Below are 144179 nucleotides of genomic sequence, written 5' to 3'. Positions count from 1 at the left end.
AAAACGACAAACAAAGTAAATTAGAGAGAAGTAAAAGGCAGTGACTTATCTGCTTGCGAGCCGCTTTTAAAAGAGGCAGACTGTTTCCTGGTTGCATCCTTTATCCTGTGTTATGTAAACTCTAGAACTTTATCCTTTGTGATGTAGTGTGGCTGCTTGTGAGTTGCATTAAAGGATAATGCCTAATGTAGCCTCCGGTCTTGTAATGAAATTGGGCTATTGGTTGAGGGGGTGTGGAAGCCTCACTTAAGTAGTAACCATGAATCTTGGTCACTGTGAACCACAAAAGTCACTAAATGAACTTGTGCTTAACCCTCTGGTAGTTTGGCACAAAAGAAGTGATGCTTAACTTAGAGGCAAAGTGTAAAGTATTTATGCAGCACGCAAACAGTAACAACGTGAAAAGATATCACAAAATGAATCCCAAACCAATTTAGAAAAATAGAGTAAATTTTAATAAATACAATTATATCATAATGACAAAAAATCCAATCAGTAGAAAAGGAGATATACAATGTAATTTTTTTATGTAGATATAGCACTTAAAAGCACAAAGCTTGTGTGTCCCTGTAGCTCAGCCAACTGATCCTTGAAGTCACACAGGTTCTTGAAGAGCGGGGCAGGCCTCACGTAGGTGCATAATACAGAGTGACTGCGGATAAAACAGTAAACCTTAATGACCTTAACTATTAGTGCCCACTAATAGTATAATGGCTATCCCAGGTCAACATCTAACCTTGCAGAGTCCTCTCTGCATCAGGCTACCTGTGAGCAGTTACCAGACTGCTCACAAACGTAGTCATACATACACAGGGCGCAAAGGTGTGCACACATGTTCACATTTAGCCCACCATTTTAAAGGGCAGACACTGGAGGTAAACGTGCATTCCATTTACCATGTGACTACCACAGGTGAGACAAAAGTAGTGAGACTCACCCACAGTAGAAAGCCAAAAAACAGGTAATCAAAAGCCAAACATATGGGCATACTAAATAGCAGGAATCCAGTTATGACACTGAGAGCACACAGTTCGCCTGGGGCATTGTGCCAAATGCAGTGCATGATAACACTCAATTTAGTTGAAAGACTTTAGTATTCATTGTTGACACACCCAGCGCGTTGTATCTCTAGGCATGTGTTTTTGGATGTTTGTCCTTCACTGAAGAGTACCAATCCTAATATGGGGGTGCTGGCAATGACACTCACAGTCTTCTCAGACTGCTGAACCACTCCCAAAGGGCAGGTTCATTCCAATTAGCTTGTCCACCCAATAACTCAAAAATGTAAGGAGGGCGCATACTGCCAGGAATAGCAGTACACAATTGACCCAGATCATTGAAGTAAATGAAGTGCATGAGAACACACACTTAAGTTGAAAGTCTTTCATATTCGCCAATATTGGTGGTCATTGCTGTGTATCTCTTGGCATATTTTTCAGGAAGTTTGCCATTTTTTCAGAAGAGAGTGAACACTTTAAAATTGGAGGTGCTGGCAATGCTGCTCCCAGACTTCTAAGGTTTTTGCACTCAAACAAATTAGTGGCCAAAATATGATTGTAGCAAGGTAATAAAGGCATGAATAAAAAATACTATGGTAAACAATTCATCAGAAATTATATATATACAACGAGTTGTTTCAATCTAGTGTCATCTATCATACTGCTTTGTACCAAGTGGTGCAGAAGCCACCACGCTTATGTCACTGGGGTTGGATGATGCATCATCACTTTGGACCATCATGTGCTTAAATAGTGAATTGGGACTTTTCTGAATATATTGGCCTATTGGGACTATTTTGCTGTAACTGCCTACTGTTGCCGCGTTTACACTGCTTACCACAGATGTAGATAAAAAAAATTTCCTCGTTGGGGGTCTTAATTATGTGTTGGGTCTATTCTACTACTACGTCTACTGGTGTTTATTTGCAAGTAATGGGCTTACTACTATGTTTTGAGAATTTCTTTTTGATATTTTTGATAAAAGGAATGTGCCCAGGTAGTTTCTTCTTGCAGATTCCAAGGAAGGAGCTCTGTTCAACTGTATTTTCTCTGTGGGAACTCTCTAGTCAACCAATAGACATTTTTGTCCATAGAGTAGGGATCCCTATTAACAGATAGAAGCGCGCTGGGAGGAAATCAACCTCTTGATTTTAAACATGTGTATTCTGTGTTTTTGTGGCGGACTAGAGGAAATCGCGATGACACTATAGGGAGTTAAACCAGGTTTTATTGGTTTTAACAGTTGTTTTCTGTGTGTAGTAAGTCTATAGTACGGTAGTGGTGCTTCAGACTCCTTCTCCGGGGATACTCGCCCTTTCGAAAAGCCTTTTCCTCGCTTTATCCACTCCAGGGTGATAGGGAGGTCGCTCGCCGGTCCGGAGTATGTGGGAGTAAAGGAAAACAAAGACTGGTTTCAGTCGTGTGCCCAATATTTACACAGTGTTCAGGGAAGGGAAGTGAGGAGTCACTCTGTGCACAAAATAAAGCATGACAACTGGCACGAGGTGTCGGCGGTGCTCAGGAAGGGGAGTGACAGGGTTTCTCCGAATCGTAGGTTATGTTGGTTTAAAACCCTTCCGTCCCGCCCAACCCGAGATACGCGAACGTACCTGTGTGAGCCACGCTTCCCCCGAAGCGTAGCTGGGCGATACGCCGTGTCATTGGCCTCCTGGCTCCGGTAGACGTCGGGATGGCTCCTCTCCTGCTGCTTCATCCGTTCCTCTCCTCTCGTCAATCACTGTAGACTCACCGCACTCGCTTCCTCCTCCTCTGGGTGTAGAACACGCCATCCTATCTTCCCTTCCTGGTTTTACCTGCTCGGAGTCCTCAGCGTCATCCAAGGGGGCGGGGCTTGCTGTGAATTCGGCCCTGTTAAAGAAACAGGGAGTGCTTTCTTCTTCGGGTAGAAAGAGTGGGGGCTTGGCCCTGTTCCAGTTTTCTGCCTGCTATGGGAAGAGATGTGAGAGAGGCCTCTTAATATTCTTCGGTGTCAGACTTTTGCACATCTCGGTTCCAGACTGGCTCCCCTCGTCACAGTTTTATAAGGCAACTCATTTTAAAACATTGCATGTACTGTATCTGATCGTATCTGCACACTGCACTTTAGGTTTGGAAACTCTGCTAATCCCTGGTCCACCTCGGCTTTTGCGTGCAGCTTGTGTGGAGCAACGCAGCTCCTCCCCCTGCCCTCGATACTTCCGGATAGGGCCACAGTATTTAAATCACATGACTGCCCGGAAGCTGTGAGACTCTTTAAATCAAAAAATTCAAGACATTTACGCCTCATTTACTGAAACAGATACCCCTAACACACCTTCCTACCCCCCACACACACCTGGTCGGAATTCAGCCCTTTTAACCCCGATTCCTCTCTCAGGCAGTTTTTAACATTTAGCATGCCCCCCCTAGCCCCACTTGTAGAGCAACATGGCGTAAGTGTCATCTCATACACTGATGACACCCAGCTGGTGTTCTCCTTCAAAGATCATTCAGAGGCTGTATTCACAAACTTTAAGCAGTGTCTGATAGATATATCAGCCTGGATGACTAAGAGCTGTCTACAGCTGAACGCCGATAAAACAGAGGTACTGTTTTTTAAAAGCCTTCCTCTCCCATTCTGATCTGTGGAGGCCTTTACAGCTCAATCCTCCTCCACTTCCTGTGTCCTCCGCCAGTATTCTGGATTTCAAATTTGACAACACCCTCTCATGCAGAACCCACATAGGACATGTGTCCTCGTCCTGCTTCTGGAAAATGAAGGCATTGCAAAGATTTCCCCACCTCCTACCAATGAACTGTAGGAAAACAATTGTTCATGCACTTATTACATCACAAATAGACAACGCTAATAGTCTATATCTGGGCTTACCAGCCTATTTGTTCAGGAAACTGCAGACAATACAGAATGCAGCCACGAGGCGTATCAGAAATGTCCTGCTAAGGCATCACAAAACTCCTCATCTGCGTAGTCTACATTGGCTGCCCGTAAAAACACAAACAGAATTTAAAGCGCTCACTCTTGCTTACAGGGCAATAGATGGTGTTGGCCCCATTATCTATGAAAAAGAATCCATAAATCCCATAAAACAAGAAACCTAAGATCGAATCATCTTAAACTCCTCGGTACCCCTCGCTTTGCCAAAGCAAGAATAGGTGGAAGACCAGAACCACAACTCTGTGGAATTCCTTACCCGAACAAATCAGGCCAACTCGGAGTCTAGCTTCTGGAAATCCTTGAAGATGTGGCTCTTTAGTCTTCCCTAACACCTTGCGGAATCCACATACTCACCCCACCTCGTTATATCTGCTGCCAGCACCGGGACACTCCCTTTGGGAGTAGATGCGCGCTCTATAAGCTACATAATAAATAATAATAATAATTAACTGAATACACCTGCAATCCTATGTTCATTCACCAGCTCCTAATAATCAACAACAATTTACATACGTTTACAACAAATCATAAAAATATATACATACAATGAAAATGAGTTCATATAAAACCTTCTGAGACCTAAACTACTTTGAGAACAGCTACAACCCCATCAGAATCTTAATTTCAATCACATTTTCTATATCAAATAATGTAATCTAATGGGGGGGGGAACGCTAGAGAGCCGGCTGCAAGATGGCCATCACGTAGTGACGCTCCACAGGCTAGACAGACAATCCACCAGTAATCCTGCAGCTGGGACGCCCATTGCAGCCTGAAACTGAGTGAGAATATACCTGGAGGGCTGCTCCTGCTGCCTGAGGGCTGCAGCAAGTGGTGTGATCCAGCCCAGTGGTGTGATGTGGCCTTGTTGTCGCGCGACAGTGACCAAGGCAATTGGAGCCGCAGAGGAAGTAATTGGAACTCGGCGCACTCAGCCTGGGCTGGACTGGCTGCGGAAGGATCCTCGCTCCATGCCCTGGAGACATGCGCTGAGGGACTCGTGGCAGAGTCTAGATCTGCAGGAGGTGAGCTGAGCTCATGTAGGGAGCCGTCGGCTGGGGGTTGCCCTGCAGGGTGCTGTGGTGGCTACCAGGTGACATCCTGCGGGGTACCGCTCACATGTAGGACTGCAGTTTAAAGTTGGTGATTAGCCCCCCGGGTGGACCATACTGGGCCAGAACTACTTCCTCTGGCCTGGCCGCAGAGAAGCAGAACCCTGGAGAAGTGCTGCGGTTATGCGGTCAGAGAGCGGCCGAGAATTTAAAATCGTCCCCCAGCCCCAGGCACAAATTATAGGGACATCACAGGCAGGGATGGACGAAACTGTGTGGTGCGGGCCCCTTGGGCTGCTCTCTACTAATCGTTGGTGCCGCGAAGCAGATCTGAGGCCCAGTGAGATGCATCCACACCAGAAAGAGGCTGCAGGTACCAGAGGGTGGAAAATACGGTTTTCTTAGGGGCCCAGCTGGACGGCAGTAAGCGTACAGCAGGTGCTAAATTTCAAGCAGCTGCAGAACCTTGACTGCGGCGAACAAGGGGCCACCCAGTGTTCTATATTGCGGATCCTCGTGACGGCCTAAGAGGTGCACTGGCACAGCGAGGCAGGGCCCCTGCGGCCTAGTGAGACGGCCCTGCAGTGAGGATGTGCAGACCTTCCGGGACTGTTCCCTAGTGGGTCATGCTACCTGGAGTGAGAACATAGATCTCTGGTTTAGCCCAGCTTGCTGGAACTCTAAGACAGGGCAGCCCCTGCCATTTGGACTGGAGAAAATACCACTTGTGGTGCCTGTGGACCAGGGGTGCAGCCCTTCGGTCAGGCCCTATCTTGCCCGGAGGGGAAGAGAGACTGTGGTCCCATAGACGCACGTTGGATTGACACTGAAGAACAGGGGCACTCATAGGAGGACTACATTTGACTGCAGCAGAGCGTGTGACCACACTTGTTAGATTTGAAATTCCCCTCTCCCATAATGCATTTGTTATGTCATATTAACTTAGCATTGTGTGGCTAAAATATATGCATTTGTATTGCGCTATGTAACCAACTGAGTTATGCCTGCAGCATGTAGGCCTTTGATTAGCCAGTGTGACTCCATTTTGTGTTTTGTAATCCTTATTACACTGCTTGGGCTGTACTCGTATTAGGCCCATGTATTTAGAGTTGCTTGCCTCAGCAGAACACTGTACTTCATTATTATTCTCTTTCATTCTTTCAAAGCGCTGCGAGGCCTCCGGGTGGTTATGCGCTATATAAGTGGAATTTTTCATTTCATTTCATGTTCAAGGCTGCAACTCAACTCACTAACAGACAATTATTCTTCTTCTGCATTCCATTGTATACATGTAGCTCTGCTCCCACGATAGGTGACGCTGAGGCTCGGCAAAGTAGCCTTGAGATACTGATAGTGCACCCCTCTAGCAGGTGCTTGCTCATCTCTGTGTACCTCCTTTGTCCATGCACGGCTCAAGCCAGTAGTTTTCCACGAGAAGCATGGCCGAAGTCTCCTGAGAGGTCCTTTAGGTATTAGTGTACCCCGGGGAGTCAGTTCCCTCGACAGACATCCTAGGGTGACAGTCTGATTGGGCTACTCTGCAAAGTATATACCTGAATAAATGTAAATTTTCATTCTCTACTGTCTGACCAGCTCTTCATTCTTGGGAAGGCATAGCAGGTGGTTTGCATATAACCTGCAGGGCCTTAGAGGGCAACGTCCTTCACACTGGAGGCCTGGTGACTCAGTGAGCACCGTTAGTGGTGCTGACAAAGTGCGTGGGATAACAGGGCTGGTGGTCACTTGCACATAATAGGCCGTGCCCACCTCACTGCAATCTTGATTCTGTGGGGCAGTGAAGCCTGCGCCCCCACAATGCGAAGGCCCAGAGTGCACTCTTGTAGTGTCCGGACTGCGTCCGGACTGACTGAGCTTGTGCGGACTCACACTGGTGGGATCATTCCCTGTGGGTTGATCAGGCAGCGTGCGCCATGGGCAAAGTGGATGCAAAACAGTCGAAACTCTCATTTGAACAACGTAAAACCACCAGGGGAGGCACCCCTCCAGTGGAGGAGCAGGTAGACAAGAATATGGCTGCTACATCAACTACTGAGCCAAGCATCCATGCCATGTTTGCTGACCTGAAACACTCCCTGAAAGTGACTTAAAAATTGACTTGACAACGTGATGATTCATGATGAGAGCATTGTGGAGGTCGAGTAGCGTACCTCTGCACTGGAGGATGAAGGTGCAACGACCCGTGAAAAAATTGCTCTGCATGGAGAAGGTGCTGGATTAATCAGGAACAAAAATTAAGATCTTGAAGCCACGCTTGGCGCAATAACGAGAATGATTGAACAAACAAAGTTGCTTCACATAGCAAGATGAACCGGGGTGCACTCCAGCTATCGAATGGACTGGATTCTGCTGGTTGTCTCTCAGACACTGTCACTTAATGGACTTTGAGATGGACAGGTGCCGCGTTGGTCGCCCGCCTGATTGGCTATATGACCCTTTTGGGTGCCATTGTCCAGCCACCCACCATTTGAAGGCTGTGAAACACAGAGCTCCCTGGTGGTCCCCCATGGAATGAGTCCCATGTTGCAACTTGTTGTTGACCCTTTGTGGCCTTGCTGGGATTGGGTAGATGCTTTGCAGCCAAGTTGGGTGGCTGGAGTGGTTGAGGGGTGGGCTTTTTGGTGGTGGGTAAGTTACCTGCATTGTGATGGTCTTTTTTTCCCACTTTCTCTTCATATCCCCTCTCTCTCCCTCTCTGGCTTCAAACCTTCAGCTGATGGCTCTTGCCCCTCTCTTGCCATTCAGGGATGGATGACAATTCCAAGAGTGCACACACCCTAAAGGCAAATCCCCAGGAATGTGCGGGCCTGAATTATCGTAGAAAGGTGCGTCTGGTGGCAGCGCTGCTTAATAGCCATGGGGCAGACATTTGCTTTCTACAAGAGCTTCACCTGACAAGGGAAAAGTGTTCACGCCTGCGAGCGGGGTGGATGGGCGAAAAGTTTATAGCTGGGTACCCAACTATGCAAGGAGCACAGCCTTTATCCTCAGGATGGGACTTCCATGGCACACGCGCATCGCACTCTGCGATCCTCAGGGCCGCTCTGTGATGGTTGCTGGGATCCTTAGTGGGCGTCCCGTCCGTCTTGTCACAGTATATGGTCCCAGCATAGATGATCCTCAGTTTTCTAGCAATATATGGCAGCTAGTTGAATCCCTGGGTCCTGGTGCAGTACTGTGGGGAGGAGACTTTAATGTGATCCTAAATCCATACAATGATAGATCGGGTGATTCACCCCAGCCTCATCTGCAGGCAGCAGCGCAACTTCAGGTGCTTGTGGAAAACTATGGCCTGTTTGACGTCTGGCGTCGTCTACACCAGAATATGCAAGAGTGAACCTGCGTCTCCTCTGTGGACCCCACGTCTGAGCATACCCGTCCCACCTGGGGTGACAAATACAAAACAACAGGTGATGGACAGAATGCAGAACAATGTCATACATTCACCCCAGTACAGAGATCTGGGCCTAAATCCATTGTTTGTTTGCTCACCACACCACCCCAGTTCAGACAAGGCCCAGATCTCTGTACTGGGGTGAATGTATGACATTGTTCTGCATTCTGTCCATCAACTGTTGTTTTTGCATTTGTCACTCCAGTGAAATACTTGGGCATTTGGATCAGCAGAGATAAAGAGGAGCTGTGGTGATACAATTACAGCAGGCTCATGGAGTGGCTGTAAAGTTGGCTGCCCAGTTGGAGGGCTCTCCCTCTTTCCTTGGTTGGCCGTTTTGCCATTTTCCTATACGCTTTTGCCAACCTTCCGCTGCCTCTTATGGCAGATTCAAGAAATGGCTTAAGAAATGGCATCCCTGCTCCGTTCGAGCAGGGAGGCCTGGGTTCACCAGACATGCAATTATATCCTTGCTGTGCTCAGGCCTAATTTGCATTCCATTGGGTATATCAGACCCCGTTTATGGCACACGCGGTCCTCAGAGTGATCAGGTGGACTCAATCCCACTGCATATGGTGCTGTTTTGACCCAAGTGCTGGCCAAGGGCCGGGATTGATACCGTTGGCTGTGCAGTTTGGTCAAGGCAGCTGCTTTGTCGCAGGGTGGACCTGGACACTTTATTTGTGCCCTCGGTGCTGCTCACCTGACACCCGGCGCTGCCTTTCACTACTGAGGCGAGAGTCTGTCAGCGACTGCGTAAGCTTCAGCTACATATGCTGGGAAGTGCATTTCCAGGTGGCATCTTTATAAGCCTGGATGTCGCATTGGGGGGATGAACAATTAGGCCTACTGGATAGGATAACCAAAGGGTTTTGCTACTGGATAGGATGACATACTATCAGATAATGGCTGCCATTCATACGCACTATGTTTCATTTCCGGTAGTGCCGCCAAAATGACATGTCCTGGAAGCATTTTTGTGTAATGCCCTTACCCAGCAAACTTATAACCGGGCTTTACTCTGGCATGCAGTGCGAATCCCCAATAAGTTTACCCTCTGCCCAGCGTGATTGGGAGAAAAGCCTGGGAGCCCCCTTCGAAGATGGTGTGTGGACTATTGTTGCACGCAATCCAGGGATATGTCGCCCAACTATAGGCTGAGGCTTATTCGTTTTAAATTCCTCCATAGATTATACAGAACTCACGAGTGGTTACGCAGGCTGGGACTGAGTGAGGAGGCGCGCTGTGTCCGTTGCGGAACGTCTGAGGCCTCCTTCATGCACCTGGCATGGGAATGCTGAGAGGTGGCAAGATATTGGGATTGTGTATTTGATGCACTGGATGAAATGCTGGACTATAGGATTGAGCGATACCAATCTGGTTTAATCCATCATCATTCTTTGCTCACTCCACCACCCCAGTTCAGACATGGCCATACGTAAATCAGTCTGACCCTGTGCCTCATGGGAACAGTCCAGCCCAAACTGCCAAGCCATGTCCATGCCTGGACCAGAAACAAGCATCATGGGACAGGTTTCGGGTTCATAACCCTCATCAGCCAGGCTATCTTGAATCCAGTTGCAGAGTGAGTAAGGGACCCACGTCTGGGCATACCCTGCCAACTTAGGGCAAACAAAGCGATACCAAAGGGGATGATGGACGGAGCATTTGAGAAAATCAAACACTCACCCCCAGGCAACTGATCTGGAGTTAATCCATCATCATTCTTTAGCTCACTCCACCACCCCAGTTCAGACATGGCCATATGCAAATCAGTCTGAGCCTGTGCCTCATGGGATCAGTCCAGCCCAAACTGCCAAGCCATGTCTTCCCTGGACCGGAAACAAGCATCCTGGGGCTGGTTTTGGGTTCATATCCCTCATCGGCCAGGCTATCTTGAGTCCAGTGGCGGAGTGAGCAAGGGACCCACGTCTGGGCATACCCTGGCAAATTAGGGCGAACAAAGCGATACCAAAGGGGATGATGGACGGAGCGTTTGAGCAAATCAAACAATCACCCCCAGTCAACTGATCTGGGTTTAATCCATCATCATTCTTTAGCTCACTCCACCACCCCAGTTCAGACATGGCCATATGCAAATCAGTCTGAGCCTGTGCCTCATGGGATCAGTCCAGCCCAAACTGCCAAGCCATGTCTTCCCTGGACCAGAAACAAGCATCCTGGGACCGGTTTCAGGTTCATAACCCTCATCGGCCAGGCTATCTTGAATCCAGTGGCAGAGTGAGCAAGGGACCCACGTCTGGGCCTACACTGCCAAATTAGGGAGAACAAAGCTATACCAAAGGGGATGATGGACGAAGCAAATCAAACGCTCACCCCCAGTCAACTGATCTGGGTTTTATCCATCATCATTCTTAAGCTCACTCCACCACCCCAGTTCAGACATGGCCATATGCAAATCAGTCTAACCCTGTGCCTCATGGGAACAGTCCAGCCGAACTGCCAAGCCACGTCTTCCCTGTACCGGAAACAAGCATTCTGGGACCGGGTTCGGGTTCATAACTCTCCTCTCATCAGCCAGGCAATCTTGAATCCAGTGGCAGAGTGAGCAAGGGATCCACGTCTGGGCATACCCTGCCAACTTAGGGCGAACAAAGCGATACCAAAGGGGATGATGGACGGAGTATTTGAGAAAATCAAACACTCACCCCCAGTCAACTGATCTGGGTTTAATCCATCATCATTCTTTACCTCACTCAACCACCCCAGTTCAGACATGGCAATATGCAAATCAGTCTGACCCTGTGCCTCATGGGAACAGTCCAGCCCAAACTGCCAAGCCATGTCTTCCCTGTACCGGAAACTAGCATCCTGGGACCGGTTTCAGTTTCATAACCCTCATCATCCAGGCCATCTTGAATCCCGTGGCAGAGTGAGCAAGGGACCACGTCTTGGCATACCCTGCCAACTTAGGGTGAAATAAGCGATACCATAGGGGATGTTGGACGGAGCGTTTGAGCAAATCAATCACTCACCCCCTGTCAACTGATCTGGGTTTAATCCATCATCATTCTTTAGCTCACTCCACCACCCCAGTTCAGACATGGACATATGCAAATCAGTCTGATCCTGTGCCTCATGGGAACAGTCCAGCCCGAACTGCCAAGCCATGTCTTCCCTGTACCGGAAACAAGCATCCTGGGACCGGTTTCGGGTTCATAAACCTCATCAGCCGGGATATCTTTAATCCAGTGGCAGAGTCAATCAATCAATCAATCAATCAATCACATAATTTGTATAGCGCACTGCTTACCCGGAAGGGTCTCAAGGCGCTGGGGGGAGGGGTCCGTCACTGCTCGAAAAGCCAGGTCTTGAGTTGCTTCCTGAAGGAGAGATGGTCTTGGGTCATCCGTAGGTGGAAGGGGAGGTAGTTCCATGTCTTGGCCGCCAGGTAGGAGAAGGATATTCCTCCAGCGGTGGCTCTGCGGATGCGTGGTACGGTGGCGAGGGCGAGGTTGGTCGATTGTAGCTGGCGGGTGGGCCTGTAGAAAGTCAGGCGGTTGTTGAGGTACTTGGGGCCCAGGTCGTGGAGAGCCTTGTGTGCGTGGTTGAGGAGTCTGAAAGGGATCCTCTTGCTCACGGGGAGCCAGTGCAGGTCTCTCAGGTGGACGGAGATGTTGTTGTGTCGGGGGATGTCCAGGATGAGTCGTGCGGAGGCGTTCTGTATGCACTGGAGTCTTTTCTGTAGTTTGGCTGTGGTTCCCGCGTAGAGGGTGTTCCCGTAGTCCAGTCGACTGGTGACGAGTGCCTGGGTGACCGTCTTCCTGGTTTCGGTGGGGATCCATCGGAAGATCTTGCGGAGAATGCGTTGGGTGTTGAAGCACGATGATGAAACGGCGTTGACTTGTCTGGTCATCGAGAGGGAGGAGTCCAGAATGAAGCCCAGCTTACGTGCGTGGTCCGTTGGCTTGGGAGTGGTGCCCAGGGCAGGGTGCCACCAGGAGTCATCCCAGGCGGAGGACGATGATCCCAGGATGAGGACTTCCGTCTTGTCTGAGTTCAGTTTTAGGCGGCTGTTCTTCATCCACTCGGCGACGTCTGTCATCCTTTCATGAAGGCTGGATCTGGCGGTGGCGCGTCGTTGGTGAGGGAGAGGATCAGCTGGGTGTCGTCGGCGTAGGAGATGATGTTGAGGTTGTGTTGGTGTGCGATGGTTGCGAGAGGGCTCATGTAGACGTTGAAGAGGGTTGGGCTGAGTGATGATCCTTGAGGTACGCCGCAGATGACTTTGGTGGCCTCGGATCTGAACGGGGGGAGTAAGACTCTCTGGGTTCTTCCGGCGAGGAATGAGATGATCCACTCCAGTGCCTTCTCTTGGTTTTCGATGTTGCTGCGGCGCTGTACTAGGGTGCGGTGGCAGACAGTGTTGAACGCTGCGGAGATGTCCAGGAGGATGAGGGCCGCTGTTTCCCCGTTGTCGAGCAGGGATCTGATGTCATCGGTGGCTGCGATCAGGGCGGTCTCGGTGGTGTGGTTGGCTCGGAAACCGGACTGCGAGGGGTCGAGGGATCCGTTCGTCTCGAGGAAGGTGGTGAGCTGTCTGTTGACGGTCTTCACAATGACTTTGGCAGGAAAAGGGAGGAGCGAGATGGGGCGGAAGTTCTTGAGGTCGGTGGGGTCCGCTGTCGGTTTCGTCAGGAGGGCACTGAGCTCGGCATGCTTCCAGCTCTCCGGTAAGGTGGCGGTGTTGAAGGAGATGTTGATGATGTCCCGGAGTTGGGGTGCGATGATGGAGTCGGCCTTGTTGAAGACGTGGTGGGGGCAGGGGTCTGTTGGGGATCCGGAGTGGATGGTGTTCATCGTGCGGGTGGTGTCTTCGGTGTTGACCGGGGTCCTGGCGCAGAGGGTGGTGGTGGGGGCATTGGTTCGGTAGTTGGGTGCGTGGTAGGTGCACCGAAGCTGTTGTGTATGTCGCCGAGCTTGCGGTGGAAGAAGGAGGCGAGTGAGTCGCAGAGGTCTTGCGAGGGGGTGATGTCGTTGTTTCCGGCGCTGGGGTTGGAGAACTCTTTGACAATGCTGAAGAGTTCCTTGCTGTTGTGGGTGTTGTTGTCCAGTCGTTCTTTGAGTGTTGTTCTTTTGGTGGTGCGGATCAGCTGGTGGTGTTTTCGGGTGGCGTTCTTGAGGGCAGTCATGTTTTCTGTGGTCTGATCGTTGCGCTAGGCTTTCTCGAGGGTGCGGCAGTTCTTCTTGGAGTTTTTGAGTTTTCCGGTGAACCAAGAGGCTTTCTTGCTGCCGGGTCTGCTGGGGGGGTTCTTCAGTGGTGCGAGGTCAGAGTGAGCAAGGGACCCACGTCTGGGCATACCCTGCCAACTTAGGGCGAACAAAGCGATACCAGAGGGGATGATGGACGGAGCGTTTGAGCACATCAAACACTCACCCCCAGTCAACTGATCTGGGTTTAATCATCATCATTCTTTAGCTCACTCCACCACCCCAGGACTATAGGATTGAGCGTAACCCACTAGCAGCTCTATTAAACTATGTCAAAAACATCCCTGCAGACAAAAGGAGACTTGCGGCTACGATGTTGTTACTGGCGAAGAAACGTGTGGCAATCTGTTGGGTCCGCAGGCGCAAGCTGCGTAAGGATGAATAGCTTAGGTATGCAGCATTCTGTTACACCCAGCTCTCTGAGTTCTGGGAGCTAATGCTGGTGCAAGTGTACCCTCAAAACATTTGGGAACCACTGCGGAGTTTTTTACGCACTCACCAAGATGACCTAGCACAGGCAACTGCAGCCGATGAGTAGGTTTGCACGGAGAAGTCAGCGGCACGGGGGGCAGTCCCATGCCCTGGCATACCACCCTTTTAGGCACGACTAGAGAGGTATACCCCCCTTCTTTTCCACTTTTCCCTTTGTCTGCCCTTCTCCCTTCCTTCCTAATTGTTCCCCCACTGTTAGCAGGCGACTGTTGCTCCTCTGGTGAAAACTGGACCTGAATTTGCTACAGCGGGCTCCGAGGACTTTGCATGCCCGGAAGGACTCTTATTTGCTTTGATATGATGGTTGTCTCTGTATTCAGGTATGCATACATAAGCTTCTAATTGTGTTTCTGCCCTCACCTTTGTCTGAGGCCAATGATTGCTGTTTGCAACTGTTAAAAATCTACAAATAAAGATTTAATAATAAAAGAAAAGAAAAAAATGAAACATAAGTTACCTTGAGCTAGATCAAAAGAATTACTCATTTAATCTCCATACTCAACTTAATGACAGTGGTTAAAGTGTGCAATGGGTGATGGTAGATGACACTAACACTATTTTAGGGATTTTGACTCTTTAATTCCCTTTCGTGGGTGGCAGGCCCTGTGAATTTACCTAGATACTTTAGGCCCATGGCCTAGCAAGGCATTTATGATGTGCTTGCTGCTCTGTGCTGCGTGAAAGCCACATAAATTGCCACTCAGTGGATAAAACTAGGGATGTATTGGGGTCTTGTGGAGAGATACTCGGGCAAAGGTTTTAGAGACTCTGGCTTTAGAGAGATGCTTGGACAGTGGCCGTGTAATATGAGTAGGAGCAGAGACGAGAACTGAAATGCGTTGACACTTTTAGTGTATTGTTAACTCCGCAATTTTACAGTATCAGAGGTGCTTTCTACTTCGTTTAGTGCATTGCAATCTCCCTCTCATTCTTTTTTAAAACAATAGTCTATTAGCATTTATATTTGACACATACAGCAGATATCCCATGGATCAGTAAGTTCACTGATCAGTATCATCAAATATTGATCCAATGGAAGAACAGGCAAACAAATACATTGTAAAGAAGAACAGGAACTGTGAAAAGAATAAAAAACACACAGCCATAGGCTATTTGAGAGTCCACTTTCCAGCTGCACCACCTGCTGAAAGGAGATGTGTTACCATAAAACAACCAAATTCTATATTCTATTACATTTACAACATACCTGTACCCAAGGAGTCATGCAATACAGCCCAGCAGCCAAGTACTGTGTTCCCAGAGCTATGGTCAGTTCCAGGTTGAAGGAAACAGGGCAATAGGTGGTCTTATTCCAGGCCCTTGAGCACCCATCCCCTGTAGCAATCCAAATCATGAGCTTCCAGTCCTCCACCTAGTTCTCCACAGTTACCCTCCATGATAGATTGTGAGTGCCTCATCACAGAACAATTACCATGTGTTGTGTACACACCGTGTCTCAATTGCTATACTAGCCCCTTGGGCGCGGCCGCGATTCTGCGCCTGTGCGGCACTTTTAATGAGTGTGCGGGTTCATGACGGCCCCAGCCGTCATCAGCACACGAGCACTGTGATGCATGACGGCTGGAGGCCGTCATCAGCACCGAAGGGGCTAGAAAACATATGGCAATGAAAAAACAGAGGGGGCTGTGGACGACTGGATATATGATGTGCACATTTATACAATTGTAATTGTATTGTACTGTAATTGCATTTATATAGCGCTTACTACCCCTGACGAGGCGTTGAAGCTCTTTTTCGGCGAGTAGCATGCTACTCTGGGACCCATATAGGATTAGTGTTGAATTAATATAGTGAAATATGAAAGTAAATTGAGTGCTGAATGATAGTCGGTTATTTGGAGTGAGAAGGTTAGTGGAAGGATAGAAGGGTGAGAAAGGTTGGCATCCATATAGTGCTTGTTACCCCTGAAGGGGCATTGAAGCACTTTTCTGGGGAGTAGCACGCTACTCTGGAACCCATAAGGATTAGTGTTGAATTAGTATAGTGAAATATGAAAGTGATTTGAGTGGTGGATATTTTAATCAGTTATTTGGATTGAGAAGGGTTGGGTAAGGGTAGTAAAGGGAAAAGGTTTGCATTTTTATAGCGCTTGTAACCCTGATGGGTGTTGAAGCGTGTTAAAATTAAAAGAAAGATCCATAGTCCAGAGGTGTAATTCAGGATCACAGCTTTATTCTTCAAGTAGAATCCATATTAAGTCTCATGCTAGGCCTCATGTAATGCCCCACCAGGAGCAGCTACATCTCTGCTCAGCCCCTCACACCAACTGCTTACTTCTTCCACTCAAACACTCTCAACATTCTGATGACATCACATAGACTGAGCAGCAAGGCAAGAGCATGAACAGAGAGGATGCATCAATCACTTATTAGATTATAACACACCCCCCCTCATCAGAATAGTAAAAATACAAGCATGCAAGATCAAGGTACATCCATGCAATTCGACAAATCTAAATAAAATGTGTGGTGATGGACATACACACATACGAAAAGTCAAGAAGCTTCAAGAATAACACAAGCTTAAAAACGCAACACTAAAGGGTAATGGTGCAACCCCTAACCACAGGATGATATGAATACTTCAACCAAAAACAAGAGTAAATCCAGAGACACTAAAATACATTCTCTTCAACCCAAATAAGGGTAAATCCAGAGAAGCTAAAGAGCATTCTCATCATTCCAAAACCAGGATAAATCCAGAGAAACACGGCCCAATTCAAAGGGTAAAACCAAAGAGGCAAGTCAGAGAAGCTACTAGAAAGGTAGACCTCTGATGTACGTACCCGTCACGCACAGTCCAACACCTCATATGAGGTAAAAACCAATTCAAAAGGGTAAAACCAAAGAGGCAAATCAGAGAAGCTTCTGGAAAGGTAGACTTCTCATGTGCGTACCCGTCACGCACAGTCCAACACCTCATACGAGGTAAAAAACAATTCAAAAGGGTAAAACCAAAGAGACAAATCTGAGAAGCTACTCGAAAGGTAGACTTCTCATGTGCGTACCGTCACACACAGTCCAACACCTCATACGAGGTAAAAACCAATACAAAAGGGTAAAACCAAAGAGGCAAATAGGAGAAGCTCCGTCACACTTATTAAATTATAACAAAGCGCTTTACTGGCGAGTAGCACGCTACTCCAGAACCCATAAAGGATTAGTGTTGAAAATTAGTATAGTGAAATATGAAAGTAGTTTGAGTGGTGAATGTGTTATTCAGTTTGATAGAGAAAGGTAGCGGAGGGGTAGAAGAGGGAAAAAGGTTTGCATTTATATAATGCTTGCTTACCTCAGATGAGGTGTTAAAGCTCATTTTTGGCGAGTAGCACTCTACTCTGGGACCCATAAAGGATTAGTGGTGATTTTTTTTATACCAAGTGGACAACAATTAAAATGTTTGTGTCTTCTGCTGCCCGCAGCATGTGAAAACAGCAAGAATGCAGGAGACAGAAGTGGAGAGAGAGGGTGTAAAAGGGAAAGACATTCAAAGGGAAAGGAGGGAAAAATGAAACAAAGAGCAGTAGGAGGACGCTACAAAGAGACGTGAGAGATTGAGTGACAAACGCAGTGCTGTGTGTGTGTGTGTGTGTGTGCGCATGTGAGAGACATCAAAGAGAGGTGACATGTGTGACATAGATACAAACAGGTGGGATAGAGAGTGAGAGAGGTCAGATAGATAGATAGATAGATAGATAGATAGATAGATAGATAGATAGATAGATAGATAGATAGATAGATAGATAGATAGATAGATAGATAGATAGATAGATAGATAGATAGATAGATAGATAGATAGATAGATAGATAACGGATGGCAGCATGAGAGATGCGATATAGATATATACAGATAAGGAAGATATATCTAAGAAAGACAAAAAGACAGACAGGTGTGAAACGATTAATAAGGAGATATCGCTTGATAGACAACTAAAAGGTAGATGGATGTTGGTGAGAAGAAAGAGAGAGACAGGTAAGACAAGCAAGTAATAAAGAGTCAGCTAAGAAAGAGTGTGAATGCAGATGGGAGCCTACTTATAAAGAGTCTTTTCAGAGAGAAGGAGAAGCAGAGGGTGGGAAGACAGTTGATAGAGGATATTAGTGATAATCGTAAGAGCGATAGCTGTGAGAGAAGGGAAGAGATGTGTAATACACAGGCGCAACAAAAAGACAAGGTAGAAAGACAACTATGAGAAGTAGGTAGGGGGACATGTGAGAAAATGACAGCTGAAAGAAGATAGATCATTGGGAGTGTGCTGCTAAAGTGGCAGAGAGGAAAGGGAGACAGAGCAATTCAACAGTTTGAGACGCTGAGGAAGATTTTTTTTAAATCTAAGGGAGAGGCTGGGGCAAGGAAAGGTGAGAGATAAGGAGGTGATATATAATTAGGCAGAGACGGTGAGAAAGAGTAAAGGAGGTGGGCGACAGATGGAAGATGTGAAATAGAGATAGGGCAGGTGAGAAAGTCAGACCTGTGAGATAATATAAGAAGATCAGTGAGGAAGACAGTTGACATGGAGGAACAGATAGGAGGGGTGGGGAAAAGACAGCAGGAGGTGAGACAGGTGAGTGAGAGGTAATAAAAAGACAGAGAGTTGAGAAACAGACAGCTGAGGCGAGAATCACAGTATGTCAAAGGTCATATGACATCACTTCCGTTGATGTCATCGGTTTAAAGGTCATCTGATGTCACTTCTTTTACCCTTGGCACGCCCGATCTTTACCCTACTTCTTATCAAACCCCCTTCCAAGAACTATTTTTATCTCAAGGCATGGCTGAGTTAAGTGTATTTTTCAAAGTGACTTTAAGGGGTTAGTTGCTACTGCACCGCCAGAAGCAGGAAAAGCCGTAGCTTGAATACACGGGTGTACTCTGAAAGTGTGAAGATAATCAGGAACTTGTTAGCATCGAGAAAGAGCCCTTTCAACTTCAGAACTGTGCACTGCTTTTAGAGTAATTCAATAGTTCTTGTCTAAGGAACTGGAATGTGGCTTTCCTCATTAGACCAAACAGATCAAATTGTGTGATTTTCGGCAAATCGTGTTATACTGCTGTGGCACGTTTGTTAATGTCTATACAACCTGGGAATGTTTAGAAAAAATGCAAATAAGCACTATAAATGAAAAACTGAAATGATTTTCACCGTGAAAGGGCCAAGAGATTGTTTTATTGCTGTGCCTGCACATTTCTCCCATTTGAATGACGCTGCTTTCAATGTAAAGTTGACCATGCCTCTCTGCATTAAACCAAGCTGTCCTTCTTGGACCTAGTACTATACGTTTCAGGAAATAAAAAACAAAGCACCCTGTTTAGGAAGAAAACTGATAGTAAACTACAAGCTAACAATGCACATCCTGCAAGGGTCATTTATGCTATTCCCTTTATATTAGCAGAATCTGTAGTGAGGATACGATGGGGCATATTCTGAAGCCCCTATCGCCACCACATCGTCACTTTTCAAGACGTTGTGGAGGCGATAGGAACTTTGCCTTATTTACAATGCAGCGTTAAGCCAATTAATGTGGCTTAATGCTGCCTTGTAAATAAGGGCTCCGTTCACACTTTATTTAGCGTGAAAGGGGCGGGCAGTAGTTGTTGTGGTGGGCATTCCATTGACTTTGACGCTACCTCCTATTTACCAGGGCAGCATAAATTGGAGGCAGCGCCAAAATTAAGACCAGTGAAAACCTGGTCTTAAACAGGCAAAACGAGGAGAAATGCTTTACCCCTCCTTTTTACTGTTTCCATGTGTGCTGCCTCGTGCAGCATACATAGAAAGAGCAAATTGCCTATGATTGTTTATGTGCAGGAAGGTCCTCCTTCCGGCACATAAACAATAATTCTTTTAGAAAATGCTGTTTTTCAACTTCTGTGTGTGCTCCATGAAGCAGCACACATAGAAGTTAGAAAACTGCATTCCAAGACTGTTTATGTGCAGGAAGAAGGACCTTCCTGTACATAAACAATCTTCCTCTCAACACAGGCCCCCTTGCACTATGGTGCAAGGGTGCCTGCATTGGCACTAGGCAGATGAAGTTATAGTCAGCGCTGGAGAAAACGCTAGGCTGCACCATATTCCTGTGAATATGGTGCAGCCTTGCGTTTCCAAAGTGACGAAGCGTCGTTAGCCTTCTAGGCTTATCGATAAGCTCTGCCACTTTATTTGTAAGTATGCCCCTTTGTCTGAAGCGCAATGGGAGACCTCCATAAAATGAATGACCCTCAGAGGATATGGGTCCAAAATTCTTAATAAAGCTAAAGAACCAGTGAGGAAGGTCCCAGTGAAGGAAATTCTGTATGCTAAACAGGGAGAAAAAGTGTGAGGCTAGCCTGTATTACCACAAATACAAAATGTTGCCCAAAGATGTATAATAGTTTAATTATCCATTGGAACTTGTTACTCACTGCACACTGCCTTACAAATAATCTACCTCGAAAGCCGCAGGTGACATACAAAAGAGGTCGTACAATTAGGCAATGGCTCTGCGTGGCTAAATAAAACAATGCCAAATAACATGGATAGCAGGGGGCTGAGGGAGGAACCCTGTGGCACCCCTTGTTTGATGGGGTGTTCGCCTGAGGCATAAGGAGGGACTGTTAACACGAACGACCTCTCATGAAGAAAAGAGGCAAGTCACTCCAGTGCCGAACCAGTTATTCCTGCCTCCTCCAGGCGGCGCAACAGTATGGCATGGGACACCGTGTCAAACGCCGTACTCATATCCAGCAGGATCAGTGCTGATGTTTGACCGGCGTCCAGTGCTGACCAGAGATGTTCTGTCACAGCCAGGAGAGCAGACTCCGTGCTGTGACCTGGTCGGAAGCCATTCTGGGAGGGGTCCAGTGTGTTATTCCTGGTCAGAAAATCCGACAGGAGGGAGTTGACATAGGCCTCGGTGATCTTTGCCGCCCAGGGAAGCAAGGAAATAGGATGATAGTTCTCTGGCTTGGCAGGGTCGAGAGAAGGTTTTTTAAGCAGGGGTATCACCTTGGCCTGTTTCCATGCCCTGGGCACGGTGGCCATGGCAAGTGACCCGTTTATCACTTGGACCATGGAAGATATGATTGTAGGAAGCACTTTCCTGAATTGGTCTGGTTTGAGCGGGTCTGCTGGGGATTCAGACTTTACTTTAATGCACAGTGTTTGCAGCTGGTCGGCAGGGATAGGCGGAAAAATATTTCAGGTATTCGCCTTTTGAGGACCCCGTGCCGCTTGCTTGCTACTATGTGTTGTTGGGAAGGACCTGTAGATGTCCACCTTCTTAACAAAGAAGGTGGCAAGGTCCTCACACTGCTCATTGGAGTTGATGGTTGGCCCAGCGGCAGTCTGTTGGGATTGAAGGCTAGAGATTATTGAGTGTTTGTGTTTCTGCATTTTAAGCTCTGTTAGCCCTGTATATATGATGTTGAAATATTGGGCATATGATGTTTCATTGGTTTGTGTGGCCAAGTTTCATAAAATGGCATTTGTCTCAAACAACGTATGAAAGGAGTTAATCGCATTGTTCATTTCATCGCCTACTGCTGGGTACCGAAATGTTATAACTGTGCTTAAAATTATGGATGCGTTTTCTTCTCAATATAATATTTGTTTTGTGTGTCATAAAAGCTTTATTGCTGTTTTTTGCTTTTCGATTGTAACTACACTTGACTTGTTTAGAACAATCTAGGGTCTTTTGGAAGGGGCGGTGTAAAATGTGCCCACAAAAACAGCCAAGAACATAGATTGATGAAAAGCAACATGATTTATTCAAGTGCCCCAGCCACAGCTCAGCAACTGCCAGGTTCCGATCATTGACTCACACAGCCTAATATTCTAGAACCCCTTGATAGGAAGATCCCATCATAGAACAATAGGAAGGGAATGATAGCAAGATGGCACAGCCTGCTTGCTACGCACTATTAATATCAGTATTCTGTCAAGATTTTTTAGAGCCTTAAATATGGATAATAGGCATTAATTGTATTATAAAATGTGATTGATAGCAAATCTATAATGATTCCCTCATTGTAAATGATGAGGGATAATATACGCAACTACGTGGCTAAACGCCGTCCTGTCCAAATTTCATATTTTGCAGTGAATTTTAGACCATGATTCATTTAAGTCATATGTGGTGTTTAAGTACTTGAGACAGAAATTTTTTTAAACAATTGCTCCAGGTTTTGGAAACCAGTAGAATATTATAACTCTTGAATCAGTGAATAGCAGTCTTTTTTTAACAAATGTTCATACCATTTATGTTTCTTACTGATTATAGCGATCAGCTGTATTATGTTCACGAAAGCGTTCTTGTTGGAGTGGGAATAATGTACTTACTTATATGTGACAAAGAGTTGTACAAGAACCTTATTGGGAATAACACTTACTAGGTTTAAATAGACACTTGGGGGCATATTCACAAGGACTTACTTCCGATTGATCTCCACCTTAATGCATCAAAAGTGGGGATGGAACTAACACCCCATTCACAAGCTGTTGCAAACAGCGGACATCATCAGAATTCCCACGATAACAGCCACAAAACCTAACACCACAGCGGACACCACCAACTAACCCTAATGAGATGCATAGTAGGCCTTCCTGTGCAGAAACACATATAAAAACAAAACCACTTTCACAACGACCTGACAGATCCGTGAAGCGAACCAAAAACAGGCGATAAGCCGTGTTAGCCGCAGGTATTTACCACCTGCCTCAAGCAGGTGTAAAGATGAACGACTACCTGCAGTATACAACGGAGCCCCGCACACAGCCATACCCGAAGAACAAACAACGCCATGGAGCTACTAATCATGCAGCTCGTAGCCCAAAAAGGGCCACAACACCAACCGCCACCACCCCTAGGACCGCCACCATCCCCAGGACCCGAACCCCCCCCACTCTCCACAACACCACAGAGGCAGCACAGAGTAAGACAGCAGACCTACCGAAAGCGCACCACTCTCACAAACCTAATGCCCGAGGAAGTCATTGCCTACTACGGGCTCAAAAGGACAACTGTCATCCGCATTATGACCCACATCGCCCACAGGTTGATGGTCCCAACACAGCGGAGATCAAATATCCCTCCACAGAAAAAGCTGTTGGCTGTGCTGCACCTGTTGGCCTATGGTACATTCCAACCAACAACTGCCAGAATCGGAGGGGTCTCACAGCCAGCCCTATCAAAGTTCATCACACCTGTCCTGGATGCCATCCTCAACTTCATACCCCAGTGCCTTCACTTCCCCAACACTGCGCAGGAACAGCCGTGTTGGGGTCAATCGACTGCACACATGTCCCACTGTGCCCCCTGTGGATACTGCACACCACTACCCCAACAGAAAGAACACGCATTCCATCAATGTGCAGGCAATAGTGGACCACCGGGGACTCTTCACCAGTGTCATCACCAACTACCCAGGCAGAATGCATGGTTACTTCATCTTCCGACAGTCTGTCATCAACCAGCGCTTCCAGGATAGCACATATGGTACAGGACTGCTCGTTGGTAAGTACCAAATCAACACACCACACATCCAAAAGCCTCCAAAGCACAATGCACAACTGTGGGGATGCATACGTGACCAAACCACATTCAACATGTCAAACTACATGACCACCTAACAGATATGACCACACCACTCCATTGTCATTCTGGGCTACCCCTGCACCCAATACAGACATCTCATGGCACTTTAGCCACACAGCAGCTGAATGTGTGGAGATGTGGAATGCAGACATGATACATTTGAGGAACTGCTCTGCCCATATGACCCTACCCCAGTCTCCCGCAGGTCAGCATCCCGTGGCGGTGGTCCTGTGTCACCCGCTGTGCATCCGTGGCCACTATCCCTGTGCGACTCGTGTCATCCCCCCTTGTAGTTTGACATTGCATTCCTGTGTGCCTGATGACTTATGGTGTAGCTGCCAGCATCAGCTACTCCCTGTGGGCTGGTTTACACTCACCTCATACACAGCCTGCACAGGCATCACTGGATTGGTGGACCTGCCATCCCATCCTGCAGAACCAATTATTGACACTTTTCTCCCTGCACTGTCACAGGTGATCAAAGATATGCACTCTGCCCTTGGATGATGACACCCCTCTGAGACGAGGCCACACCCACCCAGAGGCAGTACAATGTGGTCCACATATGCACCAGGGGCATGTTGAACGCACATTTGACGTGTGAAAGTCACGTTTTAGGTGCCTGGACGGCGCAGGTGGGTAGCTCCTGTACATCCCAAACATCGCATGCAAGCCGATCGTTGGATGTTGTGTGTTGCACAACATCTGTGTTCATACCAGGGCCCAATGGATCCCAGTTCCAGCGGAACCAGCCGATGATGGTGGTGATGGGGCAGGTGGCCCACATCGGATGTTGTGGTGTACATGTTGTCCTCTGCAGTTGGCCAGGGGGCATCCGTGGAACTCCGCTGTAGATGAATGTTGTTCTCTGGCATTTTCCGTATGCTGTTCGTGTGCTTTCCCCCGCATTGCGCATGAGTATTGCTGCCCTCGCACTGGTTGTCACTGTGTTGTAATCACACTTTTGCCCATCGCAGGTTTTTTCGCATTGGGGTTTGTCTTTTTATCTCCGTAGTTGTGGTTGTGTCGCGGCATTGGCTGCAGTTTCGGCAAACTATCGCATGCTGCGATGTTGAAAGTTGCATGACGCTACTCTTGCGGTAATTATCACACGTTCTTGTGAATATACCCCTTAGAGTTAATACAACAAGAATGTGTGTAATTGCACATAATGCCGCTTTATACAATATCTCACAGGAACATTTCTGTAACAGAGACAGGAGATTGGAGAATGGGCATAACAGCCACGTTTTAGGAACCAGAACCGGATTGTCAGTACATGGTAGATATGCTGTGAGTGCAAAGGTATGCCTTGAAGTAAGTCCCATGCTCACTGTTCCACATGACTAAAGCTACACACCACTGAAGAGTCCTAATTAGGCTTGAACCAGTCAGAGGTTGCTGGTGTTCCGATTCAGAAGGAGTTAGCTTGGCAGTTCAGGCTGGACTGAATGAATTGGAACAGGACCAAAGCTGCTTTGCATTTTTCTGGTTCTTGTCAGAGGTGGCATGATGGGCATCAAATTTGGACTGAGATGTGGCTCAAATAGACAGCATGTAATGTACTTGAATTAAGGTAAGCAAAATAAGATGTAGGTTAGACATATAAGAATTAGCTCGGACTTACAAAATTGACTTATTGAATCTGTTACCGAGTGTGTCCAGCTGAAGTACGATCACTCACTAATTTATGGCACTTGCTGAATTCCATGACTGCTACTGCTACTGGCAAATGTATTGCACTAGGGATAATTTATAGCTGGTGATCATTAGGTCATTTTATTTTATTAAAGTAGTAGAATATGGCCTCTCAATATATTTAGTTCATGAAGATGAAAAATCATAGATGCCCGTTCACCGCGATGCCTAGAGTAGTGAAAGTGACATCACACATTCTTTTCACCTTTTGAAGAATGTCATTTTAGAATGTCTTCAGCACATTAGGGATTTTGGTAATATGTAAGTGAAAAAGGGACTCTAAAATGTACAGTTTCGTCCCAATTTTCCAAAAATGTCTCCTTGAGAAAATGGGCTCACTCTTCACTTGTTCGCTGGAATCCAATGTTGGGCAGAGTGGTTGCTGTAAGTGGGCAGCAACAATAGGGGAAATAGGCAATTCAAGTAGAGGACTTGACAAAATATTGGGAATCTGCACTAGTTTTTTAAAATGTTTTATTGGTTATATCTGAGGCCAAATATATTTATGTCTGGGTTCATAAAAAATCCTACATAAAACACAAGGTACTTATTTGTTTGAATTCAACTCTTATACAACCGGCACAGATGTCGAAATTCCTTTCCCCTACTTTGTGTCCTCCAAAGGTCCTTCGTGTCTCACAGTAGCGACGAGTGGGAAAACAGACCCTCAACATGTTGGACCAGGTTAAAATATTACTAAGCAATGCTTGGCTGTTCAAGTAAATCGATATTTTATTTCTGGATGAAGCATGAGGTGGCAACACGAGTCTGCTGCACATGGTCATGGTAACTCTATCCGTCATGTTAAAGGTGAGGACTATGGCGCGACTCCATGGCATGAGGCAGCGCTGTGACACACGTAATAACCATCTCTGAATCATCACATTACGTGTGCTCTTCTCACATGACTATTGATAAACGCTCCTGTCAGTTGTCAGCACAGCAGTTGTTTAATTTCCCAGCAAGATGCATTTTCGGCATAAAATAATAACTATTCTCATGCAAATACGTACCCCCTGCAAACACCTTTAATACAAGATATGCAGCTTTCCTGACGGCTCAGTAATTGTCATAGACCTGTCTTAGATTAGATTTAGATTCGATTAGATTTTATTTGATTTGATTTAGACCTCAACTTAGGTCAACAAATACATAGTTAAAAATTATAATACAATATGATATTTCGGCATTAAACTGTTTAACAATTTCTCCAGTTTGTAGCAAACAAATTTATCAAATGGCGACTTACAAAACTCAATTAAACTTTGTGCAGAGCAGAAATTATATCTAAAACAAATGGGCTTTATATACCGACACCAAGCCACTACCAAATCGAATTTGGACAGACTAGCGACACATGTAGTAAGTCTTGAACTCCTTCATTACATAAATCTCAGATTCCTGTGGTACTTTACGAATTGTCCCATTTGAAGGTGTAGGTTTTTAGTGGGAGAATCCCCAACCTCAATAATATTATGGTGCGGTGGACCCTATGTTCTAAAGAAAAGCGTATATATCGTTGAGGGATTTTTGTATTCTAGACTATCTACAAGGTGTGCAAAATATTTTAACTGAGAACAATGTTCTACATCCAGATCATAACTTATTCTTGGGGTCAAGTTCTTTAGAAAAGGCTTCAAATGTGCTGGAGTCCAAGATTTCAAAAGTGCAATCATGCAACAGGACTTGGTTAATGCAATACTTAGATTCTTATTAAAAGGATGATGCAAGGACTCATTTCTAAAAGTCTCCAATTTTAAAATATACCTTAAAGACCCTAGCTTTTCATGTAAAAGATTATAGGCCCAGCGGAGTATATTGGTGATGGCTTTTGCAAAGGCACTTACCAAGGATACCTCCAAGCATACTGTTTGGACAGAGACAGCCGGGTTAAATCTTAACAGTTTACATAATATGTTCCCTTCTCTTATATTTAATGGATGTCAAGTCTTAATCAAAGAGATATTCTAAGGGATATGTTACAATGTATTGTATTTAAGAACGAAAAACCTCAAGCAAGGCAGAAAAATGTCTGTTCCCAGAGGAAGAGTAAGGGCTCTTAAGTGCATCGACATGAGCATCAGTTTGAAGACCAATGTACTGGAAATGACAGGAATTGTGTAACGTCTGAGTAAAAATTTGCCCCAAGTAGATGTATCATATAAAGATCTCCAAGGGTTTACCGTATAATGCCCAATTATAGTGAAAATATTGCTTTCTCCCTCTAAAGGGAACAATTTTTGTTTTAGAAATGTTTGGATTACGGAAATTTTCTTTAGCATAACAATTTAATGCGTTTAAGTTTCTTCGTAGGCCTATAGGTGTAAGTTCTAAGATTACTACATTATCGGCGTACATTAAAATATGTATGTTACTAGAAAGTGTTTTTGGCACAAAATTATTAATTAGGAGAAAATACTTGAGGAGAGATCACTTATATAAAGGGAAAATAAAATAGGGCCTAAAAGACAGCCTTGCTTTAATCCATTCCTTGTAGGGATTAATCCCGTTATGTTTCAGAGTGTAATGATGTAATTATAGTGAGTATATCGTTTGGAATTCCTAACTTCACTAACTTCATCCAGAGTGTTGGTCTATCAAAGCGATCAAAGGCAGTGGTGAAATCGACAAAGACAGACCTGTCAGATTGCAATATAATGCACCCTGGTCTTTAGATCGCTGACTTTCTCCAGGGCAACTGACATTAAACAAACAAAAAAATGAGTGTTATGAACTGTATATTTTTGTTATTTGTATTGCTAGTATGTATGTTATTTGCTACTATGTTTTCCTACCTATTTTGCATGTCTTAGTCCTATCACTTCATGACTTCGTAGTGTAATTTCTTTCTGACTCCAGGTGAGCTGCCTATCCAGTGTAGAAAACGAAAAAACATGTTTGGGCACTGTGTAAAGATCTGCGAGAGGAAAGCCTTGTTACTTATGGATTGTTTAGATGCTGAGAGAAAGAAAGTCTTGAAAATGAGACTGCCATTATTTGCCCAAACTTAGAACTGTGCTGGAAATACATTTAGATGAGAAAACAAAAATATTGCGAGTGTTGTTAAAGTGTAAAGATTGAAAGTCATGGTTTGCCAACATCTGGGCTAAACACTATCGCTTTGTCACTCCTGGCAATGAATCTTTGCCATTGTTTTAGCGAAGAAGAGGGTCAATACATTTCATCAATAATAACTATTCTAATAATTTTAGTCAATAAGGAGAGTTATTAAACATTTCAATGGTTTTATTAAGTGAGTCTTTTAGCAAATGATCTTTAATTGAAAATCACAAGTTAAATATGACAAAAATATAAAATCAATATTGGTAATCAATTCAGCAAAAATACTGCATTTATAGCATGCTCAAGGAAGGAATACATTCCCAAAAGAATCAGGTGGAAATCTGATCTAGTCAGAGCCCCTAAAGGGTTCTAAATGGAGAGACTGACAGAAAGCATAAAGCTACTGGGTCTGATCCAAAAAAGTAAACTTACACACTCGTGCAAGTTTACAATTCATTTCTTATTCATAAAGGAATTTACATGTAGTATCTTTACGAATGTGGAATCTATGCACATAAAAAGATACGTCTTTTTATATGCAGTGGCTCCGCCCTTGTAAAGATACTACTCCTAAATACGTTTGTGAATAGCAAACAATCATAAACGTAAATAGAAGTATAAGTTAACATTTGTGAATCAGGCCTTCAGTCTTTAATCAGATCAAATAGATCAAAAATATCAAAGCAAGACATTCACATAAAGAGTAGTTCAGTAAACTCAGTGGAGTCTCCAAGCAAATGGGAAAGAGTGTGGAATGGAATAATGGGATAACGGCAACCTACTCTAGGAACAAGCACTATTATAGACTTCACATTTCACAAATGTGTAACATGTTTCACATCTTGTCTTTCATCGTTCAATCAGTGCCCGATGCTGTCCTGGGAACAGCAACACTCCTGATCTTCTCACACATATACAATAGTCTTTATGCACTCTCAATAATAAATTATCAATTATGCTTTCACATGGAATCTGCTTCCTTCTGATTGGCTTTCTCGCATGTGTACGGTGCTATTTAATTCCCTAATATCAGCTTCAAACCAGTATATTATGTGAAACTGAAAATTTCTATTAAATGAAAAGAAACAGTTTCTGCAGGATCATCGTGTAGAGGAAAAATAAGCAGGTTATAAAGTCAAATTCACATTTTAATTCAATTAAGTATTCATTGCCTCACTAATTGACAAAAACTAGTTATATAAAGCAGTGATCTTTATATAAGTTGAAATAATCTGCAAGAATAGTTGAAAGTACATGAACAGCTTATTTGTTCATTAGTATAAATGTTCATGGTGTTGTAAAGAAGCAAGCATTTTACGTGCATTCAGCAGTTTCTATTCAAACTCATTTTTCAAGCAGCATTGCTTTAGCCAATATTGAGGCCTAGCATGAGTAAATAAACATTTTACAATATTATGCATTCTCAATACATAATTTCATCAACCTGCACATTTATTCTGAGCATTAATTAAGAACCAGTGTTATTTTCTTGTCAATTTTAAATGTGGTCTCACAGAGTGTAGATGATTATATCATCAAGATAAAATAATTAGCATTCTTTTGTCAGGTTGAAGCAGTGCATAACAGACAATTTAATATTAAATATTTTCTACAGAAAACAGGCTACAGGTGTGATTGAAAGATGATCCAACATTGTGTAAACTTCTAACAATTGAGAAGCAAATCGAATACTCTTTATTGTGTGTAGTAGAGCTGGCCAAACAGAAGTAAATCCACTGTCAATAGAATTGAGATAAAAGACAACACACCAAAAGGAAATCGTTATGAAGCTACAACATTACAATTCAAGAGTGCTTGATACTGATATGGTGAATTAAGACAAATGGCCACTTATAAGAATGCCCAACTCTAAATATTGCATGTTAGATATCCGCTTGGATGCTATTGACGTGAACTCCATGTCAAAAAGCAAAACCAACCTGGTGCCGTTGCCATGGTAGTCATGTTGAACCACCCAGGGTAGGGAATTTCTCTGGGGCTGGCATTTATGAACCTGGCTGTAAGATTCCTCCTTGGTCAGTTGAAGCTGGAGTTGGAGGATGCTGATCCTACAGGCTGTGGCTTAGGTGACACAGACAAATGAAGCTGCTCAATCAATAAGGTACAAATGGATAGTGCTCTTTTGCATTACTGCATTAATAGATGTAATTTGAAATTCATTTGTCATGTTCAGGTAGCCAGGAACAAGGTAGCACACTCACGGGTTTCGAACTAAAGATAGTTTACTGCCACAAAAGCAAAAACACTCCATAGATGCATTTCAGCATTCGGCCTTTGTCAATGTCACATTTTAATATTGTTCCGTCCCTAAAGCAATGTTGAATATACATAACAATTTCTATTTGTGAGCCCATGATTGTGATCTGCAAATGTGTAGCCTCACTATGATTTTAACTGAAGAGTCTATTACAGGTAAAATTATTCATCAATTCTCTCTCCGTTTAAAAACAGGATTGGCTATGGAATTCAACCATAAGAATTGTCACTCTTTTTTCATTATAACATGAAATACCATGAAAGAAAGTGGTTCACTTATATCCAAGTTTCACTTGAGAAGGACCACGGGAACCCCCATATATGGACCTGGGCTTTTATCTGCCATACTCAAGTTAATATCTTTTACCATAAAAAGCATAACTGCCAAGGTTTCGTATTGCTACTGTGTGTCATTTTCATAAATTCAATGTAATTATGAGTGATATTCAATGATTGTGAGTGACACTTTCTAGCGAGCAAAATCAAAGCTATGAAGACGAGGGAAACATATACATTTCAGAAATTACAACTATATGAGCAATAAGAAACTATAAGATCATCTTAAAACTGCTTCAAAAAAGCCCCAGGAATGGAAGGGAACTGTGAGACCGACTGACCCAAACAGGATGTGAGAGGCCCCAGTGCGCATGATCTCAGTTGCCAGTTAATAAATTATCACAATTAGTCAGAACTGGTTTCAATCTGTAGCTGCCTGGTGTTCTGGAGGGCACTAGAATATTCTTCACATTGAAGCCTCAACTTTCGAAGAAAAGCTCACGAGTGTCCAGATTAAATGCACCCTCAGCAGCGCTGACTGAATGCACCACCAGCAGTGTCAGTATCTAGTTCTCTGCTGTCAGCACGAGACTTGTGCCTGCTGCACTGATCACATGAGCTAAGCACTTCAAGCCTCCTGCTGGTCTGCATCAACAACCCAGTCTCGTGATTGCTGAAGTGCGTACATGGACAGACTTAGAAGTACTTCACCAATCACGAGACAATAGAACAGGACACAAGGTTGTTGATACAAACCAGACGTGATCACTGCTTGGCTCAAGCGTTCACACTATAGATAAACTAATATCATTACATCTAAGATTATTGAGGCTCGACTCACCAGCTTGATGGAAGGAGTCTTCCGGGGTCAGGTTCCTCTGCCAGCTATTCCACATTGTGGTAGGCATCCTGCTCCAAGCACACCCCTGCGCAAGGTTGTTGACTTTTTGGCAGCCTAGCTGCTGGCCTTTCGTATTTCACCAGCGCTGTGCGTGTGTGTCCTGAAAACCGTTAGTTTTATTTCCTTTGCAGCATGATAGAAGCACTGGCTGAGGCGGGTTCAAGGGCACGCAGCCCTCGGTCTACGGAGTGACTGAGAGACCCACAGGCATGAAGAGTAGCCTCCGACCAGCCTTGTGGGGGGGGGGGGGGGGGTGAGACACAGCAGGGCATGATGAGAGGCACTGGCGGCGGTGCGAGCAGTGGGGGTCTCAAGACCTCAAACGAAAGTTACAAACATAACTTCCGCCCGCGCGCACCACCTCTTAATTTCCTGTCTCGGGTGGGAAATGTACAATGTTGCAAACGCTGCCGTGGTGAGAGCTCAGCTGAGCCAGACTGTGTGAACGCAGCACAGGGGGTTTTATTGGGGCGCTGCTCACCGCAGACAGTCTGGTCAGCAGAGTGGTTTGGCAAGTGGCATACATGCATGACAATGCATTTCAGTGCGGTGTTGCGGAACACCACACTGAAATGCGTGAGCGTCACACCTATTGTGTGACACTTGGCAGGCATGAAAAAGCAGTGTGAATTAATTACGAGACACCATTTCTAAACAGGTCTGCCTCAGAGCAAGGAAGGCAACTACTGCATTGATACAGCTTCTGAATTTTCACTTACACTAACTAAGGACACTTTTCTTTTTGGATTTGTCATCTTCAGAGCGGATCGCATGCCAGAAATCGCTTGACACATGAAGAATTGCGAACCATCTGCTACACAGCCTTTTGTGTGTGATTTTTCCGTTTTGGCTGCCATTGAACACAAGAATGTCATTGTATGATCTAAAACATGTACTGCTCTCAATGAATCCTCTTTTAAAACAATCATTAAAATAGATATTTAAATAGGATTGTTGCATTCTCTTAAAAGGAAATCTCCTCACATTGCAATTAAAGTCTAAAGGTATTTCATAACAACAGAAAAAGTAACTAACTGTCCATGAACCACAGATAAACCAGGTCGAATCTCCCCTGTCATGGCAGAATAGTAAGCACACATTTATACACCAGCTATCCTGAGTGTGGAATATAGTCATGTAACCAATTCTTAAAATACAAAAATCAGTCAGGTCCCTAGTCTGAAATCATGAGAACAACTGAAAAAATAATTGTAACAGTGCATACGAGAACATGGCTGAAGTGAGTAAAGGTCATGCTAATACAATGAGATCTATTTTCAAACCTATTCTTGCTAGAAACATAATTTTTTTTATTACGGTTTTACTAAGGTTACATCAAGAAATAAAAAGAAACAGCATTACAGCGCAATGTTAAGCAACGTAATTAAACAAAAATTACATGGTCATATGTCAAGTTACATGCGTCAATAAATCCTGTACAATATTAGCTACCAACTCTATACTACATAAGGTCCAGCGCAGCATCAATATATATATTAAAACAACTCTACAATGGTACAATAACCCCAGATGTGTCCCTATCAGATTCAGTTCCAGTGGATGCAATCCACAGCTGTGTAGTGGTATTACTGCTGTCCGCATCGCGAAAAGGTATGATTGAAATAGCTGCCAGATATCTATGGACCTAGCTGTGGTTGGCTGCAGTTGTGCTTATGTGTCACTGGTGGTATTGCAATAAGTCATAGTATGAAGCCGTGCAGTGTGGGGGCATGCTTACAATGTCACTTAATAGCCACTTCATATTTAGCAATGAGGGTTGCAGTTGCAACAAATTGGCGCTTGGCTTTGGGAAGATCCTGCATGTACCCCAACAGCGCCAGCAGGGGAGTGGGTGTGATCTCAATTTCAATCATACAGGAGAGTTCCACAAAGACCGCCTTCCAATAGCACTCTATTTTAATACAAGTCCATGTCGTATGGGCAAAATCTGCCTCTGGGGACCGGCACTTCGGGCATTCGTGTGGACGCGAGGGGTCTACACGATGAATTGTATTAGGTGTCATGTATACTCTCCACAAAAAAAAAATGCAGCAGCCTATGTCTGTGGTTAGGAGAAACCCTGCGGCTTTGCCTACAGCACTGACCCCATTGCGCATCTGTAAGCAGGAAGCCCAGGTCACGTTCCCACACCACCCGAACCCCCGTATCGTGACACGGCAGCAGCACCACTGCTGCCTTGTACATCGGAGGCCTCAAATGGCTCCCATCCCCATCCTTAATTAACCCCTGTCAGGATTGGAATTCAGGGGTCTCCATAGGGTAGCCATGCATGCACACATGCAATGCCCTCTGTGGCCTTTGAAGCACAAAATGGTCCATTATAGTAGCCTCTCTAAAGTGAGGGTCCATTTAGCCAGTGTACGTTTTACTAAGGTCTGGTGCAGGATAGGGACCAAGCTATTACCTGCCAGCGGCAGCACGGATGAGTATAGTATACGGGATTCCATCACCCGTAATAACTTATGCCATGCCCAGCTGGTAGTTGATAGTGTCTGGATATTGTAGGTCTCGTGGGTACCTACTGGCAACAGGGTGTTGAGTGGTGCTGGAAGCGCTAGATCAGCTGCTGGCCTGTGGTATGGAATCCCGACATCTGCATGATACCAGAGTCAGGCAAAGCGCGCCTGTGCTACCAAGTAGTTAATCTGAAAGCTTGGTAACACAAACCCACACCTTTCATACAGCAGCACCAAGGTATCCCAGCCAATGTGGGGCTGCTTACCCCCCACACGAGTTGTAACAGCATCGTACGAAGTTCAGTAAAGAAACTATTATATAACGGAATGGGGATGTTTTGGAAAAGATATAGAAATTGTGGAATAACCACCATCTTAATTATCGCTATTCTGCCTGCCATTGACAGGGGCAGTTTTAACATTCAATCTATATTGCGTCCCGGTTTCTCCATAACCGGACATTAGTTCAGCTGGAGAATATGGTCCTTTTCTCTATGGATATGGACTCTGAGGTACCTCACTGAGTCATCACGCCAGGACTGTGGGTATTCCATCGTTTTGTCACAAGCCGCCTCCATCAATTTGAAAACGTCCGACTTCGCCCAGCTAATACGGAAACCCGATTTGGCACCATATTTCGTCACCTCCCGGAGAAGTGGTGTTAAGTTTTCATCCAGGTGCTTTACATATAAAATAATATCATCGCATATAGCGTGAGTAACAAAGGACTGGTGTTAAATTGCAGACCCCAGTGACAATGCCTCTCTTGTAAATGCCTTACCAAGAGATCAAGTGCCACTGCAAATAACAGGGGAGAAAGTGGACACCGCTGCCGTGTTCCTCAAGTGAGAGGAAACACGTTAGTCAATGTACCATTAAGCCAAATGCGTGCTGTGGGCAACGTGTATAACAACCTGATAACTATTAAGAACTGTTCCGGGCACCCCCAGTCTTCCCATTGTAGCATATAAAAAGGGCCACTCTAGGGAGTCAAATGCTTTCTCTGTGTCAATTAGGACAGCAGCTGCCGGTACTGTTGGTGAAATTCTGTGCAGTGTGGCAAATAACGTGGGGAGATTGAGAACTGTTGATTTTTGGGGAATAAAACCAGATTGTGCAGGGGAAATCAGTTTCTCAACAATTAATGCAAGCCTTGTTGCCAATATTTTAGCTAGTATCTTATTGTGAAAATTTAAGAGTGAAAGTGGTCCATATGAGCTACATTTCCGCATGTCCTTCCCGGGTTTCAGGAGCAAGATGATAACTGCTTACCTCAGTGTAGGTGGGAGCAGCCCCGCCTCGACTGCCTCGTGATATATGTCCACAATATGAGGTGTGATGAGGGACCTGTATTTCTTATAAAAACAGCCCGTAGATGAATCAAGTCCTGGTGCCTTACAGCTATCCAAAGCATTTATAGCCTCAGTTACTTCATCCTCTGGGAAAGGCTCGGCCAGAAATTCCTGATGCGCCTTTTCCATCCAGACCAGCGAGACCTCATCGAGATAGTCACTGTTGTCTGCCGGGAGCCCGGTGATCTTGTGGTATATATTGCTGTACAATACGTAAGTATCTCTTCTAGAATACTAACATTACCAGTTATCAGCACTTCATCCTGTCCTATTAGTTCGGCTATATATGTCGGCCTACGGGACTGTTGCATCAATGTAGCTAGCGTTCTTCCTGGCCTCTCGCTTTCCACATACCGCCTAGCCACTGCATATTTGCCTAGAAAGTGTGCCTCACGCTCTGCTGCTTCCTCAAATTAAGACATCAGTGTTGCATGTCTTTGCAAATCAGGGGTGCCTGTGGTGCTCGCCTCCAAACGGTCCAGCTCGGCAAGCTGCGACTCTTTCTGTGCTAACGTTTGTCGCAAATCCCTAAGTACCCCAGCACTTTTTGAGATGCACACGTCCCTTGCATATGCCTTAAAGGCTTCCCTAATGTAGCCTTAGATTTCACTGAACCTACATTTATTGCAAAGTATTCAGTGATCCCTTCCCCTAATTCAGTTGCAAAAACAGGATCTCTCAGGGCCATATCAGGGAATCTCCATGGACGCTCTACCCCCTGCTCTGGGGACCCTCAGCTTTACCAATACAGGAGAGTGATCAGATGAATATGTGACAGGTGACTATCCATATTGCCACCTGAGCGGAGAGGCACAAGTAATCCAAGCGTGTCAAGTGTTGTGAGGAGCAGAGTAATGTGTAAACCCCTCCCGATCTTTACAGTGGTATCTCCATGCGTCCACTAGCCCAAACTGTTCTATAATGTCTAAAAATGCATGCCTTGCCCTGGGCTTTGTGGCAATTGTGCATTCTATACTGTCACGATCTGGCTCGAGTAACAAATTAAAATCCCCCCATGTATATGTGGTCTTCCCCCATATGTTCCATGTGAGCATGAATCGTGTCAAAGAAGTCGGGGTCATCAACATTTGGTGCATAGATATTGACAAACAACACTGAGTGCTCAAGCAGACAACCTTTAATCAATAAATACCACCCCCCTGCATCTAGACAGGCCTCCTCCTCCCAGAAGGGCCCCAGTTTATGTATCAACACAGCAACACCCCTGGCATAGGCGCTATACCCTGCAAAATATTTATGTGCCTCCCAGCTTGAGGCCAGCGGTGTCGTGACATTGTTGCCAAATGGGTCTCTCATTTTTGCAAGTGATTTAATAGCAGAGGAGGGAATTCTGGACCTCACCATAGTGTTTTTGACATTGTCCTTGCTCTGCCTAAAAACTAGTTTGGCGTGTCAACCCACTTTGCTGGATCTGAGGTTTCATATTATGCCAATTATGTAAAGCCTGCCTCTTAAGGTATTTTTTATCATTTCCCCTTTAGGCAATTATTTTGGACCCAGACACCTTTTGGAGGGATGGTGTTAGATTCCTTAGCCGTTTAATTTTTTAAACAGACTATGTAACCAGAACACATCAGCGTTCTAATTATCTTCAAGGTTGCATGTTTGCCTGGGAGGAGGAAGAGATTTCCACAACATGGAATGTATGGGGTTTTTAATTTCTCTGCTGAAAATAGGATGTGTCCACAAGCTGTGACAACTCAACGTTTATGCTGGTCCTAATGTGTCACACAGCTATGGCTCCTGTGTGGTTACCTGGGTTCTTGGATAACTTCCTTAATTTTAGAGGTGCATGTGTGCTGTCAGCATACTTCTGGAAAGAGAACTGAGCTTAAGGAATTGCCTCTCATGATGCAGAGAAGCAGAGAGTAAGGAGCTCAACTCTCCACAATAACTAACGTTTCATGGAAAATATACAACTGACAATTGTAGTCCATCTGTTGATGCCATAGAGCGATTTTAAGATCCAGCTCAGTGCTTGGCCAAATATGGTTACCCGTTTCCCCAGTGACTCGAGTAGCAAACCTCAATCCACAATGCTGTTGACAAATGCATCACTACCCAAAATATCTTGAGTGAGGGACAAGTTGGGGTCTGCAAGGGTGTTGGTATGAGTAACCAGGCATTCTGACTTCGCTGTATAATTGTTAAATATATCAGTCTCAAAAAGGGAACTTTGTAGTTGAACTTCCTAAGCTTTAAAAATAGGTTAGAATTGGGGCAAAGGTGTAGAACCAAGTTTCTTAAGGTGATTTTAAATATTTGTGTTTGCCTATACCTAAGTAAAAAAAATAGGGCTGATGAATGGGCTATCTACGGCAAGTGGCCACTTTAACCCCAAAAATGATGAGACAGACAAAATGCAAAAAACAACATTTGATGGATGGAATGCTGAAGAATGTCAAACACTCACCCCAATCAGAGATCTGGGCCTAAATCCATAGTTTGTATGCTCACCATGCCATTCCAGTTTGGACCCAGCCATATGCAAATCAGTCTTGTGGCTGTTCTCCATGAGAACAGTCAAGCCGAACTACCAGGCCAGGTCCTCCCTTGACCAGAAACAAACATCTTAGGACCCGTTACAGGGTATCACCCCTATAAGTCAGGATAGCTTGAATCCAGTAGCAAGTGGGATGGGTATGCCCATGTCTGGGCATACCCATCCCACTTGGGCTGGCAAATGCAAAAACATACAATTGATAGACACAATGCATGGGAAACAAGTCCTGGGTGGCTTGTGTTCTGGTTCAGGGAGGACCTGGCTTTCCAGGTTGGATCCCAACTGAGGTGGCATGGTGACCAAAAGAATAGCCAGGGGCTAGACAAATGTCAAGCTTTCTCCCATCACCTTATGTGTGTTTCAAGTTCCAGAAGAAATCCAAGTATTAAAAGGGGTATGACTCAGGTGTTCCTTAGTATCCACTATCTTCAAGTTATTAATTAATAAACTGGGCAAAAAACTGAAAGAGCGAGAGCCAATGTCCCAATGTGAGGTCAAACCCCGATCAGTTTGGTCCTCTATTCAGATGATGCGTTACAAATACACGGTGCCTACAAAGAAATGAGCCAAAGAAGATTGTTACTGCTTTACACTATTTTGCAAGGAATATCATTTGGTGACTAGAGCCCCAAAATGTAAAATGTTGGTGGCTTAAGCGCTTTAAAAAATGAAAAGGAAAATTACCCTCAATAGTGTAGATTTAAAGCAAGCTGCTGTTTTAAATCACCTTCAGATTTCAATTTACCAATTCTTATGCTGGTGATTGATTCATAACAAAAGAATTTGTTTTGGGTGGTCGATGCAAAATCCCTAGAAGGTGACCTATACGGGCTTAATTCTGAGATTGTTTGCATATTTTGTTACTTAACAGTGGAGAAAGCCCTTAACGCTAATGTTGCCTCTCCCAGATGTAAAGTCCAATTTTTCATAAAGGGCTGAGCTGGGTAAAGAGAGGACTAACCACCATCCATTCTTGTGGTGTCCTTTTATAATGAGTTATATTCAGTCCAGCCTTACCCTGAGGATGAACACTCTTAGACATGGTTGGCACATCTGTCAGGGAGGTAGACTTGAGGGTTTCATGTTGTTCCAGTTCATACAGTTTCATAGTAAATGGACTCTGACCATTGTGCTAGTAGAATCTAAACATGAGTTGTAGCTTTATTCCTTGAACTTCTGGTGATCATCTCTAATCTTAAAGAATTGTTTTATTATGCTGGGGGGTGGGGCGACTAGATTGGACAGACAGAGACTTTGCTTCCATACCTTCACCTGGAAACTACTGTAATGATAAAACGGCTGGGATGACCTCTGGGATAGTGTGACTGTTTTCCTCACTCAAACTCTGATAAAGTTTCCTTCTGCTAACTATCATTGTTTCATACACTGTAACTAGCACTCCCGTCTGCTCCTTGTCTGAGGCCTGTCACATTTGATAGTGAAGTCATTGGGGACCATCTGCATTTATGTTTTGGGACGGCATTTGTTTTTCCTCAACAAGCATTTCTGAAGAACAAGAGAGGGAAAAACTCAAGTGTAAAGAAGGAAGAAGAGAAAGGTGGAAATACATTCACTAAAGGAGAAATAAAGGAGCTTATTTACAAGCCCCTTGCACCACCTGTTCGTCACTTTTAATATGGGAAAAAGTGACGTACAGGCGGGGCAAGGGGCTTGTAAATAAGCCCCAAAATGTCTGTTAGTCAATTAAAGAGGCCTGAGGAGGGAATTGAGATTATGCAGCCTTAGTATTCAACACAGCAACATTTAAAAGCGCCAGCACAGGCTTCTGAGCAGAGGTTTGGTAACCAGAACGCACTCTTGAACAAATTAACCGCTGGTGAAGCTACATGCCAGTCTGCTCTGTTCATTAATTTCAGGACAGGAAGGGTCAGACCACACTTTGAAAGGAGGCAGTAGATGAGGTGTTGTGATCTCTGCTTTTCATCATATCCTCGCATCGGCTGTGCAGGCACGCATATAGAAGTCAAACTGTGCTGATCCTGTCTGCATCACTCGACCTGCCTTGGAACCTGCTTTTGCATCCACTAGTGTGCAAACTCCACTTGTTAAGGTGGTAGATATAACATATGTAGTAGAACCTCACTACTATTTTCCTGCTTCCAACTATGTAACCTGGGTGAAAACAGCAAGTGTTCAAGCTCGAAATATATTTTCGCTATTACTCATCTAATACATGTGTTTTCCTTGAAAATGTTAAAGCTCTCTTTTTAGAGATTATTGCTGCTTCTGTTTGAGGGCTTCCTCGCCCCGGTTTAGGGATATATTCCCCTGATTGGATGACAATTTGCTCTTCAATTTCTCCAATTCGGATTCTGGACATACGATTCTATATCCATGACGAACGTACTTTCGACAGAAAAAAACCCCTTTATACATTATTGCACTTTTGCCAATCCGTTAAATACTTGAACATTTTTTTGCTGGCAATAATTATACTTTTAGCGTTTCAGTTCCTAATTTATTCTGCTTTGATTTCAAACACAATAGGAAAAAATGGTTTCGGTCACCTCCCAACTAATAACAGTTTACTCCCTGGGAGAGAAGACAGAAAGTATAGATTTGGAAAGATAGTGATATCTGGTGTATCAGCTAATGACAAACTATGACCTGCATTCAAGAAATCTTCAGGCCTTGATATAGTGAGGTTCACAGCTTCAATGGAGGAAAGACCAGTTTCGAAAGGTCAATAACGTTTCTCCAAAAGCGTCCATATTAGGTACATAAAAAAATTCTCACCCAATCTTCATCCATGTATAATTCAACCCTTTGACATCTTATACCCTGGCATTTCAAAAACACAACCAGATTTTTATATTATACCTATAAATACAAACAAAGACAATACTTTAAAGTTCAAATTGCAAGTTAACTGTTTACCCTAGTTGATGTGAGGAGCGCCAGGTCCTTCTCACCCACTTATCCCCAATGAGAAATATCCATCTTAACCATCTCTCCTTTGGCACACCTAGATTGGAGGTCAGGTCAGACCACAGTTGCTGCAACCAGTGAATCTGATATCAGTCATGAGACCAAGGAGGATATGTACAAGGAAGTGGTAGAGCGCGGCGTTAGCCTCCTTGGCTTATTGGCTTATTGCCGCACCCTGCCACTTCTGAAACGCAAGGCTGCACCATATTTACAAGAATGTGGTGCAGTCTTGCGTTTCCCCTGAGAGGACGCTAAGTTCAGTAACTGAGCACCAACTCAGGTGTCCTTGCACCATAGTGAAAGGGTGTCTGCGTGTAAGGGAGTATTGTTTATGTGTAGGAAGGTGTCCCTTCCAGCACAAAAAACAATCATAAAATGCCGTTCTGTCACTTTCCTGTGTGCTACTTCATGCAGCACACATGAAAATGACAAAATGTCATATTTTTAAATGTTTGTTTATGTACAGTAAGGGACACCTTTCTGTACATTAACAAACCATGGTGTTTTGCTTTTTCCATGTGTTCTGCACAAGGCAAAACACATGGAAAAAGCAAAAACGAGGAGAAATAATGCATTTCTCCTTGTTTCACTAACTTAAGACCAGGATTAACCTGGTCTTAATTGTGGCGCTGCCTCCTATGTACACTAACCTTGTATATAGGGGGCCGGGTGTAAGAATGGAAAGCCCACCACAACACCCACTGCACACCCCTTTCATGCTAACCATAGTGTGAAAGGGGGCCTTTTGAACAAGGCAGCTTTAAGCCATGTTAAGTTGCTTAACGCTGCCTTGTACATAAGGCACAGCCCCCATCACCACCACAACAGCGGTAAAAGTGACGTTGTGGTGATGACAGGGGCTTGTACATATGCCCCCAAGATTGTCACAACAACCTGCATTGGCTTAAGTCTACAAAATATACTGATTAAAAATCAGTAGAGACAGAAGTGTCCCCAGCATTCATCGAGGATAGGAAATCTTTTAAGAGGGAAGTGACATAAATATTTATATTCAAGTTCAAAGTTTCTCGAAAAGGTGACAAGGACTTAGATTTTGGTTTTAGCAAACAGGTGCAAATATTAGTTTATGTGAAATAGAGCAACTCGGAGCAAATGGCCTCTCAAAGTAGGTGGGAATGCGGATTTTCCAAACACAGGAAACTTCTAATGAAATGCTTCACGTGACAAGATACAAACCCGGTATAGATGTAGAGCGAGGGCTTCCATTTAGTAGTCTAGCAAAGAAAGCTGCAGCAGGTTATCACCTCTCATCAGAGAGGTCCCAAACAAAGAAATGCTTTGCCGCCCTTGTTTCCGTCAAACAGGGTCTATGTCATTTCTTGAAAGAACAAATCATGCGTGGTGGTCGTTTCACTGGCTTTTTCATGATTATGTATTTATATAGCCTAATTTATAGATTGCCTGTTAAAAGCCGTTTCATTCCCTTATCCAAGAAATTAATGACATATACCCATTACTTCTATTCAAATATTTATTGTTTTGATGAAAATCATTCTCCCTATCCCTTAGGTAATGAATTATGGCTGCACTTTTAAACAGCTTTTTAAAGGTAAAGAGAACGTCAAACGTGCAGGTTAATTCCAGTGCGAAGAATGATTAGCGCAACAGGTGCAGTCGATCAAGTGCCCAGGGTTCACCCTAATTAGTGACTGTGGTTTTTTTGTTGCTCCAAACCAGGGCCAGGCATTTTCCATGCTTGCAACAGGGTTCATACTATTTTACAAAACAAGGGAAACCCAGAAGGTATGCCATAGGGACCTTGGGCAGTAATGTATTTTAAAGAACAATGGTCCCTATTTTGGAAGGAAAAATAGAGGAACACAATAATCATACGCTTAAATGTATCGTATGTCTTTTGTCCAGCCGGACAAGAATTTATTTTCATATAGGTTCAATTAATTGTGATTCAAAACATTAAATAACAAGTGGGCACAGCCGTGACCCACAGAACACAAGACAAACCAACGAAAAACAGAATGGCCAAAGGCAGGGTATAAGATGTGTCTGTATGTTTGTAATCACTTATGACAGACTTAGATAACCAATTACACACCATTGATCATTACAATATTATAAAATCATATTGCATATGGTGTTTTTAGTGTCAACGACGTTTCGATGCTATTCACAACAGTATAAAGCATCATCTTCAGGACAAAAGATAAATTATTTAATGTTTTGAATCACAATTAATTGAACCTACATGAAAATAAATTCTTGTCCGGCTGGACAAAAGACATACGATACATTTAAGCGTATGATTATTGTGTTCCTCTATTTTTCCTTCCAAAATAGGGACCATTGTTCTTTAAAATATGCAACAGGGTTCGTAGCACCCTAGCTATGCTGTTGGGTCCAAGAGTGCATATGTACATTTGTTTGGGGATGCTCTCACTTCCTCCAACAGAATACTGCATGGGAGAGTTTTCTGTTGTCCAGTACCATAGTTGAGTTATTTTATGAAGGTTTTGTAAAGGTATAGAGAAGTTGGTTACTTTGGTCATTTACTTTAGACCCACTCACGTTATAATGTTACAAGATTCCTCTGTGCCTCTCCTTCTTGTTTCTTCATTACCCAATGGGGGAAGCACAGTATCCTTTTGCAGCTCTGCCTCCAAGACAGAGAAGATCATTGTTTTCTTCTCCTTAAGAATGGGGAGCTATGTTGTGTACGGCAGTATCGGCCTGAGGAGGCCCTTGGCCCAGGTATGTATTTCTGAATAGGGGCTTGTTTTTCATTTTTCCAATTGGACCGTTGTACACCTTTTTTCAATGGTTCCCCAAAATATCTCAAACACAAATCTAGTTTCAGTTAAAAGGCAAATGGCATTAAATAACTGGGTGAAAATCACCTCATTTCTTTTGTCAGAATTAGTAGAACGGACCCATATACCTCAACGACAGAATCCACTTCCACGTACCCAAAAGAAACCTCTGATCTTCCAACCTCGCACTGGCAGAAACCCTACGCATCCACAGAGCCAGAGCAGGTGGAAGATCCTTCTCTCACATTGCAGCCAAGGCCTGGAACAAGCTACTGGCAGACATCAGACGTGCACCCTCCCAGAACACCTTCAGGAAGACTCTCAAGACCTGGCTCTTCGGCTAAACAGATCTGCGCCCCCCCCCCCCCCCCCTCAGTGCCTTGAGAGCCTCACGGTGAGTAGTGCGCTTACAATTTCCTGTTTGATTGATTGGTGAATTAATTGAGCAAAAGGGGCAAGAATTGTATGTTAAGTTATACAAAAAACAGGCCATGTTGTGATAAAAATATTGCAGAATCGCACATGACTCAAACAACAGCACCTCACATTCTGGGGGATATGTACAAGGAAGTGGCGTGCATTAGCCTCCTTGGCTTAACTTTGGGCTCCGCCACTTCTGAAACGCAAGGGTGCACCATTTTACAAGAATGTGGTGTAGCCTTACATTTACCCCTGCGATGGCGCTACACTTAGCAGTGTAGCACCAATGCAGACACCCTTGCATCATAGTGTAAGGGTGTCTGCATGCAGGGGAGGATTCTTTATGTGTAGGAAGGTGTCCCTTCCTGCACATAAACAATCCTAAAATGCCATTCTGTCACTTTCATGTGTGCTGCTTCATGCAGCTCACATGACAGTGACAAAATTGATTTTTTTTTTTGAAGGTTTGTTTATGTACAGGAAGAGACACCTTCCTCTAAATAAACAAACCATGGCATTTTGCATTTTCCATGTGTGCTGCACAAGGCAGCAAAAGGCAGCACACATGGAAAAGCAAAAACAAGGAGAAATAATGCATTTCTCCTCGTTTCGCCAACTTAAGACCAGGATTTACCTGTGCTTAATTTTGATGCTGCCTCATATGTACGCCACCCTTGTACATAGGGGTAGCATCAAAATGAATGGGTGTTGTGGTGGAATACCCACCGCAACATTCACTGCCCACTCCTTTTGCGATAACCATAGCGTGAAAGGGGGCCTTATTTACAAGGCAGCATTAAGCCATGTTAAGTGGCTTAACTCTGCCTTGTACATAATGCACCTCCTCTATCGCTATCCATCCAAACTAGACTTGCAAGGAAATATTGCCAGTTTGACAGAAAGAACTATGGCAGGATATTGAGGTAGTCAAAGATCACGATGAATATAAGGGTCCTCAGCAAACTCTTTTGTTTTGAAAAAACACACTCCCACAGTTAGAATTTGATTCTTGAAAATAATACAAAAAAAACATGGCCCCAAACAAGCTGGAAGCTTTCCTATGTCCACAGTGCAACACATTTTAGGCATGGGAAGGGAAAATGAGTGACAGTGGCCCGATCTAAATCTGTTAGAATGGCTGTGACTGGAATTTAGTGGCCCTGTGTTGGATGGCTTGTTGGGTTAAGGGTTACTGCCAGCAGAGGCAGCTGGTGGTTAACCAGCAGTTTCCCTGATGCTAAACATACATAGGAAGCAGTGGGTTTGGCAGTACCGTAGGAGCAGCATTCTAAGGAATGCCTCCCAATTTACCAAATCCTAAACAAGCCTCAATGTCTGTACTTTATTTTGTAGACAGTGCAGTGGAAAGTGAAAGGTTCATGACCAGTTCAGTTGCATTGCTAGGAGTCCCAGTGGCCAATTCTGGGTTCTCTATTTCAATCACATTAAGGCAAAGCATGGTGCTACATACCCCATGTCAATCAGTGATTTTGTGCTGAATCCCAGATCTTTATTGGACATTTAGCTAGTTCTAGAAGCCACAATCATTTATAATGATAGGGCTCACCAAAACCAAGTAAACATTAACCTAGAGCCGGTTTAGTGGATTAATGTATCCACTCCATGGATCTGTGTTAGACCTGACATCATTGGTGTTGGTCTCCCTTCCTCTCTCCTCTTCCTATATTTTATGTTGGCTGAATTTAGACCCTCTCGGAGCCGTGCCACTGCTACTCAGTGTCACAGCACAAATGCTCCCTGTGTAAAGATGACTGTATGAATTAGGATAACCATAATCCCTAGATATATGTAGCATGCTCTAATAGCGAGTTATCCTCCATTTCACGGTTACTACTGTGAAGCGCTCTGTTCTCGTAGGCCAGAATGGGCAGATTGAGGATTACCTTTTACAATCCTATCTGACTCCAGGGACCTGATAGGAACTTCGAGTTTGATATGTTTAGGTCTCAGGGAAATTAGACTTCACCCCGTCAGCCGTCGGAATTCCCTCCGTCGAGTAATCCGGAGCCTCTGGTTCTACTGTGAGTAACGCTGCATTTGAACCTTTGCAACTTCGCTGAGTCTGTGTGGGCCGCTGCAGCTAAGAGAAGCTGCCGCCGCTGAGAGCCCGCCTGAATTTGAACCTTTGCAACTTTGCTGAATCTGTGAGGGCCGCTGCAGCTGAGAGAGCTGCCACCGTTGAGTGCCCGCACCTTTGTCAACTTTGCATTACCCTTCATCCTATGGGCGGCCGCAGCTAAGAGAGAGCTGCTGCTGCTGAGCGCCCACACTGTTGCCTACTTGGTATTATCGTGATCCGTCCTGTGGGCCACCGTGGCTAAGAAGGAGCTGCTTCCACTGAGTGCCCGCACTTTTGCCAACTTTGCATCATTGTGATTTGTCCTGTGGGCCGCCGCAGCTGTGAGAGCTGCTGCCGCTGACTGTCCGCTCCCTTGCTAACTTTGCCTCATTGTGATTTGTCCTGTGGGCCGTCGCAGCTAAGAGAGAGCTGCTACCACTGAGTGCCGGCAGCTCTTTCCCCATTGTTGAGGATTGGCGCTATCATCTCGTGGGCCGCCGCAGCAAAGAGAGAGTTGCTGCCACTGTGAGCCCACCACGGAGCTGCAACACGACAATCATCTCCACCACCAGCCCGGGCCGCTGCAGCCACCGGCTGCTGCTGCCGCTGAGAGCCTCCCTGTCCCTGAGTGCCCGCACCATTGTGGGTGCACGCTGTGGGGCCCTGCAGTCAAGACTTGTGGTCGCTGGGAGTCCGCCTGGCACCGTCTCGTCTTCTTCGAGAAGATGCGTGCTGTGTCCCCTTTCCCCGGCAGGTACCTGGTGCGCAACGGGTCGCATAGGCCCCGGCCTTGAGCTCAATCATTGTCAAGTTCTGGGGAATACGTTATTGCCTTTTTGAGTCCCAACTGGGTTACGTGCATTGTAGCTTGTTGAAACGCTTTGAGAGTTTTGAGGTAAACTTTAGATAAAGATATTATTTTTCTATTATTTCTATATATGTGTCCTTTTGTGGTGTCATTGCTGCCTTATTGTGCATGGTCATGAAAGCTTCACACACTGCCTCTGAGATAGGCCTAACTGCTTGTGCTCCGTTATCACAGGGTTGAGCAGGGGTTGTCAAAGGGGGTAGCCCACTTGCCCTGACTTAGGAAGATAGGTCCTTATTTGGCCATTGGTGCCAGCCATTGGCAACTAGAGACCCCCATTTCTAACAATCTGTGTATGACATCATGGACACAGGTTTTAACCTGCTCTTGAGCTTTCATCCTGCTAAGCTTCATAACATTAGTACCATTAAGTTGGGTGACAATAAACATCTGTTATTTTAGCACCAAGAGACTCAAGGCTTGGGTGAATATTTGTTTTATAAATGCATGATTTGTTATTAAACATGTTGGGTAATAGATTCAGGACGTGATTTTTACACTGTTGAAAATGTACGAGGAGAGGCTGATGGATGCTAATAATTGGTAATGATGAAAACAGGAAAATTATATGCCCTGTAGCCCAACCATAAGTTCCGTGGATCTGTGTAGAATTTTAGCCATGTCATCCAAGTGCTCAATACACCTCTCAGTGCCCTGGTGCTAATCTGAGTTAGTTATGAGGAAGCATTTGTTAGAGGACTGAGGAATCTTAGCAGTTCTAGCCTTAAAGATACAGTAAGGTTATTTATAGTATATGCTACTATCACAGGCCTTTTGTTAGACCTCACATCCTTGGAACAGTATTCCCGGAAACATTTAATCTTCAACTCTTCTGTTTATTTATTTTATGTTGGCATTAGGAATCTGTGCACTTTACCATTGCAAAATAATGCTAAAGTTCATGTCCTGTCCCTAAAACATGGTACAAGTGGCCTACACCTGATTTTCATCATTAATTTACTTAGCAGGCCCTAGTATTTGGTATTATATGTACAGGAACCTGTAAAGTAAAAGCTATTAGTGGGCCTGCTTCGCTCTTTGTGCCACACACTAAAGTAGCACTTTAAAACATGTCTCAGGACTGCCACTACAGAATGTAGTGCAGTTTTAAACTGCCATTTCGACCTGGCAAAATAAACCCTTTGCGATTACCAAACCTTCCTTTTCAGAAAATATAAGTCACCTCTAAGATAGGCCTTTCAGGCATATAGGGTAGGATCCTTGTATTTAAAAACTCGAACTTATGGGTTTAGGTTTTACATATCCTGGTAAGGAAAAACTCCTTAAGTTGTTTTTCGCTACTGTAAGCCCTGTCTCTCCCACTGACTAACACTAGATTTTCTTATTACAATTAATAAGTGCTAACTTTGGATTACAAGCAAATAGAGATGTCATGTTTAGACACAAATTGCGATGTGAAATCTTTTTGAATGATGCAGTCAGGTTTTAAGCCACAATTCTGAAAACACCAGTTTTGGGAAGTTCTTCTTATAACCATTTCTGCCTTCTGCAAGTTTCCTGTGTCACATGAATGTGAAGAGTTGTGCTGTTGGGCTTAGTGTATTTCTCTCAAACAGTGACACAAAGGGGATTAGGTTTGAAAAGGCTGGGTCATCCTCGCAGGATGGCTGGGGTGAAGCTATTCCCTGCCCCACTTGTACTGCAAAGGGTCTTGCCTCCAGGACAGGCACAGGAATCTGTCTATAGTCATTTTTCACCTCAGACGTTTTGCAGCTGTGACAGGGCAAGGAAACACTTTTCAGAACCAGATGAGGGTATAGGACAGGGTGTCTCCTCACACACATAGTACGGCAACAGGTATACATAATGGGCCCTCAGATCACTTCTTCATTACACTCTGGATCTATGAAAGTCTTCCTAAGGACTGTGCTGCTGGTACCAGAGCACTGCCTTGCTGCTTGAAGAATTGCTTGCTGCTTGAAAGAGAACTGGACCACGTCCTTGAACTCAGGACCACCAGGAGTGACTCCAAGGGCGAGTTGGCTGGCCTCTTGTCTGAGCTACAGGAACATAACAAGCTCCTGAGGCCTTGCACCCTGCTGCTGGTCTCTGCTGGAGGAAGTCCTAACCTCTTCCAATTATGGCCCTCAAGTCCCAAGCTTTAGAAGTGGTTTTGGTGTTACTTCTCCCAAAACCTGGGACTTAAAAGAAATGTTAACCAAAAAGTGTTCTTCGACCCGACAGAAGACAGGGACCTACCAGCCAGTCGAGCCACACAGGACATTTGACCATTCAACCTGACTTTCTTCCCCTCAGCATAGAATCCTGTTCAGCAGTAAATCTCAGCAAAGGTATCTGGTCTTGTTGAGCTCTCTTTCGCTACAGTCAGCAGTGTTGTCCCGCTGAAGATTTTTAACTTCCAGTAAGTAGACTAAATCTGAAAGTACAAATCTTCACCATGACTTCACCCTGCAGCTCACCAATGAGGACAACGTCTCCTTGGACAACACTTGCTCCCTTGCCTCGCTGAACTCCACCTTCTCAGAAGCTTATCTTCAAAAATTCTTCAAAGTCTGAAAAAAAGCAGAGACCGGGCCTAATCCACTACTTGGTTTCAACCTGCACTGCGTTGGAGTTGAACTAAACTTTGACTTTGACCTGGTTTTTCATTACCAGATACCCGTGGTTGGTGCTTTGATCTTTTAGGAGTAATATTACACTAAAAACGTATTTAACTCCAGTTCTACTGATTGGATTTTATTCATTTTGGGTTGATTTTTAATCATTAGAATGTACTCTTTTTTCTAAATTAGTTTGGTTGTTTCTTGTGATTTTACTTTGTTATTGGCTGGGTGCTGCATAAATACTTTAAACAGCGCTTCTAAGTTAGGCCTGACTGCTTTTATGCAAAGCTATCAGAAGGCTATGCACAGTTACATTTAGTGACTCTTTTTAATCTATACTGACAAGAACCTCGATTGTTGCCTGAGGAGGGATTTTACTCTCCTTAACTAATAATCCAATGTCTTACTTATTTCTACCATCATGGTGGTTTCCCAAGGTAAGATTAACTAATAATTTCCCGGTTAGCTGTTCTCAGATCCCTCCCTGACAATGATCTTTGATAAATAAAAAATTAGGATCTTTGGACCAGAGTGCTACAAATCTAAGATGACACGTTGAATTGTAACTTATTTTCTCAAAATAATCAATGAGGACTTCTCAAAGTTGAGGAGAGATGCCCAGAGCGAGTTGGCCTTGTTATTTTCAAAGATACCTCATTCTTTATTTGTCTACTTATTTGTTTTCTACATCAAGTTTGTGAGCCACGGTTCTTGCTGAATCATGCCTAGAAAATGAATTCAGGAACTGCAATTCTAAAATCTTCCTTCTAGTGGGTTTCAGTAGAAAAATTTGAATATCACATGTTTCCTAGAAACTTATCTATTCATATAATGGCAATTGTCATACCTCGATCATGTAGTCTCACATTCTACTGGCATTAATTCTATTTAATATTGTGATTTTCTTCTGTCAGAAAAATTATCATGATTCCTTCTGCTTATGTTGAGAATCACATTTTTACTGTTGGACGCCAATCATGATATCGTTATTATCTATAGCAAAAATGTTCAAAAATAGATTAAGTGTCAGCAGTAGTGATGGATCAGTATTCTGCTTCCAATAACCTTTCAATCAAGGCTGTTTCAAACCCACTTGATACAGCTTATCACAGCCTTGACTTGCGATATTGTATTCCATTGAGAGAACACATGGTACCAGGGCACAGATTTTTCTCTAATCTCGATAAGGAAACAGCTACTATTTTTGTTCAACTATGTCGTTTTCATTATTCTGCGGAAATGGAATCTAGATTGGAGGGATGTATGACGTTACAACGCATACTTTTACAACGCCTACCTTTACATCGCAACTTTTACAACGCATACCATTACAACGCATAATGGTTTTAGGCGCTGGATAGTGAATAGTTTAATTTACTATTCCAACTCCAGTCCCCGTGGATAGCAGGGAAGGTTATTGGATAGTAAATTAACCTATTCCCTATCCTAGAGCGGCCCCCAGAGCAATGCGTTGTAATAGTTTGCGTTGTAAAAGTTGCGTTGTAATGGTAGTTCGTTGTAAAAGTTTCGTTGTAAAGGATGTTTCCCCTTCCCAATGTATGGGAGCATGATATGTATTTATTACCTTGACAAGTTTGCATATTGCCCACCAGCTCTTTTAGAAGAATGTGTAAGCTGACTTGACTCAGCAGAGGTGAAGTTGGTGGCATCCATTTTGTGAAGTGACCAGATTGCAAGAGACATATATGGTATTTCTACGGTGTGAACCTAACTAAAAGGTAGCGGAGCTCTGTACATAGGAAATGGCAAGCCTAAATTTAGTGAGCAATAGGAAAGATGATGAGCGGTGAACAGTGAATATATTGTGGGATAGTGTTCTTTAAGGAGGTAACACTTCATCCCTTTCCTAAATTAGAGACTCCTAATGGCTGTGGGAATGTTGCAACAGATCTTTTGGAGATTATTTATGAGAGGATTGTGTCACGTTTGCACCATGCAACGTTGTAAATGTGTGATGCAAACCTCTAAGTTGGATTTTTGAAGACACACAAAGCAACTTTGCGTGGCTCTAAAAATCTGGAGTAAAGCAACACAGCACAAATCGCTGCATTGTATTACCCTACCCTGGGTAGGCATTCCATGGGCATCGCATTGGTGTTTTTACTCAACTCCCATGGAATTTGACCCATCCCCAGATTTGCAAGAACTTGTAAACATGGTAATGCACCAAAATCGTACACCTTACCAGGGGAGCATAATGCGCAGAAATATCTCTATTTCTCCTTGTTTCTTCCTCTTGCTCCTTCCTGCACAAAAACTAACCTGCAGGCAATACAAACACCCTTGCACCATGGAGCACTGTGTTGCTTGCTCATAAATGGTCTCCTATGGGCATAGATGAAAAGGCCTTTTGTCTTGCTTTTTGCTTTTTTTCACTCTGATGGTGTCCATTACACGTATCTGTTGACACTGTGGTATGTTTGAGAGAGGGCAACATGTTGTGACCTCTGTAAGTGAAGTAGAGTGAACTTGATGGATATGAAATGATCAGTGCATTGATTCAAGTAAAGCCAGCTATCTTTCCTTCTTAATGGAACCTCACAAGTAACTCCACTAATGCTAAATTGTCAGGGACTCAGTGGGAGATGACACAGCAGTAAACACACAAGGATGCTCACTGTTCCTTAACCCTCGTTCACAGTCCCACATTACAAAAAGTGACCAAAATTCTAAATGGCAGTGGTAGCTCCTCCGCAATGGGGGAGAAGCATTGCTCCTCTGCCTGACTCAGAGCCAGGAAATGAAAAATGAAACAATGTTTTAGCATCAATTTATTTTTCATTGCTGACTCTGAGCCAGTGCTGTAGGGAGGGTGGGCCGAGGCATGGGAGGGGGAAGAGGAGTCCTATCTGCACCCGTAAGTGAGCATATGTGTTTTTGCCGGCTGTCTCAGGCCGACCAAAACACACATGCACACTTAGGTTTCTCCATTGATCAGCTGGGTTTGAGAAACCTCACAGAATTCCAGATCTGAGCACAGCATCTTTTCAGCCTGCTCAGGCCAAACCCTTTGGATGGGGTCTGTGCCTGTCCCAGGGACCTCTGGGACCAGCAAGGGGAGAGGAAACATGATGCAGGAGGTCACCAAAGCTTCAAGTAAGTAAATGTTCATATTAATATAATATTACTATCCCCCGCATGACACGACTCCCTCTTGCGCTCCCCCCACCCGCCCACCACCCTTTATTTGTGGCAGCCACCTCTGATAAACAGGACACCCCACATTAGCCATCACACTATCTATGGGGACACAGCCAAAGGAACAGAACATCAACCCAACTGCTGACAAAGGGAACATAAACTAACATCCAGAATAAGGGCTTTGCATTTCCAGTGTCAAGACTGCATGCTGTTCCTGGATGGGAACTCCGTTGGTCCTGTTGTGCTCTCACAAAAAGTGATCAGCCTTCTTGGAAGCATCCCAACAACAAAATAACAACCATGAGCAGCAGGAGACCAAGACACAAGTTGAGCATACTGTCAGAAACATTCTCAGAGATTCTCAATAGACCAAATAAAAACCATGGAAACCCACGGTTAAAGTAGACATTCAGTCTTTCCCATCTCATCCTTAGAAGCAGTATGTGTGATGAATCCGAGCAGATGAATGGGAAACAATTGTGGCGACAACTTAACAAGTGCTGGCTAACACTAACACAGGCTGTTGCTCTATTGTACAGAAATACCTGGTAGCTAGAACACATGGAGACAACTAAGGGTTTAGCTTTTAGTAATCAGTGAAGTGATAATACTTTGCATGGGAAGGCTGTAATAACCTTTGTTTTGTTTGCATTTCCCTTGAGGTTGGAACCCAAGGCAGATATTTTCCTATGCAGACATCATCTACTGACCTCCAGCCGACATGTGTTTCTATTCCCCTACCCCTTCCCCTTTCCTCTTGTTAGTGCTTAATTTGAGTTAGTGGCACTCATCTTTGAGGATCGTCACTTATTTTCCTTAATTGGACATTTCCTGAGCTCTAGAGAGAGAAAAGCACACAATGGGGAAAGAAGGAGGAAGAGAAAGAGAGACAAGCATTGGAAATGCAATAGGGCTTGCATTAGGAAAGTTTGAGCTATTGGTCTTATAAATGAATTTTTTTTTCATGTGTTATTTTTAAAAATAGCTAAATTAATAGCTTTGTCATTTACAATGCCAATAGTTATAACTTTCGCAAATGTGACACCTATAGCATTTGTAATGCAACATGTTTTGTATTTATGTGACTTAGATGTATTGATATTACAAATAAGGAAAAAAAGAAAAAAAAATGGACCAACAAAAGAAGAAACGGGTAGGAAGAGAAAATGCAAAACAGGAAAAGGACAGAAGAATGAAAACAAAACTTTTAAAAAAGCTTGAAACAAAGGGCAAGAAAATAAGAGACAAGGGTATGATGAAATGGAGAGCTAGAGGGGTCGGGGTGAGCACAGAACGAAGGTAGGAATGATTAACCGTCAGCACCAACAGTGGACATGCGATTGTGAAAATTGTGCTCTGAAAACAGGGCGGACACAGCCGTGGGCCACAGTGCAGAAACGCAGTTAAAGCTTAACGTGAGAGAAGTACAGACACACTTTGCACCGGTGAAACTAGAAACGAGATTGGGAGTGGGGCTGGGCCGGACGGTGCTGCTCTGCACATCATGGAAAACAACAGTTTATCATGGTGGGGGAGGAAGAGGCAGACTGCGGGAAGAGGGCAGGGGGGGAGACGGCTGTTCGTAAAAGATGGAGACAGAAAGAGGAGACCGTGAGAAGAAAAGGCGGGCAGAGACAGGAGAAGGATGTGAGCGCGGGGACTGGTGATAGATATCAGGGTGACAGGAGGGAGAGGGCACGAGGGAAGGGACTGCGGGTCACGAGAGCTTTCTGTGCCAGGGAGGAAAAGGAGATAAAGGAAGAGGGAGGAGATAAGACAGAGAGCAGTAGGGGGAGGGAATGGGATGGAGAGATGTGAGAGGAAAGACAAAGATGGAAAGCCGGTGGAGGGAGGGGTCGAGAGGGAAGCAAAGAAATGTGGCTGGCGAGAGGGGGAGGGGAAAAGAGATAAGAAGAAGGAGCTAAAGTGTGTATTAAAGTAAAAGCTATTGGGGGAAAAGCGGCCGGGAAAACAGCTGCGATGCTTGCTGTTTTATTGAAAGCTCCTCGCATGGTGGGGGCGGGTTCTTTGGGGGTTACATTTATCCAGAAAAGAATGCTCCTGTTGTCTGTAATAAACAAGTTTATACAGTCATACATTGCTGGTCAAACAGCGAAAATGAGCAAAAGTATGCAAACAAATTTGTGCAGCCATGTTAAGTTAAATAAATGCCCAATAAAATAATACAAGTGTCGTATAAACAAACACATGTAGCCGTGCCTGGGCAGTGAAAGGGGAGGAGGGAGGAGAAATGCGAGTCACGGCAGCAGCAGCCTTTGATGTGCCGGTCGGCCGTGCAGTGAATAATTACGGGAGGAGAAATGCCGGCTGGGGGAAGCTTGAGATGCCTGTGGGAGGGAGGCTGGTGGCTTTGATGTGCATGCGCTTTTTGCAAATGCGCTTGCGCTTTGAGCTTGTTTTTCTCGGGCAAAGCAACAAATCGTCGAGATGGTTAAGCTCTGGTTAAGCCACAATATAGCTCGCCAGCTATGCGCAAGCGCATCAGCAGGCGAGCTTTAAAAAACTGTCACAAAGTGACTAGGCAGTAGTGAGATAATGGGGCAGGGAGTGTCTAGTGGGCGTTAAAGAGGGAAAGTGTAGATTCCAGACTACACAGTCTTGGTATTAGATGCGCCTGTGCCAGCATCAGGCTTCTGAGCAGAGCTTTGGTCACCGACACTTGTTCTTCTACAAATTAAACACTGCCTTTTGCTGTCACCCCTTTCTCCCAATTGCCTACTCTGAGTGCGAGTAGAGGGTAAAATGACAATGGAGTCAGAACCCCCTTTAGTGAAAAGTCAAATATTTCCTGATATGACTAGTCATTGATACTACATTGCTACAGGGAGAGTTTACTGACCTTTGTTTTGTTTGTATTATCCTTAATGCAGTAAATTCAAGACAGATGTCTTACGATGCAGACACCATCTACTGATCTTCAGTTGACATATATTTCTATTTCCTTTTCTCCCTCGGTGTCACACCCCACTCTGAGTTTCCTACTGTGTGGGTGAAGGGGAAAATGACAATGGACTCGGCATCCCCTGCTTCCCCTGCAGTGAAAGATCAGGATTAGTTATTTCCTGATATTAGAGGTACTTTATCTTTGCTTTGGCGTAGGGTGACATGGAACTGCATGACATGACAGGAATGGGATTGGATTCTTGCATACTGTACTTTGAGGGACTTACATTCTTTGGCTGTGTGCGAAAATATTGGTAAAGAGCTGAGTCTTGTGTTTATAGAGTGTTTTTAGAAGAGGACATGCAGTCAAGAGGTGACACTTTTGATTATTTAAGGATCACAATATAGGCAGCTCCTTATTGACTTAAAGTGATGAAACATATATATCACTTTCTGAGATATTTAGAAAGTCTACAATTTCTACTTCAGATGAGAGTTAACCATTCTAAAGGGCGAGGCACTTATCAGACTTGTAATTTTGAGTTGGATATGTGAAATTAACAGAACATGTGGGGCTTTATGAAATAGTAATGAAAACACAATTGACTGGATAGATTGAAAGACACTAGGTCATTTCTAATCCATTTACACACAGATGCATATGGTTTTGCCAGTTATTAATTTCTATCTCTATAGAAACATTAATGGTCTTGTTGATTTGCTGAACATGTAGAAGTGGGAAAGAACTAGAGGGATTTGACACGTCAAATTCATTTTTTTTTTAATTTGCACATAAAAAGATTTATACTGCTGGCCTCTATATGTTATGCAACCTTCCTTAAACCGAATACTCTCGACAAATAGTTACCAGGAAAAAATACATTCATCCAAAAACCCACTGAGAAACGTAAAACATAACAATAGTAATAATAGTTTTAGAAAAAGAAGTAGCCTTCCTGGAGGCCTCCAAGAGCGGCGTTTGATGTGTGGCCAATCGAGGTGAGTGTTGAAGAGTATGGAGTTCCTGGGTTGACATCTCAGTATTTCTCTAGTTTCAGGCAGTCTATCATTCTGATAAGAAGATCTGGTCTCAGGAGTCCATGGGGGAGTTCTTCATCGTCGGTCATGCAAGACAGACACAGAATGACAAGTGTAATCCTGTAGCAGTGCTAGGAGAGTGGGTGGCCAAAGAACTGTGGAAAATGGATTCACCGTGTGTGGCAGCGTCATGCTTTTCATACTTCAAAGCAGACTCATAACAGTTAAATAAAGTTTGCAGTGCTGTGCCAGCGCCTCTCCTTACCCATTTGTTTGCTGGATGTCCATGATTTTTTCACTCTGAGACTTCGATTTTGTTCTGATCGTCGGTCCTTTGTGAGCCGTTCCTCCCTAGACCTAAACACAGTTGATAACTAAGACTGTTCAAAGCACAGTCATGTGTACTAAGCATAGGACACAGTAGACTGTCAACAGACATTGCCTTGTCAGATGTATCGTGTGTGTCAGGATGGTGATAAAACACCTGGATAAGGGGCCCAGGCACAGCAGCGGACAAGACTCGGTTCAAACTCATCGTCATTCCCAAGGCAGAGTTCAAAAAGCATTCTCAATGTTGCCACGGTGGAAAAGGTTGCTCCAAACTCTGAAAATGTGAGTATTTGACCCACGTTGTAATTTCCGACTTGAAAAATTGATAAATCCTTCTCAAGCAGTATTTGCATTTGAAAGAACGGAAGCTACTTTGATCACCAAACACTCTCCATTCAGCTGGTATTTGCCCCACAGTCCTAATACAATTAGTGAAGTGAAGTCCCTCTCCACTAGGGTAGATATTTGTCCGTTTTCCTGCTGGGTGTGATCTTTTGCTTTTGACTGTTGTCATTTTTCGAATGCTACTCAGTTCAGTGTCTTTTTTCTATTTTATAGCAGTTGGAATTTGTAATTGAAACTAAAATGTTCAGTGACTGCACTGCTTTCCATTGTTCTTTGCAGTAACCATGGAGCTCCCAATTGTTCCCTCATGTAACTTTAGTGCTGTCCGCTGATCCCTACACTACCTTTGGAGCATTGCAATTTTATGTTCCACCCTTATACGTCACAGAAGTCCAATATTTATGTGCACTTAGCACTGTATACTCTGTGTGCCTTAACTTTATTAAGGCGTTGTGAAGCATTCAAATGTACTTCTGAAGTGTGTTCACTGTAGAAACTAGAGACTTGTGAACGTGTGCATATTAATGTTTAGTTTAGTTTTCAACAATACTTACACTTATGTTTCAAGTCGCCCAGCATCTTTTGATGGTACATTTCATATGTAACCATGAACTAATTTATTCACGTTTGTATTTATTTTGTTGTATTTATTTTTAAGTTATACGTGCACATATGGTCATGTATCTGAAGTGCACATTTGAAATGTTCAGTTAAAGTTAACATGACTAGGCCTTAATTTTGAAATGTATGTTACATTTGCAGGTGCAGTTTCAAGACATCATTAGCTAGAGAAAGGAATATTTTGTATTAGCCATAGCGAGGCCTGAGAGAAAAAAAAAACCTTGGCAGAGATATGGAGAGCTAATGAGCTAAAGAAGCATCCTGTTCATTGCGTATCAAGAATGGTGGGATATTCAAGGTCGTTTTGAGTAACCAGGTTTTGTGGGATGAGAAAATCAGGAGATGTTGCCATTGCAGAATGTGAAGTTCAACACCATTGCTCCCCGGAAGGGTGGTGTGCAGGCTGGGGGAATGGTGAATTACTGTGTGTTTTAATTAATGTATGCACTGTTAGAGTTTAGAGCAAATCAGTTTGGACTTTGAGAGTTACAGACTTCTCTGCTTTCCCTATTCTTGTTAATGTACATCTATACGCTAAACTCATGTTCTCTTTAGAAGGTTTCTACTCAAATCCTCATTATGCTGATACTTTCCTGCATTTCTAAACCCCCAGCTGACATTTTCTTTAGGACCCTTTCGTAGATCGATTCAAGACTAAGGTTGAACTACCTTAGAAACTATTCATGTTTTGGAAGGATGAACAGTTTCTCAGAGGAACACCGAGTCAAATTCCTCTGTGTCTGGATTATCCTGACGACAGTCTGTATCGGCCTGCTCTTGCCAAGCCACAATTTGTATTAGTGCATTAACATACTTGTTGTAATGCTTCATGTCCATGATATGTTCTTATTCTGCCTATTCCCTTGATTGATTATTAATGTGTAATAAACCCACTCAACTTCAGGCACTGATTCCTGGGCTTTAACGTGTGGCCAAATGGGTTACATGAGTTCTAAATTGTGTAAATGAATGTCAACTCCGTTTTGCCTCTCAGTCAGTCAGTAAAATCTGTCAGGTGACAAATGGTAACCGCTTCCTGCGTGCTTCCTTCTACAATCTCCTCCTTTGTTTCCTGTGGGGATCACATTGCTCTCCATTGCTCACAATAATGTATGCATTGCTCTTACTTGTTCTTCGTAGTGCCTGAAAAACTCTCTTGTAGTGCTCAGCATTCAGAATTTGCCATTTCCCTGCCCAAAATGCTCTCCTCTACCCCTTGCTTCGCCTGCATTGATTTCCCTTTCTCTTGCAGTGCTCTTCACTGTTCCTTGCCATCATTTCAGTGTTCTCCATCTTTTCTTGCCATGACCACAGTGTCTCCATTGGAAGGCAACCTGAAAGGCTCCATTGGCTTTGACTGAAGGCAGTAGTGGCCCTGAAAAGATAGAGGCCATGGTGACCATCTCCTGAGAGAAAGCAAGAGCACCTAAGCTCAGCAGGAAGAGAGACTGAATGCACAAATGGGCAGGTGATTTCCGAGGACGTGGCCTCGGTATGAGAAGAGTGTCACAGACACCTAAACACATAAAGGGCCTTCAACGACCATTAGTTTCCTGAGTGTGGTGTTCATCTGATTGGGATGGTATTGCCCCTACATGCTGACAAACTACTGACATTGAAATACCTGCTATTGGAGGTGCTGGATATGAAAAAATGCAAACTGAAGAAAATGAAGAACATTTTGGGCAGCCTGAATTTTGCATGCACGTACCCTGGGCAGACCTTTCTGCAGGTACATAGCGCTTGTCCTGTCGGGGGTGACAAAATCACACTACAATCTGAGGACCAACAGAAGGAATGACACAGCATATAATAACTGATTTAAGTTTTTTGGATTACTATAACAGCATGACAATGAAGCTTCATCAGACACCCTGATGGGGGCAGTAGAGATCTGCTAGGATGTAGCTGGGATGGAGATTTAGACTATTTTGGAAATAGAGATGATGTGCCAAACAGTGGGCAGAGGACTGGAAGAGACACAACTTTAGCATGGCATTCCTGGAATATATTCCAGTGGTTTTAGCGATATGACTGTGGTGAACAAAAAGGTGACTTTCAGGTTAGACAACTACGTAGTATTCAAAGTAATTAACAGCATGTCTGCAAAGGACCACCCTGTTTGAGAAGACTGAGGGGTATTGTGTTCAGTTGCTTATAGTATAATATGATGATCTGTGCCTTGCACATACTGGGGCTGGAGAATGCGGTGGTGGATTCTTTATCTTTCTTTCAGTGGTCGAGATTCTATAAATTGGGGCCCGACATGGAGGTGCAGGGTGAGGTGGTGTGGATGTTTGGAAGATGCAGGTGCTGTACCTGGCCAAAAGCTCACTAACAGGTTCAAAAATTCAGAATTTTTGGCAAGCATCATCCTAGTTTGCAAGGAATGCAAGAGGCGGGACGATTGGAGAAACAAAGTGGTGCACTAAGTGATGTTGTGAAGCAAAAAGACACTGTCACCTATAACCATATCAGGCATTGCTTTGAAAATGCATCTGGGGGGTGAGCTGTTAGGTTACTTTGTGAGAGGGATAGTGGATGAATGGTCTAGGGTAAAGATTGGTCAGGGTGATGGCAGTAAAACGTTTATGGAAGAATGATGGTCAAAGGTGTATGAAATATGCATAATTTGCTTTCCAGTATTACATGAAATTTCAGGAAAGTTACTTGAAATTCTGCCTAGTTATTCAAAATGTGAATGTGTAATTTAGTGATATATATAAGCGAGATGTGTTAGTCAAAAACACAAATTTCATGCTATAATATGAAGACAAATTGTCACAAGCAACAGCCACTCACATTCTGGCTGCGGATGTATGACGTTACAACGCATGCTTTTACATCGCATGCCTTTACAACGCGGTTTTTACATCGCATACCATTACAACGCATAGCGCTTTTGGGTGTTGGATAGTGAATAGTTTAATTTACTATTCCAACTCCAGTCCCCGTGGACACTAGGGAAGGTTATTGGGTAGTAAATTAACCTATTCCCTATCCTAGAGCGCCCCCCAGTGCAATGCGTTGTAATAGTTTGCGTTGTAATGACCGCATTGTAATGGTAGTGCGTTGTAAAAGTTTCTTTGTAAGTGATGTTTCCCCTGGCTGCTCGTATTACTCCGTCCTGCTCTATAATTTTGCTGCAAAAAGTAGCACAATTAGTTGACATGGTGCATGGTGTAATTGCAAGAATTCACATCACACGCATAATGTAAAATTCCCAAAATTATGCAAATTACGCTACCATAGTTGCCAGAATCATTTAAACTTTACCAGGGCCTACTTTTGCATAGGACTGTGGACAGGTGAGATATTGGAGTGCATCCACTGGGGAATGCCTAATTTTTCAGGAACACTCTGTTCTTTGGTACATTTAGTATATCAGAAGTTGTATCAAGAAGAAAGGGGGCCTGACGCCAGGGCACTTGTTGCTGCTTGTATGTGCTTTATAGATTACTGTTAGGAGATGTAAGACAGATCAGAGAGAAATGGCATACAGAAGACATGAAGAAGATGAGGAATAGGTGGTGTCAGGAATGGGGAACATCCAGAAAGGAGATGTAGTAGAAGGGGCATTGCCTTTTAGATCAGCATGTCACTAGGATGAGGGATGGAAAGGTGCTGGAGTTCTGAGGAAATGCTTGAGTTTGGGGGGTTTTCCCGAACATAATTTCAATACACATTTGTTCAGAATTGGAGCAGAGACAGGCACTTTATCTAGCATAGAGTGACAATTACCTGAAGCGTTTCGGGAAGTGAAAGTCCTTCAAGATTTGCGGGCAAGTCAGAGTGGTAAATGTTGCATAGGGTGGAGAGGATTTTAGCAGTGTTTTCACATTTGCTAGAAAGGGGACCGATTAATGTGATAAAAAGGAAGGCTTGGATTTGCGGCTTCTACATAGTGAAGTGGCAGGGAGGCACACAATGAGGACATCTTACAAACAGCAACTAAAAATGGATGAACGTTAAGTGGTGGTGGGTGCGATGGCATGATTTGGGGGTATGAGATGGGGCAGCCTTTCCAACAGTGTGGGTAGTGAGCGTGACCCAGGCCCAAATTTGATAACGGCTCACTTGTAGTGAAATGACTTAGTGCAGATGGGGGGGCTGGAGTTTCTACAAATAATGAAGAGGGATATGTAATTTACAGGACATATAAGACATAGCAGAACACTATAAGACCCAGCAGCTGCATAGAAGAGTGTGGATGTGGGCATACAAACCAACAGTAATAATCAGGGCAAGGAAGGACATCAAGAAAAGTTTGAGGATTTTGCAACACCCGAAACATTTTTGCAAGGCTGGTGAGTCATGTGAACATTGTGTATATATTATAAATTGCCTGTTAGAAATTAGGTCTCTAGTTGGGAGAAGTATCTACCCTGTCCAAGTAGGGACCACAATTCTAGTTGGGGTAAGTCACAACACAACCTAAAGTACCCTGTGCTCTGTCTCTGGTAGCTTGGCACAGAGCAGGCAGGTTTAACTTGGAAGACAGTGTGTAAAATAGTTGTGCAATAAGTCATACAGTACAAACACAACAGGGGATTACAGGTCACTTTATCAAACTTGATACAAAAATACAAGAGGACAAAAACCGCAAACACTCACAATTTGAGTCGCACCATAGCTCAGAAATAAGTCCCATCAGCCCACCACCTTTGGCGGAGCATCGTCATCTGGGAGATGATGGAATCGCATCTGTGTAGCCAGACCCCAAATGGAATAGCTATATAACACTAGATTTCGATCCAATAGTTGGAACGGCCAAAGGTGCTCTCAAAAACCAGTGATGCTGATGATGCGCAGTGCAAGGTGAATGTGATGACTAAAAATGACTAAAGGGAAAAAAAATATGTTTATTCAAGATTGTCCAGATGTCAATATTAAAAACAACGAGAGAGTGTAGAAAATTGACTATCATTTGGCAATAGGTGGAAGGTCAACATGTTTCAGCCGTAGGGGTGGCAATGACTGGCTTTCATCAGGACCTACAAAGAGTGAAATGCTACTGCAAAAATATACACATTGTGAATTTTACAATCTCAGAAATGCTACTAGAAAGATAACAAGCACCAGTGGTAATGAACCACCCTACCAGAACCTGGTATTCACCGTGGTAACCGGTAGGTACGTATGCAATCTTCTTTCCTGAAATTATATAATAAATACATTTGTGATACTTATAAGTGAATATGCGTCCTATTGTAAAAAATGTACAGTTTGATGATTGTCTCCCACATTAGACAACCAGGCCCACACAGTGGCCAGTCAGAACAATTACTGAGTATACTAAATATTCCAGAAGAATTTTCAAGTACTCACCCAGCTTTGTGTGGGAGTTAGCCTCACCTCACCCGGCAACTGTTCAGAGAATGAGGCCCCGTTCTATATGTGGGTAAAGCAAGGATTCACAAATGAAAAGAAAAGCGCTCAGATGTGTCCCTTGTAAAACAGCAAATAAAACCTTTATTGTTACTAAGATTCTGTTAATAGACCAGAGGGCTATGAAACAAAGCCAAAAGAGTAGTGAAGCCATGTGATAATGCTAACAAAATGCATAATGAATGCATATATATAGCCCTCTCACACAACCACCATTAGAGATAAATGGGTACTTGGTATAGGCCAGATGTGGCCAGATGATATACTAATACAGAGAGTAACAATATAAAAAAAAACAATTACAGCCAAGTGTGCAACCCCTCTTGGAAAGTAGGATGATAGCAAAGCAAATCCTAGAGAGGGAAAACAGATGGTGATAATGCTGAAAACCATAGCAAGCCGCTCACCTGTCCATCGGTACCTCCAGTCGAAGACCAAGCCGAAGGGGAGGTACCGAACGGCAGGCTGACTTGCTTTATATACTGCCTACGATTGGTTCAATTAGGTGCTGATTCGGCATTGATTGGCAAATGATGCCGAGAGTAGCGCTCGTTAGTAATTATATCGCGCATGCTTCCAATCCTGGAAAAAGTGTTGCCGTGATGTGCGCATGCGCACCAATGGCGACACTGCCGCCATCGTCTGCGCATGCTCCGAAAACGCTACGGAGCAGCGCTAGCGCATGCACGATCGTATTTACCCGGACTATACATCCCAGAGATGCGCTGGTCGTAAAAGGAGAGATCGACCAGCCGAAGGACAAAAGGGTTCTTATCAAAAACCAAACAATGTAGGTGTACAATCCAAAAGGAAATGCAGAACAAAAGAATATCTGCATACTGGATGAAAAAAGCCATGAAATTCAGATTTATATTTATGTGTCACTCCTCGTATAACGGCGCGTACAATATTGCGTATAGCAGGTTGCTATCAGTCCCATGACACATCTTATTGTGGAAATGTTATAAATATTAGACATATAAATGCATACTATTGATTTATAAGATTGCGAAAAAAGTGCCATTAGCACAAGCTGACTGTCCACAATGCCCGTCTAGGTGACATATCAGGATCACATATAAGTACTCATCCATAGTGGTAGTTATCAAAACAGAGTATATATCAATGATTGAGCCTAGGTGTTTATCGAATGATCTTGTAAAGTAAACTCCCCTCCGAAAGAAGGGACTCTGAATGGTGCCACGCACGTATTAGCTTCGAGTGGTACACTCCTTGTAGTGATGCTCCTAATAGGTGTATCATCAATGTGAGCAAACAGGGAGCTCACTATATATGAAAAGGTAATGACCTGTTTAGAGTGATACCCACAGAATATTATCGTTAAGGCCGTTAGTGTCACATTTCAATTTGAAAATCCACTTCTGCTCTTTAATGAAAAGGAATCGCGAGATATCACTGACATGCGGTGGAATGGACGATCTAACACAAGCCACCGCATGTCATCTGCTGTGTGTTTCAGCGCAGGAAAATGATTGGTAAGGCCGGTGGATTGTTTGTTACAGCGAATAGTACTTTTATGTTCGCTAATTCTGAGTTTAATTTTGCGTGTGGTATGGCCGATGTACCTCAGTGAGCATGGGCACAAAATCATGTAAATACCTCGATCCGAGTTCCGATTAGTGTGAGTCTTCAGGATCCATGGCCTTCCTGAGCCAATGTCCACAGACTCTGTCTTGCAGGTTTGGGGGCACACACTACATGACCCACATGGATGGTGACCACGGACAGGAGGAAGGTTCCATAACGTATTGATGTTGTTATGGGGCTGAGTCCTAGGCCTTGTGTGTACTTGGCTGTCTCGTAGAATCGGGCCCTTTCTGAAGGAGAACAGAGGGAGAGGGATATTTTCAGCAGCCACGTTCATGATACCCCAATGCTTGCGTACAGTTTTCTGTACCTTGTTAGAGAGAGTGCACAAAGTGTTAACAAATGTGAGTTTCTCCAATGGTCCTTTCTCATGACGGACATCTAATAGGGCCTCACGGTTGTTGTTGGAGGCCCGCTTCCATGCCCGTCGGACCAGGCGTTTCGGGTAGCCACGTTCCCGTAATTGTTGCGATAATTCTTCAGCATGTTTATCAAAAAGAGTTGGCATGGAACAATTCCTACGAATGCGTAGGAATTGACCTACAGGCAAATTATCGCATAGGGCTTTGGGGTGGTGACTCCCATATGCTAACAATGAATTTCTGGCCATCGGTTTTTTGAATAATTCACATTGCAATTTGCCATTCTCCGGGAAGATAAGAATATCCAGGAAAGGGAGTTTGATCTTGCTGAACTCAACAGTGAATTTCAAAAATCTATTCTGTTGATTCAGCCTTCCATGGAATGCCTGGATCTCTGTAACCGAGCCTCGCAAAACCACCAAGATGTCGTCTATGTACCTCTTCCACAGCACCACTTAATGGAAATATGGGTTGCTGTGGTTGAGGACATGATCTTGCTCAAACAGATGGACATACAGGTTGGCGAGGCTGGGCGCAAAATTACTGCCCATAGATGTCCCTGAGATCTGCAAGAAGATGTGTTCTCCAAAACAGATTTTTTTTTCCATCATTGCTAATCTGGCACACTCCATGATGAAACTAACTGGAGTAATGCTATCCAGGGTACGTGCATCAAGGAGGCCTCAGATAGATTCCAGAGTGTCCTCCTGAGGAAGGCAGGTGTATAATGACTCAACGTCAAAACTGACCAACAGGTCAGTAGTAACGTCGAAGTCAATCTCTGGGAGAAGTCTGAGAACATCAGCAGTATCTTGGAGATAAGTTGGCATTTCCTTAACCAACGGCCTCAAAAAATAATCCACAAAAGTGGATAAAGGTTCCAAAAGAGAACCAATCCCGGAAATGATGGGATGTCCAGGCGGTGGTCACTGGCTCTTATGGATTTTAGGCAGGCAGTTAAAATAAGGCATGACTGGGTGGCTCATGAACAGAAATCTAGCTTCATGAGGTGTGATCCACCCATCTGCACTGGCTTCATTAATCAGTTATTTTATCTCAGAGGTAAGTCTAGAAGTAGGATCTATAGAAAGCAAATGGTATGATTTAGTATCGTCGAGTTGTCTACGACACTCGAATCGATAGGTGTCAGTATCCATCAATACCGTTGCACCACCTTTGTCCGCAGGTTTTATAGTAATGGAATCATCATTTGCTAAACCCTCTAGAGCAGTTCTTTCTCTTGTTGAGAGATTTTGGTAGTTCTGTTGGTGAGAATCACACAACGTCATAACATCATGAGTTACCGCTTTCTCAAATGTTGCTACTTGGGAAGGGACTTGATGAATAAGGGGTGAGAAGATTGATTTCGGGTGTAGCCCTGTATTGGTCAAACTGCTATCATGTGCAGCATGTGCATACCACGTCTCCTATTGGATCTGCGTGAAAACCCTCTCCCTCTGTTCTGTGATGTACCAGCATTTGATGTATCAGAATCGCAACAAAGTGAAAACACCCCAAATGATTCCACAACAGTTTAGAAAAATAGAGAATATTTATCTGAGTGAAATAAGACCAAAACGACCAAAATATAACAGGTAGAAGTTGGGATATTTAAGAAATAATTGCACTAAATCGCTTAAAAGCAAGTTACGCTAAAAAGTTTACTTTAGGTAGTGCTGGACTGGGGCAGAGTCAAAGTTCGCGGGGACCCTGATAGAGCACCTGCCGGCTACAGGACCCACCCAAGTCTCAGTGAACAAAGTTCCTGGTCGCAAGCAGCAAGAGGCCTCGTTCTTCTCCACTCAGTGAAGGCGATGCATCAGTTCTGAAGATGGATGGTGAAGTCAAGAGGCGTTAAGCAATGTGACAGATTCTGCCACGCAGTCAAGGGGATCCATTGATATCACAAAACGGTAGCGATGCACTTTCTGATGCATCAATCACTGGTTCAGTGGTTCTGAAGCAATGCACCCATTTTACTCCGGAAACCGATTCGATGCTCCAGTTCTGTTACACTCAGGCAGGAGATGAGTCAAAATCTGTGTTGAAAGTATCTGGGTCACTCCCAATGAGCCAGGCACAGGTGCAGGGGTAGAGACTGCGATATCATAGACTCAAGCAACAGCAGGCAAGCAAACAAGCCCATGGAGATCACTTGAAGAAGGCTGAGTCATGCTCTCCTTCAGCAGAGCCAGATAGCAGCAGGCAGGGGTGTAACAAACTGAAATGCAGGCCTTCCAGAGCAGCAGTTCAGTTGAGTCCTTTAAGCAGCACACCAGTTCTCCTACCAGAGGTTCAGGTATAGATCCAACATTATCTGATTTGAGTGAGTTAGGGACCCAGTACCCCAAAGTGTCTTTAAAGTGGAGGTGACACAAAAGGCTGGCCTCTGAAGTGCACACAATCTCCTTCATGCTAGTCCTGTCTGACTCGTTATGAAAGACAGGGTTAACCCATATACATCACTGGGACCTGGGTAATTGAACGTTATAGACAGAGGGGTCCCAGACTGGGAAGAAAAGGGAAAAAGAATAATAAAGACAAATTGTACATACATAAAAGAAACAAGACAAATCTGAAGTACAATGTTTTAATTCACAATGTGCTGGAAACCATGTTTAATGGCTACACATTAAAACAGATACCTTTTCCAATTTGTTATAATTAAATGCCCGTATGTACAGAGGGGGGGGGAGAGGAGGTAGGGGGGTTTGTGCTGTGAGGGCGTATAGTGGGGATATACTTAGCAAAACAATCTTAAATGAAAAAGAACAATAAATGCAACTCTTTATGTTCACAACAAACTTTCTAGGTGATCCACTGATCTAAGGGTCACACACGAAGTATGAATCAATACAAAAAGCTTTTTTGAAAACCATGCTTCTCAAACAGCTGTGTACATCATGCTAGCGGTAAAAGCTGGTGGAGTGAGGTAGAAGTCTACGTTTCGACCCAAAATATGATGCAGGGAAAGTTCCCCTTGCGACGCGGGTCTTCGTCAGGACAACAAGGTGGGAAGGGAGGGGAGTAAAGGGCAATCCTCCTAGGGGTAAATGAAGAAACAACAATCAAAAAACGAGATCACTTGCTCAACATTGTGGGTAAACCACATTGTGGAGGTTTTAAAAACATACTGGAAACAGAGGATTACATAGCAAAACCATGTGGTCCAGGGTAGGAAAACCATGTCCACATGCAGTTAAACAGAATTTTTTCTTGCTAAAAGCCAAACATGCCAACCGTGAGACTCATCATTAATCATACCATCAAAAAATCGTGTAGTCTAGTGCAGATAGTCATCGACTAGACCCAACCACATCTAAGGGTTTTCATACACAACAATTACCTTGCGGATAAGGAACCAGACTTCTTCTATGTATTTCCCGAGATTGTCCCCAACTGGTGTGGATGCTCACTAAGGAGAAAGACCAACACATTCAATGCACTCTAGGGATGACTAAGAAGGGGAGAGTTTGCGGGGTAAGGGGTCACTAAACAGGCGTACCATTAGTAACAAGTATCAGTTTACCTGTCCAATAATTACTCAAAATGGCAGGAAACCGGGTACTTTCGCGACGTTGTTACCACTGAGCATTATGTTATATCATTAACTATCAACTCGAACATAAAGCCTACTCCGTATACATTCACTGGGCTCTGAATGATGTCCTTACCTAATATAAGATCGCTGTACACTTCACTAATTTAATCCATTTTCGTTGCGCTTATAGGTAATACCAACGGCACAACGGCACACCAGTGACAAGCTACTCGGCTACTCGTGCACAGAGTTCATAAGCCTGACAGCAGTACACAAGGGGCGTGGCTCAGACCCAGCACGGAAAAAGGGAAAAAAGACTATGGAGTGTTGGCGGTAACTAAGCAACCACTCGCCTACCGGGAAAAACAAACTCTACGGGGCCGATTATACGCAAACTCCTCTATTGTATACATCAAGTCTGCTAAAGATTCCATTGTGAGAAATGTGGTTGGGAATGGCATAATGCGGGAGTTGTATAAATGCTAATTTTTTTAGTAAAAAAAACAAAGAGAGGGCTAAGAGTTGACGGTCTACTGGCATAAAGCCAATATAAAAAAATGAGCCCCAAATAGGAAGTGCCACACACCTGTGGTGCTACAGTATGATACATCAATTTGTTTGATGGATCCAAAGTGTATATAAATACGATAGGGCATGATTACAAGACGCATACCTACCAAACATGGTGGTAAACACGTCCGACTGCATGTATTGGCTGATATACAACATGTCATATAAATGAAGTGTAAAACCCAAATAGATTATGACCAAAAATAGTGTTCACATGCCACACAGGGTAGTGTAACAACAGGCCAATTCGAAGGAGATGTTTTGGGCACGTACCTACCTTGCAAGGTGGTAAAAGTGCACCCCAAAGATGGAATCATAGGTACAGGATACAGGACAAATGAGTAAAGGGAGACAGTAATGTCGGACAGTAGTCTTTATAAGTTAGCTAATTGTGCAAAGCTACTTTCTGATTCATTAAGTCCATTTGAGACAGAGTCAAAAGCAGTGATTCATTTCAGTTCTCTCATGTTCAGAATCGGGACTATATTACCTCCTTTAGGACCAAGTGTCACCTGTTCCAAAATAATCCATTTCAAACTTTCAGGTTGTTTGTTTTCTTTAACACAGTGGTCAACCATTGGTGCTCCCACCACTCTGCATCTGATGCGGCTGCAATGTTGTAGAAAACGTACTTTGGCCTTTTGCTGTGTCTGGCCCATGTAGATTTGATCACAGGGGCAAGTTACACAATATACCACATCCGTGGTGTTGCAGTTAGTATGCAATTTTAGTTTGATCTGGTGGTGTTTGAAACGGAATTCTTTGGCTTGAATGGCTTGTGGACAGGCTTTGCATGTGCCAAAGCGAAAATTACCCACAATTGGTGGCAGGTTCCACACAGTTGGTAGAGTGGGAGTGGTTGGTGTTGCCAGGAAAGAAGGCACCACAAGACCCGTATGTTCTTGGCCTTCTTGAAAGAATGCATCGGTGTGATTGTACTTCCCAAATCCTCTGCAATCATCGTCCATTGTTTATTGATGGTACGCTTGATGGAATTACCCTTCGTGGAGAAAGTGGTCACACATATTAGGCGTTGTTCCATGTTGTTGGTGCGTTCAGTTGGTTCCAGGAGAGACTCTCGGGGATTAAACCACGCTCTTTTTCTCGCCTTCTTAATAAGTCGCTTAAGATACCCTCGTTCAATCAAACGTGACAACAAATTTTCAGATTCGGCCATGTAATCCTCCTTTTTGCTGCAGTTTCGCCGGATCCTCAGAAATTGTCCGAAAGGTACGTTGTCTCTGAGGCCCCTCGGATGTTGACTTTAGTACTGAAGTAACGAGTTTTGTTCGGCTTGTTTTCTGAAGAGAGTCGTGTGGAGTGTCTCATCCTCAGCCACAATAGACAGATCTAAGAAATCTATTTTCTTCTTGTCTGATTGGATGGTAAATTGGATGTCAAGCAATCTATCATTCAACCATCCATGGAAGGACACAATTTCTGATTCTGTTCCTGTCCATACCAACAGGATATTGTCTATGTAGTGCATCCAAAGTTGTATATTAGACCTGAAGGGATTGGAATCATTCAATATAAAGGTATCTTCAAAGGTGGACATGAAGATGATTGCCAGATCGGGGGCGAAGGCTGCCCCCATCGCCACACCCTTCGTTTGGAGGTAAAAATGGTTGTGAAATACAAAGAAATTCCTCATCATGGCAATCTTCAGTAGCAGGATGATGAAAGAAGTAGGGACACGCGTAGGTGCTTCCCGTCGGTCGAGAGCCGCTGCGACAACCTCTAGGGCTTCGTCTTGCGGGATGCTGGTGTATAGTGACACGATCTCACATGTTGCCAGGAGTTGTTCACTGGGATTGAATGGACGACCGTTGATGATATTGATAGTGTGAGTGGTGTCACGCCGATATGTTGCGGTTTGTTCGGCCAATGGTTTCAAGAAAAAAATCAACATAGCGGCACAATGGTTCAAGTAGCGAGCCGCAGCCGGAGACTATCGGACGGCCAGGGGGTTTATGCATATCCTTGTGTACTTTTGGGAGCGTATATATCATCGGTAGACATGGGTCCTTTTTATTCAAGTACTGATACTCCTGTTCTGATAGGAATCCTTGATCAAGGCCATCTTTGGTTACTCGCTGGATTTCGATCGCGAGGTCTTTGGATGGGTCAATGGCCAGTTGTTTATAGCTGATGCCATCACTCAGTTGTCTCATGATTTCCGCTTTATAATTGGATACATTCTGTACAATTATAGCGCCGCCCTTATCTGCTGGTTTAACAATGACCTCCCTGTTGTCTTTAAATGTAGAGAGGGCCATCTTCTCATTTTAGCTGATGTTGAATTTTATGTACTTTCGCTCCTTGAGGATCTTCTTGACATCACGTACAACTATGCTTTCATAAGCCAGTATCCTTTGTGTCATTGCATAGGTAGGAGGGACAAAAGTGGATGGTACTCTCAGACCGGTGGTTGATGCATTCATCTGTGAGGGTTTGTTTTTAAAGAAGTAGCGCAATCCAACACATTTACACATTTCATCTTCACTCATCTCATAGGAGGAGATGTTTATCACTGGTGTGATTGTTGGTTTCACCACATGTAATTCTTGCGCCGGGTTGACCTCTCGCCATGTTCCTCTGGAGGAAACCGAACTTGCTTCGCACCTCTCCCTCTCGCGTTCTCCCAATCCAGCCCCATGCTCTGTTGGCCTCCACTGGCTCCTCTGTTCCAATTGTTCCCGCGTCAACGTGGGGGTCTCCATCCTCCCTGTCCTAAAAAAGGAATCTGTTGGTACGGTGGACGATAAGAATCTTGGTATCCGTAAGGGGCACTGGGGCCTGCTTGTTCAGTCTCTTCACCAGAGCTGTACGATGAATCTGAAAAGGTTGTGAAATTTCGTCTCCCTCGCAAACCACCGCGGCCACGGTTGGAAAACCGACCCTGTGAGTCCTGGCGGTAATAATCTTCCTGGAGATATGGGTAAGTTTTCTTTTTGTCGTAGAAATGTAGACCTCGTGCTAGCTTCTCTAGTTTCTTTTGTATGGTGGTTGTTTCGAAGTCTTGAAGTGTGGCTACCAGTTTGGTCAAAGCTTCCTTTGAGTTGGTAAGGGTAACGTCACCTGTAATCTCTGCTTTTAGTTCAGCTATTAATTTAGTTAGAACTTGGACCTGTTCCGCCGCTGTCTCAACCCCCAGCACCATCCAGTTCCGGGAGCAGTTGTCTGACAGGCTGACCCTGGGGGGTACATCAGTGCTTTGTGTATGGACTGGACACTACTCATTGAAGTGTGTCTGCCGCTTCCATTCCTCCCTGCCCAGGAAGACCCACCAGAATGCAGATGAGTGCTCAGAATGCAAATGAGCCTCACAATTCCTTTGTTGGTGGGTATTTAGAGGAAATGCACAAAGTGTAGTTGTGACCCAACTCAGATATGTATTGGAGACAGGATGTAAGACACAAAAGAGCTATTAGCAGAGAAACGTCCATTTTCTAAAAGTGGCATTTCTAAAACAGTAATGTTCAATTCAACTTTGCCAGTAAAGAGGATTTATCCAGACCATTCCTAGAGACCTCTAAGTCACATGGACAAACTTCTTCTACTGGTGAGTAAATACAGGAAATAGATGGTGAAATGAATGAAAATGTGCAAGCTCCCCCAAGCACTAAATTTCCACTATGGTTAATGGGTGGGAGTGTAAGGCATCAACAAACGAAGAAAGAAGAGAAACATCCTCCTGCAGCAATAGGTATATGATCCTGTAGTCCTACAGGAAAGCCTCTGTCTAGAACTTGTGCCATAAAGCAATAATGTTTTGACTTTGTGATGTGCATGCACATAAAATAGAACATACTTTCATAAATACTTTTTTCTGCTTATGCAACAAGTAATGAAGGAAATAGTAGGCAGTGGGCCAAATATGCATTAAACCAATTAAACATTATTTGTGTTTGGTCTATTTAGAGTGAAAAGTGGAAAATACATTTTCTTCATGTCAAATGTGAATGATTAGGGGAAGCTTGGCCCTTTCAGTTAATTCCACTTTTTTGAAATATAAGAAAAAATAGGGCAAATTGAGTTTGGAAACTGAGGGGCAGATTTATCAAACTTTGCATCGGTGCAAATTCGCAAAATGTGACACATACAGGCACAAAACGCTAAACACCATTGACTTTCTAGTGCAAAAGGTTTTTGCACTGGAAAGTTGTCTAAAAATAATTTGAATACTGTTTTGTGCTATTTTGTTACTTCACACCAAAAGAGCCAGTATACATCCATTCCCATGCTGCCATCCATGGTTTTTGGCACAAAGCCTTATCTACTAACAATGGAAGACAAGTCTCGATACCAAAAAATGACACCTCCTTGCTGCAGGCGCAAAGTTGGAGAAAAGTATTCCAGACTTTGCACCAGGGCCGGACTGGCCATAGCGGGCACCGGGCAATCCGCCGGTGTGCCGCACGGGTGGGGGCGGGTTTTGGGCCCCTGGTGGCCGTTTTTGTTACAGTGTCGTTTTTGCAGCATAGCTGCAAAATCGGCCCTGTACCAAAATCGGCCAAAAACCGGCCACGGCAAAGAGTTCAACTGCCGCACATCCAAGCCCCAGGAGTGGGGAGGGGAGGGCCGGCCGAGCACTTTGCCATGGCCGGTTTTGGTTCCCAGTCCGGCCCTGCTTTGCAAGGTACAGCACACATATGCAAAGTGGAAACGTTTAAAGGATTTCTGAGCATAGGTTTTGTACTGGAACACTAGCCTTCTTCTGCAAAACGTACGCTAGACATTACGCACACATCTTTTTGCACTTCAGTGCAAAGGTGTGTGTGGCGAAAAGAAGCCTGAAAGTGTGCCAGAGCAGAGGAACAGCCCAGCAGCCATATCTTAGTAGTTGTGGTGTTGTCCTTCTCTCTCTTTTACCAAATACGAGAATTGTGGCTGCTTTACTGCATTTTATTAAATATTATTCAATGTACCCCATAGTTTTCATGTTCTATGATTTCTATGTATTCTTCTGTTGGTAAACATCACTTACAACGAAACTTTTACAACGCACTACCATTACAACGCGGTCATTACAACGCAAACTATTACAACGCATTGCGCTGGGGGCGCTCTAGGATAGGGAATAGGTTAATTTACTATCCAATAACCTTTCCTAGTGTCCACTGGGACTGGAGTTGGCATAGTAAATTAAACTATTCACTATCCAACACCCAAAAGCGCTATGCGTTGTAATGGTATGCGATGTAAAAAACGCATTGTAAAGGCAGGCGTTGTAATAGCCTGCGTTGTAACGTCATACATCCTCTTCTGTTCTACACGTAAATGTATTTAAAGACAACTAGTCTGCAATATATATTTTTAATCAATAGCTTCTGAATAATATTTCTCAATTTATACAGGAACCACCTTCATGTAAAATAGACTGGAGCAAAACAATTTTTTGCCCATTTTTTATCTCACATCCAGCATAATACTACAAAATAGATTCACCCTGTATTTACTGAAGTGCAACATTTCTGTAATGTGGCTGTAACTGGCATGGATCACAGGAAACAACATTCAGCAACATTGTACTGTAGTAAAATGTATAAAGAAGCCATAAAATAGTGCGCTACGAATACTGTATGGCACAAGACAAGCTTTGTGCAAGCCAAGGAAATTACGAATTCATTCACCATAATTGGGGTAATGAAGAATGACGATTATGCCTTGCAATTTTTACTAAGGGGCCCCTAGAGTTTCACACAGCCTGGCTGCCAGAAGAATAAGGGCTAATGCGTCGGGCATACTCTTTCTGACGAGTCTACGGCGGGCTCCACAGGGCTACCTTATCCCCAGGCAAACCACAAAGCACATTTCGAGGTTACCCTCTAGTGCCCTAACTTTCCAGGTGACTCATTTCGTTATGTCCTCCACACACAACACTTTTAGTCTCGCTGACAGGCACTATGAGAAACTAGCAGTGCCTTGTGTTTCAACTCCAGAGCTCTCAATTGTGGCTTGTTCTAAACACCTACCCACAATCCAAGCTCACACAGACACCTAAAGGTGACTCAGTTTACAGTACATAGTATACATAATGAATATGCTTCACAGAAAAACCTACAGAAAGACAATATCCTGCAAAAAGCAAGCATTCTTATTGGAAGAAAGATTAAATAAAACATGAAGTGTAAACAGGAGCTACTTTCCTGAGATGTATTTTCTTAATGGTTTGTACAGTCATTGTTCAAAAATTAACCAATGCTTTCGCACTTATAGTTAGGGACACAAATGTAGGGTTCAGCTAAGGGTGGTGTAAATGTCAATGTGTAATTACAGCTGGGTTTCAGGTCAGGAAGGGCCCACCCCACTTAAAGCCCTTCATATGAAAGCAGCTAAAGAATGCAGGGCTGTGGGTTTTTTTTGTACTCGCCTGTAGCTACCATGCTGCTACAATTTGAAGTTCTCTTGTTGTCTTTCTTATTGCAGTAACAAGCAGGGCGTGATAAAAAATCCTGAAAAAAAGAATCTAATTAATCTAATTAATAGGTGTATTTAGTTGTTTTGTGATGTTACGTTTTGCAAGGCAATTTTTTTGTTTTGTTTTTAAACTTCATTTAAATTGTTCGAAATGTTATGCACAATATGTTGATCAATATCTTGGGTAACACAGCACGTACATCATAGCTACCATGGCAGTTAATACTGCTACACTCAATGGGCACAATAAAAAAATAATATTTGCAAGCTCACAGAAGAGGCTTCACCACTCCCTACCCCACCACGGCGCCTCTCGATGCCCTCTCCAGTGTTCATCTAGTGTACAAGACATGTCATTTTTGAGGGCCTGTTGAAGGGACAGCGGAGGTTGAGAGTGACTTGCCAGGTGAGCCAGGTAGATAGATCGCCTTTTAAGGTGGAAACTCCATGGTCTGTCCATCAGGTCTCACAGGGGAGGGCTCCGATAGTCGGTGATAGGTAGTGAAAGGCTCCCATATATCATGAAGATGAGATTTCAGTGGCACCAGTTCCCAGTAGTTGGCCAGCTGTTCATGACAAGTATGCAGTGTCTTTAAGCCAGTCTCAGGTCTGTGGAGCCCAGGGGTGTCCCAGATTCGCTGTGACCCAGCGTTTTGCTGGCAGTGGCATATGTGCGTCAAGTTTCAGGGCACCGCAGTCCATGCCAGCCACATATCCCAACAGTCCCAGTAGCGGTGAGGAGTTTAGTGGTGCGTCTATAATTTTCCCAGTGATATTAAATATCTCTCCCCAGTAGGTGGCAATGGCAGGGCACTGACAGTCTGGGTGAAAGAAATCCGCTGTCGGCATATGACAACGTGTACATTGAGAGTCTGGAGATAGCCCCATACAAAGTGTTTGAGCGGGGTTCGAAATATGCAGTGCAGAAATTTGAAATGGATAAGGCGTAATCTGTAATTAGGGGATAGGAACTCAAGTTGGCCACAGCAGAATGTCCACTGTTCATCTGTTAGGGGTTTGGAGATCATTTCCCCATGCTTACCGGGCAGTCGTGTCTATCGCAGCCACTGAGCATTGCATATGATTGTACAGAGATGTGATGAGCTTGCATGCAGAGCTAGATGTATAGGTGTATTCTATCACTGTAAGTGCTTGCAGGGGGGCTGGGAATGTGTTGGATACTGCCCGGCAAGTTGCACATAGTTGGTAGGTCAACAACTACAACAGCAAAGGTGCACCACCACATTTAGCATTCAGTATAAAGGGCCCGATGTAGGTAATTCATATTTACCACTTCTTAAATACCGAATTTTACCGATTCGGTATTTAAGAAGTGGTAAATATGAAGGGGGGAGATGTAGGTATTTCCAGATGTGTAAATACCGAATCTTTAAGATTCGGTATTTACCGAATCTGGAAATACCGAATCGGTATTTCCTATTGATTCCTATGGGCTGTGAAGCCCATAGGAATCAATGGGAAATACCGATTCTGTAATTACAGAATCGGTAATTACCGATTTTAGCAAGGGTGCAGGGGGTGTCACTTTGACACCCTCTGGCACCCCAAAAATAGGCTCGGGTGCCATGTGGCAGGCATACATGCCCCAAGGGCAGGTCTGCCTGTCATATAGCAGAGGTGTGCATGCACACATGTGCATGCACACCGGAATCGGTATTTTACCATCAAATTGGATTTGATGGTAAAATACCGATTCTGTAAGGCTTGTGGGACTCAGAAGAGTACCACCTACATCTCACATTTACCGATCGGTAAATTTACCGATTCTGTAAAATTCAGGGCCCTACATACCATTTCTGAATTACCGGCCGGTAACGGCCGAAAATACCGATTTTCGGCCGTTACCGACCGACCTACATCTGGCCCTATATGTTCAAAGATTCATGAACGATGACATTCCTCAATCTGATATTCTTTATTTCAAAATTTCACAAACACGGTTGAAGTACCATACAGCCAACGCTTTTCGTCCCAACAGGGGGACTTCTTCCGGGCTTTTGCAAGTGATGTTAATTTCAAGAGTAGTTGGTAGGTCAGAAAGTTTTCCAGGGGGGCGTTTGTGGCAGAATCCTGGGCAGGAGGGTCAAGGAACCGATCATTTGGGTATGGGTCTGCAAAGGTGTGGATACCAAGCTTACCAGCGCGAGCGCAGGCACCACTGTCCAGCATCGGCTGCAGCATTGGGTGTTTCTCCACCGGGACTGACAGGGCGTAAAGGCGCAAGTGTCTTGCTCATCGCGCCAACCCCATCCACGCCCACCTCATGCACTGTGAAGTGTCTATCTCAGGGCCAGGACTTTTGAATGGAAGGAATAGGGCAGGTGAGAGCAGGCAGGGAGAGAACCTGTCTATTTCCACTGCCACATGTGGTTGGAAGGGTGTGGAATATGTCCAATAGTGTAGAAAGTGTGCTTGAGCGCATAGCGTGTACAGCTGCAAATCTGATGCACCCATTCTGCCTAGTGCTTGTGGCAGTGTGAGCAGATCATAATTAATACGAGGCTGCTTCCCTGCCCAGATTAATGTTATAAGATTGGATTGAAGTCTCTTGAAAAAAGCTTGCGTGATTGGTATAGGGATATTCACGAACAAATAAAGGAACTTGGGTAGAATCACCATTTTTGCAATGGCGATTTGTCCCGCCAGACAGCGGGAGCTTTGTCCATATGGGGATTCGGTCCACAAGCCGAGTCATTGCATTGCTAAGCTTGGCTCTCTAGACTTCCTCTGTGTCATTGCATACATGTATCCCCAAATACTGAATGGGATCATTTGCCCTTTGGAGTGGGTACTTCATGGGAAAGGGGACTGCAGCCTTCGTTAGGGGGAGCAGCGTGGACTTAGCCCAGTTGATCTGAAATTCCGACATGCCACCAAAGCGCATAATTTCACGGATGAGTGGTGAGAGATTGTGTTCAGTGTATTTTACATATAGGGTGATGTCATCCGCATAGTGGGACATGACTAACCCGAGAGTAGAGAAGACCAGTCCCCGATCTGCATGGTGTTTGTGCAGCCAGCGGTTTCATCAGGATGGCAAAGAGTATGGGGAGAGCGTGTATCCCTGTCTCATGCCTCTACCTATCGGGAAGGGATCTGACGTCTGACCATTGAGGCATATACAAGCAATGGGTAAGGTGTATAGCAGGCATATCTGCGTGAGGAAGTTGTGGCCTTGTCCCATTCTTTCCAGTAATGGGAACATGTATTTCCATTCCAGCGTGTCAAACCCTTTTGTTGCATTGGGCAGCGCCGCTACAGCAGGGAGTTGGATGTTTAAATAGTGCATCACCGAAAACATGGTTTGGAGATTATGCGCTGTAGATCGGCCTGGTATACATCCTGATTGGTCAGGCCTGATCATCACTGGAAGCAGGAGTTGCAACGTATTTGCTACGACCTTAGCGAATATTTTATTATCAATGTTGATGAGAGATAACTGCCGATATGAGTCGCAATGGTGGGCAGGGTTGTCTGGTTTAAGGAGTGTACAGATGACAGCCTTGTGCATCGAAGGGGGAGCAGGCTCACCTCTAATGCGTCATGATAGACGTCTAGGATTTTAAGAGTCAAGAGATCTTAGTATTTATAAAAGGCAGCTGTGAGTCTGTCCAGCCCTGGAGCTATATCTGGGGTGAGCCCGGCAATTGCCTGTTGGATTTCTTCGACCATGATTGGGGAATCTAGGAATTCCCGGTGAGAATTGGATGGCCATACTAGCTCAATGTCATCAAAATAGGCTTTAAGGTCTGGGTGAGTCTTCCCCTGAGCAGTGGAATAGAGTTGTGGAAAAAAGTCGACAATGATCTGGCCTTCCGGATCCAGCAGATCTGCAATGTATGACGTGGTGTGTGGTTTTTGGAGCAATTAGGCTAGTGTTTTACCAGGGCGATCACCCTCCCTCTATCTATGTACCTGGGTCTGTTTGTCAAGGAACAAGGTCTCTTTCATTGCCTCTTCATGGGTCTCAGAAATCATTTCGCGTAAGTATGCTAGAGTATTAGTGTTGCCTAAGCTATGAAATAGGGCTTCTAGTGTGGAAATGTATTTTTCAAGCGCTGTGATTGTGTTGGAGATGGATTTCAGAACTCCATGCTTTTTGGCTAAACACTCACCTCGAATCTTAGGCCTTAAAGGCGTCCCAAAGTATGGTGGGGGAGCTAACTGTTCCAATGTTGAGTTCAAAGTAGGTTTAGATTGCTATGCAAATATCTTCCCTAAAGGCAGAGTCCCTTAGCGCTCCAGGGGGTAGTCACCATGTGAATGCGTTCTGGAGTGTGTTCGGGGGTGAAGAGTCAATTGCACAGGGGCGTGGTCCGAGAGTGTGTGAAGTAGGTGAGTAACTGTGGTTCACCAAGGGAGTAGGTCTCTGTTCGGCCAACCAGTAACCTAGCCTGGACCATGCTCTGTGTTGCAGGGAGAAACATGTGCCCACACAGGTATTAGGGTTTGTATATCGCCAAATGTCCATGAGATGATTGTCTTCTATGATAGGGGTCAGAGTCCGGGTGGCTTGCGGGTGTGGACGACTGGACGATAGTGTCAAGTAGAGGAACATAGAAGATGCCTTACTAAATTGTCATCTGTGAGCCAATGCCTGAAATCAAATGTCACACCTTGCTGAAGAATTCCGGGTCATACCCGTTTGGATCATAGATTGTAGCAAGGGATATTGTGTGGTTGTAAAGTGTGCCTGTCAGGATGAAGTACCGCCCATCACTATTGAAAATGCACTGCTTCGTGGTCCGGGCCAAGCCCCTTTAAGTGAGAATGCATACACCCCTTGCATAAATAGAATATGTGGCTGAATAGGTGGTACCCCACCCTCTCGTGATCAGCGGGGGAGAGCCCGACTAACAAGATGGGTTTCCAGGAGGAAACAGATGTCTATCTGGTGTTTGTACAAGTAAGTGTGTACCAGGCGGATTTTCCTGCTATAATTGAGGCCCCTGGCATTCTATATTATGAGCTTTACTATAGCTGGACTACCCATTTCTGTATTTTGGTGTCAAGGTGAGGAGCAACAGTTAGGTGTTGCCCCGTGTATGCAGTGCCGTTGGTTGCGTTCTCTTGAGTGTGTGGGGCAGCAAGGGAGAAGTAGATGCAAGTCATAGAGCCAACATTTTCCATTTAACGTAAACACACTTCATAAAGTTGTACAATGAAGCCCCCCAACCACGTTGTCCACCCACTCCCACACCAACCCCTCAATTAGGTTGAGAAAAAAACTCCCTCTCCCATGTCGGAAACATTTGGGATTTTTCCCTGGGGGCAGCTGAATTGCCGCATGAACTAGCCCACCAATAAAGGCAGGGTGGCCAAGCATAAGGCTATAAGGATAAGAGCCCATAATTGCAGAGGGTCTCGCATAGTGGTCTATTTTGTCCCCCAGCAGGCCTGTGAGCAAAATTACAGTTTACAACCAAATAGAGTGTAGTTCAGAAGGTTGCCATTGGTTTGAGGGTCACAGGCCTTCCGCTAGCGGGACTATGTCCACATCTGTGTATGCCAAGTTCGGAAAGTGCCAAGTTTTATTTAATCATTGTCGCTCAGCCGCGCATCGGAGGGGGCCTGAGAAGACATTCCCTATGCGTTTTTAGACTGTACATGTATCTTGGCAAAATTGAGAGCCTGTTTATGGTCTGTGAAGTGGTATGTTTTCCCATCTTGTGCTACATGTAGTTTGGCGGGGTTGTGCACAGCATATTTAAGGTTGGCTTGCTGTAGGAACTGTTTAGCTGCCTGAAAATTGCGTCTGTCTGCCTCGACCGCCATAGTGAAGTCTGGAAAAAAGGATAGACTGGCCCCTTTGTATTGGATCTGGCCTGTCTCCCTTGCCACACCGAAGACTGTGCCCCGATTTTTATAGTCTAACAGACGGCCTACTATTGGGCCAGATGGTGTACCTAGGGGCGGCCGTGGCCCTAGGGTTCTGTGGGCCATCTCGACAATGAAGACTGGGGACAGCCCAGGTCGGAAGAGAGCCTGCAACATGGTTTCTATAAAGTCTTTCATTTGTGAAATGGCTGTCAATTCCGGTATTCTGGTGATCCGGAGATTATTTCTCCTCGATCGGGCCTCAAGGTCTTCGTTCTTTTGCTTGATCAGATCTGGGACTTTGTCCATGCATAGGAGGTGCTCGGATGTGGCAGTCTGAGTATCTTCCGTCTCGCTCATGCATGTTTCTAAATGTTCTAATCGGGAGTCATGAGCGTCAACTCTATTTTCCAGGTGCGCAGTGAGCGTCAACTCTATTTTCCAGGTGCGCAGTGAGCAAGTCTAGTTTAGCATTGATATTTTTCGAAACTGGACTTTACCTCCAGCAGGATCTCTTTGAGGTCCAGATCCTGGTAGTAAGGTTCTCCCGGAGGGAATGTGGCAGCACCTTTTTCTGGTTCAGGATCCATCTGCCTGGTGTTACGCTTCTTTTCAAATGAGTTGCCTGTACACTGACCTCCTGCAATCGCTCCCTGTCTCTCTGTGTGGTGTTACAGCACGTAGGTCTTCCCTTCCTCAGCACACATTTCCCCTGTGCCGGTGTTGGTGACTTTGCTTGTTGGGTAGCACAGAGTTAGTAGACCAGCTTCACCAGGTTCCCTTGCCTCACCACAGTTGTTAGGCCCCCCAAGGTGATGAATTTCTGTAGGTGGGAAAGCAGGCTGCCTCCCAGTCTAGACCTGACCAGGCCCAAGCTCTGAGATCACCCTCTGATCTGCGGTCCCACAGGCGACTCCTGACCACCCCATGAGCCCGGCTGATACTCACAGTTGCAACCTTGGGCCCTCACTCACTTGCCACCGCCCAGTTTGGCAGCCCAGTGTCAGCTAGTCTCCTCTGTTGGGTCACGGCCTGTCCAGCCGTGGCCACGCCCCCATGCCCGGCTCTGCTCATTCCATGTCGGGTGCCGTTGAGAACTTTGGTAGCCCGTCCGGCTCCCAGCGCCTGCACATATCGCTCTACCTCGAGTGTCTCAAGGCATCTCCCTCCGGGCGGCCCTGGGTGGATGAAGACGAGTCTGTTGCACCAAAGGTGAGTGTGTGGGCATCCTCTGTTTATTGTGTGGTTTCTGGGTACCTCGTGAGAGGTGCAGCCTCTATCTCTTGGCAGTCAGTCACCGCTGTGTGCAGGGTTGAGTCGGCCACCGATCTGAAGGCTTCACTAGCCCGTGGCTGACGAATGCAATCCCGGTTCGTGGCTCACCTGCACAATGGACCCGCCTTCATGTCTAGCTTCGTTGATGTGGCTTTCGCAGCTAGATGGGCTCCCAGGACGTTCGTTTCTAAAGATTGTGAGCTTGGTTGGCAGAGCTCACACTCTATGCGGCCATCTTGCAACGTGGCTAAGCCACGCCACCTGCAAGATAATGGTTTGTTGGGCATGGTTATGCAATGCTATGCTAATTAATGTTCTGTTTTGTGATTTTATTCTTTTAATTTGTGTTGTGTCATACAGCATTCCTACACCACAATAATTGGTGGACTTTAAAATAAACTGTACAGGTCCAGTTTCATATATAAGAATGCAATTAAAAACGCTTAGAACAGTAACTTTGGAGGGTGAATCTGGATTCAAAGGAAAACATGTCAATTAAGATATTAATGGAGGACAAAGGGGTATGTTTACTAAGATTTGGCGCCATGTTTGCATCACAAAAGTGAAGCAAATTAATGCAAAATCTTTTTTCTAATTTACTTTCTTTTTGTGCTGGAAAACCATTTGAAAATAGGGCAATAAGCGCTGCTTTTCCTTAGCACCAACGGGCCATTTCATGGGTGGTGCATGGGCGTTCCTATACAACCCCTAAGATTTCTGATGCAAAACCTATTTACTAAGTAAAAGTAGACGGGGTTTGCGTCAAAAATAGGGCCCACTTTAACCTGGTGCCATCAAGGAGAAATGTTTTTATTTCTCCTTTCTTTTCTGACTTTGCATGTGTGCTGCACTGTATAGAACACACACAAGGTGGGAAAAGTTTTAAAGTTAGTCTAAGCATAGAATGCGGATATAGTACAAAACCTATGCTAGACTCATGCAGACTCACTTGCCCTATGGTGCAAAGGTGTGTGCGTGGCGCACAACAGCACATTTCAGCACTAGCTCTAGGGTCAGGGAAGGGGTGTGCCATATTTCTGTACATATGGGGCTCTCCTACTCTCTCTTTCTCACTCAGCTCAGCTTTTGTGGCTGCTGCACTTAATTTTTTCCTGAAAGACATGCTCATTAGTTTAGTTCTTAGAACATCTTCAAAAGTGTTCCAGAACCCCAGGAGAACGTTTGGCTGAGTCCCTGGCAGATACTATATTTAATTTTATTTTATGTTATAAATTCCAGACCCTGCATCCGAAACGGAGGTATTCCTAACCTTCTTCCCAACTCACAAGAGTCTGCACCACCATAAAGTTAAATGGTGCAAAGGGTGTCCTTCCTACCTAGCCTTGCTCTCTCTCTCGCTTTTTCCGATTGGAAACACTAACCAAAGCCTCTGAGCGGCAGCTTCAGTGAGGCCGTTCGCGCGCCCTCCCAGCATCACCCATGGGCAGTATCTGGGGAAGCTCTAAATGGATTAATGACGCAGCATTTCATGACAGATTTCGTCCAAAGCTCCCCTGTAGCAGTAACAATAAAAGAATGATTTGCCATCTTGCTGCTTCAGAGGAAAAGTAATAACCTGCGTGTTCCCTCGCCCAAAGCGTTTCAAATCTCAGACAATCAAGAGCAGAGCCTTCATATCCTTCTTTCAGGAGGAAGGTCCCCTCACAACCTATAGAAATTGCACTCCTCTGTGCCAGCTGAGAAACTAGTTTATTCTTGCACGTTGTGGGGATGCTCAGCTGCTCAGCCCCGAGTGATAGCCTGCCTTATTCAGACACCGGCGTCTCGAGGAAGGTAAACTGCATTGATTTTGTTCCCAGTCAGCAAAAAAGGCGAGCAACAAGCTTCAACATATGCTCTTTGCTTTTAGCCATGGAATTACTGCAAACCTCATCAATGAAACGGCTCCAACGCAGTGCCTGCTTATAAACGCTAAGGCGCGCATCACTCTGCTCCGGTTTATACTTGTTTGGCAAATTTATATTTTGGCAGGATTTGGACATGAATTTCCTTTCTAAAATACGATTCATCATTTATGTTCATTTTAAGTGGCACTTATAAACCATAACTAATGATGTATTTTACATAAATATATTCACAAGGTAAACTATGGAGACAATTCCCTTACAACGCAGCAGAAAAAGAAAATAAAAAGCGTGAAAAAACGTTCAGAGTTCCATATAGTTAACATTTCGCCGTTTCTACAGTACATTGCAGTCTTATCATATCAAAATATATAGTTTAATGGAGATAAGGGGTGAAAGGTCCCTATCCCTTACTGGCCGTATATTGAGCAAAGGTTCTCTTCTTTGTGGCTTGCCCATGACAGGTGGAAACCCCTAACCCTCTAATGTTAGTAAGGTTCAAACAGGATTGTCAGGGCAAGATTTGTTTCCTGTATTTTTTTATGGAAAAATTCCAATCACACATTGGTTCATTTTGTAGAGTATTTATAATGGTGTTGTCACTCTATCCGTGATAGTGAGTGAAAGAAACAGCCAACACGTGGCGTGTTTCACCCCTTTACACGCCTTCAAGCCTGGGGCTTCTTCAGGGCGGTTTGTAGGAGTACAGTATAAATCAGGTCGTCTTGGTCAAGTGGATTCCGTAAGATTCTCTAGATTTCTGGCATAATGCCGCTTCAGATAGTTGCAGTCAGTCGATATGGATGGCCGGATGGCCTTGTAAAGGGGTGAAACACCCTACAAAATGAACCAATGTGTGATTGGGATTTTACCATAAAATATACAGGAAACGAATCTTGTTCTGACAATCCTGTTTGAACCATATCAAAATATATAGCAAATGTATATATTTTCAGAACAATGTTGCAAACGCTTTCACCGCACATGTACGCTTTAAATCAAACATTTGCAAAGCCAAGAGGCAGTGGTTAATTAAAGCATTTTTCTGCTTGTGCTAAAAACTGCGTCTTACTCTCAGGAGCTGGAAAAGTTCCGTAAGTGGGCTGCATAACCGGAGGTAGTGCTTGATTTTGTTCATCATTAGTCTAACACTGCAACAAAGGAGGGCAGAGGCGGACTGGTCGCACACAGTGTCATCTGATCTTTCATGTCTGAAGGAGACAGACTACAGTCAGCTGAGAGCATGAGACCCACGTCTGAGAAGACCCTTCCCGCTTATGGTGACAAAATTAAAAGGAACAAATGATGGACAGAATGCTGAACAATGCAAACATTCACCCCCTGTCACAAAGATCTGCGTTTAATCCATCTTTCTTTTGCTCACCATGCCATCACAGTTTGGACCCAACCATGTGCAAATCAGTCTTGACCCTGTTCCTCATGGGAACAGTCCAGCCCGAACTGCCAAGCAAAAGAACAATAGATTAAACCCAGATCTTTGTGAATGGGGGTGAATGTTTGCATTGTACAGCATTCCGTCCATCAATTGTTCCTTTTGACGTGGGTCCCATGCTCACTGCACCATTGGATTCAAGCTAGTCTGGCTGATGAGGGATGATGCCCTGTAACCGGTTCCAGGATGCTTGTTCCTGGTACAGGGAGGACCTGGCTTGATAGTTTGGGCTGGAATGTTTTAATGAGGAACAGGGTCAAGACTGATTTGCATATGGCTGGGTCCAAACAGGGGTTGCGTGGTGAGCAAAAGATTGATGGATTAAACCCAGATCTTAGTGACTGGGTGCAAATCTTTGCGTTGTTGAACATTCCATTCATCAATTGTTCCTTTTACTTCTAAAAGTGCCATTTCAAAAATTGTAATAACAAATCTGCTTTCACCAATAAGCAGGATTTATCACTACTATTCCAAACATATCAAACATGGCCACACTACCTCTGTCATATTAGAAATGACCACTGAAATACATATCAGGAATTCCCAATGTAAACCTATGAGAGGGGCAGCCTCACAGCAGTGAGGAACCAAATAGACTGTTTGTAACTACCAGGACATGCCACACAATAAAGGCCTACACAACACCCTACCCTCAAGGCAACATAGGGCCTACCTTAGGGGTGACCTATTTGTAGTAAAAAGGGAGTTTCAGACATGGCAAACACTTTAGGTGCCACATCATTGTGGCAGTAAACTTCGCACACAGGCCCTTCAGCGGCAGAGGCATGAGACAGGTTTGAAAGACTACTTGTGGGGGTGTCACAAGTAGTGCTGCAAGTCCACTAGTGGCATTTAATTTACAGGGCCTGGGTATATGGCACAGCACTGTACAAGAGACTTACAGGTAAATTAAATATGCCAAACAGGTGTAGTCCAATCTTACCAAGTTTAAAAGAGAGAGCACGTTCACTTTAGCACTGATCAACAGTGTAAGGTGACCAGAATCATAAGACCAACAACAACAGGCCAGAAAAAACCCAGGAGGAAGGCAAAATGTTCAGTGATCACTGGGACGATATGAACTTAAAATAAATAAACAAACAAACTCTGTTCTTTCACATCATTGCCTTCAAGTAACTCAATGTTCAGAATACAGAGCTGCCCTGGAAATTGCAATGAGGGCTCAATTGAACCTTCAGGACCATTCGGGGCTCCAGGAGGTGGGATACAATGTTTTGAAAGTACCCCATCTGTCACTCAGTGTGCACAAAATCAAGATTGGGTAGTGTTCTCACGGGCCAAGGATGAGGACCACTGGACCTGGAGTTAGTAGCCTGGACTGCTGTGTTACAAAGTGCCCAGTACAGGCCACATACCTGCAGCTGGCTTTCAAGCTGATAGTGCTCATCCTGGTCTCCATTCTCCATGTCACTGTGTTGCAAAGCTCATCAGATGGGGCCCACCGGGCCCTGGGAGGGCTCCCTGCTTGTCTAGGTGAGGAAGCTCAGACAGGGTCCTGGGCCAGAGCTCCAGCTAGCCTGGAATCCTGGCCTGGAAGCCTTTGTCCCTGGGCTCTGTTTTCCATACCACTGTGTCAAAAAGTGCCCAAATCAAGAGTCTGAAGTGTGACTGGGCGCTTGGTCAGAACTCTCTATGGCCCTGGGGTGGATGTCCCCAACCTGGGCTCCTCTCTCCAGGCTGCCATATCACAAGCAGTACAGGATGGAGTCTTGCAGACCAAGGGAGTTGCCCCCCTAATTGGCCCAGTGAAGAAACTTTCATCAGATCTCAGATCATAGCTCTACTGACACTGGGTTGGATGCCCCTGGCACTGAGTTTCAATCTCTGGCCCATCATGTTTCAAAGTGACCAGAACTGGGTCCCGCAGACGTGTGGAAGGCCTCTCCTGCCTACTGGGGCTAAGAAGCTCCGACCAGGCCTTAGGTCAGAGCTCCAGCTGGGGTTGAGGGGAAGCCTCTGGCCTGGCCTACCTTTCCATGCCCACCATGTTGCAAGGTGCCTGGAACTGGGCTGCACAGGCTTGGAAAGCCTCCCATGCCTGTCTCGATTAAGAAGCTCGAACTGGTCCTCAGGTCAGAGCTCTGGCACACCCTGAGGTGAAAGCCCTCGGCCCAGGCATGGGAAGGCCTCCTCTGACCACCTGGGTAGGGAAACTATACCTGCAACTAGGGTTTGAAATGTGGCTGGCCATGGGGTGGATGCCCTGCTTGGTCTCCTTTCACCAGCTTGCCACTTCGCAAAGTGCCTGGTCTCCTGCCTGCCTGGGTTAAGAAGCTCCAGACTCCTGGTTAAGCACTAGCTGGCACTGGAGAAGAAGCCCACTACCCTGGGCTCCCGCCCTGGTCTGCCATTTCACAAAGTGCCCAGCAAGGGATCCTGCAGGCAGGGGCGGCTAGTGACATTGAAAGTGGTGGGCGTAAATACTGCACTGTGACGAGCGAGTGAGCAAACCACCTATTTTGACAAAAGAATGGGCAAATGGTGCATTTTCAAGCAAATTTGAGAAAGAAGTGGCATGGCGAACACATCTCTGGGAGTAGCCAGACAAATCTCTTTGCACTTGCACATAATACATCACTCTCCCTGCATTCACATAGGCACACTACCCACCCTGAACTCATAGACCCCTTGCTCACCCTTCCCTGACACATCACTAAGCCTGCATTCACCCATCTACAAAACTCACCCTAGACTCACACAGGCACACTGCTCAACCTGCACTCACAAATACATCACTCACCCTTCGCTGCACTGCACTCAAAGATGCACACTGTTTCAACAGAGAAATCTATACTGAAAAACAAATCAGTGTGAAAGCTAATGAACACTTTACAAGTAGCTGCTGCTTTCTTTCTGGACATATGTGAATTAATTCATAGCATCGAAAACAACCTCCTCACAGAAATAAAAATCTAGTTAACATAGAGTATGAAGGCCTGCAAGTGGCCCAATGGCATCCCCAGGCATCATCACAACGAGAGAGAGTCCTACAACGCACATGCTCATAGCGAATGTATATTAAAAGGAGCCAATGTTACCAGACTAGCTCCACCACAGAAGCCCTTTCTGGCAGTGATGTCCAATGTTGGTCCATGAAGGTTGTATTCATATCAGATTTTATTATATACACATATGACAATCATGCATAAAGTTGATCTAAATTGTATCATATTCTTTGGTTATCCTGAAATTATGGCTAAATTCAAGCTCTTGTGAAGAAACTTGGGACATCCCTGCTTCATACAATCCAAAATGACATTATATGACGTGGCCACAAAACAGGAAATATTTCCAAACATTACACATTTCGAGCTGTGCGAGAATGCAACAATAAATTCTTCTCATAAGGAGTATTCTCAATGATTTTTTACACCATCCTGGAAAGTAATAATCGAGATTCCTCACATCCAGAACTAAAATATAAACAGCACAAACCTACCCTGTAACACTCCAAGAGATGGAATACATTACACAAACATATAGCAATTCAAAAGGGGACAAACTAATGCACAGGGACAGCACAAGGGGTGAAAGGGCCATAGCTCGGGGTAGGGGGCACCTGCCAGTACCAGAGGCCCTTAGAGATACTGCCAATTCCACCTTCAGACACTGGCCTCCTGCCCAGTGATGGAAACCTCACCCCTTCACTAATTTCCTTTCGGACCAGGATTTGGTACATGGAACAGGCAGTGGTCACCTCAACACAACCACTTTTCTAGAGTACTGGTCAATGGTAGATTAAACTAAGACTAACCAAACACTGAAAACTGAACTGCTGGCATGGCCATCTCTTCCCAACTTCGTTAACCTTGTAAAAGTTGTCGTGGTGCCAGCAACACTTTGCATTAGTGCTAACTTGTGAACTATGCTCCCACGGAGAAGCCCTTCTCACCACGAAAATGGGTTTCTGAATCTGCACAGCATTTTCTCTACATTTTTAGTGCCAGCGTGGTGAGGCCTAGAAGACTGCCTGTTGCTGATGCGACCCAGAATGCACTTTAGTGACTTTGTATTAAAAGCTATTAGGAGGACTGTCTCTTTTTAAATGGCACATCTTTTCACTATAGGGTCGGGGAGGCTCGACTCACAGGTTCAAATATTCACTTCAAAATATTTACATCACTGCCATCAATGAGCCTATTCACACACGAGAGAAAAGTCACCTCCACTGCTCTGTCTGGTCAATGCTCAAACACCCCGAGGTGAATCCCTAACCAATCTGGTCCATCTACATACACAATCACAGCAAAACAGACTATTTATTACTCTGGATGGGGTATGCGACTATGCAGTAAAGCCAGTAGGACTGGTGAGACCATTAGGTATGCACGTATCTTACGTGTATCCTTCTTACTGGCTGTTCAGATACATTTTGCTATTCAAATACTTGCAAGGTTTTTCAAATATCGTTGCTTACTTGGACATTTTAAGAGCAAAACAATGTTCAACATGAAGTTGAATTCAGTGCTTGATACCAGACAGACTACTACCCAGTTACGGCTCGCAATTCGCGCGGGGGGCGTCGCACAAGGTTGGAGGTCCGGGGGGAGTTTAAAACTAAAGTTGAAAAGAAAGTGAAAACTTATCTGACCACCGCCGGGTCGGTCCGTGCCGCATCTGCTGTGTGATCCTGTGCCGGAGTCCGCCGCCGCGTTGGCGCCTTCGTGAATGGTTGGTGTACCGTGCAACCCCTCTCAACCAATCCAGATGCTGCTCCAGCAGCGCTAGGATTGGCTAGGACACGGACTGTCTCCGCCCATAAGAGACCGAGGACTGCGGCCACTTGCCAATAGCAACCCTCGCCCTCGCTCGCTCTCCTAATGCAGGGCACTGCAGAATCTACTAGTGCGCATGTTCGGGCTGGTCAGAAAAATGATCAGCCCAAACCTGAGCATGCGCGCTGGGCCTGCCCTGCTGCTGCCTGTCACTCAGGGAAGTCAACGCCACAACAAACCCAACCCTCCAGTGCTGCCCCAACCCCTTCAGCAACGCGTCCTCCTGACTGACTCGGATTTCGAGTCAGGAGGATGCGCTTGGCGGGGAAGTTAATCTTCCTCCAGTCCATGGCCATGTGGTTAGTGGGGCAATACCCCATCGCCCCAATGGACGCACCGCACCTGCCTGCAGGCCCTCTCCTGTCACTTGGGTTAAGAACAGCTCTGTTCGGGCCGTGGGTCAGAGCTCTCTCATGAATGGGGTTGGGAGCCCTTGGTCATGGGCTTTGTGTTTTGCCCCGCTGTGTCTCAAAGTGCCCTAGATGGGGTCTGACGGGCCCTGGGAGATCTCGCTTGTATTCCCAGGTTAAGAAGCTCTTACTCGGCCCTGGTTCAGAGCTCCAGTAGGCCAGGGTTTATAAGACCCCATCCCTGGGCTTCGTTTTCCTGTCTGCTGTGTCTCAAACTGCCTGCAATGTGGTCTTGCAGGCATGGGAAGGCCTCCTCCGCCTGCTCAGGATAAAAGGCTCAGACTGGGCCTCAGTTCTGAGCTCTGTGAGACCCCCCAGAACCTCATCCCTGTTTCTGACTGGTTATTATCGTGTTTGGCCTTAACGTTTGACTTTGAACCGAACTAGCATGAACAGGTGCCCATGGTTTTCACTTAGCGCTTCTTGGAGCTATTTTCATTTTAAACTTTAAAAAATTGTATCTCATGTTCCCCTTTCGGATTTTTGTTGTCATTTTGTTAATTGAAACATTCTCTACTTGTATTAATCAGACCAAGAATGAGCAATAACCCGTTGATGGCTATGCCTTCCTGGGCACCGACTTTGGGCTTAGCCCCTTGGAGTTTTCCCACCGTAAGTGCTAAGTTTACACTCTGACTCCACTGCAGTTTTGATGTGCCTGGTGTGTTAACTAATTGAAGCGCTGCAACAGTGGTATTTTACCACAACAGAGACAGTGGTAAATGGTTGCCTGTCATGGATTCTTTAAATAATTGTGGTGCTTTGTGAGGTCAAAAGAGTGGTTTGCAGTGGGAGTTTGTGAAAATCTACAAACTCACAAGTTTGAGACCATTTACAAAATACTTTACGACCCTGGAAACCTCACATGAATGTCCCAGTAAAACTTTGTGAAACTTTGTGAATAGATCAAAAATATAAATCTCCACTGGTGGGTAAGAGTAGTGTCAGCTTGAATGGGTGATAATGGGGGGCCTGTGCCCAATCTTTAATTGTCCTGCCCCCACCTACCCACCAGGCGACAGCCGCAGCTAACAATAAAGGCACTGGCCCATCAGCCTAGAAAGAGAGATATTGTTCCGGTTTATATTTCATGTTTTATTTACTTTGATCTGTGACCCCTTGTGTGCTCCCCTAAATATGCCTTCTAGAGGGGTCACTGCCCAGGAAAAATGTATTGGGTGCACAGTTGTAATCCTTTTCAGCTTCAGTCCCCAAAACGTTACTGCCAAATAACACATTACATCAATAAACAATCAAATCATAAATATTCTTAGGTGTCGGCATTCCCTACATTACAAAGCAGGATTCACTAGTATTGCTAGTATATACTAGTATAGCTTTAAATAGAAAGCGAATCCGCACAACATTATATAAATTACATTACTTTTTTCTGAAGCCCAATGTAATGTTATCAATACGCATCAGGTGTTGATTGATGCATGCGGATGGGCCACCGATCTGGGTTGGTGGCGCCAAGATGGCTGCACTCTAACAGTGGACCCTGGCACCCAAGAAAAAGGTGGAACGCCGTGCAGCTTAGTGCTGCAGAGAACTCCAGGGCTTTAGCTGTGCCAAGGGTGTTCCTTGCACCTCGGGAGGCAAAATGGCAGCTAAAGCAAACAAGCACCTGCAGCCAGAGATGTGGTTGGGTGGATTGCCCTTTCCTCACTAAAAGGGCAACTTCTGGGTGGCGTGGACACACACTGGTGACCCCCAGCCAGGGGGCTTGGAGCAACCTTGGTAGCGGCTGCGGGGGATCTCCTACTGGCAAGTGCATCATGCCAGATCCAGGGAGATCTCCTGACTGTCCTGAAGTAAAGCATGGAGGCCACAGAACGAGTGTGCTACATTGTGAGGACGAGAGCAGTGGGCTGGCCCGCGTTTCCTCACAGGGAAGAGGGAAGAGTCAACAAACTGACAGCTGCGCAATGGACCCTTGATTAAAGAGAGGCCATTTGATGAGGTGCCTGACGCCAGTTGGGCATACTGTAGTGACACTTGAGCCCAATAACACTAGCACACAGGCCGATGAGCCCTTCAGACTGGACACAGACCCCATGATACCTTCTGGGGGTCATGACCCCCGCTTCCTTCTCTGTCCACCTAATGGATCTGGATTGGGAGATGCGTACTCTGCTGCAAAGGGGCGGAGAAGGCTGCTTCTGGATTACCTGGGTGAGGGGAGCCCGGCGCATCATGGTACCCACCAAAATGGTGCGAGACAAGTTGGTGGGGGAATGGGCAGGGTTGCATGGTGCCCTGAAGGCTGAGAACTATGACCTAGTTTAATGGGCGTCAGTTGGCATGCCCTTCCAGCTGACTGACTTCCCCCGGACAAATTAGACTTGATCCTGAATGCTGTGAATGCTCCGTGACAGCCATCACAAGCTGACAAACAAAGTGAGACGTAATGAGGAGGACCTTGGGGAGGTCCACTAATTGATTCCACAAGCTAATGCACTGGACCACAGAGCTGTACATGCAAAATGGCAAAACCCCTGTAACAATGTAAGGGTGGTTAAACCGTTTTGAAAAAAAGTGAAAGCTGTGGCCAAGGATGTTGAGCCCAGGGTTTGCCACAGTAATTTGCGCTGGAAATAACACATAGGGTTCTGTAGAGGCCCCCTCTCACTGAGATGCCCCCTCGCCCGGGGGTGGCATGACTGCTGCATAACAGAAGCTGGGACCTTATGCTGCATAAGGGGAGGTGGGCCATTTCCATCTGGAGAATACCTCTATTGCCATCTTCCTGGACTATATCAAAGTATATATAGTCCAACAGTAAAGTAGGTACTGCAGGAGGCTGGCATACGCTGCATGCTTCTATTTCCTGTGAAACTCATTGGTCAATGCAGATGGCTGTGTTATGTTCTTCAATTATCTGCCTGACGCCTGGTATTGGCTCAAGGAATGTAAAGTAGGAATGGACATAGGCTGAGGGTTTAGAGAACCTCTACCAAACCACCACATCTGGAGACATAGCAAAGAAGAACTCAATACCTACCAGACGGAAGATCCAATGTAGCAAGAGAAAGCTGCAGCTATTAACACAGCCACCTTCTTCCAAACAATATAGAGGCAAGGCTCTGTGGGACCTCACACTGAATTTCCATCTGAGAACCCAGACACTCATAATGTGGCTGAGGGCCTAATACTCTGAGTTCAAATACCTCCCAGAGTGTCTGATGATCATTAACTAATGGTGGACATGTGCTGATCCCACTAGCTGGGTTGTGTGAGAAGTTACCCTGGCATTTGTTGTCCACTATTCTAGTAGGCACCTTGCACCAGTCTAAACGACCCTTATTGATGGTGGTAGTAAAGTCAACCTTATAGACAAGCTATCCTAGTAGTAGCATGGATCAGCAGTCTTAGGCTAAAACTTCGGAGGGCATGTAAAGTAAGCTGTTTTACCAATTATAATCTCTTGGATACCAAATGAAAGGACACCACACAAGGTATATATCAAATATATATATATTTATTTCTAACACAACCCCTCTGCACTCTTTATCAGGTCAGAGATCGAAGTACATCACAAGTTACTCAATTAGCATACGATAAGTTGCACAAATACAGTTTTGCCCTAGGGGCCTCACAAACCATATACTAAGTAAGTGGTATAAGAACCACTTCAGAAATAGTGAATAGGCCTAGGGCCTAGGGAATCGCTGGGGCTACACTAGACAACCAAAGGTTAGGAAGTAGGAGACCCACGGGATAATCGTGCAGTGTCTAAACACAGTCACAAGTTACCATTGACTTATAATGGAGAATGAAGAAGTTACAAAGTTACTGTTTTAGGGCACTTCCGGATGGACTACTACAAAACCCCTTTAAACTAGAACACTTGGATAGTCAATACCCACGGGAGCACCGGAGTACTCGAGTTACCTCACCCAGGGAAGCCGGGTGCATAGGTGTCTTTTCGTGTCGGGTTTGTCGATGCTTTCAATGAAGATCTGCAAAAGAAGTGCTGCAGGCGGCCAAAGGAAGAGTGTCCCAGTGGATCCAAGGGTGGATCAAAGAACTGAAGAACCTGAAAGCAGAGGGGACAGAGTCTGTGTCACTAGCCAGTGACCAGGTAGGAACCAGGAAGGAAGCAGGCGATGTCGAGTTGATTTCAGGTGAAGAGGTGAAGCTTGTCTCTGCAGCCACGAGGACCAGGAGGTGTCGACGACAACCAGGAGCTGGATTCGAGCTGTCCCATAAAGGATCTAGTTGACTGCGGTGTCGGTATCCGGATTGGATCCAACAAGCCTTGGCAAATGCAATCCATGCAGATGTGAAGATTGGCTTCAAGTCAGACCAGCAAGGTCTGGGGAGCTTCTCCTTTGTAGGGAAGCTGGAGCAAGCCTTGAGCAACCAGGAAAGCAGTTTAGTTGTAAAGGTTCATCTTTGCGGGGCTCACTAGCCAGCAGGCTAGCAACCGGGAAGATGCAGTGAGCTGAAATGCAAGAGTGGGCCCCACGCGGCACTCGCGGATTGTGGAGGGCTGAGCTTCGGTGCAAATGGCACTCGGGTATGGGGCTTCTCGTACCCAATGCACAACTGCGAGGGTCCCTTGGTAGTTGCACAGTTAGCAAAATGCAGGATGTCCAGGGTGTCCGGTTCCACGTCTCTCATGTCTGCCATGGGTCTCAGCTTTGCTGGGGATGTGGGTCGGAGTCAGAGAAGTCTGAGAGTCCAGTTCCTGAGTCGCTGAGTCTTCAGGATCCATCGGGAGTGTCGACAAAGCAGATCAGCAAGTTACTGGTGGTGCCTGTTTGCACAGGGTGGTCACTCCTTGACCACAAGGGAGATATCTTCAGTCTTCTAGTCGGTATAGAATGTCGAAGGTCCAAGAGTTTCGTTTCAGAGTTTCGTTCCAGGATAATCTAAAGTCCTGGGGACACAGCACTTATCTTTATACTAGAAAAATGGTCTGGATTACCTGGCAGGTCCCTCCTATGGGTGGACCTGAGAAGGGGTGGTTACACCCCTTTCCCTTTGTCCAGTTTCGCGCCAGAGCGGGGCTGGAGTGCCCCAGCAACTGGTTTGAACCGGGCTATGCATGGAGCACCTTGTGTGCCACAAGCAGTGTCTGGAAATGCATCTTTCCATTCAACCCACCCTGCCCCAATACACTATAGGCTGTCTGGGGAGGTGCTAGCACCTCCCTCAACAGGAAACCTATTGTCCAGGCCTCCCTTGCTGGAGTTTTCCCCAGCTTCAGGAGGTCAGACACGTGTCTGTGGCAGCAGCATCCATTTTGTGATGCTGAGGCTCTGTTTAACTTTAACCGGGTAAAGCAGTAAAACACATGTCTTTTCCCTCTAGAAGGGTGGAATGCTACCCCCGCCACCAGAATTGGCGGGGGGGTAGTATTCCAAAGTGTTTGACACCTTACACGACATGTTTTGATAAAGCCAAATCAAAGTTAGCATTAACCGCGAGGATTATAATTCACTTAAGAGTATATGGTATGGCTATATCATAGAACAGCTATAAGGACATGGTTCCGAAAGCTGCAGAGGGGCTCAGCTCATGCTAGGGCACCCTCTCACATAAAACCAAGCACTCTGCCTCCAGGATTGTTAAGGCCTGCCATAGGAGTGACTTATAGGTTACTATGTGTCTATATATAAGGTAGAGATAGATATACTATATCTAATTAAGGGGTGATTACACCATCTTACCCAAGCTGAGTGATCAGCCTGTGGTGTCAGTTTAGATGACCAGCCAGGGTTGGCATAATACATGCTGCAGCCCCTGGTCGGCCTTGGATGCACCTATGCCCTGGGTACCTATGGTACACTATGCAGGGGCTCACATAGGTGACCCAATACCCAATCAGGTATGTTCCTAAAGTACTTGGTATCAATTTAGATAGAGAACAGCTGGGCTGTGGGTCTGATTTGCAGGCCCACAGCCACACTAAAGTCGAAAAAACAGAGAATCACAGAAAAAAGTGGGGGTGACCATACGAAGCAGACCCTACTCTCCTACACAACGCCCCCCCCCCCAAACGTAGGGACATTAAACTAACCTTGACCAGTTGAGTCTTCATGTTCTAGGTCTGGAGAGTCCATCTGCATTGGCATGGTCAGTCCCAGGTCTATGTTCCACTGTAAAGTCTATCCCCTGCAGGGAAATGGACTACCTAAGCAGTTTGGGATTTTCACCCTTCATCTGATTTAGCCACAAGAGGTGCTTATGGTCTGTCTGAATCTTGAAGTGAGTGCCAAACAAGTATGGCCTCAACTTCTTCAGGGCCCAAACCACAGCAAAGGCCTCCCTCTCAATAGCTGACCAACGTTTCTCTCTATGGGTCAGCCTTCTGCTAATAAAAGCTATTGGTTGGTCTTGATCATCTTTATTCAATTGTAAAAGAACAGCACCCACACCCAATTCAGAATCATCTGTTTGAACTATGAATTCCTTGGAGTAGTCTGGCATTTGCAGAATAGGTGCAGTGCACATGGCCTGCTTCAGGTCATCAAATGCCTTTTGACAGCTTACTGTCCACTAAACTTTCTTTGGCATTTTCTTGGAAGTTAAGTCATTAAGAGGAGTCACAATGGATTCATAGTTCTTAACAAAATTCCTGTAGTACCCAGACAGGCCCAAGAAAGCTCTGACCTGTGGCTGGGTGGTGGGAGGAGTTCAGTCCTTTATGGTCTGGATCTTGCTCTCCAATGGTTGAACTTGACCTCCTCCTACCAGGTGGCCCAGGTATACAACCTTGCTCTGCCTTATCTGGCACTTAGTAGCCTTGATAGTTAGGCCTGCCTTTTGCAGGGCCCCCAAGACATTCTTTAGGAGGATCAGGTGATCTTCCCAAGTGGAGCTAAAGACAGCAACATCATCAAGATAGGCTGCACAGTAGTCATCCAGACCTGAGAGGACTTGGTTCACCAACCTTTGGAATGTGGCAGGTGCATTCTTCAGACCAAAGGGCATTACCACACATTGATAATGACCTCCTGGGGTTGAGAATGCTGTTTTGGCTTTTGCATCATCAGCTAGTCTGATCTGCCAGTAGCCAGCTGTCAAGTCAAATGTACTCAAAAATTTGGCAGACGCCAATCTGTAAATGAGCTCATCTGCTCTTGGTATTGGGTGGGCATCTGTCCTTGTGACAGCATTGATGTCTCTGTAATCCACGCAAAACCTCATCTCTCTCTTACCATCTTGGGTGTAAGGTTTAGGCACAAAGACTACAGGGCTGGCCCAAGGGCTCTCTGAGGGCTCAATGACTCCCAACTCCAACATCTTTTGGACCTCTTTCCTGATGCAGTCCCTGACATGATCAGGTTGCCTGTAGATGTTACTCTTTACAGGCAGACTGTCACCAGTGTCCACCTCATGGGTGCACCAGCTAGTCTGACTTGGAGTCAGTGAAAACATATGTCTGTAGGACTGGAGAACTTGTCTGCAGTCCCTCTGTTGCTGATCAGTGAGGCTGCCTGCCAAGGCTACACCATCAACTGATCCATCATCAGGGTTCTGAGAAAGCAGGTCTGGGAAAGGGTTACTCTCCTCCTCCTGTCCCTCATCTGTAGCCATGAGCAAGCCCATGTCTGCCCTGTCAACATATGGTTTCAATCTGTTGACATGAAACACCCTGTGGGTGCTCCTGGGAGTTCCAAGATCAACCAAATAGGTTACCTCTCCCTTCTGTTCAACAACAGTGTGGGGTCCAGACCATTTGTCTTGGAGTGCTGCTGGGGCCACTGGCTCCAACACCCACACTTTCTGCCCTGGCTGGTAAACAGTCAGCACAGCCTTTTGGTCATGCCAGGCTTTTTGGAGTTCCTAGCTAGCCTCAAGGTTTTTGGATGCCTTTTTCATATATCCAGCCATCCTGGAGCGGAGACCATGTACATAATCCACAATGTCTTGTTTAGGCTTTTTGAGAGGTAACTCCCAACCTTCCTTTTACCAGACAAAGGGGTCCTCTTACAGGGTGCCCAAACAGAAGTTCAAAAGGGCTGTAGCCAACCCCCTTCTGTGGGACCTCACTGTAAGCAAACAAAAGGCAGGGCAGAAGGATGTCCCATCTTCGCCTAAGCTTTTCAGGTAAACCCTTGATCATGCCCTTTAAGGTCCAGTTAAATCTTTCAACCAGACCGTTGCACTGTGGATGGTAGGGTGTGTTGAACTTGTAGTTCACTCTACACTCTTTCCAAATAGCAGTCAAATATCCAGACATAAAGTATGCACCTCTGTCTGAGACAACCTCCTTCGGAAAACCCACTCAGGAGAAAACTCCCAGGAGAGCTCTTGCCACAAAAGGTGCTGTTGTGGTCCTTAGGGGAATAACTTCTGGGTATCTGGTGGCATGATCCACTACCACCAGAATAAACCTGTGCCCAGATGCTGTTTGGGGATCCATTGGACCAACAATGTCTATCCCAACTCTCTCAAAGGGAACCCCCACCACAGGTAGTGGTATTAGGGGGGCCTTTGTGGTGCCACCTGATTTGCCACTGGCTTGGCAGGTAACACAGGAGCGACAAAACTCCTTGGTATCCTCTGACATGTGGGGCCAGTGAAAGTGAGGGATAAGCCTGTCCCAATTCTTGTTGTGGCCAAGATGTCCTGCTAAGGGAATATCATGGGCTAATGTAAGAAGGAAGCCCCTGAATGCCAAAGGTATGACCAAACTCCTGGAAGCACCAGGCTTGGGGTCTCTAGCCTCTGAATACAGGAGCCCTTCATCCCAGTACACTCTATGGGTTCCATTAGCATTCCCAGCAGCCTCAGCAGCAGTTTGCTGTCTGAGGGGTTCAAGAGAAGGCAGTCCAACTGCGCCTGCCTCAGATCTGCCCTTGAAGGACCCCTGTCCCAAGAAACTCAACCTGATCAGGCTCAAGCTCTTCTAGGACAGTTCTTTCTTGGGTCTCACAATCAGCTTCCTTGGAAGGCTGATCCTCATCCTGAGACAAGGGGGAAGGCACTGCCTTAACCCTACTGATTCTACTCCTGGTATGCAACTGGTCCATATTTGCAGGATCCAGGGCCTGTTCAGTGTGGCATTTTTGACCTGTGACCTGATCACAGCAAGGACATGTGCTGATATACCTAACATCTCTGCATGTGTCCTATACTCCACTTCAGCCTAGACTGAAGATTCTAGGTCAATGGCAAGCAAACATTCTACAGGGAGGTCTGAACTAACAACAACTCTTTTGAGGGCAGTTACCCCTCCCCGGGAGAAATTAACAATTACCATACAATGGGTTGTAGTGACATTGCTTGCATTGGTCACTAGGTAATTGTCACCTAGTATGAGCTGTCCAGGGTCTACAAAGTTAGGTGTCACCATGGTGACACTATCAGGCAAAACACTGATGTACACGGTACTATCAGTCCCAGGATGCATCACACCATGTAGGATGATGAGCTTCATCGTAAACCAAATTTAAACCACAATCCACTGGTTTCAATTCATATTTTTAGTTATTATTGTTCGTTTGTTGAAATATTCAATGCAAGGTGATTGCAATATGCAAGTGCGTGTATAATCGCCTTTAATACAGCATGTAAAATCCCTTGCTGCGAAAGTACATACAAATGCTTAACCCATTGCATTTCAAGCCGTTATGGCCCTTCGTCAGGGGTTCATATCTGTAAAGTTAAAATCAAATGTATTGCCATTAACATCATGTGCTTATTAATACATGTCAATATAAATCACTGAATTGTTTACGGTGCCCCATTCTACACCAACCTAACCCTCCCGTAAAACAGGGTTTTGCCCTCTGTAAGCGTATAAACACGTGTCAAATTTAGTTACTGAATCGGTTAGCCGAGTTATGCCATTCTTACCCATTATGCTTAAAATAACAATATGTGCTCTAAGCATACAGACTCTTTTCAATAAACAGTAGCCCTGAAGATTACATGTTCTCGACCATTATTATTTGCCATCAAGTGCACAGTGTGTTAACGTACCTTTCATCACTAATCAACTGCGAACGTGACGTTCTGCGTTTCTCTCCCAAAATGTTGTTTCTATCGTTCTCCTGTTTAAACTCATGGTTTATAAACTCCTTAACCACGCCCACATCATTATCTTTTTTTCAACCTTCAACTATTCCGAGGTAGTCAAAAGTTGTGCCTCCCATAAGCCACCGTTGTTGGCCTAGTTGTTCCACTCCGAACTCACGACTGTCATTAACAGACCGCCCTCAGTAACGCTAGCGTTTGCCCCGCCCTTCCCTCGGCTGTTTAATCGTTACGCTGTTTACACAACAGTTCTTAACCGGCACAAGCTTGTAAAATGTAATAACAACAAAGTGAAAAATGCAGCAAATCCAATATTCATTCATTTAGTCCAATGATACAATACTTCAATTAAAAACTTAGTTTTATGCTTAATTAACATTTATGGATGATTGATGTTCTCCAATAGTCCACGTGATTTACGGGTGCTGAGTCGGGAAGGATGACTGTTCGACATTGAAAAAGGTTTATGTCTCGCACATCTTATTTTAACAAGTTCGTCTGAATTTATTCTTTTAGGGAGCTATCCTGGTGTACGCCTCATCCTTAAAGCGTCAGTAGTATATGTCAGGCAAAACACTGATGTACACGGTACTATCAGTCCCAGGATGCATCACACCATGTAGGATGATGAGCTTCATCGTAAACCAAATTTAAACCACAATCCACTGGTTTCAATTCATATTTTTAGTTATTATTGTTCGTTAGTTGAAATATTCAATGCAAGGTGATTCCAATATTCAAGTGCGTGTATAATGCCCAATCGCCTTAATGGTGACACTGGCACATGTGTCCCTGTAGGCCTGGGCCGCTTTGTTATTAATTAGAGGAGTCTGTCTGTACTTTCCCAAGTTACTGGGGCTCACAGTAGAGGACATAGCCATGTCCACATCACAGACAAGAACAGCTTGAGTTGGTATTCTGACTAGGCCAGAATCCATCTCAGTTCCCAGGGTTAACCCTATTACACCCTTCTGTTGAGAACCACCACTATTAGCTGTACTAGGGGGAACAGTTGTCTTAGGGGCAATGGTGGCTGGAGCTGCCTCCTTCTTGGTGCAATCACTGGTCCAGTAAATATTTACCTTACATACTTTGCACCATGGTTTCTTAGGACCTTCTTTCTTTTTTGCAGGTTGGGAACCCCAACCATTAGAAGCTTTTTGGGGACTTGAGAAGACTTCTGGTATTTTGCTTTCTACCCACCCTTTTGGTCTTGCTTCTTCTGATCACCACCTTGGTTCTGTACCTTCTGCTTCACCCTGGTTCTGATCCACTTGTCTGCCTTCTTTCCCAGTTCCTGGGGAGAGGTCAGATCAGAGTCAATCAGGTGTTGATGCAATAACTGGTTCTGACAGTTGTTAAGTAGTTGTTCTCTCATGATCAAACTATACAATCCTGTATAGTCATTAACCTTACTGCCCAGTAACCACCAGCCTTCCAGAGCCTTAGTAGCACAATCTACAAAGTCAGTCCAGTCCTGAGTCTGTGTCTTCCTGGTATCTCTGAACAGCAACATGTACTGCTCAGTGGTTAAGCCAAACCCATCTATAAAAGCACTCTTCAGGACATAGTAGTTGTCAGCATCCTGTTCACTTACTGTCATGAGCTTGTTTCTACCTTTGTCTGCAAAGGAGAGCCATAAGACTGCTGCCCATTGATTTTGGGGTACCTGCTGTACTTTGCAAGCCCTCTCCAAAGCAGTTATCCATTTGTGGATGTCATCCCCAATCTGATAGGGTTGCTGAAATAAAATAAATTTAAAAAAAATTTAAAAAAAGGGAGGGACAATCTTATTCAGGTTTCGATGGTCATGAGACCTTTCCCTATCTCTAGGTATATTGCTGCTACCAGTGGATTCTAACCCACTTAACTTTTTCTATCTTTCAAGAGCCAGGGTCTCTTTTGCAAGGGCAATTTCTTGCCTCTTGATCCTAAGATTTACTCCCTTCATCCTAGCTTTGTGCTCTCTCCTCTGAGGGGAAGTCATCCTCTTTAGAGCAGAGGCATCAGACCCTACTGAGTCATCAGAATGCTCAGAGCCACTGGACAGTGACCTGTGCCTTCTGTGTCTCCTTTTAGGCCTACTTGGAAAGTTAGGAGGGGGCCCACCAAGGCCCTTTCTACCCCCAGATAGTCCTGTGTTGCCCAGGATAGGTTCATCAACCTCATCCTGTTCAGCATCCACCTCCTCATCAGATAGTGCCGGATCTTTCCCAACATTCTCTTCTGTGGATGGATGGCCCCCCTCTCTACTACCTCGGTTATCTGTGTCTGATGCATTCTCTGTATCATGGGCCACTAAGATATCTAGCAGGTGGTTAAAGGTTGGACTCTGTCCTTGTCTCAATTTTCTGACTGCACACAGGCTTCTAAGCTTCTAAGCTCATTAAAAGTGAATGAGTCTTACTTAGAGGGCACCCTCTGGGTGTCTTCTTGAAGAGGTCCACTAGGGCCTGCTTCCAAGGACATTTTCTAGTGAGGTGTGGTGTGTGCACCTACCTACACTAAATGGTTTCCTACAAGAACCTCTCTATAAGCTGTAGTCAGGGTGAGCTAAGCCCTTTCCTCTACAACTGCTAAGTTCAGTAGAACTTGAAGTATTATAAGAACTTGATTTATATGTACCTACAGGTACCTTAATGTGATCTTTCAAATGATATCTTAAGATTATATGGTAAAACAACAGCAAGCTCTTAACCCATCCGCTGAACACCAATGTGAGAAGTTAGCCTGGCATATGTTGTCCACTATTCTAGTGGGCACCTTGCACCAGTCTAAATGACCCTTATTGATGGTGGTTGTACAGTCAACCTTATAGACAAGCTATCCTAGTGGTAGCATGGACCAGCAGTCTTAGGCTAAAACTTCAGAGAGCATGTAAAGCAAGCTGTTTTACCAATTATAATCCCTTGAATACCAAATGAAAGGACACCGCACAAGGTATATATCAAATATATATGTATTTATTTCTAACACAACTCCTCTGCACTCTTTATGAGGTCAGAGATAGAAGTACATCACAAGTTACTCAATTAGCATACGATAAGTTGCACAAATACAGTTTTGCCCTAGGGGCCTCACAAACCATATACTAAGTAAGTGGTATAAGAACCACTTCAGAAATAGTGAATAGGCCTAGGGCCTAGGGAATCGCTGGAACTACACTAAACAACCAAAGGTTAGGAAGAAGGAGACCCACAGGAGCCGCGTGCAGTGTCTAAACACAGTCGCGAGTTACCATTGACTTATAATGGAGAACGAAGAAGTTACAAAGTTTCTGTTTTAGGGCACTTCCGGATGGACGACAAAACCCCTTTAAACTAGAACACTTGGATAGTCAATACCCACAGGAGCACCAGAGTACTCGAGTTACCTCACCCGGGAAGGCCGGGTGCATAGGTGTCTTTTCATGTCGGGTTTCGTCGATGCTTTGGAGATCTGCAAAAGAAGTGCTGCAGGCGGCCAAAGGAAGAGTGTCCGGGTGGATCGAAGGGTGGATCAAAGAACTTAAGAACCTGAAAGCAGAGGGGACAGAGTCTGGGTCACTAGCCAGTGACCAGGAAGAAACCAGGAAGGAACCAGGCGATGTCGAGTTGATTTCAGGTGAAGAGGTGAAGCTTGTCTCTGCAGCCACGAGGACCAGGAGGTGTCAACGACAACCAGCAGCTGGATTCGAGCTGTCCCATTTAGGATCTAGTTGCTGCTGTGTCGGTATCCGGATTGGACCCAACAAGCCTTGACAAACGCAATCCACACAGGAAGTGAAGATCGGCTTCAAGTAAGACCAGCAAGGTCTGTGGAGCTTCTCCTTTGTAGGGATGCTGGAGCAAGCCTGTAGAAACCAGAAAAGCAGTTTAGTTTTAAAGGTTCATCTTTGGAGGGCTCACTAGCCATTGGGCTAGCAACCAGGAAGATGCAGTGAGCTGAAATGCAAGAGCGGGCTCCACACAGCACTTGTGGAGTGTGGAGGGCTGAGCTTCAGTGCAAATGACGCACGGGTCTGGGGCTTCGGGTACCCTAATTCACAACTTGAAGGGTGCCTTGGTAGTTGCACAGTCAGCAAAGTGCAGGATGTCCAGGGTGTGCGGTCCCACGTCTCTCGTGTCTGCCACGGGTCTCAGCTTTGCTGGGGATGTGGGTCGAAGTCAGAAAAGTCTGAGAGTCCAGTTTCTGAGTTGCTGAGTCCTCGGAATCCGTCAGGAGCATCGACAAAGCAGACTGGCAAGTTACTGGTGGTGCCTGTTTGCCCAGGATGGTCACTCCTTGACCACAAGGGAGATGTCTTCAGTCTTCTAGTCGGTATAGAATGTCGAAGGTCCAAGAGTTTTGTTTCAGAGTTTCGTTCCAGGATAATCTAAAGTCTTGGAGACACAGCACTTATCTTTATACTAGAAACATGGGCTGGATTACCTGCTAGGTCCCTCCTATGGGTGGACCTGAAAAGGGGGTGGTTACACCCCTTTCCCTTTGTCCAGTTTCATGCCAGAGCGGGGCTGGAGTGCCTCAGCAACTGGTTTGAACCGGGCTATGCATGGAGCACCTTGTGTGCCCCAGGCAGTGTCTGGAAAAGTATCTTTCCATTCAACCCACCCTGCCCCAATACACTACAGGCTGTCTGGGGAGGTGCTAGCACCTCCCTCGACAGGAAACCTATTGTCCAGGCCTCCCTTGCTGGAGTTTCCCTCAGCTGCAGAAGGTCAGACTCGTGTCTGTGGCAGCAGCATCCACTTTGTGATGCTGAGTCTCTGTTTAACTTTAACCGGGTAAAGCAGTAACATACATGTCTTTTCCCTCTAGAAGGGTGGAATGCTACCCTAGCTGCCAGAATTGGGCGGGGGGTAGTATTCCAAAGTGTTTGACACCTTACACAACATGTTTTGATAAAGCCAAACCAAAGTTAGCATTAACCACGAGGATTTTAATGCACTTAAGAGTATATGATATGGCTATATCATAGAACAGCCAAAAGGATATTGTTCCGAAAGCTGCAAAGGGGCTCAGCTCATGCTAGGGCACCCTCTCACATAAAACCAAGCACTCTGCCTCCAGGATTGTTAAGGCCTGCCATAGGAGTGACTTATAGGTTACTATGTGTCTATATATAAGGTAGATGTAGATATACTATATCTAAGTAAGGGGTGATTACACCACCTTACCCAAGCTGAGTGATCAGCCTGTGGTGTCAGTTTAGATGGCCAGCCAGGGGTGGTATAATACATGCTGCAGCCCCTGGTCGGCCTTGGATGCACCTATGCCCTGGGTACCTATTCTGGCGAGAGCGCGTTTCACGCAGCGCTTGTTTGTGGCAGCTCCTCTGTTTTTAACCTACCTGTTTTGCCTATTTGGGTTAAATATTATTTTTTCACTTACCCCCTGATTTTAAATCGCCTGGCCTCTTACACCCCCTCCTCTGTCCCCTCACTCGCACTCTAATTGTGGAAGCACCGCGCTTTGCGGGTCCTTTGCCCTAACTTGTGGCGGCCATCTTGGGTGAGTGGGGCAGCGCGTGTGGAAGTCCTTCCTCGATCTCTGGAGGAAAGTATTTAGGTAGCCATGCTGACGCGCAGCGGGTACGCGCTGCGGGGACGCCGTACTGACGCCGGAGTTACGCCAGAGTTCAGCCCGTCTGTGCCCGTCCGGGCCCAGACGGGCTCAGGGCTGGTCCCTATGCAAGATCCGTTGGAGCCACAACGCTCGCGTATCAGGTATGGCAGGGAAGACCTCATGTCACGCCGGACTCGCCACCCGACCTCTTGTAAATATGCCCGGGAAGGGTCACCACCATTTCTGACGTGCAGAGCATGTAGTGTGGGTCTGGAAACGATCTCCGTTAAATCAGCGCTTTCCATCGCGCTGCTGAACTGTCGCTCGTTGCCTAGCCACGCTATTGAGATTAATTCCCTTATATTGGACCACGAGCTGGATGTGTTATTCTTAACCGAGACCTGGATCTCCTCCAGCTCGGGTCCCGATATAGTTAGAGCACTCCCCCTGGCTATCTTATTTTACATCAGGATAGGCCTGTAGGGAGGGGAGGAGGAGTTGCTATCCTCTACAGGGACTCATTAGTCTGTAAGGTCCAGGAGGGAGGGGTGAGCGACTGCGAGAGCTTTCAGTTCTCTCTTCGCCTATCCCCTACCGCATCTCTGGCGGGTTTGCTTATCTATCGACCTCCGGGCGCTCTGGGTAACTTTCTCAATTCCCTCTTGGAAACTACTGCTCTCCTTGCCTCGTCCACGGGTAATTTCGTTATGTTAGGCGATTTCAACATTCACCTGGACGACCCTCTCAATCCCCTGGGAGTAGATCTGCTAGGTGATCTCAAAGCATTTGGGATTTACCTTGCCAATTCGGGTGCTACTCATGTTAAGGGCCATCTGCTGGACCCTTTACTCTCCAATTTAGTGGGCCTCAGTGCATTTCCGTCGATGGCTTTACCCTGGACAGACCACTTTATGGTTTCTGCCCAGTGGCAGTTTGATACTTCAGCTGCGCTGGCCCCTAGGGCCTCCATCTTGAATAGAGCCTGATCTAGGCTCCCAGTGAACACCTGGGCGGCATATTTGGAGGCGTAACGACCTCCCCCGGGGCTCAATCCTCTTGCTGCGGACGAGAACCTTAACATCTGGTTCACCAACTCTTTGGATGCTCTCCTTCCCAAAAAAAAACAACTTGTTAAGGGTAAGAGAGTAGGATCGGCACCCTGGTACACACCAGAACTGAGAACGTTAAGGAAGGGTTGCAAGAGGCGGGAGCGGTCCTGGAGGAAAGACTGGAGCGAAACGAGCCGTAGTGAATATATTTGGCGGCTCTTAGTACCTACAAGTCTGCTATTCGGGTAGCTAAAACTGGATTCTTCACGGAGAGAATTGGCTCTGCGGCCAACTCCTCGAAGGAATCGTTTAGGGTCATCAAAGAACTGTTGAAAGCTCCCGAACCTCAGGTCACTCACGAGGACCCACGTGAGAAATGCTCAGAGCTGGCCACCTTTTTTAAAACCAAAATAGATAACATCCTTGCCTCCCTTCCTCCACTAACCGAGGACGTTTCCTCGTGGGATAGTCCAGGGTTTCAATCCAGGGTGCGTCCAGTGGAACTGGATTCTCTTGGTCCGGTTACTGTGGAAGAAGTTCTCACAGTCTTAACATCTATGAAAAGTGGCTCTCCTAAAGATCCTGCTCCCATGAAATACCTGAAGCAGGTGGCTCATACCATCGGCGGGCCGGTGACGGACCTCATAAATCTGTCTTTTGCCCAAGGAGTAGTACCCCCTAGTTGGAAAGGTGCGGTCGTGAAGGCCCTTTTAAAGAAGCCGAACTTGGACCCAGCCGACCTTGCCAATTTTAGGCCTATATCCCTGCTTCCCGGCATCAGTAAGGTGGCCGAGAAGCTGGTGAATAGTCGCCTCTCACGCTTTTTGGAGTCTAACGTCCTTCTGGGCAATTCTCAAACTGGGTTCCGTCCCGGTCAGGGGACCGACACCGCCTTGCTGGCAGTCGTGGAGAGTGCAAGGAGCATTTTGGATTCAGGGGGATCAGTGGCAGTGATCCTCCTGGACCTCAGTGCTGCCTTCGACACCGTAGACCATCAGGTGCTTCTCCGACGGCTGTCAGGGGTGGGGGTCTCCGGGATGGCCCTCAGGTGGTTCGTCTCCTTTTTGGAAGGCCGGTCATTTGAGGTATGGGAAGGACCGGAGAAATCATCCTCAGTACCTCTCCAGTGCGGTGTGCCACAGGGCTCTTCGTTGAGCCCTACTTTATTCAACATCTACATGGCCCCCCTGGAGAGGGTGGTACTGCCTCTGGGTATTAAGATCATCAGCTATGCTGATGATACCCAGCTGGTAGTAGGCCTCCCTCAATCGACCCACCATCCCGACCGGCTGCACACATGCCTGGAGAAGATCTTTACTTGGATGTGTAGCTCAGCCCTCAAGCTTAACGGCTCGAAGACGGAATTGATGCTGCTGGGGAACTCATCACCTTCTTTATCTCCCAGCAGCTGGCCCAGTTGTTTGGGACCCGTGCCCACCCCTAAGCAGGAGATCAAGAGCCTCGGGGTGTGGCTTGAGCAGGACCTCTCCTTTAAAACTCACGCGAAAAAGACCTCAGGCGTGTGTTTTGGCCTGCTCCGCTCGGCCCGGAAGATCTTGCCTCTACTGCCAGCAGCCTCTAGGAGGTTACTTATTCAGGGGCTTATCATCTCGCGGTTGGACTTTAGTAATGCCTTGTTTCTGGGTGCCCCGGAAGGTACACTAAATAAACTGCAGCAGGTGCAGAATGCGGCCGCTAGGCTTTTGTTGGACGTCCTAAGGCGTCAGTCTGCTCGCCCTGCACTGAAGGCGCTACATTGGCTTCCCGTCAGGGAGAGGGTTAAATTTAAGTCACTTTGTATAGCCCACAAACTTTTACAGGGGAAAGGGCCACCTATCCTTGAGGATATGGTCCAATCCTATAAGGCCCCCCGCTCTCTCCGCTCCGACCATCAATACCTGCTGCAGGTTCTGAGGGTGAGGAAAGAAAGATCTGGTGGACGTAGATTCTCTATAAAGGTGGCCACCCTGTGGAATTCCCTCCCTCTGTACCTGCGCTCGGAAGCAAGTTTTTTACGTCTTCGTAAACTTCTGAAAACTTTTTTGTTCCCCGCCTGATTTCTGGTGCTGATGTGACGCTGCTATTCTCTGGATAAGCGCGGGGATGCCTTATGGTAACCAGGCGCTATATTAAAACTCGTAATAATAATAATAATAATAATAATACACTATACAGGGGCTCACAGAGGTGACCCAATACCCAATCAGGTATGTACCTAAAGTACATGGTATCAATTTAGAGAGAGAACAGTTGGGCTGTGGGTCTGATTAGCAGGCCCACAGCCACACTAAAGTCGAAAAACCAGAGAATAACAGCAAAAAGTGGGGGTGACCATAGGAAGCAGACCCTACTCTCCTACAGGTTGCTCCATTATGGAGGTGCCTCTCTGCACCACAAGGTATGCTAAGAAGCTACGACTGTTGGCTTGCATTTCAATACTTTTAGAGATGCATCAGATTGGCTTTAGATGAGCCATTTGAACAGGGATTGGAGGTGGATGGGCTGCGATGGATACTTCTCACAATAAACCCTCTTACGTACTTATGGTTTTTGGGGTTGGGTACCTACAGCTGAATTGTGTTTTATTTTTGGACAGAGGGCCAGTGCCTCATTGATCTGGGGCTGGGGAGTTGGGGATGGTTGTATTGTTCACACCCATTGTTGGCACACAAATGCAATAAGATACACTTGCTTATATGTCAGGGCTGACAGGCACCAATGGGGTGGGTTGCCTGTGGGAAGGGGGCCTGAGGCCACTACCAGTTGCTTCGTGGCTGGAGTAGGGTGTGGATGGTTCACCCATCATGATGGGGAGGCGTACATAATAATACACTGATATGGCATTTATATGGGTGAATACTTGTGACTATAAAGCAGAGGTGATGAGGTTATTGCATGAAAGGAAAAATTACCAACCTATACTCAAGGGATTCATCAGCCGAACTTTTAAGTATAATCACGGCTATGGTTTCATAGGCAAAAGAAAAAAGTGGATAACTAGTAAAGAGGCAGATTTTCAGATCAATGTAAAACCCAGAACACTGGCATTTTACCTTCTGCCTAAAATTCATAAGGCCCAACGGCCACCGTCGGGGCGCCCGATAGTTTTGGGGATTTCCTCCATTCGTGAACCCTTGTCGCAATTTGCGGACTTTTTTCTAAGAGAGTCGGTGATAAAATAACTGTCCTATGTCCAAGATACCACCGATATTTTGAACATTGTTGAAGATATGGATTTTGACCCTTCACATCAGTTCTTAGTTACAATTGACATCGAGTCTTTGTACATTAACATACCTCAAGAGGCGACGTTGGTGGCAGCAGCTAGCGCTCTTGGGGCTCAGGAGTTCTACGACACCCCACAGTCTTTCGTGATGCAATGTGTAGAGTTAGCCTTGCCCCGTAACTATTTTAGCTATAAAAACAAGCTTTTTTTGCAGTTATCTGGCACATCTATGGGCGCAACTTTTGCACCCAGTCTGGCCTGCATTTATGTAGGCCACTTTGAGGAACATCATCTGTATCATTCATCTAACCCCTTCCAGAGGCACATTTGCTTCTGGAAGAGGTATATTGATGATGTTCTGTGTGTGTGGTCTGGATCTGAAATCCTGTTACGTGGGTTTCTGGAATGGCAGAATGGTCGAGATGAATGCGCAAAGTTCACATGGAACATAAGCAATGAGAAAGCAACCTATGTTGACTTGGATATTGATGTAACTAAAAATAAACTGAGCACAAGTGTGCACCAAAAACCCACTTAGAAAAACTCGTTGTTGCATTATCAATCGTTTCACCTGAGAGCCCTCAGGGATAATCTCCCAGTTGGCCAGTTCCTTAGATATTGGAGGAACTGTTCCTCCACTTACGATTTTCTGCAACAATCTGAGAGTCTGACTGAAAAGTTGGTTCAGCGGGTCTATCTGAAGAAGATCGTTACTAGAGCTCGCAAACGGGCCCATGACGCCCCCCGGGAAGCACTTCTTGAGAGAAACTGTAAGCAATCTAATGATTGCCTGCCAGTTGTGCTTACCCTTGATCCTTTGTCCATGAAGATCCGCCAACCTATAAGAAAACACTGGTCGTTACTATCCACCCAGGAGTATCAAATGCCGCAATCTAGGTTTGCGTTTAAACGCGCTCAGAATTTAAAGGACAGGCTTGTCCATACAATACCATTACAACATATGGTGAATACCACCACTCCATCAGGTCACGACCCAATGTGGCAGTTGCTCAGTATGTGAGTTGACAGAAAAAATGACAGAATTGCAGTTGCTGAACGGAAGACATTGTACCTGAATAAGTTCAGCAACTGTAACTCTGTAAATGTGATTTACAGACTAACCTGCCAGTGTGGACTAAACTACATTGGTCTGACCTCTCGCAAAATTAAGGTTTGAGTGCAAGAGCACCTTAGTACAATCAAAGCAGGGAAACTCACTACACGTCTGGAGCAACACTATAATGAACATCAACACAACCACAGAGCTTTAAAATGGGTCGTGTTGGAGAAGGTAGTGGGCGACGTAAGCTGTTTGCAGAAAATACTTGCTACAAAGGAAGCACGTTGGATATTTTCTGAGAAGGCAGATCAGATTGGTTTAAATGACCAGATTGAATGGAATAAGATGAGTAGATGGTGACAGAGAGGTGATATGCGTGATGTGGTGTGCATTAGGCATCCTTTATGCTTGACAATGAAGATGGATGCATCCTAAACTGTCTGCAATTGTTGTGGGAAGGGCAATGTACAGGCTCAGCGCTAAACCTGTGGGTAGTAGACTGTGACCGCATAACACTATTGCTACCACAATGATGAAACTGTTGTGCAGGCTCTGTATCCAGCTAACAGGGAGCAGCTTACGATCGGACAATCCCACTGCTGTTATGCACGTGTGCGTGTCTACACTCACGCCGGTTCACAATCATGTTGGCTGATGTGTATGTAAAAAGGTGGATAATCCATGCTCCTTTTATGTGGACACATATTAATATCCACCCTGTTTGACAATGTTTGTAGGCTGTTGAATTAGGGGACACGGAATGGTTACTTCTTGATTGTGCCGGCTGAAGTCCCCTATTGGGAACCTGCATCCCCACATTAGGATTATTCTGGGGTGTATACTGAACCTCTATTGTACTGCTTTCCAACCCAAGATGGCACCCGTACTTGTTGCAACATTAAGGAGCAAGCAATAGGGGCTGGTTGGCGTTTGTGTTAAGAGTTTATAAGATTTTTTGGGCAAGTGACTAAGCTGGCCTTGATGATCTATCGGGTCATGTATTCTCCACATTGGGATTACTCAAGGGCTGTACATCGATCTTGGATTCGACCCTGTACCACTCTAAGATGGTGCCCATGTGCGCTGTATTATCGAGAAGCGGAAGACAGGGGTCACGTGACCAGGGCACGACAAAACGCACGTAGGAAAGAGAGCCCGTTGTGTTTTGTTTTAAAAAGAAGTGATCTGCCCACGAATGGCGTGCTGGGTTGAACTACTGCTTGGAGTCCCTGCGGAGCGGTAAGAGTATGTGGTTTGAGACGGTACGAGTGCGACCCTTGGAAATAACCATGCAGGAGCGATTGAAGGCAGAGTTGATTGAGGGCGAGGCAGAGCGAGTTACACACCATTCGGTTGTCACACTCAGTGTATTGGTAGTGGCTGTGTTATGACAGAAACCAGAGTACTCGTACATTGAATGAAGTACGGTGAGGATGGCGAGTATTGCTTGGAACAGCAGCATTCATGCATCTTGGGTTTTCAGCAGGCTGAATGTTGGAGTTTGGCTGGAAATTAAGAGACCTAGAAACACAGTGCGAGGAGGTCTTGTGTGATCTTTAATTAAAGCATGTCCATGCCATGACGTACGGTGAGGATGTTGAGTATTGCTTGGAATAGTAGCATTCATGCATTTTGGGTTTTCAGCAGGCACAATGTTGGAGCATGGATGGAAATTAAGAGACCTAAAAAACAGTGTGAGGAGGTCTCATGTGATTTTTAACTAAAGTATGTCCATGCCATGTGTCCCAATGAGACTGGACACGGGGGTAAATTTATTGGGCATACTGAGGGTGAGTGTGTTCAGCAAAATGGGTGACTTTTGCACAGATCTTGACGGTACAATGTAGATACATCAATGTGATATATATCTATTTCCACAGATACACATCTAATCAACGACAGTGCTATATGAAGGGACAGAAAGTGTATATGATATACATCCCTACGACTCAGTGGGAGCTGGTGTGTGGGCCATGGCTCCCGCTAGGTAAATACTACAAATTTTAATACAGGACTGGTCACTAATGCTTAGATTCTCATCCGTTTTTTAATTCATACCTGTACTGAAAGTAGCCTGAAGATAGGGGTGTTTTTTCTCACCCAAATCCTTTTCTTTTTGTGTGAGTGTCAGCCACTCTTTTTGATGTTATATGCCCAGTGAGGTGATTGTTGACCTCAGTTGCCCTGACGAAATTGCCGCTAATATTTTACTGGCAATGAAACATGTTGGCTGTCCTTGATGTGGTCTACAACATGCTGTTTTTTTAACCTTGTAAAGACTCACAGTTCGGAATAAAAGTGACAAGGTTGTATGTGGGTCTAGCCCAATTTTAATAGAGACTTCTTTAGTCTCATTTTTTTACGGGGTCTTGATTTTTTCTTACGCACTGTTTTCTTTCACTGGACACATCACACTTGCTTTTTGAGAAAGTTTTTGATGATGATAAAAACGTTGGCAAGCTGGTGAGAACCAACCAGTAGCTTCTCTGGTGGTGTGCATGTGAGATACTTTCTCTTTTGTTCACACATTTTTCTAGCACACATACACTAAAACAGAAGGGGTATGCTATGTTATGAGTGAAGTGACTGACCATCTCTTTTTCAGTTCTTTTTTTGAAATTGTTTTAAAACCAGCGGACACAGAGGATTTGGCCACAGTGGGCTATTGAATAGTTGGCCGTGGGTATAAATAAGAATATATTTACTGTAATCCTACAAACTAAACATAATTGTGCCTGCTAATGATAGATCTTTGTTGTATGAATTGATATGGGTGAAACCTGGGATTGCATTGAAAGTCACAAAGATGCACATTGATGATGAATGCCATCATGTTCCTTTATTTGGGAGACTCAATGGGCTCCAGGTGAAAGTCCGCAGTGTTAATACTTCAAATGTGGGTCAGGCACATTGTTTGAGACCCTCCTGCATTCTCCTACATGACCTTGACATACCAATACTACTAGGGGGAGACTATAACTGCATTTTTGACACCACGCTTCTCAGGTGCGTACATGACATTGACCTACAGGGCTTGGTAGTCTTGTGATTGAGAAATATGCAGTGGAGGGAATATGCCTTTTACTCCCCACTGTATGATTTACATGACCACCTGGACAAAAATGTGTGCTTCCTGAGGCTCGCAGTTCAGGATACACATGCAGAATACTTGAGCTGCTCACTCTCAGACCATAACCCACTCTCGTCCAATCACTTGCACAAACCTACCTTCAGTGACCCCTTGGAAAGAATGGTAGCAGACTACTGTCACACAAATTCACACACAGTTTCCCACACCAACATTTAATGGGAAGCTTTTAAGGTGGTCACCCAGGGCTACTTCCTCAGTCAATCGGTGGTGGTTAAGAGATCACTCCCGACGGAAGTCCACCTGGAGTACAGCATCCAACAAATTAAAAAGGAAGACCCTGATCACCTGTGGGCCCTACTGACCCTGAGGGAAGAACAGGAGAGACACACTGATACACTGGAGAAGCTTCTGGTTCTGCACAGGTGTGAATACTTGGCAAAATCTCATACAGAGGGAAGGCGGCCAGGCACTCTGTTGTTGTGGTTGATCTACCCAAATGATAGGAAGTGCGTCATTAGTCAGATTGCTGGGCCAATGAGGGAGATGGTATATTCTCAACAAGACATCATGTCTTTAGAGGGCACTATGAGGAATTAAATAGGAAGCATGACCTCACACTGGGGGAGATGCTGGATGCCTTTCTTGCTATGGCAAGATTACCGCGGATGACTGAGGAAGACTGAGGCATTCTTGGAGTGCCCCTGTGATGGATAGCCTTCAGGTCATATTTCACTAGACTTACGCAACCACTGGGTTCAGAATTAGCTGAAATATAAGCAAATGCACTAGACTGTTGGTCAGAGAGGCCCTCATAGATCCGATCCCTAAATCCTCAGACAATTCCACAGATGTGACAGCCTACCTCTCTCTGTCTACGTTAAATTTAGACTATAAAATACTCAGCAATATTCTGGCAAACCAGTTATAACCTTGTATTCACACTCTGGTGCATAAGTATCATATTGGTTTCATCCCCAAATGCAACATTTATTTTAGCATAATTTGCATACACTCCATCCTTGACAAGACTTTCCTGGCCCATCACCCTGAAGCAGTGGTCTTATCTATCTACATATGAAAGGTGTTCTAAACGCTGCAGTGGGATTGTTTAAAGGCAGTCATGACTTGGATGTCGGTGGGAGAAAGGCCTGGAACAAATGGGTGCCTTATTGTATACAGATGCATGAAAACGCACAGGTTAATGAATCTCAGACCCCTTCCTAATCTATTGTGGTCCCAGGCAGGGTTCTCCTCATGTGCCCATGCTCTTTGCACTGGCGGTTGAATTGTTCACCAGCATCCTACGCATAGAGGGACTCAATAAGTGGATCCCACTACATGACTAGAAGATGGGGTCTTGCTATATGCAGAAGGCATGGTCTAATATCTGAGAGAGGCCTGCACAGGAGTCTTGTGGTGCATGTGGCCCTCTGGTTTGTGTACTAACTGGCAGAAGTCTTGTGAATTTCCAGTGTCCCTGGACTGGATGGATCCAATAGGAGCAGAGTTTTTAAATGCCTAGGAGATAAGGTATGTTAGACCTGACAGCCTTAGGGTGGTCTTCCCCTATAGCATTTTTTTGCCTGCTTGCCTCACATGTTGCTGATCTTGTTTTGTTGGCTTTAGGACTATGGGCACTTTACCACACCTAATCAATGCTACATTGTATGTGCTCTCGCCCTAAACATGGTTTGATTGACTTATCCACAATTGGCATTTTTTTTAACCTATAAGATCCTAATAAAGTGCACTAAATGTGCCCAGGGCCTGTAAATTAAATGCTTCTTATGGGCCTTTTAGCTCTGATTGTGCCACCCACTTAAGTAGCCTGTTAAAACATATCTCAGTGCCTGTGTGTGCAGTTTACACAGCCATGTCAACTTGGCAAATAAATACATGTAAATCCAGTACTTGTATAGCGCACGAATCACCCCCGAAGGGGTCTCAAGGCACTGGAGGCCGTTAGGAAGATCAAACGAGCTATTGTCCAGAGTCACTTGGTGCCGCCAGAGCCAGGGATCGAACCGTGATCCCCAGCGTCCAGCGTCCAGCGTCCAGTGTCCAGGGTCAGTCGCCCTGGCCGTGGCGCCACACCTCTCCCCAAGCATTAAACTCCCCTTTCACTACATATAGGTCAACCCTAATGTAGGCCCTACATATCCCACAAGGCAGAGTGCTGTGTAATTAAAAGATGGGACATGTAGTTTTAAGATTTACATGTCCTGGTATTGAAAAACTTCCAAATGGGGGATGTGGCTTGGATGGCAAGGGGGAGAGTAGCCTAAATCCGGAGCTCCGTTCGACCCCTGGGAAAGAGCCAAACTAACAGCGTGAACGAGCAGCACGAAATCAGAACTGAGAATAAACGAGACTGGTGGATGAACCGAGCACCGAAAGACAGTCGCTCAGTAATGCTACCGCAGTTAGGCACCCCCTCCGCTGTATATATGGAATAATGCCTGGTATTTAAGCATCAACAACGATAAACGTAGTTAAGCGCAAGTGAAAGCGAAACTCATACTGGGCGCAGCCATTTTGGGGGCGAGAAAAACAAATCCGGGCACAGCCAAGCGGAGGCAGATAATCGAAAGAAGGCAGGTAGCGCGCAGACGCAGCAACCGCGCTACCGATCAGACGCGCTCACGGTGCTCCCGAACAACAGTAGCAAAAAGCGGAAAGTTCCGATAGGAGGGGCACAGTATACAAATCCAGGAAGCAGACTAAAACTAAACCGAAACCTACCGAGGTCGCCATTCTGAGCGCCATTTTGAGCACCAAAACGATAAGGCGGAGCGGATAACAAACTGAGGTGTGGGGGTAACGGCGCCAATGGACGCAAACAGACAGGCGGCCATATTGGAAGGGGCAACTGCGCAACAACATCGTGGAATAACAGTGCAAACAACCAAAGATCATGCAAGGGAAAGTGCTCCCAACTACAAAATAAAGCAGAAGGCAATACAGCATCGAACTAAGAGGACCTGATTATTGGAACGAACGAAGGTGAAACCAACCAAAAATAAACTTCACTAAAAAGGAGACGATAGTAAAATAGTCCAGAGCAAAATGTCGCAACTACAAAAGAAAAACAGACCAGAGAGCAATACTGAATCTCCAATCAAGAATAGATCAGACATTTCGGGCACATTGGACAGTATACTCAAGAAATTGTCGGAGGTACACAACCTAGCCATTTCTACGAAAAAAGCAACAGACAAGATTGAGTTCAAGCTCTATGCCATTAGAGCAGACATACATGCCACGAACAATAAAGTCTAAGCGGTGGAACAAAGAGTCAGCGACATAGAGGATAGGTCGCAACTAACAGGGAAAGCCATAGGCAACATAGCCAAAGCTACCACAGAACTCTGGAGACAAGCAGCGGAGTTCGAACACAGAAACAGAAAAGGCAACATCAGAATCCTAGGAATACCGGAAGGAGAGGAAAATGCCGCTGGTTCGTGCATGGCACTACTACCGAACCTCATTCTAAAACTAACGAATCTGAAATTTGAAGTGCCCTTTGAACTAGATAAAGCGTACAGGATACCAGCAAACAGACAACAAGGGGGCAGAACAAACCCGAGACCAATAATATGCAGACCACTAAGGTCACACCAGACAGACGCCATATTTGGGGTAGCGAGGAAAAACCCCAACCTAGGGGCCGATTAGGATGGCGGACGGACCTGCGTCCGTCCGCCACCCCAGAGGTGGAGCGACCGTCCGCAGGGGCAGCGGCGGTCCCTCCGTGCAAATTAGGATGTGACCGCCACCCTGGTGGTCACGTCCTGTATGTTTAACATTGCGGCGGGTGCTGCTAGAAGCAGCTTCCGCCGCAATGTTAAAACTGCATGTTATACATTTACATGCACAAAGCGGCAGGCACCGCTTTGTGCCTGCCGCTTTGTGCATGTAAATGTTGGGGGGTACCATAGGTACCCCCCATGTGCACCCCCCACCCCCGACACCCTGGGGGCCCGCAACAGGCCCCCAAACGCCAAAGTCCACATGCTTTTCCACGGCGGAAAAGCCGCCGCGGACAAGCATGTGTCCGTGCACATCCTAATTTGGCTGACGGTGTCTTGCAGACACCGTCACCAAATAGACCTCCCCACCCCGCGGATCAGCGGCGGACGGACCATCCATCCGCCGCTGGTCCCACCGCAATCCCACCGCCATCCTAATCTGACGGTGGGTGTTGTCTGTGGCCGCGGCGGTTAATCCGCATCCTCCAGGCCGGCGGTGGCTTCCGCCGGCCCGGGGGATGCGGATTAACCGCCATCTTAATCGGCCCCCTAGTTTGGAACAGTCACAGAATAATCCTCAACCAAGACTTCTCAAAGCCGACGGTGGAAATAAGGAAAAGGTTTCTAGCCCTTCGCGACAAACTAAGGAAGGAAAATATCACCTTCTCATTCACAGGGCCAACAAGGTTCAGGATTAACAACAAAGGCATCACCATGACCTTCGAAGACCCAGAAGAACTTTCACGCTATCTAAGAGGACCTCCCATAGAAGAGATGGAAGACTCGACACTGTCTGGGAAAAGAAGTGCATCACCCAGCGCCAGAACCGACAGTGGCTAAGCAAACGACAAGTCTATATCCCGAACACCTACAACAAGGAACACTAATTCAGCCACCTGAAGATATACTGTTGGAAGTAGGACATGGATGCTACAACAACTTTGTACCTCAAATGCTCCACAAGTTGAAGCCAAGCTAACTCAAACAAAGACTATCGGTACCAAGCCAGCACTCTATTACCACAACTTCCTACCTCAGCATCGCACATGTTAGGAGAGAAGAGGCAAAAAGAACTTAAACAGAGGTGGTTGGAGGCAAAGGATGAACGTCATTTTACAACTTTCTTCCTCAATATCCTTTACAGTCTATTTTTCATCAGCTATAAGCTATAAGCTAGCTAAAGACAAGTGTCTCAATTCCGGGGAGGGCGGAAGTGGGAGGGTCTTGCTGTCGTCTGCCCACAGCACGAGAGAACAATGGGCGTACGGGAGGGAGGGAGGGGAGGGAGTGAGGGGGTTCAAGGGGGGTAGACTAGTTTGTATGGTAAGTCTTGTACGTTATGTTTGTCATGTGTGTCTTGTCCGAAGTAATGCCATCACCATAAACAGATCGACGGAAACATCTGCACAACCAGGCCATAAATACGGCGCTAGCAGACAGCACAGCACTGTCACACATCAGGCGTCTGGGGCCATAAAACGCATTCGTCATTGTAACCCCTACGATGACACAGCCGAGTAGCACTCTACTTCAGACGGACCTAAAGGTCATCTCACTTAATGTGAAGGGTCTCAATCACCCCGTCAAAAAGAAAAAAATACTAGATTATCTAGCCAAAACAAAGGGAGACATTATACTATTACAAGAGACAAAACTAGGCCTAGAAGAAGCTGACAAACTTAGGGCTAGATGGATTGACCAAGTTGCCTGCTCCCCGGCAGTGGGGAAAAAAAAAGGTGTCATTACCTTGGTCAACAGCAAATCCAAGATTACCATTGCAACAGCACAACAGGATGAGGAGGGCAGACTACTGATCACACACATGAAAAGGGGGGAGGAGAAAATATTAGTGGCAAACATCTATGCACCCAACACAGACGACACACCATTCTGGGAGAGGGTAACCAAAGACCTGGAACCCAGCACGCCTCACGACATGATGGTAGTAGCAGGAGATTTCAATATGGCAATAGACCAAACGCTAGTCAGGCAAGCCAAAATAGGACACGCACGCTGACCTCGCACAAAACGTTAATGAACCTGTGTAATAAACTAGACCTGGCAGACCCGTGGCGCCTACAACACCCTGACACTAGAGATTACACTTTCTACTCGCACCCATACAACTCCTACAGCAGAATCGACTACATTCTCATATCCGCATCCCACACCCACCTAACTGAACACACAGACATCGCAGCCAGAACGATATCAGACCACGCCGGCATCAGCCTACACCTAGCAGGCAGACACAACAAGCACCTTACACGAAGATGGCGTCTCAAACCCACAACCCTATCAAAACAGGAAGACAGAGTTAGAATTCAGAAAGCTATCACAGAATACATCACAGAAAACGAAACACCACACACAGACCCAGGCATGCTATGGGGAGCTCTCAAAGCAAATATAAGGGGAGTACTAATAGAAATAAAGGCGAGAAGAGACAAAGAGATAAGAGCGCAGCTAGCACAACTAGAAGCAGACATAAAACTATGAGAAACACAACACAAGGGACACCCCCAAACAGAACGCTCTGACGGAACTCACCAAGAAGAAATATGAATTCAATAGAATATTCAGCAAACGCGCGGGCCTCTGGATAAAGAAATACAAGGAGATTAACCTCTGCGAAGCAAACAATGCTGGCAAATCATGCACGTCCTACCTCAAACGTAAACATAGACAACACAGCACCACATCGATCACTGACACCTTAAACAAATCGCACACTCGGCACGAAGACATTGAAAGAACCTTCAGAGAATTCTATGTTGAGCTATACAAGAAAGATGATGGATTAGACACCGAACGAACAAAAGCCTACCTAGACAACCTGAAGCTGCCAAAAATCACAGAAGAGGAAGCAAAAGCTTTAGGCCAAGACTTCAAGCCGCTAGAGATTAGGACAGCCATCAAGTCACTTAAAGATAACAAAGCGCCAGGTCCGGATGGCTACACAGCAACATTCTATAAATCGTTCCAAGAGCAACTAATACCCACCCTAACAAAAACATTCAACTTCTGCAGGGAAACGGGGGAAGTCACTGCCACAATGGCACAGGCAAACATTATAGTCATCCCAAAGGTGGATAAAGACCCACAATGGCCAAAGAACTACCGCCCAATTTCACTCATTAACCTAGACTGCAAACTGTACGCCAAAATACCAGCCCTTAGACTAAGCAGCCTGCTACCACAGCTGATAGGCAATACACAAGTAGGGTACATGAAAGGACGGATGTCCAGTGACAACACCAGACTACTCTGCCAAGTAATAGAACATTGCACACAAACACAGAAGCCAGCAGTCACAATCGCGCTTGATGCAGAGAAAGCGTTTGACAGGGTGTCGTGGCACTTCTTAAAAGAATGCCTACAAGCATACAACCTAGGAGAAACATTTGCTAGGAGAGTCATGGCCATGTACAAAAGCCCGGAAGCACAGATCGCAATTAACGGCACCACCTCAGCCCCCTTTGACCTTCAAAGAGGGACCAGGCAAGGGTGCCCCCTATCCCCACTGCTGTTCCTACTTGTTCTAGAACCCTTGATCAAAGATATTATCAACAACGACAGCATAACAGGCATCTCCATCAACAATGCCACAGCCAAACTAGCGGCCTACACAGATGATCCACTGATAATAACAGAAGATCCCACAGCATCCATACCTGCACTCATGACCACCATTGACACCTACGCCTCTCACTCAGGCTACAAACTAAACCGAGACAAATCAGAATGCATGCCCATGAACATATACACGACCAAAGATGTACTAGGGAAGTCAGGGCTGGTATGGCAAACACAATCTATTAAATATCTAGGTATCAACTTTGGTAGAGACCTAAATATCACCCTAGACCTGAAAGAAAAAAGGACACTTACAAAAATAAGAGACATGCTGGAAAACTGGTCACCCAAATGTATTACCTGGTGGGAAAGGATAGAAACAGTCAAGATGATGGTTACTCCTATAGCTAACTATCTGGCTAGCATGCTCCCCCTAACAATGTCCGACGACTACCACAAGAAGATAGATCAAGCAATAAACAAATTCATCTGGAGAGGTAAAAAACCCAGAATTGCACTACCAAAACTTAGACTGAGAAAAGAACTAGGACGCCTGAACCTAGCAGATCTAAAGACATTTCAGACGGCCTGCATAGCCAGACAAGGGTTGCACTGGGCGTCCCAAAAACAGAAATATACACCAACCTGGCTGGTCCTAGAAAAAGCTATTCTAGACAACTCAGACCCTCTAACCATCCTCACAGCCAACAAACTGGCACTGAAGAGTAACCCGATATTCAAGGCAACAAGATCGGCCCTCCTCAAACTAGATCAGAAACTGGAAGTAAGCGTTATGAACTCGTAATGGATAGCACTATGGAATAACCCGAAAATAAGATACAGAGGGAAAACCCTAGAAATAAAATTATGGAGAGCTCTAGGCAACTCACACCCAGCACACCTAGAAGAAGCTGGCAGTCCCCTCACTTTCAACACCTTAAAGGGAAGGTTTGAACTCTCGGAAGCGGAGCTCTACAACTTTCTGACCATTAAGACAGCGATCACAAAGGCGAACCTCAGCAGCCTAACCCCCTCAATTTTCAAATTCACAGAAAACCTAAACAAAACGGGGCACCATATATCTCACATATACAAACTCCTTCGACCAACTACCTCAAAACTCAACGACAAAAACATAAAGTACTGGGAAACCCAGATAGGCAAACCCCTCACAGAACAATAACTAATATACTTGTGGACCTCCCCCTCGCATAATATAATTTCACCAGTACTCGCACACTGCAAATTCTGGCTACTACACCAGGCACACTGGACTCCAACAAAGCTGGCAAAACTTAACCTCAAAGAGAACAGCCAATGTTGGAACTGTAATAAGGCAACAGGGGACCTGGCCCATCTAATATTCCAGTGTAGCAAGGCCAAAAAATTCTGGGATAGAGTCTTCGTTTTTATCAACCAAACATTAGGCTGCAACCTTAAGAGAGAGTTCCATACTCTGACAACAGCCCTCTTTAACACCGAGATCGCCACACAGCTAGACAGGAAACTTCTAGAGTTTCTCCTAACTAGCGCCATAAAGGTTATACTGTCCAAAAGGAAGAAACTGCCAAAGCGACTTTTAAGGGGTGGATAAACTGGGTGACATTCCTGAGGGGGGCAGACAACACGGCTCTGAGAAATACTCCATGGAGGAAACCAACCAGACAGATGTGGGCATCCCTAGACAAAGCACTAGACCCTTTCAAACCGCCTTAGATAACGGATAAAGCAGAGAAAGTACCAGGCAGGATGTTGTTCGCCGATCACCAACAAACTGCCGACACCTATATGTTACATGTGTTTATGTTATATGTGTATGAACAAGCACAGCGCCGCCAGAGCCATACCAGGAGTATGTTTACAACTATAACCAGCACAATGGACTTGAACCAAACACCAAGAATGAGGAAGAGCAACCTTGTATAAAAAGCTATGCAACTTACCGGCGCAGTGCCCTAGTAAGGCTATATATGTTCATACTTCTGTGTACACCGTGTCTATGTAAAAATCAATAAAAATATTATATAAAAAAAAAGAAAAACTTCCACATTTGTTTTTCACTAATGTGAGTCCTACCCATCCCATTAGTTAACATTGGGGATTCCTTGTTACATATAATGGGCTGTAATTCCCAATGGGAAAAAGGTAGAGCTGTCATTAAGTTTCAAAAGATTATTTATTCAGCTTAAGATAACATACAGTAGAATAATACAAAGCAATTAATCAAGAGATACAGAAAATTAAAAAGAAAGATAAAGAGTAAAAAAGATACACAATGCATAAAAATAGAGAATTGTAGTCTGATTATTTATCAACTATACATATTAGAGGGAGTGTAAGGGGATATTTGATATAAACAAATCTTAAAATCTTGAGATGGAAGTCAGGGAGGTTGTAGAACTTCCTGGAGATGAGGGGGGTTGCAAAAGTTGTAATCGCAGAGTTATCAAGAATTGAGCAACAGGTGTCCATAGGGCTTTTCATTTTGAAACAAGATATAAAGGTGCATATATGCTGTATGTAATTGATTGTTGTAACAAACTGCTTACCACCACGCCTTAAAAGACAATTGTGTAAAATCCTTCCAATTACGAGTTATCTGAGGGAAAATACATTGGAAATAGCGAAAGAGACGTTTGCTTTGGAAAATGAGATTATTTGATGCCAACCTTGTGACCAAAATGCAGAGACTAGAGGACAAGTAAAAAGGAAATGTTTCAAGTCAGCTTGTGGTGCGGAGCAAGTGCAACAAGTGTTCAAAGCATCTTGGTTAGTCTTATGAAGGGTATCAGGTGTCCGAAAAAATCTGTTGTAGATGAAAAAAAAGTGTTTGTGTAGTGCTAGGTGCACAAGAGGATTCCCTGATTTTAATCCAGATTCATCTCCGGGTGGGTATAGTTAGAGTTGTGGAAAGGTCTTCCTCCCATATAAGTTCAATCTTAGACTTGGATCTCAAAATGGGAGCCTCAAGTAAATCTAAATAAATAAGGGAAGCCTTAGGACACATAGGTAGAATAACAGCTAATTTTGTAGGTGATGAAGTATCAGAGGGTGAAATGAATTTGAAATAGCTACATGCCTGAACTATAGCCCCCTGTAAAAGAAGAAATTTGTGTAGAAATGTAGATGGAAGACTGAAGAGATCCTGAACTTGAGGAAAAGTAAGGAATGAATCCTGAAGATATCATTGATGAACCGAAATCAACCCTATACTTCTCCAGTAATGCCAATAAATAGGATTATCCTTCACCTGAATAAATTGATTATGCCATATAGTAGACTTAAGAAAGGAGTCAAGGTCTGTGGGAAAATAATGAACTACAGAAGACAATAATCTGCAAGTATTATTGATAATAGGGTTGGACATTTTTTTTTAACGTTTTCATATGAAGGACAGGCATTCTGAAAAAGGAAATGAAGATGAAAAAGCTTGTTCCAAATCAACCCAAAACAGAGTATGTAATGAGGAGGGTGCAATCCAATGAGAAGATTGCCGCAAAAAGAAAGACATGGTATTTCGGGAAATAGGGAAAATTTACTCCACCCTCAACTTTAGGCCGTTTCAGTTTAGCTAAAGACATACATGGCTTCTTATTATTCCAAAGGAAAGCAGACAGTAATGAGTTTAGTTTCTTGTAATACCTAAGGGGAACATGCATGGGAATATTAGAAGGAGTAAAAAGAATAATGGGAACCAGCATCATTTTAATGGTATGAAGACGGCCCACAAAGACAGATAAACATTTTCTAGTTAGAGGGGAAATTGTCTGGATACAGTTGTCCATATTGATTGAAAAAGAAAATAAGAGGGTGGAAGAGAAGTGAAGACCGAGATATTCAAGTTGTTTAGATTGCCACGTAAAATGAGGAGAAGAGAAATCACGACTAAAAGTGAATTTATTAAGTGGTAGAGGTTTGCATTTATCAGTGTTTATCTTATAACCCGAGACAGATGAGTAAGAAGCAACTTCTGATGTGAAAGTAGGAAGTGAAGTGTGAGGTTAAGATATAAATAGGAAGATATCGTCAGAGTATGGAACCAATTTGACCTGTTGTGATCCATAGATGAACCCATGAATGTTTCCATTCTGGCAGATCCCAGATAAAAATGGTTCTAATGCTAAATTAAAAAGGAAGGAGGGAAGAGTACAACCTTGACGAATCCCTACCTTTTAAGTTAAAAAAAGAAGATGTCAGGCCATTGGCACCACTGGCTGCCTTAAAGGAAGTATAAAGAAGAGAAATGAGAGTCATACATTTTGGACCAAAACCAAACCATGTTAAAGTTTGAAAAGGGAAAGCCCAAATAACACGATCAAAAGCCTTCTAAGCATTTAAAGCAAAGGCAGCTAGAGAATCAGGTAAGCTTGCAGACCTAGAAATAACATAGAAAGTAAATGAGTATTGTCTGAGGGAAATCTACCCTTGACAAAGCTAAATTGTTCCTCGCCTAGAAGATATGGGAGAAGCACTTCTAGCTGCATAGCCAATGTCTTGGAGAAGATTTTATAATCTAAATTAACTAAAGAGATGGGACGATAGTTTTTACAAAAGTGTGGATCTTTGCCTGCTTTCAGAATTAAGGTGATGGAAGCATCTAGAAACGAGCCAGAAGTGGTAGCTGAAGTGAGAAAACAATGAATTAACTGACAGAGGTTAGGAAGAAGCAATATAATAAAGTGTGAATAAAACTCGGCAGTAAAACAATCTGGCCCTGGAGCTTTGTCTTTTTAAGGGAAAACAATCCAAGCTAAAGTTCTGTTTGAGTAATATCTGTCTCCAGGGAGGAGAAATCGACTTGAGAATAAGCCGGTTGTGAAATAGAGGATAGATAACTTAAAATTGCAGAATCAGAGGGTAGGTACTCCAGCGTGTATAGATTTGTGCAAAAGTGTTGGAATTCAGTTAGAATATCTTGATCTCTGTGATGTGAGGAGCCATTGTCATCAGTTATTGATTAAATTGATAATTTATTTTGTTTGATTTTCAGATAGTTGACTAGTAGCCCTCCAGATTTATTTTGACCTCCATAATACTTAGCACTAGATTTAAGAAGATAAGAGGCAGCGTTATGAGTGGATACTTTATTAAAGTTACGTTTTGCTTTAATTAGCTGATTAAGAGCTTGTTGAGAATGGGACTTATAGTAAAAATATTCTCAGAGTTTTATTTCATTAAGAATTAGTTTAGACTCTGATAGAGATAAACGCCTCTTTCTAGAAACAAAATGAATCATAAAATCCCGAGCTGAGGCGTTAAATGCATCCCAAACGGTATAATAAGGAACGTCTTCGGTGTAATTAAAGAGGAAAAAGTCCTGCGCAAAAGCTGTAAAGGAAGAGGTGAAAGAGGAGTCCACTAGTAGGGAATTATTAAATCTCCATCTTTTAGGAAGAGTAGAATTTGGAATGATGTCTAAACGTACAGAAAGAGGGGCATGATCAGTCATCAGAATGGAGCCTCTACCTGCTGAATGTATGGTTTGAGTTAAGGGTTGTGAAACAAAAACATAATCAATTTGAGATTATGTATGATGTACTGGGGAGACAAAAGTGTATTTCCTTAAGGTTGGGTTGCATATTCGCCAGGCATCCATAAGATCGCATCTCTAAATAGCTTGTGTGAATGTTTTTGTGACTTATTTGGATATAGTGTGATGAGAAGTGTCTGTCTGAGAAAGGATCAACAGGTAAGTTAAAATCACCAGCCAGAACCAGACTGTCGTCCAGATAATGCAGAAGCTTCTGAGAAATGAAGGACCAACTTTGACAATCAGGTGCATTAGGTCCATAAATATTGAACAAAACATATAGAGTCATCACAATACATTTTAAGAATTAGCCATCTCCCGCCTCATCTTTTTTTTTGAGAAATCAATTGAAATTTCAATGACTTGTGACACAATATTGCAACTCTGTGTTTTTCCCAAAGCAGCTGAAAAGAAATATTTACCCACCCAACCCCTTCTTAGATTCATACATTCACTATCCGAGAGATGAATTTCCTGCAGAAAGGCTACATGAGTATTAAGTTTTGATAAATGGGTGGGAACATGCTGTCTTTTAATTGGAGAATTCAAACCCCTGACATTCCAGGAAAACATTGTCAAAACCATTGTAAACAGAAAGAATACAGAGAACAATCAGACCTTAAAGAAGAGAAGAGACAGCATAGCCACAGAAATTGTAAAGGAAAGAATCAAGAGATAAAATAAGGTAGAGCGTTTAAAAGAATAGAGAAAAGGAAGGACAAAAAGGAGGAAAATAAAGAAAAGATGAAAGAGGACCCTGTATCAGGAAAAAATAATAAATTGAACAAGAATATAACATAGACAGGGTAAATGGACAAGCAGAAAGAAAGACATACCTAACAGAAACCCTATGAAAGTAGTGGAGGGACCAAACGAAGAAGACATCACATCCATTCCAGAGGGAGTTACATGACGGAGGAGGGGGGCGGTGTGACAAGTAATAGAGAACAAAGACATCCACTGCATAGGAAAATCAACCGTAAGATAAGAGAGAACAATATAAAGTGTTAAATCGAAGAACAAACCTTGAACTGTTATACTAGAACAATAAAGCTCATCAACAAGAATAGCATATCACATTCTCAAAGACAACATATGTAACAAGTAAGCTTAGCATCACCAAGCAGTCACTTTATAGATGTTGAGGGAGCATCAACCATGACATCGGCCCTGTAAGATGTGAGAAAGTCCTGCAAACAAGAAGGATCTTCATATGTTGTTGTTTTATTATTATAAGTGACCTTGAAAAAGCAGGGGTGAAAAAGACCAAACTGAGCTCCTATTGAACGAAGAGCAGGTCTCATAATCTCATACTTTGGAAAAATATAAAGCATTTCCTGACCAGGTGATTCTTTTAAGGTGACGTGCAGCCGATATACCTTGCATTGAATTTGTATACTCCTAGAAGTAAAGAATGACGCCTCTAGGTCTCTTAGTAGGTGAAGCAGTTGAAGGAGGATGACCCAACATGTGAGCTCTCTGGATGTTAAGTTGTGGGCTCTTCGGTAGCTGTAAGTCTTGAGGTAAAAAAGATTTGAAAAAAGAGATAGTGTCCACCCCTTCCGTACCTTCGAGAAGGCCATAAATGCATAGGTTATTGTGCCAATTAGGATTTTTAAGGTCTTCGACCTGTTTTTGTAAAGAAGAAGCCTGTATGTGTAAGGAGTTCACTTTAAGAGGTGTGTCATTACATTACAGGATTTGTTGTTCCCCCGAAGACAGGCGTTCCTCCATGAGTGACCATCTTTCAGTGAGAGTTTGCAATTTAGCACTAGTGTCCTTCATGAAAGGGCACAGAGCTCTAATTTTCTCCAATGAAAGGTCAAGAGAGGCTGCAGGAACAGACTTTGTAGGTGAAGGTGGGTCCTTTTTAAGCCTCTTAACTTATTATTTACTGACCTGTGTGTAAGAAGACATTGCAGGTGAGATATGAGAAAAGCTGCAGTTAGTCCTGCATTTGAGGTAAGATTTTCCATTGCAACAGAAACATCCAATGCCGGCAAACGCCTTCATAATTTTCCTACTGAAGACTGAGTTATAGAGTGTAGAGCTTTTGACCTGCCCGTGTATTAGAATCACAGAAAATGAGCGTAGCAAGTGCAAGGTAATTACTACTCTATCATAGATATTCCTATAGCTGATACAGCAGTTAGAAATGCTAGAGCAAGTATGACAATAAAAAAGGAGATTCAGAGCATAAATTGAAATTTTCTACAAAATTTGTCGCAAAAATGTTGCTAGAAACATGTTCAATGATGGTGCATAGCTCAAGTACTAGCAACAGCTGAAGAAACATCCTTTAAAAAGTCTCAAAAAGCCATAAAGATATGGAAACACTTCTCACAGGATTGAATCATAAAAAATAAAAAAGAAGAAGACAATGCCTTCAAGTATATATGCAGCTCAGATGAAGACAATAACTTAAAACATGTGAACAGACTTCAAGGGAGGAGCTTGTCAGACATTTTCTCAGAGGATTAATCACACTCCTCTCATTTCTAAAATGGTGACCAGCTCTGAGGAGGAGAGACCGGTCACTTTAAAATTGATTTATGGGCCCCCTGTATCATCAAACACAAAGAAAATTAAAGGGCTGTGCATACCCTGTCCTGAACGGGCCACATAGTGCAAAACCAAGCAGGGGGGTCGCCACAGCACCTCTGCCATCCGCCTCGCCCTCGGAGCTTCACTGGGATGCAGCCATTCCCAGCTTGTGGAAGCCAAGCCCCCAAGGTAGAGCTGTTGTGGTTGGTCCCTCAGGAATTGTAATGATAAATCCTCTCTGATGATAAAGTCAAACTTATCACAACAATTTTATAAAATGCCACTTTTAGATAGATGCAGTTTTCTGCTGTTAGCCCTGTGTGCCTGCAGCCTGTCTTCAATACCCATCTGGGGTGGGTAACAGCTGGGCTTTGTCCATTCCCTCTGGACAGCCACACACAAAGGGAGTTGGGAATGTGACTGATGGGCCAACCACATCATGATCGGCCATCCTGGGGAGGATGGGAGAGAGGCGCTGGACACAGCCTCATATTTACACCTGAATAGGCTGTGTCCTGTCCCCACACAAAGGACTGCTTAGCCCCTGTGGTGAGTCTGGAGAAAAGGCAGGAAGGGAGGACCTCTGTGTACACTTCAAAGGCTCCACTAGGTATAAGAACTGGACTTCTGACCCTACCACTTCAGAACACTTCTGGACCTGTGGATATTCTGCCAGGAAGAAAGACTGCTGTGCTGCTGAAGGACTGCGACTCTGCTGAACTGGTGCTCTGGAAACACTGCTTTCTTGCTGAGCTGACTTGCTGCCCTCCTTTCATGGGAGAGATGGCCTAGACTCACATCACTTGAATCCAGAACCTGAGTGACTCCAAGGGTTTACTGGCTTTCCTCCTGTTCTGATGTCTTAGGGCCATCGAAGACATCCAGCTCACCTGCCTTAGCACTGGGACTCTACCATCTGTGAGGCTGCCCTGTTAAGTGATGGCAATCTAATACTTGGCCCATGGAAGTTTGTTAAAGTGCTGCTCGATCAGAATCCATGCATCGCATATGATGCAGCAGCTCATAACCGGTGCATCACTACCAGTACGAATACACCCCCGCTTTTGTGCGATCGACTCCAATGCATTGCCAACTGCGCAGCGCAGCAAACCATCTCCGATGCTTCTTTGACTTTGCATGACTCGGAGCCAATGCATCGCCTTCACTCTACAGAGCTTTGATGATGCATCACTTCTTCTTAATCAATCAATCAAACAAAGATTTACAAAGTGTGGCAAATCACCTGTGAGTGTCTCAAGGTGAGGTATATTTTGTGTGGTGTTTTCTCTGTTTTACTGCTTGAAGTGTTGCACAAATACTTTACACATTGCCTCTTAAGTTAAGCTTGACTGCTCTGTGTCAAGCTACTAGGGGGTGAGCACAGGTTAATTTAGGGTGTGCTTGTAAATTAATCTAATAGGATTGTAGTTCCTGCTTAGGCAGGGTGCATACCTCTATCAACGAGAAACTCAGTTTCTAATAGTGCATCATACAGATGCCGACATGAGAGAGGGTAACCTGGGAGGTGCATTGCATGACTTCAGGGGTAATGTGGCTTTTTGACAGAAGCTTCCTCTCCACATTGTGGCTAGAATAGCACTTGTATAGATGGTTACCTTGCCCAGAGTTCTCTACTACTCTGCAAATCATGAGATGTGGATCCCAGGGGGCTGGTTTTTATCCCTAAACACACTACTCTGGGGATTGACAAGGGATAGCGTGCACAACTGTGAGTCCCTACTCATGATCCAGAGGCCCACAACTACGGGAAGCCTGGGTGTCCCCCATTATGAATGGAAATATTTTGCTATGCGGCTGCAGTGGCTTGTCAAGTGGTTGTTGGGATTTGGTGTAGCCAAACAGGGGGGGTTTGGAGGGAGGTGGTGTTACTGGCAATTGCAATGGGGGTATAAATTACACTGACCTAAAACGTTTTCATATTGCTCTTCCATTCTGGAAATGGTCAGTACACCACATTGGGCCAATGCCACTGTATACCCCAGCAACTCCAATAGTGGGCCTACAAACTGCCAGGGGGGTGGGGACTTTTTCATGGCTCGATAACTGACTGCCTGGACTGATGTGGCTATAGTAAGACTGGGGGATGGCTACTCCGAGGGCTCCTTGTGGGCTCTAGAGGAGGTTACTGACACCCCATTCTTAACATATGGGTTGTTGGCTCTACAGTGTAAACATTTTTTGGAGCTCTAGATCCATGCTCTTGTGGAGAAATTTTTGATGCTCGGACACGGTTGCTCCTTAATATCCTGGATATGCAAAATGCTGATTTTTATGCTAATCGAACGCCTGCTGTCACTAAAAGATGGACGGGAGGCCATCATTTTCAGATCTTTTACTGGAAAAGAATGGGAGTAGAGTTCAGAATGTATGTACACTCCCAATCACAATGTACGGTTAAAATCTATGCAATTCAATTCCCTGCACTTTGCATACCTTATGCCCCACAGATTAAATATCATGATGCTCACTGCTAACATGAGCTTACCTAGATGTGCCCTTGTCGATGCAGATTTCCTGCACATAGTGTGCGGCTGCCAGGTAATAGCACACTTCTGGCTTCAGGTCATAGCAGACTTAGAGTGACCTGAAAGGAAAGCCTGCAAGATGTTTCTGTACTTAGCCTGAAGTTAGCCTTGGTGGTGGCCGCTGGGGATATTGCTCCTCATCTGAAAACTCCAGCTGGCCAACCTGATAGCAGGTGGAAGGTGGAGGTGCGGAACTGGGCACTGACTAAGAGAGGGTCCTTGCACACTGAGGAATATGGAGGCCTCTGCACACTACTTATAGTTAAACAGTGGATGGAGTAGTGGCCAGCTTTTTGGATTTCGAACAGTGCCAGCTACATGGAGGGGACTGCTTCCTTCTAGGCAGTGTGTCCCATGACCCTGACACCCAGACTACCTTGGCAGAATGCAATACGGCCTACCTCTCCCTGGCACTAGCTGGGACCCAATACATATCATTGACCTGCACCTAGGCACATACATCATGCGTGTATTTGTGACTGAAAATTTATTTTCTAAGTTACACACTGTAATTTATTTTCTCATGTCAAATTTCGTTTTTTTTAACACCACAGGGTGGTCTGGCCATGTTGAGAATGCTCACTGCTGAATTTGAATGTTTTGTCTGTTTTCCAGTTTATGTGGCTGGGATAGTCACAAGACGAATGAGCAATTGTTTGAGCAATACAAATTGTACAATGGCTTTAATTGGAGCTGTATCCACTATTATCCTTGTCATAAGATAATTGTTGCATCAATTTCGAATGAAAACCAAAAATGAAAGTTTAAAAAAATGTATACAGATGTGCCAATCTTTGGTGGAAAATATCTTTGCTTTATCCAGGAGAGCAGGTAATCATCTAAAACAAAAGGGTGTCCAATATAGGTCCAGTAAAACTGCATCCTTGCCACATAAAATACATTTGCACACAACACATCTGCATGGGACTAAGTTACATAATCGGTGGGTATCCTAAAATAAATAACAGAAATGTATTCTGCCTTTCTAGTATTATATTGCATACCCCATTCAAAACCTGTGCTAAAAAGTGTGGGAGCCATACACAGCCATTCTCTAAGAAATAAAACATTTTAATCTATCCCAAATTGACTTGAGCCCATCTGAACCAGTTGAACCTGAGGCCAGTAACCTGATGATTGCTACCGGATATGGGGGGATCTAGTTTCAGTGAAACAACTATAAGCTTGACTCCTGCAATCAACTTTACCCCTTCTGTGCTGATACAATAATGTAAATATCTGATGTACTCTATGAAGATCCCCATCTTATTTTGGTGAGTTTTCATTCTCTGTGACCCATTGCTCCAAATTCTAGTCTAAATTGTTTTCAGTGTATTTCAGTTCAGTGTACAAATAAATCTGTACCAGTCTGGTTGATAGCTGCCATCTTCCTACTTGTGTATAGCAGCTTCCATATAGCTCCTCTCTGAGGCTCTGCTAGGGGCTATCTCATAAATATCCACTCAAAGACAATTGTGATTTGCAAATTCTGCAAAGTACACCTCATTTGCGGCAGCATCATTCACAAATTATGTGGGATTTGTGTAGATAACATGCATTCCAAAACAAAATAGGTCCATTTAGAGGCATCTGTGGTGCATTCGCAACGCAAACCCAAAATGAGGTTTATGAGCCACACAAGGCCATCTTGCATGGCCCTGAGTGGCTTTACAAATCCAGAGTAATGTGATGAAGCACAAATCACTGCATTGCATTACTCTGCACCAGGAAGTAATTCCATGATTGTTGCATGGGTGTTCCCACACAACTTCCATGGATTTTGATGCATTCCCAGATATACCAAAAGTGGTTGACCTGGGAATGGGACAAAATTCTATGCCTTCCCAGCTGATGCATGAAGAGGAGAAATGGATATATTTCTCCTTGTTACTTTTTCTATCTATGGGTGCTGCAGAATGCAGCACACGTAGAAAGAGGAAAAGGCCTCAGATGAATATTCTTACGCAGGAAGGTGCCCCTCTATGCACAAAAACAATCCTCATTACAGTACAGGCACTCTTGCACCATGGTGCATAGATGCCTGCATTGATGCCAGATAGCCAAATTGGCACAGGGGCAGGGACAAAGACAGGAATGCGCCGTATTCTTTTTTTTTGTTTAAAAAATGCGTTATTGAAGAAAATTAGAGAACAAAAGGCAATTGCATCAGATAAAGATACAATTCTAAAGGTCAATCCAAGCAATAGAGAAATATACATTGTATATTGTTAAAACATTCTAATAATAGAAAAAGGATAATGAAAGTATAAGAATTGTTGCATGGTGAACATATCTTATAATGATAGATTATGAACATCAGCTTGAACTGAAATACATAACTGTAATGCTGAAATAATTGATTTATAAGAGTGAAAGAGAAGAAACAGTAAAGAAGAGAAGGGAAAGAAAGAGAAAATGCAAAGAGAAAGGAAGGAGGAGACGGAGGGAACAAAGGGGGAGGAAATGAAATAATGATTAGAATTAAACAAGAAGTTAAATAACAACAATGTGGTTTATAAATAGATATTAAAGGAAAAATTCTATTCTTTAAGGAGGTTCATAGTTATGGACCATAGATACAAGTCGAGCCATATCTCTAGATATAAATGATGTAAGGGGTGACCATAATAAGTCTTTTTTAATCTTTGAAGGAAGAGAAGTAGCATGAGCTCGATCCAGACGATGGTGATGACAAAGCAGATTCCACTATGCCAAACAGGAAATGTTTGTTATATGTTTCCAGTTCCAGTATACTTCTGTTCCCATAGTGCATCGTGAATTTAATTTAAATCAAGACTGGATGTCTCAAAAAAAATAATGTTTACCTCAATGGTGATTGTACATTACACAAGCACTGATGTTGAAGTGGAAATATGAGCACAACAGTCAGGTGTTGCCTGCTGGTAGAAGACAGCTACACCACAGAGATTATATCAGCCTTCATACGTTTATTCAATGAACGGCACCAGTGAGGCAAAACATCAGTCCACTAAATTAAAAAAGTCTCATTCCCGACGCGTTTCGTATTTACTTCCTCAGGGGATTGTGACTGGAACAAAACAGCAAGGCAGGTTTTGGCGGCACATTTTGATTCCAAGGACCCACCCCAGTGGGCGTGGCCTCAGCTGTGGCCTTGTGGTTCTTGTAGTACCTGCCAGTGACTTCCAGTGATTTGCCCGCTGTTTGGTCCCAAAGTAAAACAGTATTATCCTTGTGGATCGTGGCTTGGTGTGCCTGCAGTGGCACCGCTGTGTGGTTGTTCGAAAAAACGGCTCCCGTGCCATTTGTGAATCCGCCGGTTGACGGACTCACTGGGATGCCATCACAGCATCGGGCTGTCCTCCGCGACCCAGGCTGGCCGCTATAAACGCTATAAAGCTTTTGTTATTTTACAGCTCGGCAAGGACTGCACTGTACTAGTCCTATGCTTAAAGACTTTGCTGTTTAAATGGCAAAAGACTTTGTCATTTTCTATCTCGGTGTGGATAGCACTGTGCTAATCCTATGCTTAAAAACTTTGATAGAAAAACAGACATTTGAGGTGAGCAGATCTAGAGTGTCGCTGGTGTTGAGAGTGCTCTAACTGGAGCTGCTTTCCACCTAAACTGAGACCTACCCAGAGTTCTCTCCTTCTTTTTTGCATATATATATATATATATATATATATATTCACTGAAAAAAACATAGGTTATAGACCATATATAGTTAGGAATTAGCATTTATAAAACCTTATTTTACTGACACAAAACCATTGAAATTCACATATATAGTTAGTTGCACTAACTATATATTTCACGTACCCGCAATCCGCTGCTGATGACGTCACATATTACATCATTCATGACATGGTCAGTGACATCACTGATGACATCACTGATGACATCTCAAATGACATCACTGATGACATCACTGATGACATCTCATTTGACATGACTGATCACATCACTGATGACATCATTCATGTGATAATACGATGAACTTCTTCAGGCTCTAATATAACCTTATATACACTCAGTGTAAACAGACACTCACAGACTGTCACTCATCCATGGAGTTACTCACACACCTAGTCAGTCATGCAAAGAATCAATCACACCTCCATTTCCTCAACTATACAGTTATACACACCTTACTTATTCAAACAGATACTAACACATATTTACTCTCTTATACAATCCCTGATACAATTTCAGAATGATCCATACAGCCACTCACACATTCACTGGCTCTTATGCACAGTTAATTATATATGTCAACTCTCACATATACTGTGTTTTACATATGTTCTTACTTTGACATGTAGCACTGAGATATCCATTCACTCACCAATACACTCATGCACACATTCAACCGCCCATACAGCTGTTTCCACATGCACTTTTGAACCCATACATCTAGTGAATGAACTGCTCACACATCTATGCACAGAGTCATACACCTCCCAACCACCCACACACACACTCAGTCTCCCATACACATAATTGGTCAACCAATCAATAACCCATATAGTTACTCATATAGCTACTGATCAACACATGCAGCAGTTTACAGAACAACAGACATAATGATGCACAAATTAAGACAGTTTAGTCACTAACCCATGCAGTCAGTGAGACACATTTAATCACTCACTCATACAGTCAGTCATGCACCTACTAAATCCTTCATCCAGACACTTATACATCCACTCATTCTTCAATATGTAAGACATATTTAAACTTTACAGAAACATACAGTCACTGGATGTTGTTATCAGTGATGTCATCAGTGATGTCATTTGAGATGTCATCAGTGATGTCATCAGTGATGTCACTGACCATGTCATGAATGATGTAATATGTGACGTCATCAGCAGTGGATTGCGGGTGCGCGAAATATATAGTTAGTGCAACTAACTATATATGCGAATTTCAATGGTTTTGTGTGAGTAAAATAAGGTTTTATAAATGCTAATTCCTAACTATATATGGTCTATAACCTATGGTTTTTTCAGTGAATTTTCAAGGTTTTGTAAATGCTAATTCCTAACTATATATGGTCTATAACCTATGTTTTTTTCAGTGAATTTCAATGTTTTTTTTAATAGCAAATATTAAAAGCTGTTAAATGTATTCTTCTTTTAACGGAAAAATATATTTTATATGTATTTAATATAATTTTTTTATGTATATAGTTTTTTTTTTTTTTTTAGTTTCGCTACCGGTCCGCGCACCGGGTAGCTTCCCTTTAGCTCAATTTGGTGCCGCAACCCGATCCGCGCACCGGGAAACGTTCCGTTTGCACAACTGCCACGTTCGAGAACAACATCGTGACGCGTCGCGTAAGCGCGACGTATCGCGTTGCCGCGTAATGCGTCTTATGACGCGCCGCGTTAGCGCACTCGGAAGTGCTCCGGAGCACGAACGAGGCGCGAAGCACCGGTGCGCAGAGCGGGACGCGTAACGTAAGCGTGACAGGTCATGTGACCTGTAAATAACACTTTTCATTGGTTTAGAACTATTTTTTTCCCAAATTATGAAAACCCCATCCTTTTTTCCTCACTCTGACTTTCATCTTTGTGAGAGGAAGACCTGTTTCTGCTTGTTAAAATAATGGCATCTGTAGTAGCTGCAGCTGGTGGACCCCCACCACCGCCACAACCACCTAGGAAGGAAGGACCACCTCCACAGTTCCTTCCAAACCCAGAGGAAGAGGATGAAGAAGAGGAAGAGGACGTAGAGCGGAGGCAGTTCTTGCCTGAAGAGCCCCGGAAATCCCACCGCAAAGACTATTTTATATGGCAATTTTATTCTTACCCTCAAGACCAAAAAAAGGTCAATGCCCGATACGTGACATGCCTCATTTGCAAACATGTTTTGTCTAGAGGTACAGACAAAAAGTATAGTTTTGGAAACTATACTATGCACCGCCACATGCAGAGGTGGCATCCAATCAATTACAGCGTTACTGGGCTGCGTCACCTCCAGGATAACCCACCAACTCCTGTGGCCAGTACATCATCACAGGAAACTCTATCGGGACCAGAGGCGAGGGAGACGGTCCCAAGTATTCAACAGAATTTTGTGCACATGAAGCTAGTGTGCATTTATTGTGGTGAACTAATTTCATATGGGAATATGAGTATCATTTTAATTAATAGAGCGTTTGAAAACCACAAGTGTTCAAAACGTCCCAAGAAGTAATTTTTTTGCTCCTGTTGAGCCCTTTCTAATGCCTGTTTTTCATTGTTCCCCCCCCAAAAAAACATTAAAACATAAAATTGTTAAAAAAATACAAAAAAAGTTCAGAAAAATAAAAAAATTATAAAACAACAAAAACATTAAAAAAAAGTTATTTTCAGAACTACCTCCCATTTTAAAAAAATTACTAAAATTTTTAGCACTCTTGACTTCATTTTTCTCATGGGTGCGCTTCCCGGTGCGCGCACCGGAGAGTGCCCCGTTAGCGCAATCAAATAAAAACTAAAAAAAAAACAAGAGAAGGAGAGCATAAGAGAAAGAGAAAAAGAGAGTAATGTTAAGAGACAGACAGCAAGAGAGAGCAACACAGAGGTACTGTGTAATACATAGTAAAACAGTGTAAAAGATATAAGAAAGTGTAAGAGAGAAAATGAAAAAAATATAAGGCTGTGAAACAAAGAAAGAGAGAAGAAGAATACTAAAGCAGGGGCACATGAAGAATGTGAGTGGCTGTAAAGAGTAAAAGGAAAGAGAAAAAATGATGTACAAATAAAAGGTAATAACGGAACCAGATTTAAATAACACTGGTGAGGGAGAGAGAGAAAAAAGTAGTGTGCATAACTAAAGAGGGATGAAATAAGATGGATAAAATCGACTAAAGTTAAAACATGTGGATTGACAGAGAGAAAAAACTGAAAGAAGAAGTAACAGAAAGGGAATAATTGAAGCAGCAAAGAAATGTAAATAACGTAGTGTGCTTGAACTTCAGGGAGAAAGCATAATGAACAAGTAGTGAAAGAGTGAAGAGACAGAGACAATTACAGTAAGAGAGACGGACTGAGTGAACGGGAGTGAGGAACTGTGAGAACAGAGGGACTGAGAAAAGGAGTGGAAGGAGTGCAGTAAGTAAATCACCCACACAACACAACAGCTACCCTACCTCAAAGCACTCTAAAATATTATTTTACTGTTTCTCTTGGCTTTCCCCTTGTTACGCTCCCCGGTGCACTACCCATAGTATAAGTAAAGAGGGGTGAAAAAGGGAGAAATATTGAATTAGGATAACACATGGTGAGTAACAAAGAGAGAGGACAAAGAGAGTAAAGGAAACAGTACCTGAATGGGCTTGAGTAAAACAGCAAAAAAAGATAAGTAATGCAGTGTGTGTGACTTACAGGGAGTCAGTGGGTGTAGGTCGGAGTGTGGGTGTGTAAGGTGTGTCTTTGGGTGTGGTTGTGTGGAGTGTTTTGGTGTGGGTAGAGATGAGGGTGTGTGAAATATGTGTGAGAAGTGTATGAGTGTGTGGTGTATATGTGTTCGATGTATGTGTGTGTATGGAATGTGTGTGCGTTTTTGAGAAGTGTGTGTGGGAGGTTTTTTTTGTGTGTATGAGGTGTGGGTGTGGTGTGTGTGTGGGGTGTATGTTACAGGTGTGTGTATGTGTTGGGAGGGGGATGAGGTATATGTGTAGGAGTAAGGTAAATAATTAAGAAAAAGAGAATGAGTGAAGAAGCAAAGGAAGGGAACAGAGGGTAAGTGAAGTAAAGAATAGGGATCAAAAGAAGTTGAATATGAGAGGGTAAATAGGGAAAGGGGAGTAAACATGGAGAATAAGAATAAGTGAGAGAAGCAGAGTAAAAACACAGGAGTGAGGTAGATTGAGAAAATGTTAGTGACCTTAAAGCAAAGGGTGATAACAAACTACATTTTTTTAGTCATACTTACCATATAATAAATTTAACTTTAATTTTTTTTACTACAGTTGGTATCTGTGAAAGAGAGAAGAAAAAATAAGTTATAATTAGTAAAATATGTATTTTAAATTAAAAGATACAAATGAAGAGCTAAAAACATCATAACACTCTATTTAGAAATAAAGTGAGAGTGAAGAACACAGAAAGGAAAATAAACTAAGGTAGAAGGACAAAAAGAGGGAAAACGAAATAGAAGGAGAGCAAATTACAAAGAGTAAGGCATATAGATTCACTAAGAAAAAGAGAGAGAAGAACAGAGAAATAAACTGAAGGTAAGAAAGATACTAAAACAATGTGAGTTAGCAAAACTAAATCAGGAAACAGAAGTAAGTAAAAAGATAATGACTGAGACAGAAAACAGTCTAATTAAGGATGCATTTAGAAGAATGAGGAATAGAAGATAAATGAGAGTAAGTGAAGAACAGTCATAGAGTGAAAGGATGAAGGGAGACAGAATAATATACAACAATTGAAGCAAATGGACTGAGAAAGTTATAAGGTAGACACACTAAGAGAAAAACTGAGTGAGGTGGAGTACAATGAGTGAGAAAAGAAAAAAAGTAAGTGAGCAAAAAAAAAGAAAGAGAGGAGAAGACGACTAAAACAGTGGTACTGAGAGAAATAATTTGGTGATGAAAGTAAAGAGAAGGACATTGAAAGAAAGGAAATGATGGATAGTAACGGAACCAGAGTAAAATAAATGGGATGAAGAACGGTGAGAGAGGAGCAGTGAAGTTGTTGTAAAAGAAGTGATAGAAGGTAGATAAACACAAGTGAAAATAACACAAGTAGAGTGAGGCACTGAGCACAGAGAAGTAGTGAACAAAAAATAGAGAGAAGAGGTCAAAAGTAAGGAGCAAACAAAGATAAGCGAGGGAGAGTGGATGTCAGAGAATGGGAATACAATTTAATTTACACAATCCAAAGTATAGAATAACTTCTACAACATGTTACATAGATTATTTTTGCTGTTCTCAGAATATATTGAATTTCACTTAAAGCAGTGAGTTCAAATTACTCATCATATGACAGCGGGAAAAGAAAAACACAATCTAAAAGATTGTGTTTTAAAAAAAACCTTATATACTGACAAATGACAAATGTACGCTAATCTTTGATTGACTTACTTTTCCTTGAGGCCAAATAGTATATCACGGAGGTCCTTTTCTCGTTGCATAGTATATTGCTGTTCACTTAGAAATCCATTTCATCGACGTTCTACAAGAAAAGCTCCAAGAACATCTGAAATATTTTCAAAATTTTAATATACTCCTTTTTTTCAGTCATGACTCTTTACTCATTCTTGCACCTTTCCATTTGGCCAAATAGTGTCAGATGTATGAGTATATATGAGTTCTCCTCCCGTCTTCATAGGCCAATTACCTTTACCTAAATTTTGGCTGTAAAAACACTAGGTATGAATTTATAAAGCCAAAAGGCAAACATTGTTTGAAAGTCAAATGAGTGTCGTTACATTGGGTCCAACCTTTAGAAGTTTTTAAATAGCATGTGTAATGCCCTGATGTTGTAGAAGGATCGTCATGGAAAATAATAGCTACAGTTGCAAAGGTTCTTCCTGATATCGATAACTCAGAAGCCACAAAATTTTTAATAGAAGTTGTCAATTTAGTTCCATCAGGTCTACATCGTTGGGACATTAAAATAACATAGTGACCATAATTTTGTAGAAATAATGTGGACAGCATTGCAGACTTACATTGGGTACACACCATATTGTGATCCGCTGCTTTAACTAGATTATTGAAAGACACTGATTTGCAGTCTGGTAAAGTTAAATATATAAATCTTTCAGAGTCTATTCTAGTAGTACTTGATGAAGCACAGTTATCACAGTCATGTTGCCATTGATAAGAAAGGCCAAATAGATTTTTTATATATACTCATTCATCTTGCAATACATCAAACATATACATTAAAAATTCCTGACAATCCTGCTGAATATTCTGTGAAAATTGATTTTGACCTGAACATATATCTAGAAGATTTCTAATTTCTGAAACACTTTCTATTTTTGCTCTATCACTACTACATTTGTCTAACATAGAATTCGATAAACAGCACAATGTTTGTTCCCGATTTTCAACAATCTGTCTTTGTAAATTTTTAAGAAAAAAAACAACATTAACTACTACATTAGCATAGCAGTTGACACCAGAACTGTTTTCAAACTGAAATCCAACAACATCTTCAACAGAATCCTTTTTGTTTCTCTTTACAATTACACTTTTATCTACGTTATGCCTTTTTGCTGATACCTCACTGCAATTACTCTCATTTCTTCTTTTTCGGCCTACCACATGTTTTCAATCAGAGGATATTGAGGCAAATGTGGAGCATACTCTCTTCCTAACCTATTGTATTCTTTAACACAATCTAGATCTGCACAAATCTTTGTTTCATCCCACTCAATCAAGT

Source organism: Lissotriton helveticus, chromosome 1_1 (assembly GCF_964261635.1).
Source record: "Lissotriton helveticus chromosome 1_1, aLisHel1.1, whole genome shotgun sequence".
In the NCBI taxonomy this organism is placed as follows: domain Eukaryota; kingdom Metazoa; phylum Chordata; class Amphibia; order Caudata; family Salamandridae; genus Lissotriton; species Lissotriton helveticus.
Note: the sequence above shows the minus strand (reverse complement) of the source record.